The 142,480-nt window shown below is 45.8% G+C and overlaps 4 protein-coding genes and 2 pseudogenes across 8 annotated transcripts in view; 3 read left to right on the plus strand and 3 right to left on the minus strand.

Moving 5' to 3' along the window:
- TXNDC15 (thioredoxin domain containing 15) overlaps positions 1–5,465 on the plus strand; it is a gene marked incomplete at its 5' end in the record, with an annotated part of 23,868 nt that extends 18,403 nt beyond the window's left edge. For all 3 annotated transcript variants that reach the window (XM_082652485.1, XM_082652487.1, XM_082652486.1), the window contains 2 exons: positions 1,103–1,233; positions 3,142–5,465. In XM_082652485.1, coding sequence (XP_082508611.1) covers positions 1,103–1,233; positions 3,142–3,338 — 328 coding nt within the window. In that variant the 3' untranslated portion in view covers positions 3,339–5,465. The remainder of the gene's footprint in view (positions 1–1,102; positions 1,234–3,141) is intronic.
- Positions 5,466–7,062: 1,597 nt separating this feature from the next.
- On the plus strand, positions 7,063–57,307 carry PCBD2 (pterin-4 alpha-carbinolamine dehydratase 2). The gene is made up of 4 exons (XM_082652369.1): positions 7,063–7,563; positions 10,403–10,534; positions 55,783–55,863; positions 57,057–57,307. The coding sequence occupies exons 1-4, from the start codon at positions 7,480–7,482 to the stop codon at positions 57,150–57,152; spliced, it is 393 nt and encodes a 130-aa protein (XP_082508495.1). The 5' UTR covers positions 7,063–7,479; the 3' UTR covers positions 57,153–57,307.
- On the minus strand, positions 23,343–23,736 carry LOC309820928 (small ribosomal subunit protein uS8-like; annotated as a pseudogene). Its single transcript has one exon. The product of its transcript is annotated as a small ribosomal subunit protein uS8-like (transcript).
- A 5,437-nt stretch (positions 57,308–62,744) lies between the features above and the next one.
- On the plus strand, positions 62,745–102,313 carry CATSPER3 (cation channel sperm associated 3; the record flags this gene model as incomplete). Its single annotated transcript, XM_082650319.1, has 8 exons — positions 62,745–62,767; positions 64,656–64,809; positions 84,655–84,894; positions 98,817–98,999; positions 99,697–99,837; positions 100,194–100,313; positions 101,209–101,366; positions 102,208–102,313. The coding sequence occupies 8 exons, from the start codon at positions 62,745–62,747 to the stop codon at positions 102,311–102,313; spliced, it is 1,125 nt and encodes a 374-aa protein (XP_082506445.1).
- On the minus strand, positions 81,151–83,227 carry LOC309820929 (proteolipid protein 2-like; annotated as a pseudogene). Its single transcript has 2 exons — positions 83,141–83,227; positions 81,151–81,594 (listed from the first exon to the last, which is right to left on the minus strand). The product of its transcript is annotated as a proteolipid protein 2-like (transcript).
- Positions 102,314–118,506: 16,193 nt separating the features above from the next.
- On the minus strand, positions 118,507–124,034 carry PITX1 (paired like homeodomain 1). Its single transcript, XM_082652643.1, has 3 exons — positions 123,844–124,034; positions 121,287–121,519; positions 118,507–119,248 (listed from the first exon to the last, which is right to left on the minus strand). Exons 1-3 carry the CDS (start codon positions 124,010–124,012, stop codon positions 118,706–118,708), a joined length of 945 nt encoding a protein of 314 aa, XP_082508769.1. The 5' UTR covers positions 124,013–124,034; the 3' UTR covers positions 118,507–118,705.
- Between the last annotated feature and the right edge of the window lie 18,446 nt (positions 124,035–142,480).

The raw sequence follows: 142,480 nt of genomic DNA on the forward strand, positions 1-142,480 counted from the left end.
TGTTTACCTGAAATTGTTTATGAATAAAGAAATTGCCCAACAAATTCCCACAAAGCCTTCAGGGAGAGATCTCAGTGGCCAGGCTCAAGGTTACAGACTGATTGGAAGGACATTCAAGGTCATTGTCCAGCTTTGACTGGGCTCTCCATTGCCCCCAGTCCAGCAGGGCTGGCTCCAAGCACCTGCTTAGTGCTGTTTGGTTATGGGTCTGATACTAATCCCCATGCTGCCCCCCAATCCCTGCAGGCTTTTATCATCTCCTCTGTTCCTTCTTCATCACCATGCATCCTTCTCAGTGCCTGGTATGGTGCCTCAATTATGGAGAATAGAGGATACTCGCTCTTACTGTATGGCGTGGGACATGTGTTTGCCTCATATGTTAATATTTATTATGTTACAGCATGTTTACAGAAGAAAAAATCCTGATCATACAATGTTACCATTTTACTTCTGGGGGTAACTGAGGCTTAAAAAGGTTAAATAATCTGCCCAAAGGTCACACAGCTGGTTCAGTGGCAGAACTGAGGCTTGAACCCTGAGCATTTTGACTCTGGAGCTTATACCACTACTCTGTATTCTGTAAAAGTGAAACAATACTGCTCAGGTCCTATTACTTCTGAATTGTCCTGCCTTAATTGTGAACTTCCTGGTGTGTTTGTTAGGTTGTAGATTCCTTTGCACCGACTCACTAACCTAAATGCTTAAGTTGAATCTTTTATGAGGGTTGGAGATGGGCATTCTGCAGAGTCTGAAATTTCTTCTGTTAGGTAAATAGACATAGTGTGCTTCGTTCATAAATTAGAATTTTCTGGTCTGATCTGTTTTGGCTGTTAAAAACAGAACTAGTGGAATAATTGTGTCATGGGCAGCTCCATGTTGTAACAGAAAGCAACTCAGAGAACAGAACACGAATGCCCCCAACCATGACCCACGAGGAAAGCTGTCAGGAGCAACTACAAACCTGTTGTTTCAGTATCAGGAGCCTCCATAGGTCACAGGAAACTGAGCCTTCCTCATTTATTTCCATCCATTCTGATATGGTAATTGTGTGAGGAAGCCCACTGTTAATTCAGGTTTTCTGACTGACTTCTCTCTCTTGTAGCCTTTCTACGAGGTTTGGCACTGTAGCTGTTCCTAACATCTTGTTATTTCAAGGGGCTAAACCAATGGCTAGATTTAATCATACAGACCGAACATTGGAAACGCTGAAAATCTTCATTTTTAATCAGACAGGTATGTAGAACACTGTAGAAGAAGACATTTTATTGCTGGAGGAATGTGCCTTCTGTGGGTTCGGGTCTGCTACAGTATTATCCTTAAGTGAAGGATTCAAGATTGGCTTTAGGATATAAAACTTCTCTTCTAATGAAATGTTAAGATCCTGTTAAATGTCTCCTGGTCAGTGGCAAGCTTAACATGAATAGGTAATACTAATATGATTATAGATACCTTTAAAAAATATAACAGCTTTATTGAGATAAAATTTACATACTATATACCTCTAGATACTGTTTTACATACATTATTCATTTAAGTATAATATTTACACAAAAATATGCATCAATCACTAGTGTACGTGGCACCGAATTTTCACAGAGTGAACACCGAGTAACCAGTACGCAGAAAGAGAACATCACCAGTCCCCTTTTAGCACTCTCACTCCTGTCCTCCCCAAGGATAACCACCGTCTTCACTCCTAACACCATAGTGTACTGTTCCTTGTTCTTGTTTTTGTTTTATTTTGCGATACACGGGCCTCTCACTGTTGTGGCCTCTCCCATTGCGGAGCACAGGCTCCGGATGTGCAGGCTCAGCGGCCACGGCTCACGGGCCCAGCCGCTCCGCGGCATGTGGGTTCTTCCCGGACCGGGGCACGAACCCGTGTCCCCTGCATTGGCAGGCGGACTCTCAACCACTGCGCCACCAGGGAAACCCCAGTGTTCCTTGTTTTTGACTTTTATATTAATGGAGACGTACAGTGTGGATCCTTCCACGCCTGGCTGATTTCACTGACCATTATGTTTATGGGATTCATCTGCATTGTTGTGTATGGTTGTGTTTTATTCATGTTTGTTGCTGTATAGAGTTCTATTTATTAATTCATTTGTAGATGCTATTTTAATTCCTTAATATTTGCCAAAACATAGGGCCTTATTTTTATCCTGTAAAAATTTGAGCACTGTACATTGATGAAATTTCCTTTGTTGGAAAATTCATTCCTCAAAAGCTCTAATGCCTCAGTTATGAGCACCCCTCTTCTTCCTGAAATATATTCACTGGAAGTAAATAAAAATTATAACATACCTTCCATATACTCTTAGCTGCATGTAATGACTTATATCTAACACAGAAGAACAAAGAACTGAGTTACCTCATAGGAGTAAAAGGCTTCTTACCAGGTAGTTAGTTATTCCAAGTCTTGTCCTGGTCCCCTGGTTGTCATTTAGATTGATATGGACAGGGGGAGCCATTTTGCTCAGTGCTCCCAGAAAACTTAGAACCAAATGAAATCTAGGAGTCACAGCATCTTTGGTAATCACTGATCCCAGTGGTGGTGAGTTGTTCTAACAATTCTTCTTTTTTTTTTAAATGAGCTCAGCTTAACTTTTTTTTTTTTTTTTGGCCGTGCCACATGGCATGCAGGATCTTAGTTCCCCGACCAGGGAATGAACCCACACCCTGCAGTGGAAGTGTGGAGTCTTAATCACTGGACTGCCAGGGAAGTCCCCTAACAATTCTTTCAGTAAATTATTTAAAAACATTTTGAATTTAGCATTACTTACCCTGTGAAAACATTCTGTAGACTCCTGAGAATAGCTTTACTAGTTGTTGAACATTGGTCTTGAAAGAGAACAAAAGACAACTCACACAGTGCACTGACTAAGACCTTTCTGGTGAGTTCATTGAAATTCTGGTGTTTTAGCTTTGAACAGCTGAATGGATTCCTGCTCCTTTGATGTGGTGGGGAGAAGGGCAAGTTACAGATTACACTGACAGGCAAGTGAAACCCATCCCAGATATACTAGCTGTGGTGTTTATTTTAAGACTGCATATCATTTTGCATACCATGCAGAATACTTAAGAAAATTCTGTAGCGGGTATGTTTTCTATCTCATTTGAAACAACTGATTTCTCTTTCAGGTATAGAAGCCAAGAAAAACGTGGTGGTAACTCAAGCTGACCAAATAGGTCCTCTTCCCAGCACTTTGATAAAAAATGTAGACTGGTTGCTTGTATTTTCCTTATTCTTTTTAATTAGTTTTATTATGTATGCTACCGTTCGAACTGAGAGTATTCGATGGCTAATTCCAGGACAAGAGCAGGAACATGCGGAGTAGTGATAGACTCAAAGGAGAATTGGAAAGAAGAATTTCAATCCTTCATTTCAGAAATTAACGCTGCAATTTCATACATTTTCTCCAGCGAAGCGCTGACTTACAACTTCAGTCAGATTGAAAGAATCATGTGTTTGTTGAACTGTTGAATGTGTAAAAAATTATAAACTGGTGTTTCTAACTAGTATTGTAATAAGCAAATGCAAAAATAGTCCATAACATTCAGTAAAAATTCTTGTTTTTACTACTTGAACATTACCCAGTACTTAAGGGAGTAATCCAGTTTGACATGTGAAGATGTATTTTGGTGGAATAGTGAGTAGAATGACAGTATGCTTACTATATAGAGGCAGAAATAGGACTTTCAGGTTATAGTTTTAGAAAACTCTTGATTTCTTGTATATGTCTGAGAAAGTTGGTTTTCTGTTCATTTGCCATTTCTCTCCCAGAGTCAGTAAGCAGGAAAGTGTTCTTTTATGGGAAGAATAATTAGGATCGATAAGTGTGCCCTTTCAAGTAGCAACCAATGGGAAAATAAAGTCAAATACCTTGGTGTTCATGATCTCTGATTTCACTGAAAGCATCTGAAGTGGTTTAAGAAGTTGTTTCTGGGTAAGGCAGATATTAATCAGCATGCACTAATTAAACCTTAAAATGTTCTTGGAATTGTGCTAGGTTTAGTGAGAGTCAAAAGAAATATAAAGTACTGTTGTTGCCCACAAGTTGATTCTAGTCTAGTTTAGGATACGTGTAGAGATAACATGTCATTTACATAAACTTTTTGAAAAGCTGTTTCTAAAAGATCCCTTAAATTCAGATATGACAGCTGACTACATAATGATAAACTACTTTTATACTGATCATTTCCAGAGCTTTAGATAGAATAGTTCATAAGGCGTCCTAAATTCTATGAAAATAGAACCTTAGATGAGTCTCCTTCTGAGTGTAACATTGGTTGAGAGTTTACAATGTTATGTGTCAATGTTATGTGTCATGCTGTGGACAGCTCTGGCTGGGGTAGTCACTGGCAGGAGGGGACCATAGCTCAGAACAGTACCATTATTACTTCCATTTTACAAATGAGCAAACGGGCATATTGAGGTTAAATAAGTTACCTAGGTTACATACACAGTACATTGATGAAGCTGGGATTTGAAAAGAGACCTCTAGTTATTCCATCTCTTATAATAATAACCAACATTTGAATATTACTGCGTGTGCCAGCTACTGTTTGAGGTGCTTGACATACACCGTTTCATTTATCTGTACAATAGCCCTCTGAGATTGACACCACTCTAAAATGAGTAAATGAGGCCCTAAATAACTTGCTCTTGGTTATACAGCTTCCAGTGGTGGAACCCAGCTTCAAACCTAAGCATTCTGACTCCAGAGCCTCTATGTGGGTTGGTACCCAGTCCTGCCTCTCTGCCATGGCTCAGGCAACCATCGTATGCCTATCACTCCGGTCTTTCTCTTATGTGTGTTTCCCATACTTGTAGTCATGATATAGCGTTTTTCTTCTTTTGCTTAACAAATAATAAATATTTCACTGTTGGTAATAGTTTTCCTAACCGTGGCTACATAATAGGCCTTTGAATAGATTCAGCATTACTTATCTAACCTGTGCTCTTTTGCTGGATTTACGGTTGTGTATATAGTCTTATTTCCTTGGGGGCAGATTCCAAAGTGGGCGTTATCCTATCAAGGATACAGGAATTTTCATATTGTTTGATATGTAACGGGGTCCTATTCCAGTCTGGAGGGTGAGGAAAGGCTCCCAGGATGACCAACAGATCCATGGCTTTGCTTCTGACACTTAGCTCAGATAAGCTACAGAGCTTCCCCTGGAGGGAAATGTGGAGCAGGGCTGCTCCCTGGAGGGGAGGTGCAAGTGTGGAGGGTCAGCCAGAAGCACTGGTGTTGAGGGACAGGGAAGCAGATGGGGGGAAGGAAGTGGTCCAAGACCAGCTAAACCACCCCAAGCCAAACATGTCTGTCGAGAATACCATGTACCAGGAACCAATGCCAGAAGGGGACTGCAACTACATGGAGGATAGCAAGGATCATCACAATGCCAGCCACCAGGGATATAAGTCCAAACACTTCTGTCCATGACTTCTTGGTATCAGAGTTGCCAATGAAAACAACATGGTCAAGCACTGGATGTAAGTGTTTTTATTCACTTAGAGACAGCAAGATCAGTCACAGTAGTGTGCAGAGTGGCTCATGGGTGTCCCTCACCCCCAGCCTATGGCTAAAGAGCACCCCTCTAGTGCCATAGCATTGTGTGCCCCAAGGTCATTGACATCCATGCTTAAGCAGAACAAAGGAGCACACATTCAGTCTGAAACAGGGAAGGATACCTTCACAGGCTGATAAGCCTGGCACAGTGTGTGTGGGCTCTTTTTTGGTGAGGAAGTGTCCCAGGTCCAAGGCCTATTCTTATGTGAAAGACTGTGAGCAGGAGACTGCTTTTCTCAACAGTGTTCATTACAGACGATGTGCCCAGTAAATCTTTGCTGAGGGACTTAAATCCTGCTAAGAGACCTACATGTGAGGGCCGGGCATTCACAGCCCCTCCTGGTGGACATCACTTCCCCTGGGCCCTAACTAGCACTAGCATTCTGCTGCTGCTTTCATGACTAGAGCTGACATGCCACAGTCTCGTACAGTGTGTTAGGGAAGGAAAATGTTAGGGAAGGAAAATGATGAAAGCAAACTACTGAAAATGATGAGAGGTCTCCAACTTGTTACCTCACAACTACCAGTTCATTTCTCAGTTCTCACTTTAATGAGCAAGTTTCTATAGCATTTTTCATGATCCTAAAAACCCAAAGTAAATATTGGAAATACAATTTTTAATTCCAACCCCTGCCTCTGTCCACCTAAGGCATCAGGCAAAGGAAACTAGAATGTCTTAGATAAATGCCTTGAGATCAGTGACATCTGATGAAGGTCTACAGCAAGATTGCTCTGCTGAGTTTTCATCAAGTGGGCAAAAGGGAAGAAGATGGGCTGGGCCATGAGTCTGAATTTTCGACTATTTTGGGTAAAAAGGCTTTATATTTTGCAAGTCCACATGAGAAAGCCAAATGCTAGCAACTGCTAAGTTGAACTTAAAATTGACTCGTTTTAAAAAAATATTCGAGTGTATTGCTATGTCCTCTGCAAAACTGCTTATATTATTAATTTGCTTAAACTAGTAAAAAAAGATACAAGTGCATATACTAAAAACCACTGAATTGTACACTTTAAAGGGTGAATTTTATGGTATGTGAATTACACATCAAAAAGAAAGGCAAAAAAAGGAGTAATGATGATAAGAGAATAAAATACTAATACAAATATAAAAAAGACTACTTCTTTTATCGAAAACTAAATATATAAAAAAATATCTAAATCTGTCCACATGTATCTCCGAGGTGCCTGTGTACCGTGCCTGTGCTACCTTCTAGAGAGCACTATGAGCTAGATTTCCAAATTATTTTATCTAGGCAAAGACAGATGAGCCAGTTTGCCCAGAGCATTGGCAGCTAAGTAATAACAGAGCAGAGCTCACTTTCCAACCGGCGGCCCCCTGCCTTATAAGGCCCTTAGCGGATCACTATGGTTCACTCAACCGCGAGCAGAGGGGAGTGGTCCCCAATCACCCCCCGCCCCTCTGCAGCTCATCTGCTCCTGCCCCTTCCCGCGACGTCCTCCCGCCTGCGCGGACTGTTCGCCCCACCGCCCAGACGGGAGCCCAGTGCGGTCAGACGGTCGGCGACAACCCGAGGCCCGGACACCGAAGAGCGAGGCGGAGATCCATCCTCATCGCCTCGCCAGCACGCCTACCGCTCTCGCACAGGCAGGAAACCCGGCACCGGGCAGGGATGACGAGGACGGGCCGCAGAGCCGGGGTTGACAGCATCTGGGCCTGCGGAGGCCTGCCGGGGGCCTGCCGCGCGTCCGCCTAGATGCCAGCAGCGTCGCCGGCCATTGTAGCATCTGGGGGCCTTCCGGGGCAGGTCCGCGTCTGGGCCTGCGCGGCGCGGGGCCGGGTTGTGCGGGAAGTCCTGGGCCGTGGCTGGGAGCTGCCGGCTCGGCCCCTGACTTCGGGCAGGGGCGGTCAGGCAGCGCGCCGGGCAGCCCTCGGCCAGAGATTATGGCTGCGGCGCTGGGGGCGCGAGGGGCGACGCGGCGTTGGTTCGCGGCTCTGCGGGGCAGGAGCCAGAGCCTCGCGGCCATGGTGAGTGCCGAGGGCTCGCGGTGCGGGAGGAGGGCGAGGCCCCGCCGTGCCGGCCGAGGGGCGGAGGGACCGGCGCAGGCCCCGAAGTGGGCCGGGCCTTCGGGCTGGGACTTTGGGTAGGCACGTTTGGGCACCTGGCACCTGCCCGACACGCTGGTCTGAGACAAGGGTGGCCGCAGCATCTGACAGTTTTCCCTTGGCCTAGAATTCCGTCGTAGCCTACGAAATTGCCAACCAGAAAACAAACCAGGACGACTTTCGTTAAAAAAAAAAAAAGTGAATACGAAAAGTAGTTGTGAAAATATTTCACGGTTAGGGACTCTTTATGTGATTAAGGTGGCGTTGGGTCCTCTAGATTGTGCGCTCGGTGAGAGCAGGCACCGTCTTCGTCTCGGCTCTGAACGGGGCACTGAATGTTGAATTAACTCATTTGCCTTGGTGTTAATTTTTTTGAGGAATTACCAATAAATTATTTTTTTGGTTGCACATTGATTCTTTCCTCTTCCGAGGGGCGTCCCGCCCGTTTCCCCGCTTTAGAAGTTAACATATTGGGGGGTAAGTTAACTTGAGGGAAAGTTTTAACTTGCAGCACCACCTAGTGGGAAAATACTGCATTAAACTCACCATTTCATTTTCTTAGATTGCTTGCCAGAGCCCATTTGGCAGTTTGAAATTCTTTAATAGAAGAAATGTAAAATAACTCGATGACGGAGAAGATGAGCACTCTGTTTTGTGGCCACTAAGGTGAGAACGCAAGATGAGTGCTTACTGTCACCTAGGCGTGTCCCAAGGCATACCTGTGTCTAGGGTGCTGGTGATCAAGTAAAATTGAGGTGTTCGGGGAGGGATGAATAAACAGCCGCGATTGGAGTGGCTGCCACATGCCAGACTCTCTGCTGGGTGCCTTCACACTTAAGATCTCTTTAAACCTTTAAAAAAATCTGGGCAGGTGGATACTGTAACATTCCCCACTGTAGAACGCTGCTACTCAGTGAGAGGCTAAGTGATTTATTCAGCACCCACAGCTGAAAGTAACAAAGCTAGGCTTCGAATCAAGGTTGCTCTCCAAATCCTATGCTTTCCCCTGTCGCTCCCCACACCTCCCACAGGAAAAAAAAAGAAAGTCCACCACAAAGGGTTCTGCAGAGGGTATGTCCCCAAGGGGACCATTTGTGTTATGTAGGTGAAGTGACTTCATTTCACAGTCCTGAACACGGTCCCTATTCCTAGGCAGACATCTGTGGTGAGCGCACATTGACCTCACTGGGGATGTGGATGGTGGAGAGGGTGGAGGAAAACAGCTCAGAGTGTGCTCCACAGACTCCGGGTGACTGCGGCATTGCCCACAACATGGTTAATAGTTTTCTTTGCAGCTACTCAGTGATTCCAAAATAGTTTAAATTGAGTTAAAATATTTATTTAATAAAAATTTTAGCTTGTTTCCTGTAGCAGGTCTTTATGTGAAATTTTTCAGAGCTGTCATTGTAAAGCTAATCGATACATTGGTTCTTAATAGTAAATGGTTTTTGATAACAAGCCTTTAAATGTTTTTATTTAATTAAGAGGTATTCTCACTTTCTCTTTTGTTAGTTGTAGGGAAGGGTAGCTGGCCTAGCAAGGAAGAGAAACTAGAAAATTGACTCATTAGCGTCCTTTTGTCCTCCTCGTAGAATAAGTTGTCTTTAAGGTTACTTACTTTGCCTTCTTAATTACATTGATGTCAATGATAAAGGGTTGTAGGATTTCTGAAGTGGGAATGAGTTGAAGTTTCATGGCAGAGGATACAGCTCAGCCCCCGGTTGCCCTTTGATAAGGAGCCCTCACATTAGTTCAGTCTTTCTGGGTGCCAGTCCCTCCCTCATCTGAGACGATAGTAACCCTGCATGTAGGGAAGACAGGAGGTACTGGTAGGCAGTTATGCCAGAGCGAGAGCATAGCTCTTCTGACTTCTCCTAGAGTATCCTTATCTTCTGTCTGACATGCTGCTTAGAGTTCTTTCAGTTAAAAAACTAATAACATGGAAAGTGTGGACCTGTTAACCAACAGAATTCCGGATTTGGGAACGTCATCACCAGGATGAGTAGGAACAAGGTGGACAGTTGCGCACAAGTGCTTCTGACTGGGCAGCGCTCTGGCCAGACAGTTGAGGGAGTTTGTCTTACCGGTGTTTCTGAGAAAACTCGTTCCACTAAAGCAGGGGCTTTTTACCTGTAGTCCAGAGGGTCTGTGGACACCCAGAAGTTATTATACAAAATCCCCTGTAAATGTGCATTTGATTTTTCCTCTTTGAGGATTGGTTTTCATTACAATTGAAAGGGGATGGTGAACCCAGATAGTTGAGACTCATGTGAGTAAGGACTGAAGGCTACTAAGGTGCTGTGGGACCATCCAAAGAGCAGTAGACCAGGAGTTTAGAGCCCTGGGTTCCAATCCTGGTTCTGACGATGGACTTGCAGGGTTTCCTTGGGTGGGTGTGTTTGCCGCAGTTTCCCAAGTCCTGGAGTGCTGGCCTTTGGTGATGATCTTTGGTAAGATGGACAAATGGTTGATCTCAGCTGTGTCTGTAATAAACCAGAGAAGCTGAATTGTAAAGTTTGAGGCATGTGTAAGGGGTGATAAACCCACATACAATGGAGACAGCTGATTCTGTACAGAGCTAGCCTTGTTTTTGTCTGTTTTTTGAGAATTGTGTATTTTGAGAACAAAGTAATCAAAGATGGTTAGAAGTTGTTGCCCTTAAGACTTTTTTCCACCTCTCTACATAAGGTAAAGAGCAGTAAATTTATTTGAATTTAACCAAACCTCTACATTTCAGGTATTAAATGTGTTCTTTTCATAGTCAGCAGATGCTCACTGGTTGACAGCAGAGGAGAGGAACCAAGTTATACTTGACCTTAAAGCAGCAGGATGGTCGGAATTAAGTGAGAGAGATGCCATCTACAAAGAATTCTCTTTCAAAAATTTTAATCAGGTAATTATTACATATTCCTGCTTGTGCCATGGTCTATTTTTGTCACCTTAGGCTGTAACTCTTTTAATACTACTGGTTGTCTGGTGCCCTGTGGGTCCAAGATCCAAATCCTTTCTTCCTTAAGAATTCAGTGATAGTTACTCCTTCCTTGTTGACAGCTGCTACCACCCAACTGGGTGAGTCTCAGCTCTAGGGGAAGAGGGTGATTTGTGTGATTTGGAAGATCAGATTCTGAAACCACTATTGCTCTGATTTGGTGTTGGTTAGGAGATTTAATTTCCTTTCAAATCTTGAATAACATTAACAGAGAGTGTGAGCTTTTTATACTGATCAGAAGGGGACATGAGTAAAAGCGGTTGAGAAACATACACCTGCTTGACTGATTTCCCCTACTTTTCTTGGATGGTTGTCAAGTTTTCTTTCTCCTTATAGTTGCATTTCTGTCTCTAAATCATCTCCCAAGCTGCACCCTCTTCTCAGATTGGCTCATTTTCTGCAAGCCCAATAGCCAGCCCTTGAAGCTTTTCTTTCTTTCTTTTTTCTTTTTAATAAATTTATTTATTTATTTATTTATTTATGGCTGTGTTGGGTCTCCGTTGCTGCGCGCGGGCTTTCTCTAGTTGTGGTGAGCGGGGGCTACTCTTCGTTGCGGTGCGCGGGCTTCTCATTGCATGGCTTCTTTTGTTGCGGAGCATGGGCTCTAGGCGCATGGGCTTCAGTAGTTGTGGCTCACAGGCTCTAGAGCGCAGACTCAGTAGTTGTGGTGCACGGGCTTAGTTACTCCACGGCCTGTGGGATCTTTCCGGACCAGGGCTCGAACCTATGATGTCCCCTGCATTGGCAGGCGGATTCTTAACCACTGCGCCACCAGGGAAGTCCTGAAGCTTTTCTTAAAAGCTGATCCCTGCCTTCGAGATTCAGCCTTAACAGGGGAACTGTTCCATTAGGGCCCCACCCTGTTTAGAGAGTCATCTCCCATCAGTTCTTACTCCATTGCATTTATATAAGGTCAGTGCTTTAGACTATTCCATGTTTGTTCAGTTAGTTTGATAATCCTCTGGACAGATTTATTGTTTTTATTTATATTAGGTGTCAGCATCTAGAAGGCAGAGATCCTGTTGGCTTAAATAACTGTCTATTGTACATAACACAGTTCAGGGTACAAACAAGCATTTGATAAATGCAGACATTGATTACAGTGTTTGCTTGTTTCTGGAAGGGTGTCTGAGGACCAGATTTCCACCAAAGAAACCTTGACATGTTTTCTTAGTAAATGCCGTTGGCTCCACTGTGCCGCATGCCCTATTCTGGTCTCCATCCATCTGGCTACCAGCCTTCTGCTGTGTCTCCAGCTCCTGAGGAAACCTGGACCAAGCCAACTCCTTGTCCCTGCTGCCCCACATGCTTGATGGCTCTTGTCAGGGGCTTAGCACTCTGTGGCTGGTGGCAGGGAATCCCATTGGTACAGTAAGCTTGTGCATAAGCTCTAGGTAGCATTTTCCAAGCTTATTAAAAGTCTTACATGTGTACAGCCTGACTTCTTTAAGCCTGGGCTAATTTATTGGGCTTGAACATGTGGCTTAAAGTACTTGAGTAGTGTTGCCTCAGACTCTGCCCATGAGTCAGTCATCCAGCCCCACTCTAACCTTGTGCTCAGGGTACTTTCGGAAATGGTGGGGGGAAGGGAAGCTGTGCAGGGTGTCCTTGATTAATTATAACGTTATTCACCAGGACACTTAATTTTCTTGGCTTCCCCCCCCCACCCGCTTCACTCACCTTTTAGGAAAAAGAGGCAGACGACAAGAAAATCAGCTGATGTCAGGGAACGTATTCAGAGAACCAGCACTGACATTATATCCTGCGGTTGGTTTTCTAGCCAGGCTCCTATGACTTCTGCATGTAATGGCCTGTAGTGGCAACTGATGTCATGACAAGTGTCAGTGCCCACCAGCCAAAGACCACCAGGAACATACCAATAGCTGAACAAGTTAGGCTTATTGCTTGTTGTGGTGAGGAAGAGTGCACGCCATAGGGAACCGTGGGGCATCTCAGGAAGACGGTGTTGGAAAGACTTACTACCGGATTTGGGCTGGTGTTGGTGATTTTGGAGTCTTTAAGGATCAGAGCTTTGCTCTGGGTTGGACGCTGTCTGCAAATGGGCTCTTCTATGATTCACTATTTTAATAAATCTTACCTAGAGGGAGAATGGACTAAAGTGGGGCCAAAGCTGAAACTGGTAAAGAAGCAGCAGTCACTCATTAGCCAGGAGAGGCGGGTGCTTGGTGTTTTGTGATTTGGACAATGTTCACATTTTGTTTGTGTTGAGATATCATTGCAGAGTGATATCTGTGATACTCCGCATTACATTATTGTCATGATTACAATAATCATTACAAGAGTGGTTATATTTTTGTCCTAATCCTTCATGGTCACAGAGTGGCCTTGTCTGATGTTGCTGTTGCTGTTCAGCACCAAGGCCTAGGTTTGGGTTTGGCTCCTAGCAACTTGGAGGCCTAGGTGGCAGTCCAGGCCAGCTCCCAGGTGTCAGGGCTGCTTTTCCCTTTTTTGCAACTAATGTTTAGAGTGATGACCCTCTGGCATTGATGGATCCTCACTTATCTTTCATTTATTTTTCAATACAGAAAAGGTATTTTTTAAAATTATAAAGCAATGATATAAAACATTAAAATACGATGGGAAATAAAAATAAAAATTTTCCCATTGCAACTACTTCCATCTTTTTACCTATTCTCTTCTAGTCTTTCTCCATATGTATAGTTTATTCACAATGTGGCAATTGTGCACGCAGTTAAATTTTTTTAAAGTAGTTTAATTTTTATTGTAAAAGCAATATTCATTACCAAATATTTATGAAGCCCCTTCTCTGTGCCAGGCACTATTCTAAGCTCATGTAGCTCCCTTTCTAGCAGAGAAGATAGACAATAAACAAATGAACAAATAATATAGTTTCAGGTAGTGATGAAGTCATGAGGGAGAGTAAAGTAGGATATTGGGATGGGGGTGACGGAGGGGTGAGCCCACTATTTAAGATGGAGGGGGCTGGAAAGGCCTCTCTGGGGAGGGGACATCTGAGGCCTGAGTAATGTGAGGGAGCTGAGCATGTGAAGACCGAAGGAAGAGCATTTCTGGTGGAGAGACAGCAAGTACCAAATTCCTGGAGCAGGAGTGATCTTGGTGTGATTGAGGAAGAGCCAGGGGGCCCGTTTCTGGAGCGGACAGAAAGGAGAAGAGGCTGAAGGGAGGGAGGGGCCAGAGCACTGGAGCCTTGTTGCCGTGCAGGGAGTTTGGATTTTATTCTGTGAAGGAAAAAGCCCTTGGAGGGTTTCAGGCAGAGAAGTGCCATTATGCAGTTTATGTTCTAAAAAGATCACCCTGGCTGTTCTGCTGTGAACAGATGGTAGAAGGGCAAGAGTGGCAGCAGGCAGAATGTATGCGTTGCCATGTGATAGGCTAGGCAAGAGATGGTGAGAGACTATGGGGGAAGCAGTGGTATGTGGAGAGAAACGCAGGATTTCTCATTTATTTTAAAGATAGAACAGTCCAGACTTGCTGTTAGATTGGATGTGGGGGAAGGAGAGGGTCAAGGATGATCCCAAGGTTTTGGTGGTGCCACCGGTGCCATTTACTTGGCTGGGGAAAGTGGAGTGGAGAGCAGGGTAGGGAATTAAGAATTCCATTTTGGACATGTCAGGTTTGAGATACTTACTAGTCACCCCAGTGGCAATATTGGATCAGCAGTTGGTGATATGAGGTCAGAGTTCAGGCTGGGGATAACAGTTTGAGAGCCGTCAGAGGGGATAATTGTCCTGGATCGGCAAAAGAGGGCAGGTGGAGGTGCAGGCATGGTACCTCCATGGTGATAGGAAGGAAGGCTGAGTGTGTGTGTACAGATGCAGGTAGGTTGCCACGTTTGCCTTGGGAAGAAGAGATAGTTTTCTCTTCTGATTGCTTCTGTTTTTTTAATGAAGTCATCAGTTGAGAATGAGTCGGAGTGGGAGGGAGGAGTGTTGGAGATCTGGAAAAATAGGAAAAGGCATGAAATAGTCCTCTTAGAGACTAAGACAGTGAAGGAACTGTGAAATGTGGGCAGTTGCTGGGCAGTTCTCAGTGTCACTGGAGATTTATGGGCAAACATTTAAGGTGAGGATCTTGTGTGTTTTGTCCAGCCATGTTCAGCTGCTTGGGCACAGGCTTGGAGTACGTGCAGGGTTGGGCTTAACAAGGGCTGAACTTCTTTTGTTTTTTAATTTATTTTATTGAAGTATAGTTGATTTACAATGTTGTGTTAATTTCTGCTGTATGGTGGTTCAGCTATATACACGTGTGCATGTGCACACACACACACACACATTCTTTTTCATATTCTTTTCTATTATGGTTTATCACAGGATATCCGTGTGCTGTACAGTAGGACCTTGTTGTTTATCCACTCTCTATGTAATAGTTTGCGTCTACTAAACACAAACTCCCAGTCTATCCCTCCCCCACCCCCTTCTTCCTTGGCAACCACAAGTCTGTCCTCTATGTCTGTGAGTCTTTTTCTGTTTCGTGGATAGGTTCATTTATGTTGTATTTTAGATTCCACATATAAGTGATAGCATATGATATTTGTCTTTCTCTTTCTGACTTACTTCACTTAGTATGATAATCTCTAGGTCCATCTATGTTGTTGCAAATGGCATTATTTCACTCTTTCTTATGGCTGAGTAATATTCCATTGTATATATGTACCACATCTTCTTTATCCATTCCTCTGTCAGTGGACATTTACGTTGTTTCCATGTCTTGGCTGTTGTAAATAGTGTTGCAGTGAACATCGGGGGATGCATGTATCTTTTTGAATTATAGTTTTGTCCTGATATATGCTCAGGAGTGGGATTGCTGGATCATATGGAACTCTATTTTTAGTTTTTTTGAGGAACCTCCAAACTGTTTTCCATAGTGGCTGCACCAATTTACATTCCCACTAACAGTGTAGGAAGGTTTCGTTTTCTCCACACCCTCTCCAGCATTTGTTATTTGTAGGTTTCATGGTGGCCATTCTTAACTGGTGTGAGGTGGTACCTCATTGTAGTTTTGATTTGCATTTCTCTAATAATTAGTTATGTTGAGCATCTTTTCATGTGCCTGTTGGCCATCTGTATGTCTTCTTCGGAGAAAGGTCTATTTAGGTCTTCAGCCCAGGTTTTGAATGGGTTGTTTGTTTTTTTTGTTATTGAGTTGTATGAGCTGTTAACAAGGGCTGAACTTTTGGCAGATGAATGCAGTGGAGGAACAGGGGGCAAGGAAACTAAGGATGTGTGCAAGGGAGGGTCAAAACATTGGACTTTGGAGTCTAAGCTGGTGAGGAGGGAAGTGCAGTTGTGATGTGGGAGATGGAAAGTGAAGAGGTCGGAGTGTCAAGTAATATAACCTTTTTGGAGAGCAATTGGGTGATGTGTATCAACTTTTAAAATACCCATTGTCCAGCAATACCCATCGCACGAATCTAGAAATTTATCTTCTAGGTACAGTCCCCCGTGTATGCCAGATGGATATGAGAGCATGTCCACTCTAGCCTGTGGACCTGTAACTTTTTATTGTGAGCAGGCATTTCCACATGCGTGTGTATGCCTTGCTAAGACCATGTCTCCCTCACTGCAGCCCTGCCCTTAGCAGGAGTTAGGGGAGGCCCACTGTGCTGCATGTGACAGCACCTCTCCTGGCCTCAGCTTTACACGCTGGAGGGAGCCATGGTCAGAGCTGATGACGCCCATCTCCCCTAAGAGACTTCACACTGGGTGTTAGCATGTATTTTTTTTTAGTCTTTACTGAATATATAGGTAAAAAATGTTCTGTTTTTTTGTTCAATAGGGTATGAACATTTTCCAGTTCTTTTTTTTTTTTTTCCGGTACGGCGGCCTCTCACTGTTGTGGCCTCTACCGTTGCGGAGCACAGGCTCCGGACGCGCAGGCTCAGCGGCCGTGGCTCACGGGCCCAGCCGCTCCACGGCATGTGGGATCTTCCTGGACCGGGGCATGAACCCGTGTCCCCTGCATTGGCAGGCGGACTCTCAACCACTGTGCCACCAGGGAAGCCCTCATTTTCCAGTTCTTTATACAGTCTTGTCTTTTTACTTACAATAAATCTTCAGGAGTAAGATTACACTTGTTGGGTGTTACTTTTTTTTTTTTTTTTGGCTGTGCCTCGCAGCGTGTGGGATATTAGTTCCCGACCAGGGATGGAACCCGTGCCCCCTGCAGTGGAAGCGCGGAATCTCAACCACTGGACCACCAGGGAAGTCCCGGGTGTTACAGTTTTTAAGTGGTTTGCTTATGTAGCGTGTGTGAAATGGTATTATAAGTTTGCTTTAGAATCCATTTCTTTTATTACTATAGAAATTGAACCATACATTTTAGAAACCTTTTCATTGACCCTGGATGGAAAAGCTACTTCTCAAAGCTTTGGGTTATTCTAGGTTTTACCATAAGAAGTAGCTAGTAAAATATATTTGGACTTTTTTCCTCTTAGAGGTTTTATTCCAAGATATGATTAGTTCCAAAGAGTCCACATGCATTTGATAGCTCAGATCGGCGCAAATACTTAGCGAATATAAATGTGAAAATTCCCGAGGGATCCTAATGGCGTAGGTGGATGAAGTGGCCGTGGGTTTTGGTTGCTGTTAGCCCATTGTCTTTCCTCGGTGGTGGTGCAAAGGTAATGGTGAGACTCTATGGGTGTTCCGAGCATGGCGGTGCCAGGGCTGAGGCAGGAAGTTTCGACACTTGGAGTACTTGGACTTAGGGTGGGGTTGGCATTTGTAAAGGAGTTTTGCTTTTTTTTCTGTTCATGTAGACATAAGGAGGGAGAGGTCTCTGAGTGACATGTAAACGTATTCTTAGGTGTTTGGCAACTGCAGGGTGATAGTGTTGAAAGAACAAAATGTCAGTTAGAAACGTGGGTGTGAGCCTTCCATAAAGATACATTTTGTTAGGCATTGTCATGTAGGGACAAGTGGGAAGCTTACAAAATCAGAGGAAATGGGTTTCCATGGTGGCACAGTGGTTAAGAATCCAATGCCTGCCTGCCAATGCAGGGGACACGGGTTCGAGCCCTGGTCCAGGAAGATCCCACATTGCTGCAGAGCAGCTAAGCCCGTGCACCACAACTACTGAGCCTGCGCTCTAGAGCCCGCGAGCCACAACTACTGAAGCCCGTGAGCCACAACTACTGAGCCTGCGAGCCACAACTACTGAAGCCCATGCTCCTAGAACCCGTGCTCTGCAACAAGAGAAGCCACTGCAATGAGAAGTCCGCTCACTGCAATAGAGTAGCCCCCGCTCGCCGCAACGAAGACCCAACGCAGCCAAAAAAAAAAAAAATCAGAGGAAATTTTATGCTTTGGAAGCAGGTTTAGAAGATGAGGCTTTGAACCCAGGCAATAGCTACTCCAGATGCCAGCAGGTGGAGCCCTCCAGGGCAGGAGCCCAGGTGGGCCAGGCGGCATCACAGCCCCCTGGGAAGGCTGTCCCCAGTCTCTCCTTCTTGGATACTGGACCACACCTGTTCAGTGCAGAAACAAACTTAGTATCAGGAATAGGTAAGAGTGGGGGTGCGTCAGCTGACCTAGTTTGGTACCTTTTGGGTGAATGAAGAGTTCTGGCTGGAGGAGATAAGGATTTTCCACTTGGTAATGGAGAGCAGGTTTGATTCATGAGAGAGGGACTGAGCTTTGTGAAAAAGAACTGTAATTCTCTGCGTTCCAGGAGGAGCTCCTGTACCTTATCTGTGCTTTATTAGGTGGGCCTGCCTGCAGGGTATTCGATTTTGTTAGATGGAATCTTATGAACTGGCTGATATTTAGCCAGATTTGACCTACAAAAATGGCTCTTTTACATGGTTCAGTCTAATAGCTTGTCCAAGTTGAGTATCTCTCACAGGGCAGGGTCCCAGCTCTATTTGTGCTTTGTCTTGTTCATCACAATTTGGTTAATGTAACTGCTGCTGTTAAAAGATTTCTGGCACTGGAGTAGGGAGGGGGCTTCTGAATGGCCTCGGCGGTGGTGGCGATGGTGGAGGAGTGGGGTTCTGTGTGTCTAGCAGCAGTAACACCCACCATATGTGAGTTTGGGGTTTGTAAAATGGTTTCTATTCCTGTCCTGGAGCTCCTGCTGTAGAGCAGTTGAAAGTTACTGTTGCTGACTTACTCTGTAAAGATGTTTTATTGAGGAATTTGATAATAGGCTTATGGTTAACATTCTGAAACACTTAGTGAAGTCAAAGGCTTGTTGATACCAGGAGACAGACAACTGTTAATGAAAATCTTAACGATCCTGGCAGGACATGGGTGGAGGTCTCAGGCACTCTCCTTGTGAACGAATTAGTTCAGTTTTTATTGTTCATTAAGTTATGAGTCAGTAATTCAGTAATATAAATGTCACATCTGAGTACTCTTGAAAGTGGATATTCACTGCCTGGTGAGGGTAAAGAAACACTCTCAGTGAGGATGTTCTTAAGGCTTCGGCTTCATATAGGTTAGAAAGTGTCATTTTGCTTTTAAAGTTTAGGCTATTATCTGTGTGTCTGGGAGCCAGGGAAAGTGAAAACCTGTCTGATTATCACACCAGTTGCTTGCTCTTAACATGTGCCCACTGATGGGCTTTTTTTTTTTTTTTTTTTTTTTTGCGTTATGTGGGCCTCTCACTGTCGTGGCCTCTCTTGTTGCGGAGCACAGGCTCCGGACGTGCTGGCTCAGCGGCCATGGCTTATGGGCCTAGCCGCTCCGCAGCATGTGGGATCCTCCCGGACCGGGGCACGAACCCATGTCCCCTGCATCGGCAGGTGGACTCTCAACCACTGTGCCACCAGGGAAGCCCCTGATGGGCTTTTTTAGCCAACTAGAAACCTGAGAAAGTGTTCACAGTTGTCATTGGAGTAGAGAGTAGAGACGCTACCTTTTAGTAAACTTTACCTAAAATTTGGGAAGCTGGTAAGAATATCTGCGTGGTGTTTTCATGTTGGTTTTCACTTTGAAGTTATTCCTGGAGTCCCGGGGAGTCCCGGGCAGGACACGCTGATGTTGTCAGGTGGTGGCTGGGACGTTGGTTTGATGTCCATCAGGTTAGGGAAATTAGAGCCTAAAATGTTATCATTTGGAGTCTTGCTTCTGCTGTTTATGTCATACAAGAGGTTTAGAGCTGATGTGTATTTGTAAAAACACATGTGATAGATAGACGGAGGGAAATGTAAAACAGGTGTAAAAAATGCAGATATGACACCACACTGCAGTGTGAAAATGTTGTGGTGATTACACCGTCCTTTAATAAAAATGGACTTTTAACTGCATCGTTTTTTCTTAGTAGTATAGTAAACCTTCTGTTTACACAACTTCGCCTGAGTATTTTGTAAAAGTCAAACAGCCAAGAAATATAATTTCCTCAAAAGTCTTTGTCTTGCCCTTTTACAGATGGCGTAAAATCAGGTGTGTAAAAAATAAAACGCAGTTTGAGCTGACGTGAAAGGTATTTCAGATTTATGCTTTGCAGATGATATTGGTATGATTAATGCATTCATTACTTTTTTTTATTGCTTTTCACAGATAATGTACATGATGCATGGAAAATGTTGTGGGTTTAAATCTTTGCCAGGTTTAGACTGTGACTATCAACAGATGTTATCATATAAGTACTATAATTATTATAAAATACAAAATTTGTCATGAAATGCATTGACATAAATTTCATTTATGTAAATTGCTTTCATTAGTATAAAACCTTAGCGTAGCTGTTAGGGTTTGTGAAGCACTTTAGATGAGATTAACTTGGTATAATGTGGTCACAAATGGGCTGCTTTAAATTTAACTGACAAGAAAATAACACTCAAAAGTTAGGAAATTACTGAGGCATTTGTTTTCAGCCTGTGTTGCTGGTACCGCTTAAATAGGCTGAATATGAATTAATAACAATGGACTGCTGGCTCGATAATTACGGAAAATAATTTAAAGGAGACCTTAAGTAATCACTTAAAAGTATTTTGGTCGTGTTTTCTGCTCTGTTTCTGTTTTTCTTTGGTATGCCACTCCATTGTTTCAGTACAGCCATTATCAATAGTGTTTAGGTTTGCACAGCAAGAGTTTTGTCAATAGAGTTTTGGTGCATTAGGGCCATGACATAGAAACTTGCACTCAGCTGTTTTGAAATACGGACCTTGGGTGCCTGATGAAGAGGCTTTATCAACTCTTTATCAGCTCTTCCGAGCAGTAACTACAACGCTGCAGTCATGTTCCTGTGGCCAGGTGGTGACCAGTGGCTTTCTCACCTCAGGAGGCACGTGGCCTACCAGAGCTCACCTTGGCTCTGAGCTCTCTGTGTTGCTCTTTTCTCTACATCCTTTTAAACAAAACAAAGCAATGCATCCTCTTCCCTGTGTTGCAGATAATTTACCATTATATTGCCCTTCTGATCCAGGCTGGAATGGGCCATTCTAACTAGTTCACTAAAATTAGTCCTCTGAATTTTACAGAAGGACACTGAACCAGACTGTGATCATGGACTTGCTGTGGTCACACGGGGTCATGTCACAGTTAGTAGGTGCCAGACTCATCTCTGGTTCCCACAGCAACATTTTTAGATCCTACTGTGATATAGAAAGGTATTTTGTGTTTACTTTTTTATTTCTTCTGGGAGATATCTTGCTTTCCAAGGACTGCTTGTTGGATTACTTTTCTGCCTTAGATGGGTTTGACAATACTTCCCTGAGAAAGGGGCTGTTCACCAGCTAGGACAAACAGAGCTGTGCTTGTGTGGGAGCAACCCAGGTATCACTGTTGAGCAATCAGACATCATTTAATTGTATCGTTAAAATCAGTCTTATCAAAACAGCAAACGCCACTAATGAATCAGTTTGCTCCTGTGCTCTCAGCCAGTAAGGCAGGATTGTGGCCTTCTACCATATCATTCATCAAACTGACTTCAAATGCCCTGTCCTTGCCACTGTAGCACTGACCACGGACATGCACCAGGTGCCTGGAGCAGACCCAGTTGGGGCTGGGCTGGGAGCCACATGGTCTCCCCACTGAGAGCCGGAGGGCCTGGCTCTGTCAGGATCAGAGAGCGTAGCGAGGTCCTTGAGCCGGCAACCACTGAGGGGCTGGCACTGCTCTGGGCCCAAGGCGTGGAAGGAGGAAGATGCAAAAGAAGCAACTGATTCCATTCCTGCCCAGAAGAATTCCCAGTTTTGTTGGGGAGGTGGAACATCTGCCTTGCATAAGATATTGATAGTTGATTTTTAAAAATATTTATTTATTTATTTATTTATTTCGGTTGTGCCGGGTCTTAGTGGCGGCATGCGGGATCTTTACTTGTGGCACGCAGACTTCTTAGTTGCGGCATGCATGCGGGATCTAGTTCCCTGACCAGGGATCAAACCCGGGCCCCCTGAATTGGGAGCACGGAGTCTTACCCACTGGACCACCAGGGAAGTCCTGATAGTTGATTTTTAAAATTGTCATGCTAACTGGGCACTAAAATCTGAAATATTAAGAAGCTGAAAGGTGTAATCCAGGAAGTCTGCCTGGAGAAGGGGGAGTTTTGATAGGTCTGATAGGTTTTTTTGAAGGAAGGAGCTACGGGGGAGGGGTTGGCAGGTGGCACAGGTCAGGGACAGGGAGAAAAAGGGCACATCTTATTTGTAATGTGTGGGGCAAGTGAGGGCCCTAAGGTTGGTTCAGTGAGCTGGGCTGAAGATTGGCATGGAGGGTCCTTGTGTTGCTCTCTCCCTCATTCAGTGTTGCCTCAGGTTTAAGGTATCTGAAAGCAAACTCTTATTGTCTTTCTGTCTTTCCTACAAGAAAGTTTCCTAAAAGAAACTTGTTTGTTTGTCTCAGGATCACCATTCTCTCAAGCATCCAGACATGAAACTGAAGAATTATCTTGGTGATCAGTCACCAGGAACTGGTCAGTGACTGTGCTTGGTCTGGGTGCACCTCTCCTCCCCCTAGCGCTCCGGAAGGAGCTTCCTCATGGCTTTTTACCTCTAGGCCCTCTCTGCCTTCATTGGCCTGCATGCTGTTTTATTGTGACCAAGTTGGTATCTGCTCAGAAAATCCCAGTTCCTTTCTGTTACATCTTACAAGACATCATCTTCTCAGAGGTTTTCAAAGCTGCCCACAGTCTCTAACCTTACCTCTCATTACTTCTCTGTAAGAGGCCTCTTTAGTCTGTTAGAGATTAGAACTGTGAGGTACCCGAGAGGTCACCTAGTCATCCCTTTCACTGAAGAAGTGGGGAAGCCAAGGACAGGGGGGCAAAAAACATTAGTGCCATACTGGAACTGGAGCTAACACTTACAGTATAGTAGGGGAGGGAGAGCATAAACAAAGAAAATAACGCATGTATAATTGCCAGTTACGGTAAGTGCCATGAAGAAACATCCTAATAGCTAATGCTTGGTGAGCACTCCAGCTTTGGGCCAGGCACTATGTTGTAAGGACTTTACATGTATTTATTCATTTAATCCTCACAAAACCCTGTCTTTCAGAGAATATTTACCTCATTTTACAGGTAAGGGTACCAGAGTTTAGATTAAGTGATTTACCCAGGGCCCCGCAGTGGAGTTGGGATTTGACCCAGGCAATCCCTTCCATTTGCCAGTGTGGATACTGCCTCTCCAGCAGAAGAGACAGTTGAGAGAGAGAAAATGGGAAAACTGAATTCAGTTGGAGGAGAGCTGTCAGGGAAGACCTCTCCAAGGAACTGATAAGCTGATGCATTTTCTTTTTCTTTTATTTCCTTTGTCCATTGAGACATTTCATTTGCACGTGTGTACTACATCCCTAGGAAAAGAATCCCAGGATTTTCTTTCCTGTGTTTTGTTTTGCTGCTTCTTTGTCCATGATGCCAGCTGAAGTTGTCAGTATAATGAAACCAAATGGGCAATCTGCCATTTTTTTAGATCTTTGAGTTGCACATCAAATCTGGGACTGATCACTACACACTTGTTTAACTTGCCCATGAGGTTCACAACCATTTTCCCAGCTCTGTGGTCATCAGTGATTTCAAATTCGCCAATGTAACCATTCTTCGTTATTACTGTTAGAAACTGGATGATGACTTTGGAGCACAGTCTAGTAAGAACCTGGTGTTTGCATCTCTTTGGCATCATTGATGTTCTTGAGAGCATCAGCCAGGACATTCACATGCATCAATATGGCGGCCCAGAAAGGTGACAGGAAGAGGACAGGAGGGGTGAGGACATGGTGTTATGGGAAGTGGGCAGGCTGTCTGAGGACTTAGAGGATGAAGTGGAGGCGGGAGGGGGCAAAAAATTACATGAGGAGAATAGTAAGGAGGCTGTTGCATTCATCCAGGTGAGACATCATTACTAGGTGGACACAGCAGGAGATTCTGGACTGGATAATGACAAAGGGGAAGCAGAGAGGTATAGAGGTTGGAGCTGCTTTTAGTAGTTTACATGAGCAGGAACCAATGATGCCACACATAACACTTACAGGGAATAAAAATATCAAGAGAAAACCCAAGTTTCTCTACAAGGGAAGAGTGGTGATGGGTGGTGAGGAAGAAGAGCAGGGAGTGTTAAGTATGACTTTCAGGTTTAGGACCCGAGGAACTGGGTGGTTGGGAGTGACATTTACTGAGCTGGGGAAGTGTGGGAAAGGAACAGGATTGGTGTGCAGGGATCAAGGTTTCTGGTGTGGATATTGTTAAATGTGCGTTGCTACGAGACATCCCAGTGTCAACCCTAAGAAGGTAGTTTTGTGTCTGGGTTGTAGATAATTGGGGAGACATAGATGTGTATGGAACCAAGCCAATGTAATAGATGAGGTTACCCAGGCAGAAATTATAGTGTGAGAAGAGAAGAGGGCTCAGAACCCGGTCCATTTAGGGGTAGGATAGAAGAGGAGGTGTTGGCAGAAGACTGAGAAAGACTTTATAGTGAAATAGGAAGAAAATCAGGCCAGTGTTGTACACAGAATCCAGAAGAAGATGATGTTTTAAAAGGGAGAGAGGGGGCTTTCCTGGTGGCGCAGTGGTTAAGAATCCGCCTACCAATGCAGGGGACGTGGGTTCGAGCCTTGGTCTGGGAAGATCCCGCATGTTGCGGAGCAACTAAGCCCATGCATCACAACTACTGAGCCTGTGCTCTAGAGCCTATGAGCCACAATTACTGAGCCCATGAGCCACAACTACTGAGCCCACGTGCCACAACTACTGAAGCGTGTGAGCCTAGAGCCCGTGCTCTGCAACAAGAGAAGCCACTGCCATGAGAAGCCCGCACACTGCAACGAAAGGGTAGCCCCCGCTCGCTGCAACTAGAGAAAGCCTGTGCGCAGCAACGAAAATCCAATGCAGCCAAAAATAAATAAATTAAATAAATAATTTTTTTAAAAAAAGGGAGAGAGGAATCAGTTCTGCTGACACTCCAAGTAAGATGAGTACCAAAAGATGATCACGCATTAAGCAACATGGAGGTCATCAGTGGCCGTAGGAAGGATCGTTTGTGTGGGATGGGGGTGCAGGGCAGACTGGAGAGGAAGTGGAGCTCATGTGCCTTACATAGATCTTTGTAGCCACAGACATTAGCCTCTTGTCTGTTCTTTCTGTTTGTAATTCAGCCCTTGCATTATCCTATTTGTTAGTGGTTTTCTTTCAGCCTTGTTTTGATATTAAACCTGTGAACATTAGTGCTAGGACGGATGAGGCTATTGAGGCCCTGTGGTGAAGTTGACAGTGAACCAGTGGTGGGATTAGGATGTGAGTAAGTGCAGCTTAAATCATGCAACAGAGGAATGTGACCACTTACTTTTGTCTCTCTGCATCTAACATATAAGTGCCTTGAGGGTGAAGACTTGGGTTGTGCTTGTGTACCTCTCCCACAGTGCCCTCCCAGTGTTACCTAGGTATTTTGAATACATGAAGCCCCTTGATTGGGCTCACATAGGTGATCCTAGTCAGTGCCCTTAGCCCCAGGGGAACATAGTGCTTTTGTCTCCTACAGGTTACTACCTAAAACCCTTTCTCACCAGGGACTTCTCCTTTCTCTCGTTTCCTTACTCCTAAACACAGATGTTTCCTAACAGTGACCAACTTACTTGGCTGCTAAGTTGGTATGTATGATGGGATGGTCTTTAGGGCCGTGGCACCCTTCCCAGAAGAACCGCATTGATCGTGCCTCTGTTCTGCAGGCAGTTTTGGAGTGTCGGAGAAAGAAAGGGGCCACTTGTGGCATCTCTAGTAAATCACCTCCACCGAGGAGAGGCTGAGGTTGGCACTTACGCGATGTTGTGGCTCCGCGGCTTCAGCCACCCACACCCAGCCTTTTGTAAATCTTGGTGTCCTGAGGGACCACGGCAGGTTCTGCCAGGACTCCACAGAGCATCACACTGCTGCAGGCCTTCTACCTGTTATCCATTAGGCACTCATTTTCGTTTCATGACAGTTCTTTTATGTCAGATTCCTTTCCTTTTCTGTGACCACTGGTCCAGCCCTCTTGGCTGATTTGCTTTTCTTTTCTTTCTCTTTTTAAAATCATAACTTGGTGGCGTTCCAGATAGAAAAGTTTTAAAAGTTTGTTTGATACATTTTTTTAGGAATTATTTAAAAAGTTTTTGTTGTAAAAATGTTGCCTTAAGGTCACTCTGTAATACAGGTTTTTAAGGTCATACCTGTAATACAGGTAACTCCTTAATGTTGCATTACTTACCAGAAATGCAACCAAGTCAGTTTTCTTTCTGACAGTTTGGAGAGTCACGAAGTATTTTATGAACTATTGAGTGTTTTCCAGGCATTAGTAGCTCATTGTTGGGTGACCTGGGAAATAATGTAGGTGGTTTCATCGAAGCTTTCCAGCAGCCTTGCGGGGTTGGGTATTAGGAAGCCCAGGTTACTAATGGTAAGAAGGAACCTGCTCAAACGTACAGACGAAGCAGTGAGGCGCCGTCCTTCCAAGGCCAGGCTTCCCACTTATTCTGAGGCCACAGCTCTTCTCTAACCCAAGTCTATATTTTGAAGGGTTGTGGGGTAATTCAGGATATGGAATGCTGTTCCATTTAGGAATGTCCTAGACCTTTGAATGAACAACTCTGCTGTTCAAAATTGAGTCTGTTTCTTTGTTCTGTTTAGGAAACAGTGTTTATTTTGGAGGGCTTAAAAGAGGCAATGTGTTCTTTGCATATTTTGAAGAAAAGGGTAGCCAGCTACTGATAGGAATTTGACCTGTAAATTGCTACATGGTTCCCATGCCCTGCCCTGAAAGCATTAGTTTATAATACTTGATTGATCAGTTATTTGTCCTAAGTCAGCTACAGATTAGAGGTCAACTTCTACCTGGAGGGGGAAGTCTCTTCCAGATAGAAGGTCTGCAAAGAGCAGCTAAAAACTTAACTTGGCAAATTAGAACTCGGTGTAGAGAAGATAAACTTCTACACTGAGAGACCCCAGCTTTCTGAGCCATTGACCATACAATTGTGGACACAGGTGTGTAGAAGAGAGGGCCATTGTAATTCTAAATGTCTTAAACTGTGATTCTGTTACATAAGCTTGAGAATGAGTCTCTTTCCATCTTCCTATTTGTTTAAAACTGCAAGGTTTAAATAGAAGGGTTTAACATTTATGGATCACTCATACCCCACAGAGGTCAGCCTGGCCTCTCTCTCTTCTGGGAATGATAGCACCCTGTTTCATTTGTGTGGTCTGTTTAGCTTGTTAATAGATACATTTTTTTTCCTGACTGCATAGTATGTTTTATAATTAGGAAGACACAGAAAAGTACAAAGAAGAAAAATATACCTTCTGCCCACTTAAAAAGCAGTATGTGTGAATGTGTGTTTTGTGAGTATGTACGTATGTACATATATTTGGAGTCATATTGTAGATGCTTTTTTGCTCAGTTGCATCTTCTCACTTTATGTATGGTGACCATTTTTCGCTGTCAGTAAAGTATTTTACTTCATGGTTTTTAATGGTGGGATATATAGAGGATTCCACTGAAAGGAAAGGCCATGTTTAATTTAACCAGTGCCTTTCTATCATAACTAACCACAGATGAGACTTTGTGAGCCTACCTTTCCTAAATGCTCCATATAAATGCTGTCCATTGATCACAAAAGTATCCGGGAATCATACCAGGTTCTTCTTGCTAAAGACACTCAGGATCTTGATGCCCATTGAGATCAGGCATAGATCCAGTTACTTGTTAAAGTAAATAGAAATCATCATCTAGATTGAATTGATCTGTTGAAGCTAAAAAATCAAGCCCTTCCAGTTACTTGAGAAGGTCAGAAGGAAAATGTTATGTTATAGGGCTTTGTAGCTACCGTTCTTACAGCGTAGGGCAATGGTGTAGGGAATATTTTCATAGAAATATTTCTCTTTTAGAGATTTTTTTCAGATAACGAAGGCTTGTTTAATTTGGGAAGAGTTATTTCATAGGAAATTGAATCTTTGTAAATCCTCTATCACATTTCCACACTTGCCAGTTCTCTAGCAAATGATGGGTTTTGAGTGGTTCAGAAAGGGTTTCTTTTTTTTTTTTTGTGGTATGCGGGCCTCTCACTGCAGTGGCCTCTCCCCTTGCGGAGCACAGGCTCCGGACGCGCAGGCTCAGCGGCCATGGCTCACGGGCCCAGCTGCTCCGCGGCATGTGGGATCTTCCCGGACCGGGGCACGAACCCGTGTCCCCTGCATCGGCAGGCGGACTCTCAACCACTGCGCCACCAGGGAAGCCCAGAAAGGGTTTCTTAAAAGGAAACAATTGTATATTTTATACATATTCTTCTTTTTATTTTTGAATTGGGTAAGTAAGAGAAACTTGTGTTTTCTCTTTGCATTTGTCTGTGGTGATATTGCTGGTTCTCAGACTTAGAATGGTGATTACTTGTAATGATTTTGTAAAAATTTCACCTTATGAGAATATTTTCTTGGGCGTGATGAATGGCTCCAAAGAACTTTAAAAACCCAACCAGTGATGTTGGCCTGGCGCTGGAGAGTTGCTGCTTAGAGATCAGTAATGGTTACATCTTGGTTTGGTATGCTTGGTGGTATCTAATCATGTTTTGTGCTTGGGAACCATGAAAGAATTTTCTTTTCAAGTCTTAGTGCATCATTTTTCCCGACGTTGATCAAAGGATGGAAAACTAGTATTATATACGTAGCCAGGGTATTCATAACTGACTTACATTCTTAATCTTTTGGCTGTTTGGTTGAAGTATATCTACGCCTCTTAAATATTGAAAGCATAATATCTTTTAACCTACAACTGCAGAGTTAAAATGAATTTTATGTGAAATATTTAGTTGTGGACCACATCTTCAGCTTTTTATATGCCACAGTGGTCTTGATTTTTCCCTTCCATTGTCTGATAGTGAGGTCATTTTCAGTCCTCTGAGAAATTCTATTCCCAGCCAGATGTGGCTCATATATTAAAAGTAGCACCTGTGGCTAATATCACAGCAGCTTACCATAAATTTACATGGTAACTAGGATTATATCTGTCAAGACTGTTAAAAAACATCTAGATTTAATTTGATTTCCAGTATTGTAGAAGCTATCCAACATTTTGCTTCATAACTATATTTTAAAAGTTAAAAATCACTCCATTGTTAAGTTTTATAGCACTCCTAGTGCCCATTAAGTTGATTTGTTCAATAGAGGTCAGAGTAAAGCAACTTGGCTACATTAAGATCGGAAACCAACCCATTTGTGACAAATTTAGTCCTTTCGTGTGAATCTTCTCAACGTCTCCGCACTGATTGGACTCAGGTGTAGCTTATGTCAGTAGCATTTAACCTCAAAAGAATGAGCAGTGTGATTGGGTTGTTGTAAATTATGGAGCATTTTGCCTTTGCTTGTTTAAATGTAACTGTTGACTCTGCTGCCCATGCCTGACTGCTGGACTGCGTCTGCCTCTAAACGAGTAGTTTGGTTTTAAAGACATCTTGGAAAGTTGCCGTATGTGCCCTCGCTCCTTTCCCTTCTTTATGTGACCCTTCCTAAACTGTTTTATTCCCCATTATCCTTTGAGTCATCTCCCACATGTTATGATTTGCACACCTGCAGTTATAAAATTATTTTGGGGTGTCATTATATCATGTTGTTCACCAACTCTTCAGCATTTATGAATACAATAATGATTCACCGTAAATCAAAATAATTTACAGGTTACAGAGAATCTGCTCCTACAAATAAGAATTCAATGATGAATTTCTTAGGTGTCCTCCCATTTGAACATGGGTCCTTAAAAAGAAACTGGTAACAACATATTTCTTTGTATTTGTGAAAACTTAGCTCACAGTCCAGAACTGAATTAAAGTATAAGTTCAACCTTCTGGACATCTGTTTTTAAGACATGTAAACAAATATAAACCAATTAAGAAATAGCAGCATCTCTTTCGTGATCAGTAGTTGTAATTGCCTTAGCAATAATCTTGCTCCTGAGTGAGAGAATCCTAAGTGTTGGCACTGAGCGTGGGGCACATGCATCTCAGCACAGGGTCCCTAACCCTGAGTGGGCATGCCCATTTTAAGTTGGAACTCAGTGTGGGGCACTTCCCACTCTGTCGGTAATCTTTCTGGAGGGAAGTTCGTAAGCTTCTTTGAGCCTGAGCCTCACGAAGGAAGTGGAATGGTGGCCAAGAATTATTATGCTGAAAAGGTTGTGGTGATGGAAAAAACGATTAGGAGTGAAGCTAAAATTATAGACACTTAGTGTTACCAGGTGTAATCAGTCACTTAGCAGTATAAGAAAATACCTTACTGACCAATTTGGAACCTTCTAAAATATTTTTTGGGTGAATTACACATCTCTTCTTTACTCATGTACCTAGGATAAATTTAGCTCCTATGGGAAATCAGGTGCTCTACTGGTGAATCTGGATTGCTATTGCATCTGTGGAGAAGAGGGGTGAGAATATAAGATGGATATGCCCAGCACCACTTGCGCACAGCCTCTCTTGCTTGCTTCCTCTCTACCTCCTTTACTTCTTGCCAGGTCTTCATGGCTGATTATCTGCCCTCTCCTACCACACTGTAAGCTCCTTGAAGGTCAGGGGCTGTGTCCTAGGGCTTAGAGACCAGGAAGGTGGTTGGTAAATGTGTACATTCCATACTTTCAGAAGCAGACTGTTAGGGAGATTCTGAATCTTCCAAATATGCTGAAGGTTTTGTTTTCAGATCCTGTATGGAAAGCAGAAACATAAGAAATTGGTAACTTGTTTTGCCGACCTTGATTCTTTTTTCTCCTCAGCCTTGCATTGCAGTTAGTAGCACATGTGTGATTTTGTTTCTACAGGTGTCAGTAGATATTCTGAAGGGGATAGGAATCATGAGATTGCTGGCAATGAGGCTACCCTTGCCATGTAGCCACCTTCAAGATTTCTGTATTTAGCCTGCGAAGGGCCCAGGAGCTACATCTGCCCAGTGGCCAGAGATACAACCTTAGAAGGCTGATTTTGAGAATAGAAGTAAAACTTATTGTAGAAGATCTGCTTATTTTCAGAGAGAAGTATTATTTCCCCTCAACTCAGAAATGAGTTAAATCCTGAAATAATCATGGAGGTGCACAGTGCCAGCTTTTATCACTCATTAATGCCATATTACCTCAAGTGGTTTAGATATGGGAGAAATGACTTATTTAAAGCCAAATGAACCAATTTTATAGCACTAAATTTGTATAAAGCACTTTTGCATGCATTGGCTTATAAGGCAATATTTAGCTTGGTTCTTTCATAAGTTTCATTGAAAAATGAAAGCTGGTATTAACTGCATTTTTATTTAGAATTTTGTTTTAAGCCATGCAAAATAGTATTGTGTAATTAGTTTTTCATATTATAATATGTGAGTAAATTATACATTTCTTGTAATGAAATTCTCATTTGGCAAATTTTGGCTTTTATAATACAGTTGCTATTGGTGAACAAATGTATTCATTTTACATGAAAAAGTTTTTCATTCATTATATCAACAAACATTTTTAAAATACACGTAACTTTTCCTGCACTAAATTATTAAAAATAAGTTTCATTTCAAAAACAAGGACTTTCTTATAATGAGGCCATGTTATAAATCTAACATTGTAATATTCTGGAACTCTAATTAAGAATGGGTTCTGCTGGTAAATGTTGGGAAGAGGCAAGGAAGAAAGTTACAATACATTGCCTATTTACAAATTAACCATTACCTGCCAAAAGCACATCAGACCCACACAGCGGACATCCGCTAATCCAGTGGTTAGCCGTTCCGGGCTCTAATGCACACTGTTTTACACGTTAACGGTTTTGAAGTTCCAGGCCAAAGCTGACCTTTCACATGTGCTTCGTTCACAGTAGGAATCTCCACTCACTGCTTCCTGTCAAAATGGATTATGGTGACACAGCCCAGGGCTCACTTTGGCTGCAATTAAGTTTTTGATCAGAATTATTTCGTTCACAAACAATCACATTTGTTAAAATGTTACATCTGCCCTGAAAACCACTGGCAGCCTCTCAGTTTATCAGTGTGATGTGAGTGTAATTCTTCATTTGTTTTTCATAAAATGGCAAGCCATCTTATATATGTTATTTAATTTTTTTTTTTTTTTCGTTTGCTGGTTTCTGCCTTTCATTTCATTGGGTTTGGAAGGAAACTATGTCTTTAAATTAGTACGAATCTGCTCATAGGCTTTGGGAATTTGAATGGAATTGGTTTTGGTGCAGAACAAAATTATCCAGTTGAGCCAAGATTCAAATATTATTGCCAAAAATTGTTAGTGGTAGTTCTCTTCCTCACATGAGGAAACATTTTAGCCCTGTGAGTGTGGGGTTCGAGGTTTTGATTCTGGTCTGCAGTTCCTGGAGTCTTCATGCCTATGATGTTGCTACCTTTCAGTGTTGATCGTCACGCATGTTTCGGGATCCATCACTGCTGCCATAGACTCTGGGTGCCAGAAGTGAAACCAGCAGTGGCTCTGTTAGCCTTACCTCTCATGGTTCTTTGACTAACTTTTAAAAGTCATTTTCTCCCTAAGAAATGGCAGTAGAGATATACTGAAGTAGTTTTTTCGCTGACTAACCATTTTATGTCTATAGTATGGTGTGGGTATCAGTGGAATTTTTGAGTTTTATAGTTGATTTTCACTATTTGTCGAGTGTTGTCACCCTTTTACGAACTTCCCACTTTGGAGAAGACTGCGTGGTAGTTTTGTGTGTTGGATGGGGTACTTTGGGAGCACAGGATTAGAGTTTGGATTAGAGTTTGATTTAGAATGGAAATTAACCTTTGACTTACTTCTGTGTGAGAGTGGAGGCTGGGAAGTGGTGCTGAGCTGAGGTAGTGTCGGGTGAAGGGGGGGAAAGAATAGAGTTAGGAGGTTGTCAAGTTAGGAATGCTTGAATTCTGTCTGAAATTCAGGCATTATGTTTGGAAATTTTAATTACTTTAAAAAATATATATTTAGAGTGCTGTAAAGGAGCTTATTACGAGCTTTTAAAAAATTGCATCAAAACCCAAACCATTTCCCATTTGTTTTGATGTAACCAAAGTCATTTATTACTAACTCATAAAATTATAAGTGGCAAAAGAAAGGTGTTGCACCAAAAAGAAGAAAAAAATCTCTTTATTTAGCGTTAATTTTTGAAAATTTTAAAATAAAATAGAGCCTGTCTCTACTTCTAAAATCAAAAAACTGTATTTAAATGGAATGATATAAATGCTGGCTATAATAATTTAACCTTCATTTTCTCTGTTGTCGGATTTGTGAGCAGATTTTTCTTAAATCCATTATTATAAGAATGCTTTTAGTCTTTAAAAAAATCTTATTTGGAATATACCTGACCATATTTGATGTTTAAAGGAAATATATTGGAAGAAAATACTGAATAGTATTGAATTTTGAGAGAAAACATCAACCTTGAACCTTCTAAAAAGGCATATGTGTGTCTTTTAGTTGTCATTATTCAGTATGGCCCTGCCTTCTTAGAAAGTGGTACACAATAAGAAGGTGGCCAGATAGAATTTCTAACTTTATTACATGCTTATATTAATGTAGTCATGATTTTCTTATATTCAGGTTTTGGATTTTGTTTCTGCTCGGTTTTTGAGATTCTGGAATTTTTAGAACCTTGTATCCCTAACCTGTTAATGCCTGTGTGTAATATGTAAGGGGTATCTTCTGGGTTATAGGAACCTTCATCATTTTTGACGGGGGTTTTTCCAAAATCTGAGGCAGTCAGGAGAAAGGGTGATGCAGAGTGCCCCAGTCTATGCCAAAACGCAGAGACCACTTAAATCCTGTGCAGCGTCTATCATGTGAAGACACAATCTCTAGGCCTAAAACCTCTGATGCATCTAAAGAAGGAAACAAACACGTAAGAAAAACACATAAGGTGGTTCACAAGTGCTCTCTGTGAAAGGCTGAGGCAGACATTTGTGACTTGGGGTCTGCTCTCACAGTATGTGAAACTGAAAGATAAATTGGACACTTAACTACCTTAAAGTTCTACTGGAGCTTGTAAAAACACTTCTGAGGTCCCAAATAGGTCATTTATGCCAGACAGAGAACTCTAGGTTCTTTCCTAACTACCATGAAGAAACAAACTCTCACTTCCTAAACAATATGGTTGCCGGCTTAGGAAAACCTCAGTCCGTGCAATAAGAAGAATCTTTTTTGTTTTTTTTTAATCACCAGAGAACACAGCACTTATCTCCTTATGCTGGTTGTCAGGTCACACAGTGGGAGGAGCCCTGCCATCACTGGAATACCCCCTGAGGCCAGGGCTGAGAGGGAGGAGTAACTATCCAAGGTGGGAGTTCTCACTTTCCCTTCTGGGTCTTTCTGTATCACAGGACTTTTTGGGCACTTTTCCATATCATACTGCATGAGTCCAGAGAGATTTAAAGTTAAAGCAGCACACCTTTTTTTTGTAAAGAAAACAAATTCAAACTAAAAATCGTAAGGCATGCTTTTCTGAGCCTTGGGGATTTGGGCTACAGTCCCTGCCAGTTCCGACCCTGTTGGTCTCGTGAAACATGGCTCTCTGGATTGTGCATTTCTTTCAGAACCACCTCCAATTTATTTCTGACCTCATGCCCACTCCCCATATTTACAGATCAGCATATTTTTTGTTTTATTATAACCCGGGATTTGCAGCTGGCCATAACTCTCAAGGTTTCCATGAAGAATACATCTCAGAAACCAGGGTAGGCATGGCCTCAAGTTTTCACTGGGTGCTTGAGGGAGATTAGGCAAACCAAGAGGGTAATGGAGACTTTGACTTCATTATGAAACTCTGCCAATATCATAATTTTGAAAACTTAAGATGCAGATCATTTCAGAGCAGTACTCTGTTCTCTAAGCATTAAAGATGAAAACAGAGCTCTTTTGTATCCTGACTCCTGGGCCTTCTCTCTGCCCCTCAGTGAGTAGTCCTCTCCTGGGCAAATTGGGGAGCTCAGTGTGAAAGTCGGGTGGTGGGAATTTCCCACCAGCAGATAGTCCGGCAGGTAGTGCTCCGCGCTCTCACTGCCGAGGGCCCGGGTTCGATCCCTGGTTGGGGAACTAGGATCTTATAAGCCACGTGGCGTGCCAAAAAAAGGAAAAAAAGAAAGTTGGGTGGTGTGCCCACAGTCACATGTGGCTGGGAGAGATATTTGAGGATAAGAACTCAGGTCCCAGAGAAGGCTACTCTGGGGATCTTTCCACAGGGCACACTGCCTGCACACTGGAGGATTTGATGACCCTGCCATTCCCAGTTTGGTGGGTGGAGTATTTGTTCTAACAGTTTCAGTTGTCATGGTTTTGGCACAGCAGACAGTTAATACCTGAACTAATCGGTTGCTTTAATAAGCGCTCAGTTAAAGAAGACTTTATTATGCAGTCTGATGTTCTCACTGGACTTTGAAAAAAAGGATTTAAAAAAAAGGCTTCTCATTTGTTCCATAAACCCCCAGTTATACAGTTGTTCCTCAGTTTTACCTCTGAAATTCCACAGTGTGCATTGGTAGAGAATTCAAAGAATCTTTTCAATATCTTGTAATAACCTATAATGGAAAAGAATCTGAAAAAGAATATATATATACACACACAAGTGAATCACTTTGCTGTACACGTGAAACATAAATAAACTACTTCAGTTAAAAAAAAGAATCTGTGTTCAGAAGGCTTGGCTTAAAAAGACATATTTGTATACATGTCTCTCTTCTACATGATTGAACTATTTACGTGAAATAGTTTCTATAAGAGAAAGTTATCCATTCTATGCAGCTTCGAAAAATAAGTAAAGAAGACCATGGAGCCGCATGGAAAATGGGTAGGATGTTTTAATGTAATAAGACGGTTAAGGATCCACAGTAAAAGAATATTATCATGACAGTTGTGGGAAAAAGGGCACAGGGAAAAAATAAAAACAAAATATATAATAGTTTTTTACTTCTTTCTCTAAACCTTCTATAATGCTTTATTTTTCTCTTGTAATTAAGTTTTTAGAAGAAAAATTACAGGAAACTTAGTTTTGCTATAATTAGCTTTTAGGTAAAAGGAAGAAATGGAAAAAGTATAATCTGACATGAGAGATTTGTCCTGAACCCACACGGAGGCTTTGGAGTTGGGCATACTTGAATTCGAATCCCAGCCTCACTTTTTGTTAGGTGGTTGACTCCTCTTGGAGCCTCAGTTCTCTCCTCTGCAAAACAGGAAGGGTCAGCCTGATGGCGGGGTTGTGTGAATGCCTGGCCTGGAGTGGTGGTTTTTTTTAATGCCTTTTGGGTTTTCCCCTTTCCTTCTTTATCCAGAATGGAACAGTGAGAATCAGTGATATTTCAGCCCCTGAGATAGACTATGATCCATACATAGTCAGCAAGAATTAATTCTGTTCAGAGGGTGCTACTTAATCAGAAAGGAGTCTACTCAGGTGTATCCAAGTAAATGATAAAACAATTTATGGTTAATGCTGAAATAATCAGGACGTAATCAGAGGCAAATTGTTCCTTGTGTCTATTAGGTGGTGCTATTATTGTTATCATTTAAAAATTTATTGAAGTATAGTTGTTTACATTGTTGTGTTAATTTTGGCTATACAGCAAAGTGATTCAGTTATGCATATATGTGTACTCTTTTTCATATTTTTTTCCATTATGGTTTATCACAGGATATTGAATATAGTTCCCTGTGCTATACAGTAGGACCTTGTTGTGTATCCATTCTCTATATAATAGTTTACATCTGCTCACTCCAAACTCCCATTCCATCCTTCCCCCACCCACCTTCCTCGTTGGCGAGCACAAGTCTGTTCTTTATGTCTGTGACTCCGTTTCTGTTTCGTAGATAAGTTCCTTTGTGACATATTTTATTTTATTATTATTTGTGTCATATTTTAGATTCCACATATAAGTGATAGCATATGGTATTTGTTTTTCTCTTTCTGACTTACTTCACTTAGTATGATAATCTCTAGGTCCATCCATGTTGTTGCTGCACATGGCATTATTTCATTATTTTTTATGGCTGTGTAGTCATTCCATTGTATGCTGCTACTATTCTTATTAGCTAATATTCTTTTTCATTGAACTTTACTGTGTGTGTGAGGGTGCTGTGCTATGCAGTTGGTACACATCATCTCCCTATGCCCAGATGGGAATCTCAACCTAGCCAAGACAAATGTAGCTTGCTCAAGGACCCAGGTTTTGGATTCTTGGACTGATAGTCTTTTTTTTTTTTGCGGTACGCAGGCCTCTCACTGTTGTGGCCTCTCTCCCGCTGTGGAGCACAGGCTCCGGACGCACAGGCTCAGCGGCCATGGCTCACGGACCCAGCCACTCCGCGGCATGTGGGATCTTCCCGGACCGGGGCACGAACCCATGTCCCCTGCTCCGGCAGGCGGACTCTCAACCACTGCGCCACCGGGGCAGCCCTGGACTGATAGTCTTTACATCTCATTGTATGCTTCTGTTACAGTACATGTCTTCTGTTTTTTTTAAATTTTTTTAGTTTTTAAAATTTTTTAATTTATTTTTTTCAATGTGTTTTTTAAATGTTCTTTTCCTCTGCAAATCAATTTAAAAATTAAATGTTACCCACAGTTGATCTATTTCCCTATTGATGGATATTTGTTCTTTCTGATGTTCATTACTACAGTAAGTTTTGTAGCATGCGTCCTTATATTTCCTTGTGGACAGGTGTGAGAGTGTCCTTAAGGTATAGATCTAAAAATGGAATTGCTGGGATAACCTTCTGGTATACAGATTAATAAACAAGGTTCAGGATTGTGCAAAGGTCAGGGCTTGGGGACAGTCACATAGTAGCCCAGTGACAAGGCTCTTTGTCCTTAGAGAACCCCTGTCCATGCATGAAGCCAGTGAAACCCATGGTGACCTAAGCCCTTGTGACTTCAGAGCAGCGTGAGCTGATTTTGAAGTGGTTCTGGAAATCTGCGAGGGTTTCATAAGGTGCAAAGATGGAGTGCAAGTAGGGCCTCAGTCCAGGTAGTGAGTACTTCAGGGCAGAAAAGATCTACTTTTTACCACAATTCACTGTTGATAGCACTTACTTGGAATGTCACCCATGATACTGCAGATTTGTAATTTATTACCTTAAATTTTTATAAATGTGCAATAGTGTTCAGACCTAAGTTATTTTATGTCTATTGCCTGAAAAAGGATATTCCAAAATGGTATTTTCCCTTTAATTTCCCAAATCAAAAAAACTCCAGATTGTGATAGAAATGTAACTACTTGCTCTCTCCTTTCCTCTGCAGATACGGGTGAGACTGAAAAATGGTGCTAGTCAAGTTGGCTTAGCTTCTGTGCATTCAGGGACTGGTGGACTTGAGTTAGGATGTTGTAGTGTGGACTTCAGTGGAGCTGGGGTTGGGATGCAGTTGCCTAGTATCTGCTAGTTCTGTCTCATCCACTTGTGTTTAAGTAATCTCATTGCTTTCAGTGGAGGAATCCTATTTTACACTGGTCTTCATGGGCAAAGATAATTAAATATATTTGCCTGGGTAAGCAAATCGATAAACTTGTAATAAAGTGTATCAGACCGTTTCTTTGGCTGGACCAACCAGAACAGCTTGTGAAGCAGAGCTGTTTCCAATGGAGCATGAAAAGCTTTGAAAATTCTCAGTAATAGCAGAAAGCAATATTTGAAACCACCCTTATACAATTGTTTGTTTTCCTCTTCCCCAACCAAGTTTATAAAAATTTGGTCAGACAGGCATTTTGTTTTGATTTAAAATATTTTCAGTGAATTGTTATCTGCTGAATGCACATGTGTTCCTGCACTTTTTCTTTCACGACTGAAACTTTAAACCTTCCCTTAAGTCCCCCTGAAAACTTCCCTCTGCCCAGTAAGGTTTGCACATGGGAGGAGGGCGAAGGGATTTGGGCCCTGGAGAAAGCCCACAAGTTGAAATCTGCCTGTGCAGTTGTGCACCAGAAATGGCCATGGTTAGTGCCCTATGGGTTCTTTGTCTTTCTCGTCTACCAAGTTTCCTCACCCCCAAAATACGTTGGTTAATTTGGGCATTTCAGTTTGGTTAATCAGATCATGAGTGCCTGTGAGCATGGCAAGAGGCATGATTGAAGCATTTATAAAAATTTGGCTCATAGTAAGCCCCATAATTTGTTTTAAAGAATTACCTCTTCAGTGACATTATAAAAAAATAAAAGCCCAAAGATTGTGGTTTATAACACCACACCTGGTCCGGATTGTACTGGATGAATCCATATTTGCTTCACTGTAAATGATTTTGAGGGTGGAATTCTTGGATTGTTTTCTGTCTTGTAAGCCCTTGACATTGTACTGGTACCTGTGTGCGCACAAACCTCCTGACATGGGAAAGGCCAGCTCAGCCTCCCACTGAAATGCAGGTTGGCTGCATTTATTCTGCATGTTCCTAGAATGAGGAAATGATATGACAATAAACAGAAATGCCCTTGCTGAAGAGAGAAGGGAAGCTGGTGTTTATCTGGTCAGGTGGTTTAGATTAGCCATGATGCGGCTCTGTATTATGTTACTTTAAATCATTGTGTCCCAACAGGACATAAATTATGAAGATTGTTACAGTATGTTTCATCCTATGTAAGATCAACAAATTGGAATAATTTTTTTATAGGAAAATCACAGTGCTTTTGGCAAGGCTATTGAAGCCTTTAATTTGACTTGAGTATTTCTCAAATATTATTGCCTAATATATAAAGTATGATTTGCATAGGTATGAAACAATAAACTTATAAAAACAAAAGGGAAGAATTTCTCTTTAGCAGTTGCATCAAATGGCAAAGCCCTCTCACTCCATCAGGCTCTGTATGCTTTCTTTGTCCTGGGGCTTTAGAGCTAGCTGTGTTCTTTTCCTCTGATGGGATTGTAAGTGAGCTGTGCAGGTCTTGGTGCGGAGACGGAGCTTTGCTGTGTGCTGCCTGCCCGTCAGCCCTCACCTGCACAGAGAAGGCAACTGCTCTGTGGTGGAACCGTATGGGAGCCTGCTCTAAGGAGGAGAAAAACTTTCCCATTTACATACGCCCAGGAAAACAAACCGTTCTTTTGTTTTTTTTTTTTTTCAGGATTTTGTGAGTTATTTTAAAAAAAGCAAAAAACCCAAACCCCAAAACCCTACTTGATCAACAGCTGAAGTTAAGGTAATTTATGTAAGAATATTACAAAAAGAATTGATTTAAGTAACCATTTATTCTTTTAAATGTTTCCTCTATTCATTACTGTCTTCTGAGTTACTAGAGTTATTTGTGAATTTTAAACACAGAGAGTTTTTCATTTGTATTCAGGATGCATCTACATTTATTTGGCTACACAGAGCAAATTTTCTAGATTAAAAAAATGGAGTAAAATTACTTTGTGTAGGATTCAAGCAAATTGGAACCTTTTCAGTGTTCCACAGTAGCACATTTTTTGTGCAAGGCACAAAAATGCACGTTCTTATGAGACCTCCGTACACTTACAGTGAACTTAAGAAGTAGTAGAGCCTCCGATTTACAAAGGCTGGGAGAAGTGAGACATTTAGGATTTGCTTAAGTCCATAGAATGAGGCAGAGCTGGGATTAGAACTTTTCGGGATACGATGACATCCCCCACCAGACCTTGTGATCTTTTGATACCGAAAATAGGGTAAGTGCTGAGCTTTTTTTACTTTCTTTGTGCCTCAAGCCCTGATATTTTTCTTTTAATTCTTTAGTAATACTGTTTAGAACACAAGACCAAAAAAGTACCTAGTTTCAATCAGTAAGGGTAGGAAGAGAGCTCTCCTTAAGCCTCATCATAACAGATTGAGGATAAATTCAGAATATATTTGTGGTTTGCTTCAGCTCAGTGTCTGAAGACTGACAGGTTCAGGGACCTTTCCAAGTTCATAGCCTGTGTGTGCACTTTGAAACAAATAAATACAGACGACTTATGGGATGGTGTGTTTCCACACCGGGCTTCTTCTGGATTGGCATCGTTTTCTGAGAAGCGGGTCTGGCAGGCTGTTTTCTTCCAGTGATGCATTGCAGCCGTCTATCACTGGATGTCCTCTGTGGAATGATCAGGATGTCTGATGGGGCTTGAATATTTGGGTGATGTATTTTTCCTACAGAAAATATTGGCAAATGTTGCTAAAACTGTACCTAAAAACTCTTACAAGGAGACTTGATTCTTGTTTAAAAATAAGTAAAAGAAAGAATAAGTATGAATTCACCAATGTGCAGACCTTTTTATACCATCGGATACTTTGTGAAGTGGAATGAGACTGTTTTACAAAATGTGTCCTGCTTGTAGAAAATGTATTTACTGTACCATTAAGCCAGACCAGATACTGCTTTGTTTCTCTAAAATGCTTTTTGAGAGTCCCCACACCCAGATGGTAGGGGAGTGGGTGTTCTTTTTGCCCCGAGCCCTTGTTTTCTTCCTCCACCCTTTTGGTTATTGTTACCGGATCTTGACTTTCAGTTTAATATAACACATCCCAGTTTGGGCAGAAAGAAACCATTTTGTCTTTTCTCTCTTTCTCTTTTTAAAATTAGGTGCATATACAACCTTATATATATAATAAGGCAAGGCCGTTTCCCGTCAGCTATAAACTGGAATTATATAGTGTACGTACTAGTTGCATCTCTTAAAAGGAACCAGTTGATTATAAAGAAGAAAAGATAGGGAGTAGACTATTTTGCATATTATTCCATTTTTTTATTCCATTTTTAAAAATGTATTTGGCCGTATACTCCATATATCGTAGTGGTTTGGATGCATGAAGTTGAAGCCTAGGGATATTTTTCTGTATAAATTTGAATTTTTATAAACCTCATAATGATCACAATATGAAGGAGTGTAAATTGTAATTCTTACAGGGTGGCTAAAACAAAACAAACCAAAAACCTTGGTCGTCTTTGCCATACCTCTCCCCCGTAAGACTCCTGAAAGCTAACGAATACGGATTATCAGCAGGTTAGGAAAGAAAACCTCCAACAGGACTTTTCTGAGGCAACCGATTGGCAATAATGAATAGCAGCAGTGAACAGCGAGGCATCAGAAGTTATTCTGACATTAGGGAAATCGGCATTAATGGCTTCTCTGGTAGATTCCTCTCGGGTGATTTTGAAACCGTTGTTTTGGTCTGTTTTAGGGGGAAAGGATGGATAGAAAGCTGGTGAAATGTGCTGATTCCAAGAGAGCAAAACTAAAGGATTGTGAGAAATTCTAGAAAGAGCTAATCAGATTTAGCTGTTGGTCTGCCCAGTAGTAGCTGATGATGATATGGGGAAATGTAATTTAAATACATGTGCAGAGGAATTCGGAAATGAGTGGTAAAGGTGTTCTCAGCTTGTGGTCATCCTGGTCAGAACGTCTTTTTGGCACAGAAAGCTGTGTGAAACTTAGCTAGTTAGAGAACTTTCACTGCAAATGGAACAAAAACGAAGGACTCTTAGGTAAAATTGTGTGTACAGGTGTTTATGTTGCTTAACTCTGCTGCCTTGAGAAGAGTGGATTCATAGTAGCAGACCTTTATCAAACAGTAGTCTCCCTAGGAATTCAGGAGGAGTTTACTAATGTAATTATAAATCCTGATTCTGCAAAGAAAACTCTTTTGCACCTTGCTTTTTCATTTAACAGTATACATTGAAGGTAGTACCATGTAACTAGCTAAAAGAGCTGCCTTATTTTTCGAAATGGCCTAATTAGGATATTATGATTATTGCAAAAAAAATGGTGACTTAGGAACTTCTTTTAACGGCTCTAAAATATTATGGTTCTGTGCGTACAGCTTTTGAAAGTAATGTTTAGAAGTGAGCGTGCTATCTCACAGGTGGTGTACTTATTGCCACAACTATGGGGGCACTAATTCAGCCTAAGGCACAGCAGAGCGGGCTGTTCTTTCAGTAGGTTGTGGACATTGTCTCAAGTGCCTGGGGAAGCCAGTTTTAGCTTCAGAGTTGGGTATTCTTGGCCTGAGTTGTTGGAAATGTTGGGCTCTGCAGTAGAGCACGTAGAAGGCAGGTAGCCTAGGGCCCCTGGATCGGCTGGGGTTGTCTGCCCAGACACACACACACACACCGGACTGCCTAGGGGATGGTCTGCAGGCAAGGCCTTTAGTTTGGCTTCTCAGGGAGATGTGAGTCACCTGTTTGGTTAAGAAGCTCACTGACAGATTGCCAGTTCCACTGGAAATCTTCTTCTGAGGATACATCGAGAAACCGTTCTAAATATGTTTATGGTTTTCTCAGCCTTGCATAGGTGGATTTCTTTGGCCTTCCTATTGTTTTTGTACTAGATTTGGAAAGGAATTCTTCCTTTCCAGACCATAGACACTGTAATGTTAAAGTGTTGATGATGATAATAAACAGTAGCATTAACTGAGTGCCTAATAGAATGCCTGTCGTACTGTAAAGTTTGTTACATGAATTATCCCCTTTAAACATATGAGGAAACTGAGACTCATTTCAAATGTTAAGTAATTTCTTTGAGGTCACATAGCTAGTGAATAGCAGAGCCAGGACTTGAACCTAGGTCTCTGACCCTAAAGTCTCTGCGATTGACCACTGTGTCAAAATACCAGTGACAGTTTGGAGGAAAAAAAGCATGATCAAATACATCTTTGGTTGGATCTGCTCCTCACATTTCTCGTGTTGCAAGTTGAGAATATGCGTCTGTTGCCTGCAGATTAAGATCTGATGTTCCCTTTGCAGTGGCTAGAACAGTTGAGTGTTTTTCAGAGAAAGCCATCGTGAGACATGTAATCATATTCTGGGGGCAAAGAATGCCTTTCCTTGGTGCACCAAGCAATGTTTATGTGATGGATCAGTCACCAACACCAAGGGAAGGTCCTGTCCTGTGACATGTGCGTGCTTGGCAATGATCTTGCTGTGCATTTTGCTTAATAATTTTCATTATTTTTAATTAAAGTTGAAGAAGTGCAGACTCTAGCTGAAATTAAGGTAGGTTGTGTTGCCGGAATTTGGTAATTACTTTAATTGATCACAAGATAGTTTCCTTGATCACCAATTAGACTAAATTGCCGATCATGTTTCAAGACGTGAAGAAATGCCCAAACTGATTTATGTAATAGTGTTTTCATTTCTAATCAGACATAAATATCGTTTCCTTCCATAGCAATTGTATTTTATAAAAGAAGGGTTATAGGCCTACAAACATAAAGGTGATTCATAAACAATAGAGTTCTAATTCATTGAATTAGTAAAGGAAGTATTTAGAGGCTTAATGGAGATTGTACTGGGGAAATTACTTTGGAGTTGCTGGTGCTCATTTTCTTAGTGGGAGATATGTTCTTTTTTCGTGCATAATTAAAATAGTCTATAATCAAAATATAAAAGGCAGCTGATTTAAAGAACATATCAAAGAGAATTGCTCTGAGTAATGACAGATTCATATTGTAAATATGTGCTAGAAGTTAAGTCTTAGAACTTTAATAAATCGTGTTATTTGGACTGAAGCTGCGTTTTAAATTCAGGGTGCTGTTAAACATTTCACAGATCAATACAGGATTTTTGTTTCGGTTTTGTGCATCTGATAGTCTTTCATATTTTCATGGAATAAACTGAAACAAAAGGAACTTTAAGAAAATTAAAGTTCCCAAAGAATACTTGATTTGGGGTTCATGGAAAAATCTTTTAATTGCTGATGGTTTGGAGATTTCCAAATGACAAACTTCATTGGCCCAATTTACTGTGATTGTAATGCTTACATTCCATAAAATGGCAGAGTGACTTAAAAAGTCATACTTCATCATGCATTCATGGACTTGTTCATAAAACGTTTGTAATTTGCAATAGAGGAAAGACTGAAACCATTATCAGCCATTATATGCTATTTGTTGGACATATGTTTGTTTGAAATGGCCGTGGCTCAACAGAACATGGCTCATAGACAAACTATGCTATAAATTGGCACTAAAAACCCACCTAAACAGGTAGGCATATGTTAAGAAGTTAATGTGAGCCAAAATATTTTAATATGAACCAGGTTACATACATCACAGGAGGATCCCAGCTCCCTTTACAGTGAGACCTTCATTTGCATGGCTTCTTCATTTTTTCCCAAGCTAACTGACTTTTAAAGTAGATCATATATATATTGGTTCAAAAGTCAAAAGGTACCAAGGAGTATAGTAAGCCTCTTCCTGTTCCTGATTCTCAACCACCCAGTTCTCCCTTTCCACCCCCCCATCATTCACTATTCCCAGATCCTTATATATCATTCCAGAGATATTAATGCACATACTTTCTTTTCTTTTCTTTTTATACAATTTATAGACTATTGTTATGCATTTTTTCCCATTTAGTAATATATGTTGGAGGTATTTCTAGTCAGAGGATAAAGAGTTTTCTCCTTCTTCTTAATGGCTACATAGTATTCCAGTGAATAAATGTACCATAATACATTTTAATCAGCTCTCTATTAATGGACATTTGGCTCTTTCAAGCCTGTCGCTGTTACAGGCTGTGCTGCAGTGACCATTCTTGTAATTTATGTGTGAGTATGTCTGCAGGACAAATTCCTAGAAGTGGAATTGCTTGGCCGAAAGACGTAATCATATTTTTTCCTAAGGGCATAGGCATTTTTAATTTTGATAAATGTTGTTGTATTCTCTTCCATAGTGATTATTGTTTGTTTTTTTTTTTGTTTTTTTGTTTTTCTGTTTTTTCGGTACGCGGACCTCCCACTGCTTTAGCCTCTCCCCCTGCGGAGCACAGGCTCCGGACGCGCAGGCTCAGCAGCCATGGCTCACGGGCCCAGCCGCTCCACGGCATGTGGGATCTTCCCGGACCGGGGCACGAACCTGTGTCCCCTGCATCGGCAGGCGGACTCTCAGCCACTGCGCCACCAGGGAAGCCCCCATAGTGATTATTATATCAATTTATTTTCACCAAAAATATGAGAGTGCCTTTTCTCCTGTATCTTCACTAACAGAATATTATCAAACTTTTTGATCTTTGCCAAACTGATAGGTTTAACTTAGTTCCCCCCACCCCGATTTATTGAGATAAAATTGACATATAACTTAGTTTTAATTTGTACTCCTCTTATGTATGAGATGGAGCAGTTTTTACGTTTAAGAACCATTTGATTTCTTTTCTCTGTTATCTATTATGTCCTTTGCCCACTTAAAAAAATTGGGTGTTTGGTCTTTCTCTTATTAATTTATATAAGATCTCTTGATATGCTAAGGAAATGTGTACTGCAAATACAGTTTGTTTTCTTTTAATTTGTTGACTTTTATTGTCATACAGAAAAAAATTTAGTAAGATTTATCTATTTTTAAAAAATTTATTTATTTATTTATTTTTATTTTTGGCTGCATTAGGTCTTCATTGCTGCACGCGGGCTTTCTCTAGTTGTGGTGAGCGGGGGCTACCCTTCGTTGCGGTGCGCGGGCTTCTCATTGTGGTGGCTTTTCTTGTTGTGGAGCATGGGCTCCAGGCGCACGGGCTTTAGTAGTTGTGGCACGTGGGCTCAGTAGTTGTGGCTCACGGGCTCTAGAGCGCAGACTCAGTAGTTGTGGTGCACAGGCTTAGTTGCTCCATGGCATGTGGGATCTTCCCGGACCAGGGCTCAAACCCATGTCCCCTACAATGGCAGGCGGAATCTTAACCACCATTCCACCATCTGTTTTTTAGTAGTGGTTTAAAGTTTTTTGTATGTAGAATTTATGCATTTCTTATTAAGGTTACTCCTAGATAATTTTTGGTGCCATTTTAGATGGGAACTTTTCTTCCAGTGTATTTTCTAATTCATTGTGTTTATAAGAAGCTTATTGACATGTTTTTGGCTTCTTTTATTCTTGACTTCAATGGGAATTCTTCCAGTCTTTCCCCATTAAGAAAGGTGTTGCCTACAGGCTCCGGACGCGCAGGCTCGGCGGCCATGGCTCACGGACCTAGCTGCTCCGCGGCATGTGGGATCTTCCCGGACCGGGGCACGAACCCACGTCCCCTGCATGGGCAGGCGGACTCTCAACCACTGCGCCACCAGGGAAGCCCTTTCTGTTTGTTTTTACAGGAAGCAACCAATTTTCTATTATATATTTCTTCCAGATACAGCTTCTGGATTCAGTAGTTATACCATTTTTTTCTCTTTCCTAATTAATTTACATTTGCTTTTCCCTTTATTTATATTCATTCCTGCTCTCCTCCCTAAATTTATTTTCTTGTTATTTATCTACTTTCTTGATTGGATATTTAATTAATTTATTTTAATTCTTTAAAGTTCATTAATTTAAGATAATTTAAGTATTTAAAGATGTTTATTCTGATTATTGCTTTAGATGTATCCATATGTAATGCTTACATTATTAATTTCTATTAATTAATATAAATAATAATTAATAATTATTATTTTCTCTTTAGTATTGATTTCATTTTTGATCTGAGTTTTTCTATTTTTGTTTTTTTGTTTTGTTTTGTTTCGTTTTTCTGATTTTTTTCAGCTACTTTAATTAAAAAAAAAAATTTTTTTTTTTTACATCTTTATTGGAGTATAATTGCTTTACAATGGTGTGTTAGTTTCTGCTTTATAACAAAGTGAATCAGTTATACATATGTTCCCATATCTCTTCCCTCTTGTGTCTCCCTCCCTCCCACCCTTCCTATCCCATGCCTCTAGGTGGTCACAAAGCACCGAGCTGATCTCCCTGTGCTATGCGGCTGCTTCCCACTATCTGTGTATTTTACGTTTGGTAGTGTATATATGTTCATGCCACTCTCTCGCTTTGTCACAGCTTACCCTTCCCCCTCCCCATATCCTCAAGTCCATTCTCTAGTAGATCTGTGTCTTTATTCCTGTCTTACCCCTAGATTCTTCATGACATTTTTTTCCTTAAATTCCATACATATGTGTTAGCATACAGTATTTGTCTTTCTCTTTCTGACTTACTTCACTCTGTATGACAGACTCTAGGTCCATCCACCTCATTACAAATAGCTCAATTTCGTTTCTTTTTATGGCTGAGTAATATTCCATTGTATATATGTGCCACATCTTCTTTATCCATTCATCCGATGATGGACACTTAGGTTGTTTCCATCTCTGGGCTATTGTAAATAGAGCTGCAATGAGCACTTTGGTACATGACTCTTTTTGAATTATGGTTTTCTCAGGGTATATGCCCAGTAGTGGGATTGCTGGGTCATATGGTAGTTCTATTTTTGGTTTTTTAAGGAACCTCCATACTGTTCTCCATAGTGGCTGTACCAATTCACATTCCCACCAGCAGTGCAAGAGTGTTCCCTTTTCTTCACACCCTCTCCAGCATTTATTGTTTCTAGATTTTTTGATGATGGCCATTCTGACCGGTGTGAGATGATATCTCATTGTAGTTTTGATTTGCATTTCACTAATGGTTAATGATGTTGAGCATTCTTTCATGTGTTTGTTGGCAGTCTGTATGTCTTCTTTGGAGAAATGTCTGTTTAGGTCTTCTGCCCATTTTTGGATTGGGTTGTTTGTTTTTTGCTATTGAGCTGCATGAGCTACTTATAAATTTTGGAGATTAATCCTTTGTCAGTTGTTTCATTTGCAAATATTTTCTCCCATTCTGAGGGTTGTCTTTTGGTCTTGTTTATGGTTTCCTTTGCTGTGCAAAAACTTTGAAGTTTCATTAGGTCCCATTTGTTTGTTTTTATTTCCATTTCTCTAGGACGTGGGTCAAAAAGGATCTTGCTGTGATTTATGTCATAGAGTGTTCTGCCTATGTTTTCCTCTAAGAGTTTGATAGTGTCTGGCCTTACATTTAGGTCTTTAATCCATTTTGAGCTTATTTTTGTGTATGGTGTTAGGGAGTGATCTAATCTCATACTTTTACATGTACCTGTCCAGTTTTCCCAGCACCACTTATTGAATAGGCTGTCCTTTCTCCACTGTACATTTCTGCCTCCTTTGTCAAAGATAAGGTGACCATATGTGCGTGGGTTTATCTCTGGGCTTTCTATCCTGTTCCATTGATCTATCTTTCTGTTTTTGTGCCAGTACCATACCGTCTTGATAACTGTAGCTTTGTAGTATAGTCTGAAGTCAGGGAGCCTGATTCCTCCAGCTCTGTTTTTCATTCTCAAGATTGCTTTGGCTATTCGGGGTCTTTTGTGTTTCCATATAAATTGTGAAATTTTTTGTTCTAGTTCTGTGAAAAATCTTTATTGGAGTATAATTGCTTCACAGTCCCATGTTAGTTTCTGTTGCACAACAAAGTGAATCAGCCATATGCATACACATGCCGCATATCCCGTCCCTCTTGAGCCTCCCTCCCATCCTCCCTATCCCACCCCTCTAGGTCATCACAAAGCACAGAGCCGATCTCCCTGTACTTTGCTGCTGCTTCCCACCAGCCAACAATTTTACATTCGGTAGTGTATATATGTTGATGCTACTCTCACTTCGCCCCAGCTTCACCCTCCCACCCCATGTCCTCAAGTCCATTCTCTATGTCTGCCTCTTTATTCCCTACCCTGCAACTAGGTTCATCAGTACCATTTTTTTTAGATTCCATATGTATGCGTTAGCATATGGTATATATTTTTCTCTTTCTGACTTACTTCACTCTGTATGACAGACTCTAGGTCCATCCACCTCACTACAAATAACTCAGTTTTGCTTCTTTTTATGGCTGAGTAGTATTCCATTGTATATATGTGCCACATCTTCTTTATCCGTTCATCTGTTGATGGATATTTAGGTTGTTTCCATGTCCTGGCTATTGTAAATAGTGCTGCAATGAACATTGACCCAAGAGTTTTAAAAGAAGAATTTAAAATTTTTTCAGGTAGTACTTTTTGCTACATTAGTGTCCTGATTTTGTTTTTAATTTTATTGGAGAATGTTATCAGTACTCTTTCTACTTTTTGATTTTTGAGATTTTTTTTGTGGGGTAGTATATATTCGGTTTCTGTGCATGTTCCAAATATATTTTAAAAGCTATATTCTCAAGTTTTAGAGTTTAAAATACATCGATTACATCTACCTTTTAAATTATGTTTTTAAGTAGTCCATATCCTTACTTTTATTCACTTAATCTGCCATGGCTCAAGAGATGTGAATTAAAGTCTCCAACTACAAATATTTCTCTTTGGCCCATGAGCCCTGTCATTTCTGTCTCATTGATTTTGATGCTATGTTATTGCAATATAGATATTCACAGTTACTCAGTCTTCATCCTCATTGTGGATATACTTTATAATTTAAATTACCCTTATGATTTCTTAAAAGAAGTTACATTTGCCTATGTCCTTTTATTTCTGGTGGTTGAGTTTTGCTTTGTGATCCATTGTAACATTCTCTCTTCTTAATTTTAACTGGTTGGATTTAGGCTCTTTACATTTATTGATTGGAAATGTGTTTGGTCTTATAAAACCCGACAGAATCAATATACTCTTTTCTCCCTTATCTTAAATCATTATATGGATTGTAGGATTTTTTTGTTGCATTTTAATTGTGTTTTCCTTTACTTAATTGTGAATTAAGTTGTTTTGTTTTCTTCTAAATTTCGTTCTTCTTGTGGATACTATTAAATCTATAGTTTTACATAGCAAATGTAATCCTCCATTTCTTTAGATAGCATTTAGCTAGCATTTCTTTAGATAGTGGTCTCCCCACTAAGCATCATCAAAATTACACTTCTACTTTTTCCTACTTTCCTTTTAGGAACTAAAATTTTAGTTCATATTGTTTTTTAGTTCTAGTGCTTATGTTTTATACTTTTAAATATATCTTTAACACTTGATCTTTCAGCTTTTAAAGATTTTTTTTAAACTTTCATCTACCTTCCCTATTTTTATTATCTTAAACCCTTTTAATAGTTTATAACATTTACATTTTATTCTGTAACTATAATCCCCACAGTTGTTTAAAATGTATTTCTAGAGCTGAATGAATTTATTACTCACTGTCAATACCTTTGGTATAGTTTCCGCATTCATCTCTTAGTTACTTATATTTCATCCTTTAATAAAAATTTCCTCAAAAAGGGTGAATGGAAATTATTCCCTGAGTTACTGCATTTAAAAAACATATGTCTCTTGCATTAATTTTGAACAACGGTTTAGCTGGGTATAAAATTCTTTTTTATTTTTTAAATGATTTATTTATTTTTGGCTGCGTTGGGTCTTCGTTGCTATGCGTGGGCTTTCTCTAGTTGCGGCAAGCGGGGGCTACTCTTCGTTGCGGTGCGCAGTCTTCTCAGTGCGGTGGCTTCTCTTGTTGCAGAGCACTGGCTGTAGGCACACGGGCTTCAGTAATTGTGGCACGCGGACTCAGTAGTTGTGGCTCACAGGCTCTAGAGTGCAGGCTCAGTAGTTCTGGCGCATGGGCCTAGTTGCTCCACTGCATGTGGGATTTTCCTGGACCAGAGCTCGAATCTGTGTCCCCTGCACTGGCAGGTGTATTCTTAACCACTGAACCACCAGGGAAGCCTATGGGTATAAAATTCTTCACGTTTTCATTTCCTAAAGTCTTTATAGGCATTGCTCCTCTAACTTATATGTTGAATGTTGATATGTGGAAGTTTGAAGTCAGCCAGATTCTTTTCAACATTATAGGTGAGCTGATTTTATTTGACTAGGTGCCAAAAGAATTTTTTTATCTTCATAGTTCACTGACTTCACTAGAATGTGTAGACATGGCTGAATTCTTACAATCTATAGACTTAAAACTTTTGTTTCTGGAAATTTTTCTTGAATTACATGTCCAGTTTTTTTCTTTCTTCTGTTTTTTTTTTTTTAAAGTTGTTGTTCTCTTATTGGCAACGGTTATCTATATGTTAGATGTATTTTGTTTTCTGTATTTATTATTTTCTAATTATTTTAAACTCGTGTTGATTTCTACTTCATTTGTCCATTTTCTCAGTCCTGTTCTCTAAGCTTCTTACTGGGTTGCTGGTATCTATTTTGCCTTGGGCTGTTAGCAGATTTCTTTGATGGAATGGTTTAGAAAGCCTGTACTTTTAGCTAGCTCAAGGCTTTTAGATTCCAACTGGCATCCTGGTAACAAGTAGCTAGGGCTATAAAAATAAATCTTTGAAAGAAGGGACAGATGTTTTTCACTGTCTGCCAAGTTTGCTGTTTAGTCATATTCCTTCTTTATTGTATTCCATATAATCAAAATTCCCCTTTGAGGTTTTGCTTTTTCCCTCTCCTACCTACTCATCTAACTTCCTTGCAGAAGTTCTTTTACTTTAATGTGAATGTGTATTGTTATGGATGTTGTTAATTTGTGGATTTAGAAATAAATGTTTGGGGCTTCCCGGGTGGTGCAGTGGTTAAGAATTTGCCTGCCAATGCAGGGGACACAGGTTCGAGCCCTGGTCTGGGAAGATCCCACATGCCGCGGAGCACCTAAGCCCGTGTGCCACAACTACTGAGCCTGTGCTCTAGAGCATGCAAGACACAATTACCGAGCCTGTATGCCACAACTACTGAAGGACGTGCACCTAGCCAACTACTGAGCGTGCATGCCACAACTACTGAAGCCTGCGCACCTAGAGCCTGTGCTCTGCAACAAGAGAAGCCACCTCAATGAGAAGCCCGCGTGCAGCAACAAAGGGTAGCCCCCTCTCGCCTCAACTAGAGAGAGCCTGCGCGCAGCAACGAAGAAACAACACAGCCAAAAAATAATAAAATAAATTAAATAAATAAATTTATTTAAAAAATTAAATGTTTGGAGGATTAATTTGTTCTGTTATATGGAAGAAGGATTTGGAATTATCTTTTTGCTCCCATAACAGATAGAGTGTTCTTTCCCTAAGGAAGAATTAGGATCCTGTGTAAATTGTTTATCAGGCTTTTCGATATTTTATTAAATGTAAATATTAGGTGACAGTTGAAGGGAAATATGCAAAACTGAGGAAAATACAAATTTGGAGGGTGTTTGGATGTACTTTTTTTTTTTTAACATTGTATGTAGATAGGGTAGATGCTTTTTCTTTGATCAATGTACCTCTTAGGATATGGATGTTCTCTTTTAAGTCATATTTGTGATGGAATAGATTTTACTACTACGCTGATAGCATGCTGGTGGTCAGAGATTTGAGGAGCACTTCTGATCATGTTCAGATCATCCATTCAGTAGATCCATTTGGCTCTTGGGCAATGTTAAAGGATTCTAAGCATCACTTTGGACCTTTTAGGATAGCTTGGTTCAAAGAAATTGTGGCTACAGGGCTTAAGAACTTAGACAGTGACTGTGCCCACCTGATTTCTTGTTATTCAGCTGTTTTCCCCAGTCAGTCTGCATCAAAGTGTTATTCCACCGTATATTATCTTTGTCTAGTATATGTGTGTCAGTCTCTGTTTATCGCACATGGGAAAAGGAGAGAGCCATTCTTCTGAGACAAAGCAACTGGAATCTTAGATTCTCAAGTCTGTGGGAGGGCTTTTCATTTACCATTATGTTTTGTGAGGTTTACGGTATGTCGTTTGGCCAGAAACAGTAGTGGTAGCAATATGTGCATTCTGTGCCAGGTGCTGTGCTAAGTGTTCTTATATCCCCATCTCTCTCTCTTTTTTTTTTTTTTAACATCTTTATTGGGGTATAATTGCTTTACAATGGTGTGTTAGTTTCTGCTTTATAACAAAGTGAATCAGTTATACATATACATATGTTCCCGTATCTCTTCCCTCTTGCGTCTCCCTCCCTCCCACCCTCTCTCTTTTTTTTTAATAAAAATAATTACATGACCGTTTTATTATTATCATCATTTTACTGATAAGAAAATTGAGGCTCAGAGTTAGATCACATGACAGTTGAGTAGTAGAATTGGGATTTGAATCCCTGGCTCAGAAATCCATGTCCTTGGGACTTCCCTGGTGGTCCAGTGGTTAAAACTCCACAGTCCCAGGGCTTCCCTGGTGGCGCAGTCGTTGAGAGTCCGCCTGCCGATGCAGGGGACATGGGTTCGTGCCCCGGTCTGGGAGGATCCCACATGCCGCAGAGCGGCTGGGCCCGTGAGCCATGGCCGCTGAGCCTGCACGTCCGGAGCCTGTGCTCCGCAATGGGAGAGGCCACAACAGTGATAGGCCTGCGTACCACAAAAAAACCAAAAAACAAACAAACAAAAATAAACTCCACACTTCCAGTGCAGGGAGCCTGGGTTCAATCTGTGGTCAGGGAACTAGAACCTGCATGCTGCAACTAAGAGCCCGCATGCCACAACTAAAGATTCCACATGCTGCAACTAAAAGATCCCGCGTGCTGCAACTAAAGATACTGCATGCCACAACTAAAAGATCCTGCGTGCTGCAACTAAAGATCCCGCATGTTGCAACTAAAGACCCTGTGCAGCCAAATAAATAAATTTTTTTTTTTAAAAAAGAAAGAAATCCATGTCTTTAATGTCTCTCGGGGTGGTGATGAAATTGTAAATCTTCTAAAGCTAAATGAGAATAAGGCATTATAGGCAAACAGGGTAAAAATTCTCATAATAATTTAATACAGGTTAACTCTGTGTTTGAATTATTAAAACAAACTTTCTCATTTGACTTGTTCCTTCCCCTCACATAGAAAATCAAATTGTGAAATGAGAAGGGGTGGGAGAGTGAATATTGTTTTCCTACTGATAATTCCATACATAGTTAAATGGATTTTTCTTGAACTTCCTTCCTTTTCCTAATAGGGAAGACTCTTCTTCAGGCATTAAGTGTCAAAATGGAAATCTTTATCCTGAATAAAATCGATTCTGAGATAGGAACCATTATGAATGACAGAATTGTTTGAAAATGGCATCTTCCATATTTCTGTTAACTTGGAAATGCACTCTTATGTCATTTGGTGATCCAAAAAACATAGCGCAACTAACATCAGATTGTTTTTTCTGGATAGGGGTAAAGAAGTTAAATATTTATTTATGTGGCTGTAATGGGTAATGCCTGTGAATTCCACTGTAACTTTGTAATTAATGTACCACTTCCTCAGAGTCTTACCAAGTATTTCTGCCTTATGGACACGGAAGAGACAAACTCTTCTACTGTTTGCAATTACCCTCATAAAAATTTGAAAGCAAGCAAAAAAATGGTTTTTTTCCTCTCAGGACAAGTTTGCCTTCTGCTTAACAAAATTAGGTTTGCACTTTCCCTGTGGTATGAAGACAGTGCCCTACAGGCCCCCACTTATGCCTGTGGCTGGCTCTGCAGCCTTCTGCCCCAAGGCGGAGTGCTTTCTCCTCGAAATGGCAGTGCTGGGCAGTAGCAAGAAGACCCTGAGTGGGCAAGCCCATCTTTTCTGTTCCACTCTGGATGTCAATGAAAACAGTCTCTCACCCCCTTCTGTCCTGCCTGGCGGATGGGATGGTTGTTCATTTCTACCGGAGCTTTGGCTTAAGACACACTCACAAGACATTTTCCCATAGTCTTTGTGGTCGATGCCTTAGTTAGCAACCCAGTCACTAAAAACAAAAGGAGCAGTGCTGCAAGAAAAGTGACTTCTAAGATTTGGGGCCAGGTAGTGAGATCCAGGACACTGAATTAAAGGGAAATTATTCCTTCTTTTGGAGAGTCTCGTCCTGAGGAAAATTAAACAGCCCAGACAGGTCACTGGGTGAGACCAATTTCCCGGTTTGTTTATTTGAGCCTGATTGTTTTTCACCATCCAGCAGCAGGTCACAGTCCTGCTACACTGCTTCCCCAGCTCTGTGGAGAGCATTCGCTTTCATATTTGATTCTCCAGGCTTCCCTGAGGATTCTAGCCATGTTTTTTCTGGTCGGGTTGCTCTGTTATCTCTCTCAGATCCAGGGCAGGGGGCACTGTCAGTCATCACTTTCGACTTCATCTTATGCAGGCATTTGGCTTTATGTCCCGAGTTGCCCTACAAGCAGAGAAGATGAATCATCACCCGGAGTGGTTCAATGTGTACAACAAGGTAACTGAATTGCCTGATTTTGGAATCACCATAATTATGGAGTTTAAGAAACTTCTTCCTTCCTTTCTTGCTTGTCATCCTGTGCAGCTAAGTGTCATTGTGCTTAGGAAAATATTCTCTTATTCTTTCTCTCAGAATCCCTGTGTATTACTGCAAATTAGTAAAAAAATGTTCAGATCTACTCAAGACAACAGTGACTGAGTTCTTTATTTTCATGCTTATCTTCTACAGACACTAGTATGGAAAAGTTGGGCCAAATTAGACTCCTGAATTAAACTTGAATATCTATCATGTAGATAAATTTTTAAACCCTCTTAAGGTAAATTATTGAAAGAGATGGTAGCAAATAAGAAAGATACGGCCTTATTTAATAAATTTGCTCAAGAACTATTTATTAAATTCTCTATTCTCAGTGGGAACTGACCTTCCTAAGAGAAAGAGCAGACTGAAAAGACTTCATCAAGGAGTTTTAAGGGGGCACAGTGAGAAGAATAACACTTGCCCAAAAAGTGTCCTTGGCTTGGTGATCATGCCATGTGGAATTTCTTATCATCTAGATTTCTGTGAGATTTCTATTATCTCTTTGAAAGTCCTCTTTGAAAAAAGAAGATTTCACATTTTTGTGATTTAATTGCAATAATTCAGAGCATACAGGTACCAGCATAAACTTTTATTTCCTAGTTGCCTCTCTTTGCCCATAATTTTGTTTTTGCTTTTTAATTGATTTGTCAAGAGGCAACAGTCTGTTCCTCCACCCCACCCCCACTTCCCTAATTTGGAAATGGGCTTTTTTTTAACATGGTTGCTAAGATATTACATTTGATAGCTTAGTTTTTCTCAGTGGCTTGAAAATAGTTGGTGTAATTAAAGTAATGGGAGTTAAAGTGGTACCTCAGTGTCTCTCTCTCTCTTTTTTTTTTTTTTTCCTGAAGAGTCAAGATTTGAGGTTCTGGTAGCTCATTTGCCCTTCTTATGAGAGAACCTTTTTATCCCTAGGAGGCTGCTGGGCCCAGCCTGGAGTTTACTGGGTTTTAGAAATGCATTGCTTATTCATAATGTAGTATTTTCTAAATCATTTAATCTCCTCAATTCTCAAAGGTAAATATTGAGTAATAGATTGATTTCTGAACTACCAAAGGAGAGCATCATGAATTGCAACTCAGGGTTTTCAAAGCTGCTTCTCTCTTTCTTAGGTTCAGATAACTCTCACATCACATGACTGTGGAGGACTGACCAAAAGAGATGTGAAACTGGCCAAGTTTATTGAAAAAGCAGCTGCTTCTGTGTGATTTCTTCCAAAACGATGTAAAATCTTATATACACATCTAGCTCCAATGTCTTATGTACACATCTAGCTCCAATGTATTTTGAAGGCAATTTATCAACACATGAACATTAAGCCGTAAATTTAGTTCACCTTTTGAACGATCACATTTTGTAAAATCAGTGCTTAAATAAAAATGATTTAAACTTGAGCCTGAGGTATTTTTCATTATATCTAATCACATATATAAGGTAAATCAACCCAGGTAATTCTATTAATAATATTAAAAAAGAGAAATAACATTTTTAAAGACCAGAAATGGGTATGGGGGAGCATTCACACATTTTTATAACCCAGAAATTCAAGTGATTATGGTGACTTTACAAATGCATTGTGTTGGAGAGCAATTGTAAGGTAGAAAAAGAATGATGAACTCTATAGGTAAAGGGTTTAACTGTATGTAACGGTTCTTATGATGCTAAAGTTGATTTGGATTTTAGCTGTTGTTACTACTTAAGTAGTTACTTAATTTACAGAGATCTCAAAAATTGGGTGAGCTGTCTAGTGTTTTATCCTTCCTTTTCAGACAGGGAGAAAGAAGAAGACAAGTGTCTTGTGCAAGGCTTCCAGCAAGGTGAGGCAATAAAAGGATTCACTGTCACAGTGACCAACTTGCCAGGTCATTATTTGACATACTGAGGGGAGGAGGAAGCAAGGGTCATTTTTTCCCATCATTTGCGTGTTGTGACCCCTGAACTGAGGGTATGTAGCCACTGAGCTAGAAGCTACTTGGGTATTATCCAGTAATGAGCTCTGTTTACTCCATGTGTCGCTGACATGAGTAAAATGGAATATAAAGTAAGCTATTATTTAAAAATTGCAGTAACTGTTCTTTGAGGGAACTCAGGAATGTAGTTATTAATGAGATTAAAAGGTAGATTAAAAGAATGTGTATGTATCTATCCAAGGAACATGCCTTATAGTAGTAGGATTTAACAAGGATCATCTTTATACCCTGCCTTACATCAGAAGCCAGAAAAATCACTCTGTGTTACAATAAGCAAAGCTTCTCATCCCCCCCACTCCCCACCAACCCTGGCCCCTAGTCTGAGAAGTCATATGGGAATATGATAAGGAGGCTGAGCTCTCTGAAGCCAGTTTTCGGCTGGTTCTGTTGGCCTGGCAGGTATAGTCATTTTGCCCTGCGGGTGTGGAGTATACACGGTGGGGTGGGGGAAAGAGAGAGAAGAGTCACCCCAGACTCTGTGGCTGCTGGGAGATCCAGAGCCTGGACACTAGAACTTGTACTTCTTTGAAATTTTTAACAGGGAAAGGCAGGAAATTTTTAACAGGGAAACGCAGTGGTTAAGAATCTACCTGCCGGGCTTCCCTGGTGGCGCAGTGGTTGAGAGTCCGCCTGCCGATGCAGGGGACGCGGGTTTGTGCCCCGGTCCGGGAAGATCCCACATGCCGCGGAGCAACTAAGCCCATGCACCACAACTACTGAGCCTGTGCTCTAGAGCCCGCGTGCTGCAACTACTGAGCCCACGTGCTGCAACTACTGAAGCCCACGCGACTAGAGCCTGTGCTCTGCAACGGGAAAGCCATCGCAATGAGAAGCCCGTGGACTGCAACAAAGAGTCGCCCCTGCTCACTGCAACTAGAGAAAGCCCACGCGCAGCAATGAAGACCCGACGCAGCCAAAAGTAAATAAGTAAATAAATAAATTAATTAATTAATTAAAATTTTTTTAAAACAGAGGAAAAAGCAAAGCCATGTGTTTTTATAAACTTTTTCCCATATTATAGATTTGGGAGTTTTTATACATTTTATTACCAAAGATTTCTAGCTCAGTGCTTCAAAGTTTTCTACATGAATTTTTAAACATGAAAAAGTGTAGACATATTTTAAAATAGAGTAAAATAGGGCATTCAACGCTTATGTACTGATCACCCAGATTTAACAGTTACCAAGATCTTGCCAGTTACATCATATAATCTCCCATTTCCTTTTTCTTTGCTAAAGTATTTAAAAGCAAATCCCAGATAGCATGTCATTTTGCCCCTACATCCTCCAGTAAACATCTCTAGAAAATATGGTCATTTTCTTGTAGAAACCAAAATGCCATTATCACACCAAACAAAATAAACTATGATTTCTTGGTGTCACCTAATACCAAATCAAATTGTTCTGAAGGTCAAGAATGTCTGTGGACAGTAATTTTGTTCTAATCAGTGATTCACATGAAGTTCACCCATCACATCTGGTTGTTGTGTCTCTTTCAGCTTTCAGTCTAGAGCGAGCAAGCCTCCTGCCCTCATTCCCTCTTTCTCTCCATATCAGTGACTTACTGTAAAAACCGAGTCCTGTAGAATATTCCACCTTCTGGATTTGTTTGTTTGCTCCCTTGTGGTGTCACTTAAATTGTTTCATTGTACCTTGAATGGAAACCTTTCCCTCTATTTTGAATGTAAGTCTGAGAGGCTTAAAAACTATTAACCTGTACTGTGTATGGCACCGTGGAGAGAGCAGGGTACAGCGAATAATTGTAGTTGTCAGGACCTGAGAATGTAGCTACTAATTAGCATCTATGTGAGGATTTGACATAAGGTCCATGTTAAGGGGTGTCGCATCTGCTGGAACTCATGAACTTTAGAGAATCAAAGATCCCATATCAGAAGTCTGTGGTAATACTCCTTGTGGTAAATTCCAACAGAATGAATCCCCAGACTTGCTCTAAGTAACTGACATTTCAACTTAAAAGAGACATTGCCAAAGTTGGAGGCCCCAACTTTCCTTCTGTTCCAAATCTTTGTGATGACAGTGGTTTCTCTGATGTGGCAAGCTTTGGTTTCCCTCTATTTTCCTTTTAAATGATCACTGGAGTAGAGGGGGTTTAAATAGCTATGACCTTTGACCCTTTGCATGACCTCTATAGATAATAAATCAGGGCAGCACGTTTGACAGTGTCCTTTTCTAAAATGAAGTTAGTGAAAGTTCTGAAAATTGTGGTTACTCTCTGACGATAGACTTTAGGACATCTTTAGATAAATAGAATAAGCGTGATTCTTTATGTTTTTGCTTGAGACAAAAAGCAGCACGTATGTTGCATATGGACACACACCTGACCTTCGGCAGTGTGCTGAGGTATTGGACTACTAGTGTTAATGTGGAGCAGTCTGTATACGTTCTAATCCAGAGTTTAAAAATATACTAGTTGAACTCTATAACTTTCAGTTTTGTAAAATTTCTGCAAAACAGCAAGAGGTGTAATAGGGTTTGGATATAATGTGTGAACTTTGTGTTTCAATTCTAGTTACATGTAACTAGGAATGACTCCTGGTCAGAAGACTAGAGTCACCAAGCTGCCGTGCCTACTGACTGTGTGCGGCGGCTAAGGTGGTGCTGCTCAAGTCAGGGAGAGTGTAAGTTGCTGCTAAAAGGGCAGAAGAGGTGGCCCTTTAGCTTCTCATCCAGGGTGCTTGTCCCGCCCACCTATCCACAAGAAGATACGGGTGATTTCAGTAGGCCTGGATAAGCTGGTTACTTCTGAGTCCACTCATCAGCTGGAGTTCCAGTCCCAGACTAGATTTCTTCATCAGTGACTTCAGAAAACACCTTCAGGGACTTCCCTGGTGGCGCAGTGGTTAAGAATCTGCCTGCCAATGCAGGGCACATGGGTTCGAGCCCTGGTCTGGGAGGATCCCACATGCTGCAGAGCAGCTAAGCCCGTGCACCACAACTACTGAGCCTGTGCTCTAGAGCCTGTGAGCCACAACTGCTGAGCCCATGAGCTACAGCTACTGAGCCCCATGCCACAACTACTGAAGCCCGCACACCTAGAGCCCGTGCTCCACAACAAGAGAAGCCACTGCAATGAGAAGCCTGCGCATTGCAACGAAGAGTAGCCCCTGCTCGCCACAACTAGCGAAAGCCCGCCTGCATCAATGAAGACCCAACGCAGCCAAAAATAAATAAACAAACAAATAAAAAGAAAACACATTCAGCTGTGGTTGGCTGTGCTGATACTGTACACCAAGAACAGCTGGTCTCTTCTTGACTGCTTCCAGCTAGCCATCTTTCCTCACCCCTCCAAGCATCGTGAAATAATTTTTTACATTCTTAATCTCTTCTTCATTTCTCCCCAGAAGTGTGCTTTGGAGCTTAAGGAGCGGAAGCATAGTAGTGTATCCTTGGGATTCCTGGAAATAGAATCCCACTAGGCTCAGCTACTTGAGTGAGCGTAAGGATCCCTGAGGTACATTCACATAGCACAGATTTACCGAGGGCCTCCTATATGGCCCGGCGGGATTAGGCACATTGTTGAATTGGGGCGGGTGGAAACAGAGATGGGGAACTGATTCAGGCTCTCTCTGAGCAGCTGCTCCAGGAGGCCACTGTCAGGGTGTGGGCAGGAGCCCAGAAGGCGTCAGGGGGCATATGACCAAAGGAGGCAGTAGGAGGAGCTTGATCCCTGAGGGAAAGAATATAGACTAAGACGGTGAGGCCAAGGTTTGAAGCCTGGGGACATTAATCAAAGTGTTTCTTAAAGCTTTGCTGTTGATGATTTTAAGTGGAGAGATTGGTAAGATGTTATTTCCCAGTTCAGTATACCGCTTGCCTACAAGAGTATTTTTCTTTGTGAGATGGTCGTGTTCACTTGTTTCAGAATGCCTGGGGCAGTGGAGGTGGTGACGTGGTCACCTCCTTTTATTATGGCCCAAGGAATTAAGGTTCCAGGAATTTGACCAATTTGGCCAACTAAACATTTAATTCAACACAGGGCTACCCAGAAGCCTCTGTCTTGATTTGCCTTGGAAGCCAAAGGGGCTAGGAGAAGGAGAACGAGAGAATATATTAATCCCAAGAATTGAACAGAGCAAAAATCCCTATTGCTCTTGTACCTAAAACATCTCTACCCCAAGGCCCGTCCCTTACATTCTCAGGTGGTTTGTATGTGCACATTCTGTGTCCCCAGTTAGCCAGTGCTGGGCATGGATAACTTCTTTTTTTGTTTTTTTTTTTTTTTGCGGTACGCGGGCCTCTCACTGTTGTGGCCTCTCCCGTTGCGGAGCACAGGCTCCAGACGCGCAGGCTCAGCGGCCATGGCTCATGGGCCCAGCCGCTCCGCGGCATGTGGGATCCTCCCGGACCGGGGCACGAACCCGCGTCCCCTGCATCGGCAGGCGGACTCTCAACCACTGCGCCACCAGGGAAGCCCCAGGCATGGATAACTTCTGCTCTTCCTGTTTCTTGGGTTCTAGCCCCAAAGCCATCAAAATCTTTCCTTGTCCTTCCAGGTGTCTCCAGTGCTGTGCCCTGGCTGTGTGCTCTTGCTCTTAGAAGCCCAGAGAATTTTGCTTTCCCCTCTTCTATGACCCTTAACCTATTTTAACACATTATTAAGGGCCTCTGTCTGTCAGTTGGGGGTACTTCCTGAAGGAGGGGCTTTTGTCTGGCCTGTCTCTCAGCTTTAGCCCAGAGCATCACAGTTGCACGGTGCTTGTGACTCTTTTGCTGAACAGAGGTGCTCGGTCTCCTTGGGAAGAGAGGATCTGTGGGTAGACCAATGGGGAGCTCTCCCCTCCAGGGGCCTACCGGCTAGTAACATACCGGAATGTCCAAGAGTGACTTCATAAAGCAACGATGCCCTCTGTGGACACTCCTCTGAGGCCTCTTGGAATCTAGATGCTGAGGAGATTCCTAAGCAGAGATTTTCTGTTGGATGGTAAAAGCAAGGAATAAAAATTGAAAATTTGGAAAATGTCTCAACACTTTTATCATCAGAACCACACAAGAGTCCGTCCTAGCTCACTGTTTGAGGATGTGTCGCCGCTGTTCTATGAGACGTTATGGAAATCTCAGTAAATACTCTCTATTTCTCTTTCTTGTTAAGAAGTGTGCAAATGGCAGTGTTGGGTCTCATAGCCTCTTCCCACAGGCACTCATCCACTTCGCAGACTGAGGGGCTCGTCCTGGATAATCTGATTTCTCCAACTGGTGAGGCTGGTGAAGTCTCAGCCAAACAGTTGTTTCCTCGGCTTTCCTGTCACAATTGGCTGTTAATCAAGCGTTCAGTCGCACCCTTATTTGACCTGTAGACTGAATGACTAGTTTGACTCCATTTTGTTCTTTTTTATTCCCTACTATGTTAGATAATTTGAAGCCTTTTTTTTTGGGTAATAGACCTGATTTCAAATCAGATAATGAAAATTATATATCTTGTTTTTAATAGGTTATAAAAGTATATAAATCTATATTTTTTTACTGTGTGAGACTGGGTTCACTTGTTACATATAATGGGGAAAAAGTAATACATACTCTCTGAGAAAAATTGGAAAGCACAGATGAACATAAATAAATAGGAAAAAGGATTACCTATAACCTCACTATCCGTAGGCAGACAATATCAACATTTTGGCATACTTCATGCCGAATTTTTTTCTACCTATTTTGCACAGTTGAGATAATTTTGAGTAGAGAATTCTTATCTTGCTTTCTTTCTGTTTTGCTATCCAGTGGCTCATAAACATTTTTCTAAATCATGAAAAAGGCATAGACATGTTGTAGTGTCTGTATAATATTCCATGAAATGGATATGCCATGATTTGCTTAACCTGTCTTTTTTTGGTTAGACTTTTAAATTGTTTCCAAATTCTCACAGCAAATATTGCTGGGATAAACATGTTTGACTAAAGTCACTGTTTGCATTTCAGATTGTATTCTCTTGGGGTAGATTCCTTGGGTCTGAGGATACAAACAGAACTAAGGCTTTTCAGAAAAGTTGGTCAGTTTACATTCCCCTGGCAGTTTATGAGACTGCTCCGTTGCACTACACTCTTGCCAGCACTAAATGTTATCACATTTAAGCCTTTGCTAATTTTATAAGCAAAATTACTGGTTTTACTTAATTTGTACCTCCCCAATTAGTAGTGCTACTGAACATTTTGGAGGGAACTTCATGCCATTGTATTTCTTTAATGAGTTGACTGTGTGTTTGCCCATTTTTTCTTAGGGTGGTCAGTTTTTTATGATTGATTTGTAAGCATTTGTATGGCTGATTATTTGATTAGCAGTTTTCCCTACTAGACGGACAATATTTGGTTTTGCTTACCTGTATCCCAAGTGCCTACTGTATTGCCTGGCATGTAGTAGTCATTCAATAAAAACTTGTTGAATGAATAAATGAGTGAGTTGAACAGTAGTTACTTAATAAAAAATTGTTGAACGAGTAAGTGAAGATGGTGCTTTGTTTTGCTTGAGGTGGAGTGGTAACCATTCTTTTTCACAGGTCTAGAGAGGAGGAACTGAGCAACTGAGTGGGGACAGACCCACCCAGTAATCGTCATACATATTTCAGTGGTCATTAAGTCAGCATTGCATTGCAATTTTAAAGTATATATATATGTAGATTTATATTCACAGAAGGGCGAAAGCAGACCTTTGTCCCTAAAACAAAGTGTGCATTATGCATTACCTTACAACAGAGCTATAAGATAATCATACCTCTTATTCAAATTTTTGACAGGAGGAAAGATACTCAGTGTCAGGCATTTGTGAAGAGAGTTATAATGAGTCGTCTCTTTAAGATAATTATGATTAGCACCGTCTCAACGAATGCCTTTTTTATGGTCTTGTGGACTGATTATAAAACAAGATACAACTTGTTCAGACTTTTTGAGGTAAGCAGACAAAATGGGTCCATTTTCTTCTGTTTTACCTGTTTTATTTCTGAAAATGTTATAAGATTTTTAAGGCATTTTGTTCAAAAATTTTTTCTGTAGAAGATTCTAAGGACTATTAAAATATACTCTAATATCTGGGAAGATGGTGGCAGCAGTAGTAGCAGTGACATGGTTTTTTAATCTCCCTGAATCCCCTCTTAAAAAAACAGAGCAACTAGATAGCAAAACCAAAAACCCATGGACAGGATTTATATCAAAACTAGTTAACAAGAGATCCTTACCAAGAGCCACACTGCATAGTATTAGCATCTGTAGGAGAGGAAGCAGAGGGAAGTCAGTAAGTATTCATTGGAAAGTATGATGGGCTGATGTGAGAACAGCAGTTGATATTAGGAAGGGTGTTACCTAATCAAATACTGGGATAGCACAAGAGGTTCCCGAAATTTATGAAGGGGCTAGAACAGTCCAGACCCAATAAACTTTTAAAACTGACTCTCCATAGCTCCTTTCAAGGACAGTGCTCCACACTTAGGAGAAGTATTGGGAGTGGAATGAAAATTGAACAGGTTAGAGACCCAAAGATGAAGGAAGAGAGGTTCTGATAAAATTGGAAGAGGGGAACAGCACCAGGAAACCTTAAAAATCAAGCAACCACATTTTAAATCAAGAGGGAATATTTGAAGTTAGAATCACATTTTCTCAAAGTCCAAGAAAATTAATTTCACATAAAAAAGTGCAATAGGAAAAGATTGAGGTAAAATCCCATACAAAATTATTATAAGAAAAAAGAGAGTAAAGTGGAAAATAATATCATTGTAGATAATGAAAGCCCACCACAAAGACATGTTCACAAAACAGATAAAAACTGTACCGTATTATTTCAGAAGAAAGTAAATGTTTAAGAAAATGATGTTAGATAGGAAAGAAAAAAGTGAGGTGACAAAAGTCAGAAAATAATTAGAAATAAAAGGAACTCATTTCAAAAATGAAGACTGAATTAGACTAAGAACAATTAGATATAGCAGATAATAGCTTAAGAGAAATTAAGAGAAATATAAGATAAAGTGGGGGAAATTCTTAAACATCAGTAAGAAATGAAGAGATAAGGATTCAAGAGAAAATGATGAAAATTGAAGATTGGGGAAAAATGATCCAACTTAAGGATAATAGGAGTCCCTGAATTTGAAACAGAAACAGAAACAAAGTAAAGGAACAGAATAAACACTAAAATCTAGGGACTTCCCTGGTGGTCCAGTGGTAAAGAATCCACCTTCCAATGCAGGGGACGTGGGTTTGATCCCTGGTCAGGGAACTAAGATCCCACATGCCACAGCACAACTAAGCCTGCGCACCACATCTACTGAGCTCGTGCACCTCAACGGGAGAGCCTGCATGCCGCAAACTACAGAACCCATGTGCCCTGGAGCCCGCATATCACACTAGAGAGAAAGCCCACATGGCGCACTAAGACCAACATAGCCACAAAAAAAAAATCTAAAATCTAAGAAAAGTTACCTGAAATAAAAGAATTGAAACTATATTTTGAAAGTTGCATATTGAGAATATGGACTTATACAACAAACACCAGAACATATTCTACTAAAATTATTGGACTTTAAAGGAAAGAGGTGTGGGGGAAATTATAAGCATCTAGGCAAAGTGGCTTATAAGGAAAAGAAAATTAATTATTATCAGACTTTGCTATAGTAATGCTTTATGCTAAAAGAAAATAGAGTAAAACATTTAAGATACTTCAGGAAAGAAAATGTGAACCAAGAATTCTAGATCCAGCAAAACTGACTTTCAAGTATAAAGGACATAGACAAACTGTCATCAATGTTAAAAAGCTTCGCTAATATTGTTCCCATGAGCCCTTCCTTACGAATCTAGTAAAGAATAAGTTTCAGCCAACCAAAATGACTAAAGAAGTATCAACATTAGGACTGGCAATGGACATTAAAAATATGATTATTTATAGAACTAATCATAATTATGGGTGAACAAGGAGATAATGTAGCACCTAATGAATATATCCTCTGACAGTGAAGATATAGTATTGATTAAAAATGGGTAAGAATGGGGAGAGTCAATGCAAAAACAATTTTTAGCCATTTTCGGAAATCAGCTTTGTGGTGATGCTATTAGTAGTATTATTCTGAGACTGCTGTGTGTGTAACACAAGGATAAAGCAGATGGGTCATTATGGGACAGTTTAATTCCATTATCCTCTGTGTTCTTGAGAACCAGGCTACTCATGGAAGAAAGGAGATATGGATGTAATATAGACAAAGTTAAGTGAAAGCCCTGTAGTTCTGCATTTAAATTGGAAGTATCAATATAAACTACTGAAATATTTTACCTTTATCCATTGAAAAATCTAGAACAATGATCAACTTAGCAATTATGCATCCTTAGTGACCATAATGTGATCGTTTTTTAAATTAATTAATTTTTGGCTGCGTTGGGTTTTCGTTGCTGCATGCGGGCTTTCTGTAGTTGTGTCGAGTGGGGGCTACTCTTCTTTGAGGTATGCGGGCTTCTCATTGCGGTGGTTTCTCTTCCTGCAGAGCACGGGCTCCAGGTGTGTGGGCTTCAGTGGTTGCGGAGCATGGGCTCGGTAGTGGCGCACGGGCTTAGTTGCTCCGTGGCATGTGGGATCTTTCTGGACTAGGGATCGAACCTGTGTCCCCTGCATTGGCAGGCAGATTCTTAACCACCACGCCACCATGGAAGTCCCATAATATGATGTTGAAATACCATTTCTCACTAAAAGAAACTAGGAATTCTTAGAGAAATGGCTGATTGTAGAAAATACACCAGATGAGCTAGGAACATCTTGTTGTACACATAGCAAGGAAGCTATCAAAGATTACTGGGGTCATGTCAAAAGGGCTCAGGGGACAACTTGAAGAGGCTCCTACTGGCCAAAGATGGGAAACTTTGAGCTCAGTAAGGATAATAATTACAGTGGATTTTGAAATTCATCAAATAATCTGTAAACTTATAATTATACTAAAAAAGCTAACAGGTCACTTTTGGTTGGTGACAAGGACCTAATACTTTATCTCAAAAATTGTTGAATTAAGGGAAAAAATCAAGTATTACTGACCTTTCTTATATGAACTGTATTACTGAGTAACCACATAGTAGGTAAGGGGAAACATGTCTTTATAGAAATATCCTAGTTAATAAGTGAAAATGAAATGATAGAATATCACAATTTTTCAACCCCCAATGAATTATAGGACTTAAGCATTTTGACCATTAGTGACTGCTTCCCTCATAAAAAGAGACAACGAGACATTATATGCCTCCTATGAAAGAACAGAACCTATAATCTTTTTTTTAATTTTTAATTTTATTTTTGGCTTTGTTGGGTCTTCATTGGTGCACACGGGCTTTCTCTAGTTGCGGCGAGTAGGGGCTACTCTTCGTTGCGGTGCACGGGCTTCTCAGTGCGGTGGCTTCTCTTGTTGCAGAGCACAGGCTCTAGGCATGCAGGCTTCAATTGTTGCAGCACATGGGCTCAGTAGTGTGGCGCGCGGGCTCTAGAGCACAGGCTCAGTAGTTGTGGCGCATGGGCTTAGTCACTCTGCAGCATGTGGGATCTTCCCAGACCAGTGCTCAAACCCATGTCCCCTGCATTGGCAGGCGGATTCTTAACCACTGTGCCACCAGGGAAGTCCCAGAACCTATAATCTTGCCAAAAAGATCAAACGTGAATCTGATCAAGGCTTTTCATCCAGCTGCCTATTTTCAGGCAATAGAGGACAGAGGAACATGAGTGTGCAGTCAACACGATCCAGACTGGGAAATTCTGCAAGTCAAGAAAAGTTTCTATTGATAGCTTTTTTTCTTGTGTAAAGACCATACATTCTTGTTTCTCTGCATGTCTCATGATTTCTTTTTTTGAGGGTTGAAAATTGGACACTTTAAATCATATAAGATTGGAAACTCTGGAAACCAGATACTCCCCCCTCCCTAGGGTTTTATTGTTGTTGCCATTCCTTTTTTTTTTTTAAAGTGACTTTCCTGAACTGTTTTGATAAAGTGTATATTCTTTGTCATGCGTGGCCACCAAAGTCTCTGCTCAGTTAGCTTAATGGTCTGCTAATGATTGAACAGAGTATTCCTTAAATGCCTGGAACAAATAAGTCTCCCAGCCTTTGCCAAGGCATGTATTTAATGCCTCAGCAGTTTACAAGTCTGCCTTAGCCTTCATTCGCTGCTTGCAAAGAATCTTAAGATTAGTTAGAGGTGACAGATCAGGGCCTTCTCAGTACTTTCCTGGTACCTTCATCGGGATCCCTAAGAGTCTTAATAACTTCTCAGTTTTATAGTTAGCCAGGGGCTTTCATACATGTTATTTTCAATGATCTCAACAGCCACCCTGGAAGGTGTGTATTAATAACACTATTTTACAAATGTTGTAAGGAAGCCCATCTGGTGGACTTAGGATTTCAAAAAAAAAAAAAAAAAAACCCAAATCTAAAGAACTAAAGGAAAGTATGAGAGCAGTGTCTCACCAAATAGAGAATATGAGTAAAGAGAAATTATTAAAAAGAACCAAACAGAAATCCTGTAGTTGAAAAGTACAATAATTGAAATGAATTCACGAGACGGGGCTTCCCTGGTGGAGCAGTGGTTGAGAGTTTGCCTGCCGATGCAGGGGACACGGGTTCGTGCCCCAGTCCGGGAGGATCCCACATGCCACGGAGCGGCTGGGCCCGTGAGCCATGGCCGCTGAGCCTGCGTGTCCGGAGCCTGTGCTCCACAACGGGAGAGGCCACAGCAGTGACAGGCCCATGTACTGCAAAAAAAAAAACAGAATTCATGAGAGGACTTCAACAGCAGATTTGAGCTAGTGGAAGAAAGAATTAAAGAAAAGAAAGATAGGTCAACTGAGATTTCCAGTGTGAGGAACAGAAAGTAAAATGAATAAATAAAAATAAGCAGAGACCCATGAAACACCATCAAACATAAAAACATGCATGCAATAGGTGTCACAGAAGGAGAGGAGAGAAAAGGTAGAAAGAATATGTGAAGAAGTAATGGCCAAAAACTCCCCGAGTTTTATGAAAAACATTAATCTGCACATGCAAGAAGATCAACAAACTCCTAGTAGGATAAACCCAGAGATCCACCTAGACACACTATAAACAATTTGTTGAAAGACAAAGACCAAGGGAGAATTTGAGACCATCAACAGAGAAGTGATTCATTACATAAAAAGGATCCTCAATAAAATGAATAGCTGATTTCTCATCCGAAGCCACAGGGGCCAGAAGGCAAGCGATGTCATATTCAAAGTGCTGAAAGAAAGACTGTCCAACAAGAATTCAACACCTAGAAAAAACTGTCCTTCAGAAATGGAGAGGAGAAAAAGAAAACTGGAGAGGAGTAATGTCAGTGAAAATGCAGAGTAGGTAGCTCCAAGAGGCCACCTGTCCACAAAAACACCTAAAAAGAGGGCAAAACGGTCAGAACTCTGGAAAATAGCCAAAGGTTTATAGTAACTGAGTGAACACTGAATCAAGAAAGGGGCAACTTAAAAAAGGTAGGAAAACTTTGTAGCATTTTTACTTGTCTTTGGCCCACACCCCTCCTCAGCATGGTGATGGTTCTGAAGGTGGCAGCCTGTGTTCTCCACGTGGGACCCTAGTCCCTGGGTCCAGAAACAACAGAGAAGATTTTGTTCTTAAAGAATTGTTTGTCTGTTTTGACCTATCTGAGGGGCTGCCTGAAGGACTGATCCAAAGCTTCTCTTTGTTTTGGATAATCTGGAACTTTCTCAGGACAAAAAGGTGGCTATGCAGAGGGCATTTCTCAAAACCACTGAAAAGCAAATGAATGACCCACTGCCACCTGGAGCAAAAAAATAACACTCGAGGCAAACAATAGATATGCTGAAAGCCTGAGAGGACAATCCAGGGAGAGAGATTCTTTTGAAAAAGAGGACATTGAAAAACTCCCATGTATGCCATACATTCACAGGACAAGACACATGCTTAGGAAATAACTGAGAACATCCCACGCTTTCACTGTGACTGATCTTTAGGCTCAGCAGAAGCCCAAAGTGAATGCTAATGTACAGCTGTAAGTGGCCTGGCTCAGCATTGAAGGAGTTCCTCAACACAGAGCCATCTGCAAAGACTAAGAGAGTTTTTCTTCTCCCTCCCTTCCTCTCTCCTTTTCTCTTCCTTCCTTCTTTCCTTCCTTACTTTCTTTCTCTCTGTCTTCTTTCTCCTTCCCTCCCTTCCCTCTTTTTGCCTGAGGCATTTAAGAAAATCTCTGTTTACTAGCTGACCAGAAACTACAGAGGAAGAGACTTCAGAGACCATACATTACAAAGAATACAGTCTTTACAAAAATTGTTTAGACAAGTCACTAAACAAACAGCTACTACCCACAAAAACAAACCCTGAGGAGAGGGAAGAATTTGATTTCCAGAGTTACCACATTGTACAATTTAAAATGTCCAGTTTTCAAAAAAAATTATGAAGCATGCAAAGCAACAAGAAAGGATGGCTTTTACACAGGAGAAATGAACAGAAACTAGTAATGGGAATTACTAGACAGAGACTTAAAGTCAACTATGTAAAATATGCTCAGAGACCTAAAGGAAACCACAGGCAAAGACCTAAAGGTAACCAGGAGAACAGTGTTTCAGGAAATAGAATATATCAGTAAATAGAAATTATAAAAAGGAATGAAACAAATTCTGGAGCTGAAAATATAATAATTAAAAAATTCACTAGAGGGTTCAAGAGCAGATTTGAGCAGCCCGAAGAAATAATCAGTGAACTTGAAGGCAAATCACTTGGACTTATTCAGCCTGAGGAGCAGAAAGAAAAAAGAATGATGAAAATGAACAGAGTGTAAGAAACCTGAGGGGCACCATCAATCATATTAACATACACATGCATTCCAGAAGGAGAGGAGAGAGAGAAAGAGGAAGAACGAATATTTGATGAAATAATTGCCCAAAACCTTGCAAATTTGATAAAGAATATATACATCCAAGAAGCTCAGTGAATTCCAAGAAGGAGAAACAAAGAGATCCACACTGAGACACATTATAATCAAGCTATCAAAAGTCAAAGACAGAATCCTGAAAGCAGCAAGAGAGAAGCAACTTGTTACATATAAGGAATCCTCCATAAGATTAACAGCTGATTTCTCCTCAGAAACTATGAGGACAGTGGCAGTGAAATGACATATTTAAAGTACTGAAAGAAAAATATTGTCAACCAAGAATTCTATATCTAGCAAAACTATCCTTCAAAAAATGACGAAGAAATTAAGATATTTCCAGATAAACAAAAGCTGAGGGAGTTTGCTTCTGGTAGACCTGTGCTACAAGAAATGCTAAAGATAGTCCTTTAGGTGGAAATGAAACTAGATAGTACCTTAAGCCCTATGACAAAATAAAGAACACTGATAAATGTAACTACATAGGTGAGTATAAAAGCCAGTATTGTATTTTGGGTTCATAGCTCCTTTCTTTGTCTGTATGGTTTAAAATATGAATGCATAAAACAATAATTATATAGTTAATGGGCACTCAGTGTATTCAGATGTATTTTGTGACAACAGAAACATGAAGAGGGGAATGGAGCTGTGTAGGAACAGAATTGTTAATATACTATTGAAGCTAAGGTCATATTAGTTAAAAATGGATTGTTGTACATTTAAGAGGTTGATTGTAATCTCAAGGATAACCACCAAGAAAATAACTTTAAAAATGCAGAAAAAGAAATGAGAAAAGAATCAAAATGGTACACTACAAAAAAACCCCCAAAACACCAAAGAAAGCAGTAATGGAGGAACTGAGGAACAAAAAAGATGTGACATATATTAAACAAACAGCAAAATGGCAGGAGTAGTTTCTTCCTTATCAGTAATTACTTTAAATGTAAATGAATTAAACTGTCCAATTAAGATAGAATTGATTCTTAAAAAAATCCAAATATATGCTGTCTACAAGAGATTCACTTGAGATCCAGATACAAATAGGTTGAAAGTGAAAAATGCAAGAAGGTATTCCATGCAAATAGAAACCAAAAGAAGCTGGGTTGGGTATACTCATATCAGACAAAATAGACATTAAAGTAAAATGTTACAAGAGACAAAGAAGGACATTATGTATTGACCATAGGGTCAGTTCATCAATAAGATATAATAGTTTTTCTCAAGTACCTATGGAGCATTCTACAGGATAGACCATATGTTAGGCAACAAAACAAATCTCAGTAAATTAAAAACTATTGAAATCATACAGAGTATTTTTCTGACAACTATGGAGTAAAACTAAAAATCAGCAACAGCAGGAAAACTGGAAAATTTCCAAATATATGGAAATTAAACTACACATTCTTAAATAACCAATAGGTCAAAGAAGGAATCACAAAGGAATTTAGAAAATACTTTAAGAAAAATGAACATGAAAATACAACATAATGAAACTTATAGGTTGCAACAGAAGCAGTGCTCAGAGTGATATTTATACTTGTAAGTGCCTGCATTAGAAAAGAAGAAAGATCTCAAATTAATAACCTAATTTTACACCTTAAGGAACTAGAAAAAGAGGAACAAACTATACCCAAAACTAGCAGAAGAAAGGAAATGAAAAAGAGTGAGAAACAAAATAGAGAAATAATAGAGAAAAGTCAATAAAATAAAAATTCAGTTCTTTGAAAAGATCAACAAAATTTATAAGCCTTTAGTTAGATTGACTAAGAAAAAGAAGACTTAAATTACTAATAACAGAAATGAACGTTGGGACATTACAAATGACCTTATAGAAAAGAAAAGTTTTATAGCAGAATACTGTGAGCACTTTGTACACCAACAAATTAGATAGCCTAGATGAAATGGACAAAATCCTGGAAACATACTAACTACCAACCTGACTCAAGAAGAAATAGAAAACAGACATACTGAAACAGACCTATAAATAAAGAGATAGAATCACTAATCAAAAAACCTCCCAACAAAGCAATGCACAGGACCACATGTCTTCACTAGTTAATTTTACCCTGCATTTTAAAAAGATTGAATGCCAATCCTTCTCAAACTCTTCGAAAAACAGAAAAGGAGGGAATATTTCTGAATTCATTCCGTGAGGCCAACATTACCCTGAGACCAAAGCCAAAGACATCACAAGAAAGCTAGAGACCAACATCCCTTATGAATATAGGTGCAATAATAGTTGAGATACTTACATCTGAACCCAGCAGCATGCTTAAAAAGATTATACACCATGACCAAGTGGGATTTATCCCAGGAATGCAAGGGTGGTTCAACATAGAAAAAACCAACGAATGTAATACATCAATAGAATGAAGGAAACAATTGATATAATTATCTCAGTAGATGCTGAAAAAGCATTTGGCAAAATCCAACACCCTTTCATGATTAAAAAACCAAACAAACAAACAATTTGAACTAGAAATAGAAGGAAAATTTCTTGACTTGATAATGGGTAATTATGAAGAAATCCACAACTAACATCATACCCAGTGGTGAAAGACTGAAAATCTTTTCCCTAAGATAAGGAATAAGACAGATGCCTGCTTTCACCATTATTCAACATTGTACTGGAAGTTCTAGCCAGAGCATTTAGGCAAGAAAAAGAGTTAAAATTTATCCAAATTGGAAAGGAAGAACCGAAATTATCTTTATTTGTAGATGACTTGATCTTATGACTTGATCTTAGAAAATCCTAAAGAATACACACATATACAAACTCAACTATTAGAGCTATTAAATGAATTCAGCACAGTTGCAGGATACAAGATTAACAACAAAAATTAGTTGTATTTCTATACACTAATATGAACAATCTGAAAAGGAAATTAAGAAAATTCCATTTATAATAGCATTCAAAATAATAAAATACCTAGGAATAAATTTAGCCAAGGAGATGAGAGATGTGTATACTGAAAATTATACAACTTTGCTGAAAGAAATTAAATAAGACCTAAATAAATGGAAAGACATCCTATATTCATGGATTACAAAACTTGTTAAGAGGACTATCCAAAGTGATCTACAAATTCAATTCAATCCCTATCAAAATTTCAACAGCCTTTACAAAAAAGAAATTGAAAAGCACATCCTTAAATTCATATGAATGTGAATAGCCAAGACAACATTGAAAATGAAGAACAAAGTTGGAGGACTTGCACTTTCTGACTTCAAAACTTACTACAAAGATACAATAATGAAAAGAGTGTGGTACTCACATAAGGACAGACATAGACCTATGGAATAGAATTGAGATTCTAGAAATAAATCCAAATATCTATGGCCAATTGACTTTTGACAAGGGTGCCAAGACTTTTCAGGAGGAGAAAAATAATCTTTTCATCAAATGGTGGTAGGACAACTTGATATCCACATGCAAAAGAGTAAAGTTAGACCCCTGCCTCACACCATATATAAAAATTAACTTCCCTGGTGGTGCAGTGGTTAAGAATCTGCCTACCAATGCAGGGGACACAGGTTCAATCCCTGTTCCAGGAAGATCCCACGTGCCGTGGAGCAAGTAAACCCGTGCACCACAACTACAGAGCCTGCTCTCTAGAGCCCGCAAGCCACAACTACTGAGCCCAGGTGCCACATCTACTGAAGCCTGTGTGCCTGGAGCCCGTGCTCCGCAACAAGAGAAGCCACTGCAATGAGAAGCCCTCAAACTGCAATGAAGAGTAACCCCCATTTGCCGCAACTAGAGAAAGCCCATGTGCAGCAACGAAGACCCAATGCAGCCACACCCACACAAAAATTAACTGAAAATGGATCAAAATCCAAAATATATAAACTAGAAGAAACTCTTACAAGAAAACATAGGGGTAAATCTTTATGGACTTGGCATTTGGCAATGGACTCTTAGATATGACATTAAAAGCACAAGAAACAAAAGAAAAAATAGATAAATTGGACTTCATCAAAATTAAAAACATTTGTGAATCTAAGGATACAATCACAATCAAGAGAGTGAACATATGACCCACAGAATAGGAGAAAATATTTGCAAATTATATATCTGGTAAGGGATTAATATCTAGAACATATAAAGAATTTCCACAACTCAACAACAACAACAACAAAAACCCAATTCAAAAACAGGCAAAGGACTTGAATAGACATTTCTCCAAAGCAGATATACAAATGACCAGTAAGCGCATGAAAAGACGTTCAGCATCGCTAGTCATCAGAATGCAAAATGCAAATCAAAACCGCAATGAGATACAACTTCACACCCATTAGGACAGCTAGTATAAAAACAAACAAAACCCCTCTCCCCATAAAATGGAAAATAGGGCTTCACAGGTGGCGCAGTGGTTGAGAGTCCGCCTGCTGATGCAGGGGACGTGGGTTCGTGCCCCGGTCCGGGAAGATCCCACATGCCACGGAGTGGCTGGGCCCGTGAGCCATGGCTGCTGAGCCTGCGTGTCCGGAGCCTGTGCTCTGTGACGGGAGAGGCCACAACAGTGAGAGGCCCGCATACCGCAAAAAAAAAAAAAAAAAAAGGAAAATAACAGGTGTTGATGAGGATGTGGAGAAATTAGAACGCTTGTGCATTGCTGATTGGAATGTGAAATCATGCAGCCACTATAGAAAATATTTTGGTATTTCCTCAAAAAGTTAATCATAGAATTACCATATGATCCAGCAATTCCACTTCCAGGTGTATACCCCCAAAAATCAAAAACAGGGACTCATACAGATAGTCACACAGCAATGTTCATAGCAGCATTATTCTCAATAGCCAAAAGGTGGGAGCAACCCATGTATCCATCAACCAGTGAATGGATAAAGAAGATTTGGTATATTCATAAAATGGAATATTATTCAGTCCTAAAAAGTAATGGAATTGTGATACATGCTACAATGGGGGTGGACCTTGAAAGCATCATGCTGAGTGATATATAAACCAGACACACAAAGGGCAAAAATTATATGGTTGCACTTATATGAAGTACCTAGAATAGGCAAATTCATACAGAAAGTAGAATAGAGTTTACTATGAGATGGCTAGAGAGGAGGATGGGAATTATTGTTTATTAGATACAGAGTTTTTGTTTAGGATAGTGAAATAGTTCTTGGAGTGGATAGTGGGGATAATTGTGTAATAATGTGAATACTTAATACTACTGAATTAATTGTATACCTAAAAATGCTTTAAAATGATCAATTTCATGGTGTGTATATTTTACCACCATCAAAACCTAAAGATAATAAATACTCAAAATGAACCCCCTCCCTACTGAATTCTACACTTTAAAATGATGAATTTTATGGTACATGAATTATACCTCAATTTTAAAAATTATTGAGGTGACCTGTTGGAAAAGAGCAACAGAATAAAATCCAAAGGGAGAAAAAGGAAGGAAAAGTAAAGGAAAAAAAAAAAAAAGGAAAGTAGAAACAACCTAAGAGTCCGTCATCGGATGAATGGATAAAGAAGATGTGGCACATATATACAATGGAATATTACTCAGACATAAAAAGAAACGAAATTGAGCTATTTGTAATGAGGTGGATAGACCTAGAGTCTAGAGTGAAGTAAGTCAGAAAGAGAGAGACAAATACTGTATGCTAACACATATATATGGAATTTAAGAAAAAAAAATGTCAGGAAAACCTAGGGGTGAAACAGGAATAAAGACACAGACTTACTAGAGAATGGACTTGAGGCTATGGGGAGGGGTAAGGGTAAGCTGTGACAAAGCGAGAGAGAGGCATGGACATATATACACTACCAAACGTAAGGTAGATAGTTAGTGGGAAGCAGCCGCATAGCACAGGGAGATCAGCTCGGTGCTTTGTGACCGCCTGGAGGGGTGGGATAGGGAGGGTGGGAGGGAGGGAGACGCAAGCGGGAAGAGATATGGGAACATATGTATATATATAACTGATTCATTTTGTTGTGAAGCTGAAACTAACATACCATTGTAAAGCAATTATACCCCAATAAAGATGTTAAAATGAAAAAAAAAAAGGAAATAGGTAAGAGCAAAAATTAATGAAATGGAAAACAAAGATTCAACACAAAGGGATCAACAAAGCCAAAAGTTAGATCTTAGAAAATAATTATAAAATAACTTTCTTGATGAGACAATCATGATAAGTTGTCAGTGAAGCCCTGAATCATGTTAGGGATTAAAAAGAGAAATTGCATTTACCACTATTTACAATAGATGTCAGAAATCTAATAATTTTATGGCAATAAATTTGAAAACCTAGCTGAAATAAGATAATTTTCTAGAAAAAAATTACAAAACTCTCAATAAAAAAGGAAATACTTGAAAAAATATGTGTTCATATATGTCCTTTAGTTTTTATAAAACATTGGATTAGTAGTGAAAATTTTCCATCTCCTAAAACAAAAAAAAAGTAACTTGAACCAGATGGTTTTACATTCATGGAAGATATAATTCCAAACATATAAAACGCTGTTAGTGATTAGATAAATGAGCATATCTGCCCCGCCCACAGACAGTTCATTTCGTTAAGCCAGTACCGTTGGCCCTGTGTATCGTGGTTTCCAAATCCATGGATTCAACCAACCAGGGATCAAAAGTATTCTAAGAAAAAAAATTACAGAAAATTTCAAAAAGCAAAATTTGAATTTGCTGCTTGCCTGGCAACTATTTACATAGAATTTACATTGTATTTACCACTATTTAGATAGCATTTATGTTGTATTAGTATTAGATTATTATATATAATCTAGATCGCTTCTTGGCCTTTTGGCTAAGGTCAAGTATAGTACTATAAGTAATCTAGAGATGATTTAAAGTACGTGGGGAGGATGTACATAGGTTATATACAAATACTATGCCTTTTTATATAAGGGACTTGAGCATCTTTGGATTTTGGTATCCATGGGGGGTGAGGTCCTGGAACCAATCCCCTGGGAATACCAAGGGACAACTGTATATCCGTCATGCCAAAACAAAACTAGACAACGACCATATGAAAAAGGAAAATTACACCCAGTATCATGAGCTTGGACATAAAAATCCCAAACAGAATATTAGGAAACTGAATTTTAAAAAATACATGAAGAAGGTAATATAGCATTGCCAAGTTGGGGTTTTCCAGGAATGTGAATATTAGAAAAATCTAGAAATTTTATTAACCAGCTTAAAATATTAAATGAGTAAAAAACCCCAATAAAATCACTTTAAGAGATGTAGAAAAAAGTTTATCATGAATATCTTTCATGATAAAAATTTAGCAAACTAGGAGTAGAAAGGATTTGTTTTAAGTGATTAAGAGTACCGATGAAAAACCTACATCAAAATTCACACTCAGTGGTGAAACTGTAACAGTATTCCCTTTAAAGGTGTAGGCCAGTTATTATTGACAAGATTTGTATTAGCGTCTTAGCCAATGTATAATACAAGGAAAAGGAATAAAAAACATTAAGGATTAGAAAGAAAGTTTTAAAAGACCGTTATTATTCACAGGTGTTATGATTCCTGTATAGAAATCCCAAAAGAATCTGGAAGAATTATTAATTAATGAAGTTAGTACAATTAATAAAGTTAATAAATAATAAAGTCCAGCAAACTTGGTGGATATGTGATTAATAAATAAAATATATTTAATATGTCAGCAACAAAAATGATAGCACTTCTAATAAAATATAAAAAGTACTTAGAGGCAAAGCTAATAAAATCTTGGGTGATTTTTAAGGAGGAAAAAAATCTATAAAGGTCATTAAAGAAGACAAAGAAATGGAAGGGTATATCAGATCATGCATAGAAAGACTTAGTTTCTTCAAGATGCAATCTTCCCTAATTAAGCTATGATATCAATGAAATTCCAATAAGAAGTCTGGCAGGAATTTTTTATGGGTCGCCAAAAGCTGATGCTAAAATTTAGATAAAAGAATGAAATATAAAAAACCAAGATGGTTTTGAAAGTGAAAAGGGGAGAAGTCTTGACTTACCAGGTAATAAGACTTCCTATAATGCTGCAGTAATTAAAGCAGGGTGATGATGCGTGGATAGACAGATAGACCAATGGAACAGGATAGAGTGCTCAGAAACAGACCTGGCTTGTATGAAAACCTGGCCCCTGTCAGATGGCACTGCAAATGAGTGGTGGAAGATAAATTCTTCATTAAACAGTACATGTGGAAAGAAAAAACACAATTGGATCTCTACCTTCCAGCATACACAGCTAAAGACCTAACTTGAAAAGTGAAACTTTAAATTTTTAGAAGAAAATATAGATTTATATGATCTCAGAAGGGAAAGGTATCTTAAGGTATGAAATAAATAAGCCATGGAGAAAAAGTTTGGTTAATTTGATTCCATTAAAACTTTAAATTTCTATTCATCAGAAGATCATTAAAGAGGTGAAAAGATAAGTCACTGTAGGAGATGCTATTTGAAACACATATAACAGGTAAAGACTTAGGATTCAAAGTATGTGATACATTGTCTTCCAAATCAATAAGAAAAAGACAAAACAATCTAGCAGAAAATTTGGCAACAGATTAGGAACAGGCAATTTACAATTTAAACATATAAAAAGATGCCCAACTTCATTAATAATTAGAGAAATGACAAACTGAAAAATAAGATACCATTTCATATTCATCAAATTGACAAAAATTAAGAAGTCCAACAGTAGGAAGTATTGGTAAGGATGTTAAAAAAAAAAAAAGCATTGTTCAGAAGTAAGTCAGAAAGAGAAAAACAAATATCGTATAATATCGCTTGCATATGCAATCTAGAAAAATGGTACAAATGAACTTATTTGCAAAGCAGAAATAGAAACACAGATGTAGAGAACAAACTTATGGATACCAAGGCAGGGAGGGTGGTGGTGGAATGAATTGGGGGATTGGGATAGACATATATATATACTACTATGTATAAAATAGGTAACTAATGAGAATCTACTGTATAGCACAGGGAACTCTACTCAATGCTCTGGTGACCTAAATGGGAAGGAAATCTAAAAAAGAGGGGCTATATGTATACATATAACATTCACTTTGCTGTACAGCAGAAACTAACATAACATTGTGAAACAACTATACTCCAATAGAAATTAAAAAAAAAGGAGCATCACTGATATTAAAGTAAATTAGTACAATAGCTTCAGAAAACAATTTGGCAAAATCCAGTGAAGCTGAAGATGCTCATATTCTACAATCAGGTAATTCCACTCCTAGGTATGTAACAGAGAAAAACTACACCTGTGTACAGTAAAACATGGGGCTACGAGCTGGTTGGGAGTGTTGTAAGCGCAGAGAGTTATTTCGATGGAGGTGTTATTTGCAGGTTTCAGAGAGAAATGAAGGGAGTTCAACTACAGCTGGCAATCTGCAGGGTTAGTGGGGCAGCTGTGTCTGCTGCCGCAAGGGGAAGGTAACGTGGGCATCATGGCCACGTAGGCACCCAGCGATTAGACCCAGTACTCCTGTGATGATTTTGGAGTGGTTTCTTCTCTCAACAAGGACAATGGTTGAGGTGATCAGGTAGAGGATGACCACTGTGTGGGTTTGGAAGAAATCACTCCAAGGCCAGTTGATAGCCTATATCTCGGTGTGCAGGTAACACACATAGATGATAAAGAATATAGCAGCAAAGATCATCTCAATCAGCAGTCAAGGCAGGTCAGAATCACCAGGCACAATAGCATCTTAGCAAACAGGAGAATTCCCTTTCGGGTGCTCCAGAAGTTGGTGCTGGCGGCCCAGCAGCTGGGAGCCCAAGGGGTGCTCAGAATCTGCTGTGGCAGGGGCTGGGGTCCCTAGGGGCACGGAGGAACTGCTCATGGGTTCGAGGATGCTGCACACCCAGCCATCTTGCCCACGATCTGGCTGGGGAGAGGGCCCAGGGGCAAAGGACCTTAAGTCCACTTTTTAAATGGCCCCGCAACCTGACTCAAACTTTTTGTACTCTTTGCAGTAGTAAAAAATTACAAAGAAGCTAAATATCACTCAGTGGGTAACTGGATAAAGAAATTATAGTATTTTCATAAGTGGAATTGCTAAATAGTGGTGAAACACTAAACTAGGTTTACGTATATCAACATGGATGAATCTTATAATTTTAAATGAAAAAAAATCGCCCAAAGAATACTGTAATGTATATGCAATTTATGTAGTGTATAAAAAACGCAAAACCATACTATGTACTTTTAGGGATACATATGTGGTAAAAGTATAAAACACACGAGCAAGACATACTCCAGATTTAAAACAGGATTACTTTTGTGGGAAGGGAAGGGGATCTGATGGATGTGAGGCTCTGCCTGTAATGGTAATATTTTATTTCTTAAGCTGGGTGGTGGTATATGGTTGTTCATTATATTATTCTTTATACCTTTTTGTGTATATTAAATGTTTCATTGTAGTTAACAAACATAAAAGTGTATGTAAATGGTTGCCATGTGGTGACCACAAATATAAGTATACAGGACAAATAACACCACCAGCTGCCCTCATGTTTTCCAAAGGGATAGTTGTGGCTTGAGTTACAATTTCCAGTGACAGCATCTGCCATATTTAAAAGGTGGTGTATCTCAAAACCTTTTCTATTTCCCTCTAGAAATGGAAATAGAAACTCTCTCTAGCCCCCCTTCACCCCACCCCAAACTCATCTCAGTTAAAGGTATCGGCGTTTACCCAGTTGCTCTGTGTGAAGCACTAGAGTCTTCCTTGCCTTCTCTCTACGCTGTGCACCCCTGAGTCCATCAGCAAGTCCTGTCATCACTGCCCACAGAATACTTCCGGAATCTGCCCTCTTCTCTTCAGCTCCACACTGTCCCCCACTCCAATACAATCTAACCTCGTCTCTTGCCTGGATGATGGTTCTTCTACTATCTAGCGCCTCCTCCCTAACTCGCCTCCCAGTTGCTACTCCTGCCAGTTCCCCCACGGTCTCTTTTCCACGGAGATCTCTTTAAAATGTAAATCAGTTCACATCACTCCCTTGCTCAAACTCCTCCAAGGCTGAGGTTAAAGTTCACAGCCCTCACCAGGCCTACAAGGCCCTCCCTACATGGCCCGCCCCTCCAACTGCATCTCCCGCTCTGCTCACCCCTTTCTGGCTTTGCTGTTCCTTGCTCCCCTTAAGGCCCTTGCACTCGCCATTGGGGAGTAGTCTCCCAGTTTTTATTATGGCTCCATCCCTGGCTTTAGCAAGGCCTCCGCTCAGCACCTTTTCTAAAGTAGCGGCCATGCCTGCCCCTCCCCACCCTGGCCAGCCCCTCTCTCCCCTTTGGCTGTTTCACTTTCCCTCCTGTCTGATGTTACGTATGTATTTGTCTAAACATTCATTTCCGTCTCCCCTACTAGACCGTCAGCTTCCTGGGCATGCTGTGGTGATCTATCCTGCAGACCCTCATTCTCGTAGCCATTGGCGTCGGGCAGATGCGACATCCCAAGAGCTTCTTGGAAGCCAAGAAGCTGGTGTAGCTGTCCCAGGCTTCCCAGGCCATCCTTCCTCCCTGGCTGGGGAAGCAAGGGCCTCCTGGACTCATTTCTCTCTGGCAGGAGGCCTGGTCCCCAGCCGTGGGTGTCTACAGGGGAGAGGGGCCACAGCACAAGCTGAGGGCAGCAGCTTGGCTGGCTAATACTGAACAGGTGGCAGGGTAAATGCCTGCCCCCTCCCCTGGGCCCTTTGCAGTAATCTGGTGAAGCCACTGGGAGCCCTACTGACACCTCAGAATCACAGTGTTACTGATCAGGGATGTGAGCCTGTTGTCTGGGGGGACTGAGGGGAGGGGAGTGGGTGGGCAAGCCAGTCTCCCTTCTGTCTTCCTTTCCTAACTTGGGATTTTGACCAGGTTGGGGTGGGATTCCCTGCCACCCAGGAAACCTCACTATTCCCTCCTTGGGCCTAGACCCAGCCTGCTGATCCAGGCTGTGTGTGTCAGTTGAGGGTGGGGTAGAGGGAGTTGCAGTGTGTGCCCTGAGGTTGACCCCAGGTTCTTCACACGGTTGTTCGTTTGGGGACGAGAGAAACTGGGGTTAGGCCAAACAGAGGCCTTGGTGCTGGTTGGGGATGGGGCCTGCAGAGTCTTAGTTACTGATTTCATTTTCAATAAGTTTAGGTTTGTTACCTTGGTTTCCCAATAAAAAAAATTAACTTCTAAAAAAAAAAATGAGACTGTTTCATTGTTTCATTTCCCTGTGCCTGAAACAGTGCTTGCTTGGCATGTGGTAGATGCTTAATCAAAGCTTCCTCAATGAATGAATTCATTGATGATAAGGAAAAACTTAGATGACTCAAAAAGTACCTTTTGGTAAAATCAAAGCCACTGGAGTTGTAGATGCATGAGAAGAATTTGAATGAGATTGTTTCATAAAGTATAAAAGTGGAAAAAAAAAGCAGAATGTTTTTCAGAAGCAGATTAATTAACTGATTTTAAGTATGTGTGATAATAGAGTAAATAAAGTAGATGTGTGAGTAGTTCATCTCCTTTCCCAAAAGTCTGGGTATTCAGGTTGGCCAGAAGGCTCTTGGGATCTTCTCTTTGGAAATCCGGGTTGCCTGACACGCACCTCCCACCGGGCCTCAATAGTCATTCTGTCCATCGGTCAGTCAGTCATTCCCAAGCTATCTGGGTCAAATCCAGCCCTAAGCTCGGGGCCACAGGGTAGGCAAGGCACAGAAAGAGAAGGGAATCAGGCACATTGTGTCCACTGTATGCCAGGGACTCTGCCTGGGTTTCTCTGTCTTGTGGCTGACTTAGGAGCACCCGCTCCCACCCTCGCCCCACCAACACACACACCTGATTGGGTGGCCCAGGCAGGGGTAAGGTCTGCAGCTTGGTCTGACCCTCCTACCCTTACCACCCCTGTAGGTCTCAGAGCTCATCTTTGTGTCCATCTATAGCTCCGAGTTCTGCATGAAGCTCTACGTGGACCCCATCAACTACTGGAAGGATGGCTACAACCTGCTAGATGTGATCATTATCATCATCATCTTCATCCCCTACAGCCTCCGCAAGATCAAGGGCAAGCACTACCCCTACCTCAACATCGCCGATGGCGTACAGTCCCTGCGCATTCTCAAGCTCATCCCCTATAGCCGCGGCATCCGGGTGAGTGACATGGGTTGCCATGGTTCTGGGAGTGCAGGTGATAGGGCCCGTCTGCCCATCAGCTCCTGATGAAATGATAATTCTGCTACTCTCATGCAGTGACTGAGTCCTCTTGTGTGACAGGTTGATGTTTACCTGTGTTCTCTCATTTAATCTTAAAACGATTCTAGGAAAGGTATTAGCTCCATTTTACAGATGAAGAAATTGAGACCCAAGGTCACTCAGCAGTTAGATGCTGGAGCTGAGCTTCAAAAGGTGTGTCTGACTCAAGACCATCTGATCTTTTCCTCTCTCCCATGTTGCAAAGTGACTGATTTTCTTATGGTCCAGACCCTTTGGACTACATGCCCAGGAGTCTCCAGCTTTTTGGTGGCTTCAGCCACTCACTGCTTTCCCCGAGCGATTGAAAAATCTGCTGCTTCTCTTGATGGGAATGGTCTCATGACTTGTTCAGGCAGCTCTGGAAGTGCTGCTCCTGCTGAGAGGGCAGAGGGTGGCCAGTCTTTACTTGGCTCGGAGGTTTCAGAACAAACCTCAGAGGTGCCCCAAACGTGCCCTCAGGTGTCCATCCTGGACATGGTATGTTTGCCCTGGCTCTGGTCAGTACCCGTGCTTCTCCAGGAAGGGGCTGGTTTGGACCTATTTGACAAGTTAGGGTGTGTCAGCCTGTTCTGCTGAGAGGTTGCCCCTAGGCCAGCCTGGTGTCTGTCTGTCTAGGGCTTAGGTCCGACACTCAGGGAGCCCAAGGGAGCCCCAGGCCTGAGTGGAGAATAGGTGCATGTTAAAGAGCTCCCCCTCCTGCAGACCCCATGCATTCAGGTCTTGCTCTCACGTGGTCACATACCCATGTGTGTCCCCTCCCAGGATGGGAGCATGGTCCCATCCTCCTGCTTCTCTTCACGGCAAGGCTCCTGGAAGGGGTGTCTGTTCTCCCAGTCCCTCTTCCTTACCTGTCATTTGTGTCCGGGCTTCCTCCCTCCTCTCCCCTGTAACTAGCCCCTCTGAGGTTGCCAGCAGCTTCCTGTCACCGCTTTCTCCTGGTTTCCCTCCAGCCTCTTAGGCATAACTTCTCAGGTGCGTGTTTTCTTTGCCTTGCCCAGGACTGTGTCCTGAGCTCTCTTCTCTTCTCACTCTGTATTCTCTTTGGGTGACCTTTTGCACTTGTCAGGGGTCTTCACCTGCCCACGCCACTTTCTTTGAACTTCAGACCTAACTGCTTCCTGGATAGCTCACATACTCCTCAAACTCAACGTGTCTAAACCGGAAGTCTTCACTCTCCTCCCACCCCCACCCTCCAATCCCAAGACCTGGCTCCTCCTCCTGTATTTTGTCTGTTGGGGATGGGTGCCTCCTGTCAAGTCAACTGCCAAGTCATAAGTTTGAGTGTCGGCTTTGAGCTCTCTCTCTCAGAGTCCTATAGCCTGGCCTCCTAGATAGTTCTCGGCTTGTTCACACCTTTTCACTCCAACAGCCATCATTTTTTCTCCATCACCATTCACCTTTCCATGGGTTCCTGCAGTGGCTTCCCACACTACTGAGAGCCCTGGAGCAGAAATGCCTCAGCAGCTGGAGGAATCTCTAAAGTGCACCTCAAGTCATGGCATTACTCCTTTTACACTTGGGAGTGACTCCCCTTGTTCGTGGGCTAGAGGCAGACCCTATAATGTGTCCTAGAAGTGGGGAAGGGAGTGTCTGAGGTGCTGGCCTATGGAGTCTGTGTCAGGGAGGGATGAGAGTAAGGTAGGTGGACAGGAAAGAAGACTGGAGCTCTTTGGGAGGGGAGTGCCAGGTGGCGGGCACCTCGGAGTGAGGGAGTAATCAGACAGTGGGGGCTGTGCCCATTTTTTGGGGTATGGGGCACCAAGGGAGCAGGGGCCTAAAGTGATTCAAGGGTCGCTGGAGATGAGGAAGTCAAGGGACGAAGAGGCCTGGGGATTGGTGGATGTCCACAGAGATGCTGAAGGCCCCCAGGATGAGAGCAGGGTGGGGTGGAGCCATTCCAAGATGCAACAGGGTGTGGGAAGGTGGAAGGTTGGCCCTGCCCAGAGGCAGGGGCTTTGCCCATGGAGGCTGGGGCTCTGAGGATAAAGTAGGGGATGGCCTCCTGAATCAGGTGGGTGGGGGATGAGCAGCCTCCCTCTAGAGGGCTGCCGGGGAGCGATGTCCTCAGGCAAGAGAGGGTTTACAGGGAAGGCCAGGAGAGAGATCACTGTGGAATGAAGGTGCCAGAGACCTGCGGGAGTCATGAGAGGAAGGTGGTGATGGTGGTGGGCTGAGGGAAAGGAAGTCCAGGGCTGTGCAGGGAGGAGGAAGCAGAAAGGACTGGTGGCAGGAGGGGCTTCCATCTTGGGGAGTGGGGGGAGGGGCAGTGACCCAGATTGTCCCTTGTGAGGCTGAGGGCACGAGCCACCTGCTGACTGCATTGTGTTGTGGCAGCCTGGTCAGCGGGGAAGGCCTGGAGGTGCCAGGGTCTTGGTGCCCGGCAGGGATAGCCCAGGGATCCAGTGAAGGGCACACAGCCCTCCCCACTGGCCAAGGCCTATCCCAGAGCTCAGCCTGGCTTGCTTGGTGACCGAAGGCCTCTGCGTGGCCTTTGGTCCATGTGGTCACGCAGACACCCAAGGGCACGCAAACACAGCATGTTCATATGCATACAGTCCATGTTTGACCCCAAGGTCTTTCTGTCATTAAGCAGAGCCTTGTATCCAAAAGTTGTTCCCTGGGGAACCATCAGACCCCCTGGTTGTAGCTCTTCTATGGGTTTGGGGATGTCCCTGGACCCCCAGAGTGACTCTGGATTACATGCCCTCTGTACACCAGCCTGGCCAGCTGGCCAGGGGAGCTGGAGGTGCCAACGGTGGAGCCTTGCACCTCTGTGCTGATTTATATTCACTGAGGTCTAGATGAGGCTCTAACAGAGCTGCAGCTCAGTGCCCAGAGCTGGCACTCCGGCACATTCTTGACTCCTGTTCCCTGATGAATTAAGAGGACATTCTGCTTTCCACCTCATGGCAATAAACCTGCACCATGAAGAAATAGTTTCTTGCTGTTTTGCACACAGAGAAGCTCTGTTAGCTGGGCAACCAAGGGCCACACTGTCCTTGTTCATCTGCATTTCAGCCTGAAGAACCACCTGCAGACACTGAGCTGCAAGTGAGAGCATCAGCCTCGCCTCCCTCCCTGCCTGCTCCTCTTTGGGGTGCATCACTTGCCACCCATCAGAGCGGCAGGGCCCGAGTACCTGCCCTGACAAGAGGTCCTCTCCATGCCCAGAATGCCCCAAGGCCAGGAGGGCAGCCCTAGCGTGATTCAGAGCCCAGGACAGCTGAACTGGGGGCTAGGAGTTGCTTCCCCAAAGAATTTGGGAATTCAGAATCAGGCACCTACTGGGGGCCAGGCTGTAGGTCTAGAAAGTGCAGGACTTCCTCAGGGAAGGAGCTACCAGCCTATGGGGATCTGGGTAAACATCCATGGGACTAGATTTCTTTTTTTTTTTTTTATACATCTTTATTAGAGTATAACTGCTTTACAATGTTGTGTTAGTTTCTGCTGTACAACAAAGCTATATGAATACATATATCCCCATATCCCCTCCCTCTTGTGCCTCCCTCCCACCCTCCCTACCCCAACCCTTTAGGTGGTCACAAAGCACCGAGCTGATCTCCCTGTTCTATGCAGCTGCTTCCCACTAGCTATCTGTTATACATTTGGTAGTGTATATATGTCCATGCCACTCTCTCACTACATCCCAGCCTCCCTTTCCCCCACTGTGTCCTCAAGTCCGTTCTCTACATCTGCATCTTTATTCCTGCCCTGCCACTAGGTTCATCAGTATGATTTTTCTAGATTCCAAATATATGCTTTAGCATACGGTATTTGTTTTACTCTTTTTGAGTTACTTCACTCTGTATGACAGTCTCTAGGTCCATCCACCTCACTACAAATAACTCAATTTCATTCCTTTTTATGGCTGAGTAATATTCCATTGTATATATGTGCCACATCTTCTTTATCTATTCATCTGTCAATGGATATTTAGGTTGCTTCCATGTCCTGGCTATTGTAAATAGTGCTGCAATGAACATTGGGGTGCATGTGTCTTTTTGAATTATGGTTTTCTCAGGGTATATGCCCAGTAGTGGGATTGCTGGGTCATATAGTAATTCTATTTTTAGTTTTTAAAGGAATGTCCATACTGTTCTCCATAGTGGTTGTATCAATTTACATTCCCACCAACAGTGCAGGAGGGTCCCCTTTTCTCCACACCCTCTCCAGCGCTTATTCTTCCTAGATTTTTTGATGATGCCATCCTGACTGGTGTGAGGTGATACCTCATTGTGGTTTTGATTTGCATTTCTCTAATGATTAGTGATGTTGAGCATCTTTTCATGTGTTTGTTGGCAGTCTGTATATCTTTTTTGGAGACATGTCTATTTAGGGCTTCTACCCATTTTTGGACTGGGTTGTTTGTGTTTTTGATATTGAGCTGCATGAGCTGCTTGTATATTTTGGAGATTAATCCTTTGTCAGTTGCTTCGTTTCCAAATATTTTCTCCCATTCTGAGGTTTGTCTTTTTGTCTTATTTTTGGTTTCCTTTGATGTGCAAAAACTTTTAAGTTTCATTAGGTCCCATTTGTTTATTTTTGTTTTTATTTCCATTGCTCTAGGAGGTGGGTCACAAAGGATTTAGCTGTGATTTATGTAATAGAGTGTTCTGCCAATATTTTCCCCTAAGAGTTTTATAGTGTCTGGCCTTACATTTAGGTCCTTAATTCATTTTGACTTTACTTTTGTGTATGGTGTTAGGAAGTGTTCTAATTTCATTCTTTTACATGTAGCTGTCCAGTTTTCCCGCACCACTTATTGAAGAGGCTGTCTTTTCTCCACTATAAATTCTTGCCTCCTTTGTCAAAGATAAGGTGACCATATGTTCGTGGGTTTATCTCTGGGCTTTCTTTTTTTTAATACTAACTTTATTTGTTTATTTATTTATGTATTTTTATACCTTTAATGGAGTATAATTACTTTACACTGTTGTGTTAGTTTCTGCTGCACAACAAAGTGAATCAGCTATATGTATACATATACCCCCATATCCCCTCCCTCTTGAGCCTCCCTCCCACCCTCCCTATCTGACCCCTCTAGGTCATCACAAAGCACCGAGCTTATCTCCCTGAGCTATGCAACATCTTCCCACTAGCCATCCATTTTACATTTGGTAGTGTATATATGTCAATGCTACTCTCTCACTTCATCCCAGCTTCCCTTTCGCCCGCTCTGTCCTCAAGTCCATTCTCTACATCTGCGTCTTTATTCCTGCCCGGCCACTAGGTTCATCAGTACCATTTTTTAGTTCCATATATGTGCGTTAGCATACGGTATTTGTTTTTCTCTTTCTTACTTCACTCTGTGTGACAGACTCTGGGTGCATCCACCTCAATACAAATAACTCAATTTCATTCCTTTTTATGGCTGAGTAATATTCCATTACATATATGTGCCACATCTTCTTTATCCATTCATCTGTCGATGGACATTTAGGTTGCTTCCATGTCCTGGCTATTGTAAATAGTGCTGCAATGAACACTGTGGTACATGTGTCTTTCATTTTTATTTATTTTTTTAACATCTTTATTGGAGTATAATTGCTTTACAGTAGTGTGTTAGTTTCTGCTTTATAACAAAGTGAATCAGCTATACATATACATATGTCACCATATCTCCTCCCTCTTGTATCTCCCTCCCACCCTCCCTATCCCACCCATCCAGGTGGTCACAAAGCACCGAGCTGATCTCCCTGTGCTATGTGGCTGCTTCCCACTAGCTATCTATTTTACATTTGATAGTGTATATATGTCCATGCCACTCCCTCACTTCGTCCCAGCTTACCCTTCCCCACCCCATGTCCTCAAGTCCATTCTCTACATCTGCGTCTTTATTCCTGTCCTGCCCCTAGGTTCATCAGAACCTTTTTTTTTTTTTAGATTCCATATATATGTGTTAGCATATGGTACTTGTTTTTCTCTTTCTGACTTACTTCACTCTGTATGACAGACTCTAGGTCCATCCACCTCAGTACAAATAACTCAATTTTCTTTCTTTTTATGGCTGAGTAATATTCCATTGTATATATGTGCCACATCTTCTTTAGCCATTCATCTGTCGATGGACACTTAGGTTGCTTCCATGTCCTGGTTATTGTAAATAGAGCTGCAGTGAACATTGTGGTACATGACTCTTTTTGAATTATGGTTTTCTCAGGGTATGTGCCCAGCAGTGGGATTGCTGGGTCATATGGTAGTTCTATTTTTAGTTTTTAAAAAAATTTTACTTTATTTATTTATTTATTATACAGCAGGTTCTTATTAGTTATCTATTTTTACATATTCGTTTATATATGTCCATCCCAATCTCCCAATTCATCCCACCACAACCACCCCCTCACTTTCCCCCCTTAGTGTCCATACACTTGTTCTCTACATCTGTGTCTCCATCTGCCTTGCGAACCGGTTCATCTATACTATTTTTCTAGATTCCACATATATGCGTTAACATACAATATTTGTTTTTCTCTTTTTGACTTGTTTCACTCTGTATGACAGTCTCTAGGTCCATCCACATCTCTACAAATGACCCAGTTTCGTTCCTTTTTATGGCTGAGTAATATTCCATTGTATATATGTACCACATCTTCTTTATCCATTCATCTGTCGATAGGCATTTAGGTTGCTTCCATGACCTGGCTATTGTAAATAGTGCTGTAATGAACATTGGGGTGCATGTGTCTTTTTGAATTATGGTTTTCTCAGGGTATATGCCCAGTAGTGGGATTGCTGGGTCATATGGTAGTTCTATTTTTAGTTTTTTAAGGCACCTCCATACTGTTCTCCATAGTGGCTGTACCAATTTACGTTCTCACCAACAATGCAAGAGGGTTCCCTTTTCTCCACACCCTCTCCAGCATTTGTTGTTCATAGATTTTCTAATGGTGCCTGTTCTGACCAGTGTGAGGTGATACCTCATTGTAGTTTTGATTTGCATTTCTCTAATAATTAGTGACGTTGAGCAGCTTTTCATGTGCATCTTGGCCATGTGTATGTCTTCTTTGGAGAGATGTCTATTTAGGTCTTCTGCCCACTTTTTGATTGGGTTGTTTGTTTTTTTAATATTGAGCTGCATGAGCTGTTTATATATTTTGGAGATTAATCTTTTGTCTGTTGATTCATTTGCAAATATTTTCTCCCATTCTGAGGGTTGTCTTTTCATCCTGTTTATAGTTTCCTTTGCTGTGCAAAAGCTTTGAAGTTTCATTAGGTCCCATTTGTTTACTTTCGTTTTTATTTCCATTACTCTAGATCTTGTTGTGATTTATGTCAAAGAGTGTTCTTCCTATGTTTTCCTCTAAGAGTTTTATAATGTCCAGTCTTACATTTAGGTCTTTAATCCATTTTGAGTTTATTATGTGCATGGTGTTAGGGAGTGTTCTAATTTCATTCTTTTACATGTAGCTGTCCAGTTTTCCCAGCACCACTTATTGAAGAGACTGTCTTTTCTCCATTGTATATCCTTTCCTCCTTGTCGTAGATTAGTTGACCATAGGTATGTGAGTTTATCTCTGGGCCTTCTATTCTGTTCCGTTGATCTATATTCCTGTTTTTGTGCCTTGTTGTCTTGATTACTGTAGCTTTGTAGTATAGTCTGAAATCAGGGAGTCTGATTCTTCCAGCTCCATTTTTTTTTCCCTCAAGATTGCTTTGGCCATTCGGGATGTTCTGTGTCTCCCTACAAATTTTTTTTTTTTTTTGCGATACGCGGGCCTCTCTCTGTTGTGGCCTCTTCCATTGTGGAGCACAGGCTCCGGACTGCACAGGCTCAGCGGCCATGGCTCACGGGCCCAGCCCCTCCGTGGCACGTGGGATCTTCCCGGACCAGGGCACGAACCCGTGTCCCCTGCATTGGCAGGTGGACTCTCAACCACTGCGCCACCAGGGAAGCCCTCCATACAAATTTTACGATTTTTTTTCTAGTTCTGTAAAAAATGCCGTGGGTAATTTGATAGGGATTGCATTAATCTGTAGATTGCTTTGGACATAGTCATTTTCACAATATTGATTCTTCCAATCTAAGAACATGGTATATCTCTCCATCTGTTTGTGTCATTTTTGATTTCTTTCATCAGTGTCTTATAGGTTTCTGAGTACAAGTCTTTTACCTCCTTAGGTAGGTTTTTTCCTAGGTATTTTATTCTTTTTGTTGCAATGGTGAATGGGTTGTTTCCTTAATTTCTCTTTCTGATCTTTCGTTGTCAGTGTATAGGAATGCAGGAGGTTTCTGTGCATTAATTTTGTTTCCTGCAACTTCACCAAATTCATTGATTAGCTCTAGTAGTTTTCTGGTGGCATCGTTAGGATTCTCTATGTATAGTATCATGTCATCTGCAAACAGTGACAGTTTTACTCCTTCTTTTCTGATTTGTATTCCTTTTATTTCTTTTTCGTCTCCTATTGCCTTGGCCATTACTTCCAAACCTATGTTGAATAATAGTGGTGAGAGTGGACATCCTTGTCTTGTTCTTGATCTTATAGGAAATGCTTTCAGTTTCTCACCATTGAGAATGATGTTTGCTGTGGGTTTGTCGTATGTGACCTTTATTATGTTGAGATAGGTTCCCTCTATGCCCACTTTCTGGAGAGTTTTTGTCATAAATCAGTGTTGAATTTTGTCAAAAGCTTTTTTCTGCATCTATTGAGATGATCATATGGTTTTTATTCTTCAGTTTGTTAATATGGTGTATCACATTGATTGACTTGCATATATTGAAGAATCCTTGTATCTCTGGGATAAATCCCACTTGATCATGGTGTATGATCCTTTTAATGTATTGTTGGATTCTGTTTGCTAGTATTTTGTTGAGGATTTTTGCATCTATATTCATCAGTGATATTGGTCTTTAATTTTCTTTTTTTTGTAGTGTCTCTGTCTGGTTTGGGTATCAGGGTGATGGTGGCCTCATAGAATGAGTTTGGGAGTATTTTGGAAGAGTTTTAGAAGGATACATGTTAGCTCTTCTCTAAATGCTTGACAGAATTCACCTGTGAAGCCATCTGGCCCTGGGCTTTTGTTTGTTGGAGGATTTTTTTTTTTTTTTGTGGTACGTGGGCCTCTCACTGTTGTGGCCTCTCCCATTGCGGAGCACAGGCTCCGGACGCGCAGGCTCAGTGGCCATGGCTCATGGGCCCAGCTGCTCCGCGGCACGTGGGATCTTCCCGGACCGGGGCACGAACCTGCGTCCCCTGCATTGGCAGGTGGACTCTCAATCACTGCGCCACCAGGGAAGCCCTGTTGGAGGATTTTTAATCACAGTTTCAATTTCAGTGCTCCTGATTGGTCTGTTCATATTTTGTATTTCTTCCTGATTCAGTCTTGGAAGGTTGTACTTTTCTAAGAATTTGTCCATTTCTTCCAGGTTGTCCATTTTACTGGCATATAGTTGCTTATAGTAGTCTCTCACAATCCTTTGTATTTCTGCAGTGTCAGTTGTTACTTCTCTGTTTTCATTTCTAATTATTTTGATTTGAGTCTTCTCTCTTTTTTTCCTGATGAGTCTGGCTAATGGTTTATCCATTTTGTTTATCTTCCAAAGAACCAGCTTTTAGTTTTATTAATCTTTGCTATTGTTTCCTTCATTTCTTTTTGATTTATTTCTGATCTGATTTATGATTTCTTTCTTTCTGCTAGCTTTGGGGGTTTTTTTTGTTCTTTCTCTAACTGCTTTAGGTGTAAGGTTATGTTGTTTATTTGAGATTTTTCTTGTTTCTTTTTCTTTCCTTTTTTTTTTGGCTGTTTTGGGTCTTCGTTCCTGCATGTAGGCTTTCTGTAGTTGCAGCGAGCAGGGGCTACTCTTCATTGCAGTGCACGGGCTTCTCATGGCAGTGGCTTCTCTTGTTGTGGAGCATGGGCTGTATCTAGGCACACGGGCTTCAGTAGTTGTGGCCCAAGGGCTTAGTAGTTGTGGCTTGCGTAGCACAGGGGCTTAGTTGCTCCGTGGCATGTGGGATCTTCCCGGACCAGGGATCAAACTCGTGTCCCCTGCATTGGCAGGTGGATTCTTAACCACTGTTTCACCAGGGAAGACCCTCTTATTTCTTGAGGTAGGATTGTATTGCTGTCAACTTCCCTCTTAGAACTGCTTTTGCTGCATCCCATAAGTTTTGCGTCATTGTGTTTTCATTGTCATTTGTTTCTAGGTAGTTTTTGATTTCCTGTTTGATTTCTTCAGTGATCTCTTGGTTATTTAGTAGCATGCTGTTTAACCTCCATGTGTTTGTATTTTTTACCGTTTTTTTCCCTGTAATTGATATCTAGTCTCATAGCGTTGTGGTCGGAAAAGATGCTTGATATGATTTCAATTTTCTTAAATTTACCAAGGCTTGATTTGTGACCCAAGATGTGATCTATCCTGGAGAACGTTCCATGTGCACTTGAGAAGAAAGTGTATTCTATTGTTTCTAGATGGAATGTCCTATAAATATCAATTAAGTCCATCTGATCTAATGTATCATTTAAAGCTTGTGTTTCCTTATCTATTTTCTGTTTGGATGATCTGTCTATTGGTATAAGTGAGGTGTTAAAGTCCCCTGCTATTATTGTGTTACTATCGATTTCCACTTTTATGGCTCTTAGCATTTACCTTATGTATTGAGGTGCTCCTATGTTGGGTGCATAAACATTTACAATTGTTATATCTTCTTCTTGGATTGATCCCTTGATCATTATGTAGCATCCTTCCTTGTCTCTTGTAATAATGTTTATTTTAAAGTCTCTTTTGTCTGATATGAGTATTGCTACTCCAGCTTTCTTTTGATTTCCATTTGCATGGAATATCTTTTTCCATCCCCTCACTTTCAGTCTGTATGTGTCCCTTGGTCTGAAGTGGGTCTTTTGTAGACAGCGTATAAACGGGTCTTGTTTTTGTATCCATTCAGCCAGTGTATGTCTTTTGGTGGGGGCATTTAATCCATTTACATTTAAGGTAGTTATTGCTATGTATGTTCCTATTATCATTTTCTTAATTGTTTTGGGTTTGTTATTGTACGTCTTTTCCTTCTCTTGTGTTTCCTGCCTAGAGAAGTTCCTTTAGCATTTGTTGTAGAGCTGGTTTGGTGGTGCTTAGTTTTCTGAACTTTTGCTTGTCTGTAAATGTTTTAATTTCTCCTTCAAATCTGAATGAGATCCTTGCTGGGTAGAGTAATCTTGGTTGTAGGTTCTTCCCTTTCATCATTTTAAATATGTTCTGCCACTCCCTTCTGGCTTGCAGAGTTTCTGCTAAAAGATCAGCTGTTAACCTCATGTGAATTCCCTTGTATGTTATGTGTTGCTTTTCCCTTGCTGCTTTTAATATTTTTTCTTTGTATTTAATTTTTGACAGTTTGATTAATGTGTGTCTTGGCGTGTTTCTCCTTGGGTTTATCCTGTAAGGGACTCTCTGCGCTTCCTGGATTTGATTGACTATTTCCTTTCCCATGTTGTGGAAGTTTTCGACTGTAATCTCTTCAAGTATTTTCTTAGACCCTTTCTTTCTCTCTTCTTCTTCTTGGACCCCTATACTTCGAATGTTGGTGCGTTTAATGTTGTCCCTGAGGTCTCTGAGACTGTCCTCAGTTCTTTTCATTCTTTTTTCTTTATTGTGCTCTGCATTAGTTATTTCCACTATTTTATCTTCCAGGTCACTCATCCGTTCTTCTGTCTCAGTTATTCTGCTATTGATTCCTTCTAGAGTATTTTTAATTTCAATTACTGCGTTGTTCATCACTGTTTGTTTGCTCTTTAGTTCTAGCTCCTTGTTAAACGTTTCTTGTGTTTTCTCCATTCTATTTCCAAGACTTTGGATCATCTTTACTATCATTACTCTGAATTCTTTTTCAGGTAGACTGCCTGTCTCCTCTTCATTTGTTAGGTCTGATGGGTTTTTACCTTGCTCCTCATCTGATGCATATTTCTCTGTCTTCTTATTTTGTTTAACTTACTGTGTTTGGGGTCTCCTTTATGCAGGCTGCAGGATCGTAGTTCCTCTTACTTCTGTTGTCTGCCCCCAGTGGGTGAGGTTGGTCCAGTGGCTTGTGTAGGCTTCCTGGTGGGGGTGACTGGTGCTTGTGTTCTGGTGGGTGGGGCTGTATCTTGCCCCTCTGATGGGCAGTGCTGCATCTGGTGGTGTGTTTTGGGGTGTCTGTGAACTTAGTATGACTTTAGGCAGCCTGACTGCTAGTGGGTGGGGTTGTGTTCCTGTCTTGCCAGTTGTTTGGCATGAGGCGTCCAGCATTGGAGCTTGCTGGCCCTTGGGTGGAGTCGGGTCGTAGTGTTGGGGTGGAGACCTCTGGGAGAGTTCTCACCGATTAATATTCCATGGGGCTGGGAGTTCTCTGGTGGTCCAACATCCTGGACTCAGCTCTCCCACCTTGGAGGCTCATTCCCGGGACTAGATTTCTGAACCTTCTAGACTGCAGAATAATGGAGCCTGTCTGGATAGTGCTTGAAGAACGTGGCCAAGACCAGCGGTCAGGAGTCAGTCCCACACAGGCTTCCGGAGAGCGTGACTTTTGCTGCACGGCTGTTCTCGAGGCTGCTTGGCTTTGACCTCGGGTGGCACTGGGCCTGTGCACTAGCCTGGAAGTGGGAGACCCAACCGGGGCCTCTCCCTCATCCTTCCAAGGTACCTCAGGTTCTTCCACGTGGCCCTGCCCCTCCACACCCTGAAGATGTCACCTGCAGACTGTGTCCCATTGCAGCCTTTTTCATGAGTTCTTACCTCTTCAGTCTTAGCAGTCTTGGGAAAGAAGTTCTGTCTCTCTTGCAGGATTGGAGGCAATTTTTTTACAGCTCAGTTCTTTTGGAATTAATCCCTTAACACTGATTTTTCTTCCCTCAAGGAGGGGAGGGGGGCGTCGGGTATGCATTCACCCTTGCAGGTAGCTGCCAAAGTGGTCCACATACAGGGCAACCAGCCCCAGTGCTCCTGGGTTGTCTCTCTGTTTTGCACTTTACCCCAGACTGTCAAAACTTCACTGTCCTGTGTCCCAGCTCCACCAGTACCTCCCTTCCTACTGCTAAGTCAATAAATAGTATCTTGGCTTAGAAAGAGGTGCTTTTGTGGTTGACTGTGGTGGCGCAAGGCAAGGGGCTGGAGAATGTGTTCCCGCTCTGCCGTTCTAGCAGAGTGTGACTGTGACCAAGGCATTTTGCTTCTTTGAGCCTCTGATCCTGCATCTTGAAATGGGAACATCTTCCTACCTTGACATGGTATCTGTGACAGTATCAAGGTAGCTGAACACGTATATGCAAGACTCCAGGGCATGGAGAAGGAACGATGAGGCATGGGAGATAAGACAAACACCCATCTCATGGGGGAAGACTGAGGTCCCAAGGTGGAGACCTGCCTGTGAAATGGGGCCCAGAAGAATTGAGAAATCCTATTCCTCTCAGCCTTCTTCATTCCCACTCCCAGGGTAGTTCCCATACTCCTCCTTGGCCTGGAAGAGCATTCAGGGCTGGCGCCCAGCTGAGGGGTGGGAGCAGGGCACCTTAGGATGACCACAGAGGCAGGCTGGGGTTCAAGTGGAGTGCTTAGTGGTGCTGATGGGGAGACTGCACGAGACCTGGGACACCACGGGTGATCCACCCGTGGGCAACTGAGCGTGGATGCCAGGCACTGATGAACCACTCTTAGGTTGGTCCAGCCCTCAGTCTGGGCACAGTTCCCATTCATTCACTCATTCATTCATCCAGCCATTTATGGAGCATCTGCCATGTGCCAGGCAAGGCACTGGATTCTGGGGCAGCTGGTGTCGGGACGGGCTGGACCCCTGTCCTCTGAGTCCAACCCAGCCTTGCAGCCTGGCCTAGTCCCAGTGCCTGTGCCTTGCAGACACTCATCAGCGCCATGGGGCAGACAGCCTGCACCGTGGCCTCCGTGCTCGTCCTGCTCTTCGTCCTGATGTACGTCTTCGCTGTCCTGGGCTTCTGCCTATTTGGAGTTCCAGAGAGTGCTGACCTGAATAACTGGGGGAACCTGGCTCTGGCCTTCTTTACCCTCTTCAGCTTGGCCACGGTACCGTGTTTGGGAGCCGCGGTAGGGGCAGGGGACTTGAGAAGGGACTGGCAGCTGGTGTGGGCGTGTGGACATGCTGGGCCTCACTTGGGGGCCTTTCCCATGTTCAGACACTTAGCTGGTCTGGGGAAGCTGGGGGCTGGCCTCCTAGGACTAAGGATAGGCCAGTGCCCTGGCCACAAGATTATCTCTAATCTTGTGACTCCCTAGAGCATCCTTATTTGTCCCACAGGGGTGTAAAACTTTCAAAAAGTTTTCAAAAGACAATTCATTCAGATTAAGTTGAATTTAGAAGGGAAACCCATGTCACAGAGCCTTTTTGGGAACAGGCTGTCACAAAGCCACCCAGAAGAAGCCTGCAAAGCCCAAGTCTCAGAGTCTAGATTCTGTTGGACTCTGGAAGGATCGGGGTCTCTCCAAAGGAGGGCAGAGAGGCATTGTCTTTTGGGGAGGGATGGAAGGCCTTTTGGAGGAGAGCCCTTAGGGCGCCTTGATCAGCAGCACCCCCACCCAGTGGTGCCGTGCAGCTCCAGGCCAGCACGTGTGCCCTGGAGTCAGAGCATTAGGGGCTGTCGCAGGGCTGATGTGGAAGGAAGCCGGCCTGCTCCTCGGTGGGGCTGGGGCTCCCCACGGTGGGTGAGAGGAGGCCTGCCGCTCTGGGCCTAGGCGCTCAGCGTACCCTGCCTTGCCTGAGCAGGTCGATGGCTGGACAGACCTGCAGCAGCAGCTGGACGCCCGGAATTTTACTCTGAGCCGTTCATTCACCATCATCTTCATCTTGCTTGCCTCCTTCGTCTTCCTCAGCATGTTCGTGGGTGTGATGATCATTCACACGGAGGTGAGGTGGTGCTTGTAAGGATGGGGGAGTGGTAAGTGTGGCAGGCGGATGGGCCAAGTCTCAAGTGAGGACACTGAGCGATCTCCCTCCTGAAGTGGAGGGGGGGTGACCAGGCTCTACCGCAGCCTGACTCTTTTCCCTGAGCCCTGCATTTTCCCTCCCTCAGGATGGTGGCCTGCAGGGTAGGTGCTTAGGAAGTCACTGCAGCTACAGTTGGCAGCTTGAGCTGGGGGCTGGCCTGTGAGGGGATCCTCCTGCTGAGGGGCCGGAGCAGCAGTGGAAGACTGGGGAAGAAGGAAGACGGGAGTGGTGCGCACTGAGAGCCCATATCTTACCTCCATCCTCCCACCCTCTAGGACTCTGTCAAAAAGTTTGAGCGGGAGCTGATGCTAGAGAGACACATGACACTCATGGAAGAAAAGCATGTGATTTTGAAGTGGCAGCAGGAGGAGGTCAGCAAGCTGATGCAGACGCAGGTAGGTGGTCTCCATGGGCCGGCGGACAAGCAGAGGGACAGTCAGGGCTGAAGGAACGGCCAGGAAGATGGGCCTGGGGGCCTGCGTGGAGGGCGGGTGGCCTTAGGCATCTGTGGCACTTGGTAAGTCAGCTACTCACCCCCCCTGTACTTTTCAGAGTCTGACGTTATTCTCTGTATTTTTATGTTTCTCTGGACCTCTTCAAGTGTTGAGTGTTGTGATTATCATATTTCCCTCCTTCATGGGCAAAACTCCATTGCTGGGCCCTTTGCCTGGAGCACTCTTGTTCCTGAGGACTCGCTGGGTGCCAAGCAGGCTTCGTCCCCGTCCGCTGAGTGGGCGAGGCCACGGAGGCCCTGACAGGTGTTACTAACCTCAGTTTTTCTAAACTGGAACAAGAGTGAGCACAGTGGGCTGGAGATTTTCTCTCAAGCATGATACAACTGTGAGGGGCTGGAGGAGCATCCTCTCTTTTCGGCCGAAGTGCTCTGAGCTGCCGGGGTGCTCGGCCGGGTCGTGAACAGCATGCTGCCCCTTTCTCCGCCAAGTGGCTGGTGCCTTCCTCCTCAGCCTCCTCTCTGAGGTGGAGATGCCCGCCTGTCTCGGTGTGCCCAAGGTTTGTCCAGAACAGGGTGAAATGCTGAGCCACGCTCAGGCTCTCACCGATTCCTTCCCGTGTCACCTGTCCTCACGTCAGGGATGGTGGCTCACCAGGTGACCTCAGTCAGGGGGGTCCAGGCCCAGAAGGGGTTGGGGTGAACTGTGATTGGACTCAGGACTCATCCTGGGGCCAGGGTCAGGCCTCTGCCTGGCCCCCACGTGGAGGGGCCCCAGGTCTCTGTGCAGCCCGGTCACTACCTCCTCATCCTTGCTCTCTTTATGCTTCCCTCTCTAGAAGAATGTTGACCACAAAAGTTTCACTGAGCTGGTGGAGAAGTTTAAGAAGACCCTGCGGCACACTGACCCCATGGTCTTGGATGATTTTGGCACTAGCCTACCCTTCATTGATGTCTACTTGTCCACTCTGGACAACCAGGATGCTACCATCTACAAGTCAGTCCCAGCTCCGCTGACCTGGCCCCAGGCCCAGGGGGGCAATGGCTGATGTGCAGGGCGGGTCGGGCGAGGCCCTTCCTGGCGGTGTGCAGGGGCTGGGCTGCTGTGCGGACGGACCTGTGGCTGGGGGAGACTCCACCCACTGGCCTCCCCAGCCCACCCTGACCTGTTTTTAAATATTGGCTCCTCTGACTCTCCAAGACCCTCCTCACCAAGCACTTTTCAGAGGGCCGAGAGAACGCTGCTGGCTGGCAAGTCAGAAGCTGAAGCCCCTGGCTTGGTGCTGTGTGACTCTGGCAAAGTCTTTGTCCCTTTCCTACCCGGCACAGGAGGGGCTGACTATGGAAGCAATGTGTGTGAAGCTCTGAGCTTGGCCTGGCCCAGGGCTATGCTCAGTGTGAGTTAGCTGGGGTCCTTCTGGCCATTACTTGCAGGAAGGGGAGGTGCACGATTAGCCTGGTTTCTCAACAAAAGCTGCCTTGAGGGCTTCGCAGACAGGAGGAACTAAAAGGAGGGGATCTAGGGATGACCAGTGTTGGCCCAGGCGTGGACCAGGCAGCGTCTGGGCACCTCCACGGGCTCACCTCACTCCGAGCCCAGGAGTCTGTTGCCTCCCACCTGACACATGCGGTGAAACGACTTTACTCCTGGGGCCACAGGTAGAGGGGCACAGCCGGGCTCCCAGCCCAGCCCTATGTGGCTCTGAAGTCCTCGCTCTTCCGTGACCCCACACCTACCAGGAGTGGTGAACGTGCGGGTGCGAGAGTGCCGTGGGCAGGGCCAGGGCGGCATGGAGCCCACTCGTGAGCTCAGGCCTCCTCTCCTCCTCCATTTCCAGGCTTCAGGAGCTGTACTACGAGATCGTGCACGTGCTGAGCCTGATGCTTGAAGACTTGCCCCAGAGGAAGCAGTCCCAGTCCTTGGAGAAGGTCGAGGAGAAGTAGTGGGTGTGGGCACCCAGGCACCGAGGGCCTCCCAGGCTGTGACACCCTGTCCCGCCAACTAAACACAGGTTTTCTGAGTTGGCCTCTTCACGGTTGCTGTGATCATGGCATTTCTCCACCTTTGGGAATTGGGCCTGAGTAGATGCCCATGAAGTCTGATTCCTCCCTCACATGACACAGCCAGACCTTGGGAGTAGGGAGTGGGGAGAGGGAGGCTCAAGGCCCCCCCTGACCAGAAGACACACCTAGGGTCCACACTGGCTCTCTCCTCCTTTGACCCCAGCATCAAGGACCCACCGGGTTCCTGGGAAAGCCACCTGAGGACCCCGGACCGAGAAGGGCTTCCAGCCGCCCCATAAGAGTGCGTGGCTCCTTTGAGCTGGTGTGGCCCTACTGATCCTGGAAGCTCTGCTGCCCTCATCTTTGTGTGTGTGCCCACACCTGGCAGAGCTACAGCTCTCTCTGTGCACCCAGAGCCCTGGAGGCCCCTCTTTGGGGTTCTACTCTGCTTCTCCCAGGCTCACAGTGATGGTGGTGCCCCAGGGGTGCAGCCGTGACTGGAAGGATACTGTTGTGTGGCGTGCAGTTCAGGGGGGCACCTCATGCAGGGGCCAGAGGAGTGGCAGTATCGGGCGCTTTGGGCTGCTCCCTCCCCTTTAGTTAGAACTCTTTACTCGAAAGGTGGCATTTTTCTGTGTCGTCCCTGGCCACATGACTGCCACAGCTGGCAAGGTCCTGGCGCCATCCCGGCCCAGCCACCACGGAGCCATCTGAAGGCCCAGGTGGGGCAGGGTGGCTGGTACCCCTTGCTCCCGACTGGCCAGACCAGAGGCCCGGCAGTGCCCCCTCTGCTCCCATTTCTGGGGAGTGTTCTTGAGGCCTGTCACCTTGGCGGTGCCCTATTCTTAGAGGAGACATGAGTTCTGGGTTGAGCTGTGGGTGGGAAGCCAGCATCTGTAGCTGGGTGCCCAGGCCCACCCTGGGGAGTCAGGTCAGTAGAAAACATGTAGAATTGAGAATGGCTGGACAAGGGTCCCATGGGGGTCCCGTGGGCTCCAGGCCTGGATGACGGCACCCCTGAAGCCAGAGGACAAGGGCTGGTGGAAGCCTTTACTCGTGGTTTCATTCACCCGACTACTATTTCCTGAGCTGTGCAGGGTGCTGGGGGTTCTGTGACGAGAAAGCCACAGTCTCGTCCTGGCCCTCTTGGTGCCCACGGTTATCTAGGGGAGACAGTCATCCGGCCAGAACGGATGAGAGAAAATTTCCCTGAGGAAGTGACAATAATTGTGTGAATGCAGAGAGCATGTGTCTTCTAAGATACTCAGATCATTTCCATTTGCAAATGATCGCACTCAGGACCAAACTGAGAACTGTGTGAAACGGTGCCAAGAAGGATCGCTCTGGAGCGTGAGACCCATCGCCGTGCAGTGGGGGAGCCCTGTGAGGGCAGGGCGTCTGGCCTCGCTCCTTCCTCGGGTGGAGAGAACTTCGTGCCAGTGCCCTGGGAGGTGGCCCTGAAGTAAGCGGGGTGTGCACCCAGTACCTAACTGTGAAGGGGGCGACTCTTGGCTGGGGGCTTCCGGGGGGGCTCTGGTGGGTGCAGCCCAGTCAGCCCAGGATGCAGGCCTCAGGCAGTGGCTCCGATTCAGGACTGGGATAAAGCAGACGTTGCCAACTGCCCACACTGGATGTGCCAGTGTTGCATGGGGGAATGCGGAAACATCTCCGCCTGCTGTCACTAGGAATCGTGGGAGTTGCCCTAGGCCTCTGGGAGTGAACAAAAGATTTAAAAACTTCTGCAGGGAGGCAAGTTAGTGAGTACCATGGTTTTAGAGTCAGGAAACTTGGATTCCTTAATCAGGCGACCTCGGGCAAGGTGTCTGGTCTTTTGAAACCTCAGCTATTTCGTCTGAGAAATGGGCTGATAAAACTGATAAAACTGTTCAGCTATAAAGATCAAATAAAATACATGTGACAGTGTAAAAAAAAAAAGAGACACAGTCAACTATGGTTTGTGCTTCCTGGCTGTCAGCTCTGCCTCTGCTGTGAGGCCAGCTGCCGTGGGCTTTCCTGATCAGGGGCTGAGAGGGACTGGGCCAATGACGAGGTGGCTGGGGTGGGGGGGTGGGAGTGGTGAAAGCGTGGAGCTGAGAGCAGGAAGCAGAGATCAGGAACCTGGGGCTGGGTAGGGGGGAATGCGTGTCCAGGTGGAGCTGGTATGGGATGGCCGGTTGCACCTGCAGGGCCCAGTGCCAGCAGGGAAGCCCAGGCACGGGCTGTGGGGCTGTGGTGTGGGAGGGCAAGCTTCCTTTAAGGGCACAAGCAGAAGCCTTTCACAGAGCAGGGAGCTGGGAGAGGGTGATGTGCAGACGGCTGGCTCAGCACTGCTGGCAGAACAAGCCACTGGATATTTGGTGTAAAGTCCCAGAGCAGCATTTCTGTTTGGCTCTCTTTGCCTGCAGAGCAAACACTGGCAGATTGGAATTCCCACTTGGGCTCTCACCAACTCAAACAGGCTTGGCCAAGGCTTTCAATTGATTTGCTTGGGGCAGAAGTGGCTCTGCTTGCCCAGGCCTGGCTGTGGAAAGCAGGACCCTCCTCCTCCTTCCCCCAGCGTCGGGATCCAGCAGAGCTGTCCCCAAATGGCTCGCCCACCTCCATCCTGCCAGCTGGGTGGTTTGGGGCTGCAGTGGGATACCCGGGACCTGGGTCTGAGTCTTCTGGTCACACCCAGGCCCTCCCCCAGCTCTTGTAAGAAGGATATGGAATCCAAGTCTAGAGGTGTTTGGAAGGTGGCTGGATTTTGGGGTTTTTTTTAAACTGCTTGTTGATTCCACCAGCAGGAAGCAGTCTCTATAATATGGAAATCCAGGCAGGACTGAGACTATAAGTGCTCCTCTTCAGTCCAACAGCCCCTAAAAATCCAATACTGAGACGCTGGAAACTGCACATCTTGATGTTTTCCCCAAATGTGGGTGAGACAGGACACCTTGTACAATGAACCGCCCTTCCCCAGGTCAGGAGGAGACGGCTCTGAATTCCTAACTAGGCTACTCAGAAAGGAGAGGTAATTGTTGCTGATTCTAGTCACAGGGGTTGGGAAATTAGGAGAAAGGAGCTCAGTGTGATGGGGTGAGAGTTACCAACACACGAGCACCCTACTCTTCCCCACACCCTGCACCAAGAATTTCGTCTGTGCTTGGTCCGCCACATGCCGCACCTTCCCCGAGTTCTAGCTCTGATTTCACTTAAGGCTTGGTGTGATGCAGCCCTAGGGGGATGGGGGAGGCAGGGCTGGAGAGCTGAAGGAAAGGGGAGCATCTGTGCTTTCTCGGTTGGCTCCTGGCTTCTCCTTCACTGTGGAGAAGCAGGGTAATGGGCAAGGCTCATCGGACCTACACGATAGGAGCCGGGACATGGAGGAGGAAGGAAGTAAAAGCCAAGGCTGGGAGTCAGAGACTTTGGACAGAGGCTCCGACCCAGCTGGAGGGTGAGAATGGAAAGGGGACAAATGGAGACAGCAAGTATCCTTGTAGGGTGACAGCTGGATCCCCACTGATGTTCCTTGAGAGAGGCAAATAATGATGGAAATTATTTAGGGATGATTTTTAGTTGCTGAACTGTGTCTTTTATTTATTTATTTGTTTTTATTTTTAAAAATTAATTAATTTATTTATTTTTGGCTGCGTTGGGTCTTTGTTGCTGCGCAAGGGCTCTCTCTAGTTGCGGCGAGCGGAGGCTAATCTTCATTGTGGTGCACGGGCTTCTCATTGCAGTGGCTCCTCTTGTTGCGGAGCACAGGCTCTAGGCATGCAGGCTTCAGTTGTTGTGGCACACGGGCTCAGTAGTTGTGGTGCACGGGCTTAGTTGCTCCGCGGCATGTGGGATCTTCCCAGACCAGGGCTCGAACCCGTATCCCCTGCATTGGCAGACGGATTCTTAACCACTGCGCCACCAGGGAAGCCCTGAACTGTGTCTTTTAAAAATGGAGCCCTATGAAGAGATTCAACCACTTGGGGTCTGCATGATGTTTGGGTGACGTAAAGGGGGCGGTGTGTAATAAGGACCTCTTAGGCTAAAATTGGGATATGTTTAGAGGGCTTTACGAACCACTGACTGAGCTCCCAGCTGTGATCTGAGGCCTCTAGGTGAAGTACCCCTGAGGGTGGTGGCACCAAATGTGACTGGCATTTTGCAAAATGAAACTGAGGTCTCAAAAGGAAGGGTGGCAGAGGCCATAGGGGGATGAAGAGTCTGCTCTAAAACTCTGAGGAAACTGGAGGTTGACCCCAACTTTTGTAAACTGGTGATGGGGCAATGACCTTTCACAGCAGAGGCACCCCACTGCCCAGAGCTCAGTGTCCTGAGAGCACAGCTGCCCCTTGACTCCCTTCTTCCCCACTGAGGCCTTGATGCCTGGGATTGGGGCATGAGATGAAAAGACTCTTCAAAACATGCTGCTGGGCCAGCGAAGGAGGAGTCCAAGCAGAGGTCAGGCCGAGGCTCCAAAGGTATGGCCTGTTCTCTTTGGCTGTGGAAAATACCACCTTCTGTTTTATCAGTAGTTCTGTTTAAGACACTTTGACATACATGATTTGAATCTCATAACAACACTTAGGTACTTTCATTATCCCCATTAAACAGGTGGCAAAACTGAGGTTCAAAGAGGCAATTAACCTACCCAAGGCTGTATAACTAAGGGGGAAGAACCAAGCGTGTCTGGCTCTAACTGCTGCTATAATATGGTGCAACGTCCTCTAGGGAATTGTTATCCTCATCTTATAGGTGGGCAAGCGGTGCTCAGAGAGACTGTTACTTGGCAAGATCATCACTGGGGGGCAGAGTTAGTATCTGAACGCAGACCACACATGTACCCCTCTGCTCTACTGTCTCACAGCAGCCTTGTTTTTTCTTATCAAAGCTATTTTTTGAACCTTAAGAATCAAGCCCTAATTCCCTCCTGAGCAGGGCCTGCCTCTGGGAGGAGGGAAGGTGGTCTCTCAGACGGGTCTCATTTAGCCAGTTTCCTGGCACCTTCTTGCTGCCTGGTGGAAGCTCTGAAGTCTGCTGGTCCAGCGGCTCCTGGCTCGGGAGCCCTGGGAGCTCCAGAGATGGAAAGGGCAGCAGGAAGCAATCAGTGTGTGGCACCTAATCAGGAAATTATAGCTTGGGCAGAAGAGGGGTTTGGCTTAGAAGTCACCCTTCCCTGGGTTTCAGTCAAGCAGGCCCACAGGCAGGCTTGGCCGGCCGATGGGATGTGCTGAGCAGGCGTGAGCTCAGCAGGCAGGATAAGCCAGCCTCGTCATTGCTGCCCAGGAGGCTGGCTTCCTAGGTGGGGATGATGTATTCCAACCTTTCTGGCCCCCTGCCTGTTCCTGTACCCACTGATACCTCATCAGCAAGGGGAGAAGCTGTGGGCATCAGAGGGGGTACTTTGGGAGGTTCTTGACCTGAGTCGGTGACTTTTTACCTGATTCTTGAATAAGCAAGTGGAAAAGGTGTGAAAGAAGTGTCAGGTGGAAAAAGCCAGGTGCAGAACTGTACATACATGACACCATTTGTATTTTAAAAAAAAGAAAGTGAGAAATAAATAAAACCACACACACAGTGGCAGTGAGATACTCTTTCAGGTGGCAAGGATGATAGACGAAACCTAGTATTGGCCAGGGCATGGAGGTGGCACCCCCGTTCACTTTGGCAGTGCAGATAGGTGTGGCTTTTTCAGAAGGCAATGTGGTTTAGATTTTATGCGTGTGTTCCTATGGCCCAACAGTTCTGCTTATGAAATTATCCTGAAGAGCCAAATGACAAATGCACAGAGATGCAGGGATAAGGATGTTTACTGTGGCCTGTTGTGATAGAAACACAGCAAAAGAAATCAAGGAATTACTTAATGCCCATTGGTGAGCCGACTGGTTGAATTAGTATGAGTCCATACATGTGGCCCCTAAAATAGTGATTTGTTGATAAGAGTAGGTGTTCTTGATATTATGTGATTGAAAAAGTGGCTTCTAAAGCAGCATGTGATCTGCCGTCCTTTATGTAACACCGAGTGAGTGAGTGTATGTAGCCTATGTGTACATGCACGTGTGTGTGCTGAGCGATGTCTGGAAGGATCATCATATTAGTAGTGGTTTGGTGGTCTTGACTTTGTCCTCATACTTTTCTGAACTTTCTGAATTTTAAGAATCAATATGTAGTTTACAATCAGGAGAAACAATACAATTCTCATCTTGAAAAAAATGCTGGGAATTCCCTGGCGGGTCAGTGGTTAGAACTCCGCGCTTTCACTACCGGGGCCCGCATTCGATCCCTGGTCGGGAACTAAGATCCTGCATGCTACACGGTGTGGCCAAAAAAAAAGTTAAGCAGTGTGCGTGGGTGAGTGTGCGTGTGCGTGCATGCATGTGCATGCACAGCTGTGCCTGTGGTAGGTGGAAGGGCATTCCAGGCAGAAGGAACCACAGGCACAAAAGGAAGAGGGTGGGAGCTGCGAAGCTGGTGTGGCCACAGCCTGCAGTATGGGCGAGGTGGTGGGGAGATTGGGGAAGTACATTGAGTATGATCCTGAGTACCGCAGCTTGGCAATTTGGAAGCAGGGCAGTGACCTGGCCAGATTTGATTCTTGCTTCCTCTCTGAGAATGACCTGCTCCCCCTCACCTGGCATTTAAGACTTCTCTATTCTGTCTCCCCCTTCCTCTCCCCATAGCTTCCAGGGCTCCCCTTTGCCCAGCTCATTCTCACCTCCACTCCTGCGTACCCATTCCCATCTGCCTGTCCTTCAAGACTCAGCATTAGGCCCCCTCTAACAGGAAGCCTTCCCAGATTGCTCCGGTTAGCCTTGATATCTCCTTTTTCATACTCTCACCCTTGAACTTTCATAACTGACCTTAAATCAGACCATAATTCCTCAAGAACCAGGACGAGGGCCGTGGACTGAGAGGTTATGCTGTAATACCTGGATGCCAGTGATGGATAGACTGACATCTGCCAGCATGAGAGTCCTGATGGGGGAGGGAGAAAGCAGGCAGCAGAGGCCCAGGAGTTATTTTGAGCCTATCATGTCACAGGCACAGTGCCAAACACTGCACATAGCTTTTCACATTTATCCCCATTGTACAGATGAGGAAACTGAGGCTTAGAGAGGTTATGTGGCAGTAAGTGGTACGGCTCTGAGTAGAACCCAGGCTCTGTCTAACTCTAGAGCCCACACTCTTAACCTCTGTGACCTACTTGTCTCTGGTTCTCATCCCCCCAGAGGTTGGCAGGGCTGGGCCTGTCGTGGGGCCTTCTTGTGCCTTGCTGCCCCAGACCCAGTGGAGATGGATTTCAGGGTGGGAGGGTGATGCCATCTCACTCAAGTGGTAGCTCCTGACCCAGTGGAGGATCTGGGGCAGTGCAGCATCCCTGCTGAGGCCTTGGGAGTGCCACTGTCCCCAGTGACATAAAGTGAGATATTTCCCTGTGGGCCAGCTGGCAGGAGCATTGTGGGGGAATCTGGAGGGGAGGAGGCTGGGCATGTTGACCAAGGAAGAGCTTTCCCACTCAGAGATTCTCCAGTAGCAGGAGGTCAGTGAGATGATAAAGGACAATTTTGTGCCTCTGAAGCAACAGCACACCTGAAAGCCTTACATACTGTTTGCGTCCATGGTCTCTTCAAACCCTGACAGCAAACCCCAAGAGGCAAGCAGGCAGACCCAGTGCCCACTGACAGAAGAGGAAACTCGGGCTCCGGGAAGGGACAGCCAGGCCCCGGGGAGGAGCCCAGCCAAGGGGCTAGAATCCAGAGGAGCCCTGGCCTCTCCCGGGCACCTCCCCCAGCCAAGGCTCAGTGGGTATCCTTGCCTTGATGGGCTGGGCCAGTCTCTGTGAGCCTGGGGGGCTGCCCGGGGGTGGCCTCAGTGGAGACTGAGGAAGAAGCAAGAAGCTTTGGAGGCGTGGGCACCAAGCTCGGGAGAAGCCATGAACTGTGTGTGCCTGTCCTCAGGACCAGCTTCCGAGACTCAGCAGGAGTGCTGGTTTGGGAGATGGAGGGAGGGTCCTTGGCCACACTGTCTTGTGTTAGTGTGTGTGTGTGTGTGTGTGTGTGTGTGTGTGTGTTTTGTCCAAATATAGCCTTTATTAGATCATGTCTACTCAGAGGAAGAGAGGTGTGTGCATGAAAAGGCTGGAGTAAGGGTGGGGATCAGCGTCCATTCCAGTGTGTCCTGGAAAGTTCCCAGCGAGGCCACAGCGGGAATGGTTTGGGGAAACCCTTGCTGGCCCCGCCACCGCCTGGCAAACGGCAAAGTGGCCGGCTGCTTTGTGGCTGCAGTGTCTTGGAGGGTTTGCCAAGCACTTTCCGTGAAGTCTCTGGGGCGTTAAGCCCTTTGTTCAATTAAATGGGTTAATGTGCTTTGTCTGATTCTGATGAATACTAATAATATAATGTGATAATGGCGGTAATGGTGCTCTCAGCCCCGATTATCACACGTGCCGCACTGTCCCAGGCACAGAGGGAGGTGCAGCTCACATTCCCGCACACTCAGGCCTCATTTTCCACTCATAAAACCCCATTCTTCAAAGCTTTTCCAGCCCAACTCCCTATATCCATTTTCGGGACAAATTACCAACACTTAAAAAAAATTGGTCCATTTTGCGTAAAAGCCAAGTCCAAATTACTGTTACTTTCCCCTCTATGTTTTGAAATTTCAAAAAGAGAAGGGTGGGAGCTGAGGGGGACACAGGGGATGGAGAGAGGAGGCAGAAAGGGAAAGAGGGAGAAAACTGTATGAACAGGGAAGGAAAAATCAAGCTTTCTTTTTTCAGTAAAAACGTATTTCTGGAATGATGTTTCAGTTTACTCAGGCAGAAAAATCAGAAATGGTGTGCTTATTAAACAGGCTAAGTAAGCATGACTATTTTTAGTAGTGCAGTAAAACCTTGGTCATTTGGACCTCTTTAATAAAGATTCCATGATCACGCTGGCTGGCAGGCACACACAGTGTGTGTGTGCACGCGTGTGGGTGCACGTGTGTGTGTGAAAGCAAGGTAAGAGTGTAAATAGGTTGCTGAGTTGGAGGATTAGGAGGGCGGGGCTGGGGGATGCAGCGAGGGGACAAAGGGGACAGGGATGGGCACCCTTACTGCTTACGAGAGCAGTTTTTAAACTGAGTCCTCTCTGCTTTGCAATATACAAGAGCATTACAAATTCTTCTTCTCTCTGAACACTCCTCTTGGCACCTACTAATTTGGCATCTGTTTAAAGAAGAAAGTATTTGAAAACAAAAATTTCACTTCTATAAAAATCTGTAAAGGTTTACTTGACACCACCTGTCACACTGGCCTGCCCCCAGCACGAGGCTGAATCCTGAGGGTTGACACATCATCCCAGGGAGGTGATGAATGACCCCTCTGGGGTGAGGACAGGGACCTGTAGGCAGAAGGCCACTCCCTGTCCTGCAGATCACAGTTCTTTGCATTTTTAAAATAATATTTGATGTTTCATTCCATCATGACAAAAGTAATACATGCTTAGTGCAAAAAACTTGGAAAGGAAAAATGGAAAAAAAAAAAATCCCTTATTTCCCACCACCCAGAGGTAGCTGGTGTTAACACTTTGTTAACACATCCAGAAATTTCTCTGTACATGTGTAAAAATAAAAATGGTACCGTGCTTATATAATGTTCTGTAGCTTGCCTTGTTTAGTGTTTTGACAAAGAAACTCAGTTTTTTAAAAAAGGCAATGGCAAACCTATTATTTAATTTTATGCTAAACTTATAGAGAAGTCATCGGCCCCATTTACTTTCTCTTGGCCATATAGTAGACACTCAGTAGGGGATGTGTCCTTAATGGGGTCCCACTGCTATGCTGCACAGAGGGATGGAGGATGGGGTGAGGGCCACAAGGGGATTCAGCTGTAACTGGGGCCTCAAAGGGTACCAGTTGAAGAGGGCGGCAAGGAAAGGTTTTCCAGTAAGCACCACCCCAGCTCTGGTAGTGGGTTCAGCCCCCAGGAGTCCTGGGCACCAGTCTCTGAATGCCTCTCTGGATAAGGTAGAGGCATAGACACAGATATACATTTTTTTTAAGTGTGATAAAAGGCACATAACATGAAATTTACCATTTTAACCTTTTTAAAGTGCACAGTTCAGTGACATTAAGCACATTCATATTGTTGTGCAACCATCACCACCATCCATTTCCAGAACGTTTTCATCATCCCAAAATGAAGCTCTGTACCCATTAAACACTAGCTCCCCAGTCCCCTCTCCTCCCTGCCCCTGGCAACCACCATCCTACTTTCTGTCTGTATGAGCTTGCCTATTCCAGGTACCTCATATAAGTGCAATCATACAATGTTTGTTCTTTTGTGTCTGGCCAATTTCATGTAGCATAATGTCTTCAAGGTTCATCCATGTAGTAGGGTCTGTCAGAATCTCCTTCTGTTTCAAGGCTGAATGTACATACCACATTTTGTTTATTCATCTGTTGATGGGCATGGGTTGCTCCTACCTTTAGGCTATTGTCAATGATGCTGCTATGAACATGGGTGTACAAATATGTGTTTGAGTCCCTGCTTTTGTTTCTTTTCGGTATGTACCCAGAAGTGGAATTTCTGGATAATATAATAATTCTGTTTATATTTTTTTAGGGAATCACCATACTGTTTTCCACAGTGGCACCATTTTACATTCCTACCAGCAATGCACAAGGGTTCTAATTTCTCCACATCCTTACCAACACTTGTTATTTTCTGCTCTTTTGGTAAGAGCCGTCGTAATGGATGTGTAGTGGTATCTCATTGTGGTTTTGATTTGCATTTCCCTAACGACTAGTGATGTTGAGCATCTTTTCGTGTGTTTATTGGCCATTTGTCTTCTTTGGGGAAATGTCTGTTCAAAGTCCTTTGCCCATTTTTGAATTTTTGTTGTTGTTGTTCAGATACACTTTTAAAATCAGCGCCAGGAGCTGCCAGTGCTGAGAGGGGGGAGGGAGTGCGTGAGAGGAGGAGGGAAAGAAGCAAGAGAAGAGAGACAGGAGCAGGGAGAGGGAGGAAGGCCAGGGTATGTCTTGTGGAGTGAGGTATAAAGGGAGGCAGCCCTTCACTTCATTTATTCAGCAGATCGTTACTGAGCACCGACTGTGTGCAGACACTCTCCACACATTGCTGTCCACACCTGTTTGCCGCTACATCCTGGCTCTCGGGAGCTGCAGTGACCCTGCCTGCGGGAGGCCGTGCCCACAGAAGTTAAGCCACAGGCTCTGCCTGCAGTCAGACAGGCTGGGATCCAAGGCTCTAAAGCTGCATGCCTTTGGACAGGTCACATGACACCCCCAGCCTTAGCTTCCTCATCTAGAAAACACACACAGCGCACAGCAGGGGAAGGCGCATAGTGAGGCGTGCGGCCACGTGACCCGATCACCCAGAGAAGCTTTCATCCATCCTGCCCTCTGCCTCCACCCTGCTCCAAATGCAGCTTCCGGCACCCTGACCTGCTCCTCGGCAGCATCCTGATTTATGGGATCACAGGCTCCCCAACCTGGCTGAGCGCTGGCACTGTGTCTCCTGGGTGCCCTGCAGCCTCTCGATCAGTGGGCACCGGCTCTGGGTTACACAGCCAGCTGGGAGGCAAGGAAGGCCCAGGGCCCTGTGAAGGCAACACAGGAGTGTGAAGACTGGGGTTCCCTGGGGAGAGGGGCAAGGAGGCAGATTGGCAAGGGCTGAGAGAAAGCCTGGGAGGCAGATTGGAAGCGCCCATCTAGGAAACGAGAAGCTCGTAACACTGAACAAGACAGGAGTTTGGATTTCATGGTTGATATTCCAGGGCCCTGCCTTCACCAGGAAACTTCTCTGTGTCCCCGCCTGCCCACCTCATTCTGCTGCCCACACCGAGGGCTTCCTCAGTCCCAGCTGTCACCTGTGTCCTCCGCTCCTCTCCCACCTAGCCACATGAGCTTGGCAAAGGCAAATCCCGGGGCCTGGGGCCTTTTTCCTCTCTCCCAGAGCGCAGCTGAGTCCAGCCTCTGGACACGAATTACAGTTATCTCCCCCGCCACCCCCACTCCCTAGCCCAACACCAATGTGATTCCCATCAGGAGAGTTACAGGGGGCCCAAGGCTGGGTTACCGGGGGCCCAAGTCTAGGATGGTTCCAGGGCTGGGATGGAGTGGGGAAGGTAAGGCAGGTAGGGAAATCAGCAGGACTGTCAATCGTGACTCACATTCATGGCACCCAGCAAAGCTGGAGGGAAATCCAAGGTGGGCCCCAAATGACATTTTCAGAAATGACCTGTTGAGAATCTTAAGAGATGCCCTATTAATGTGGAAAGTGGGGGACAGGGCCCTCAGGAGGAGAGGCAGGACATCTCACTTTAATAATAATAACATTAACAGTAACAATTCCAACATCAGTAACAATTTATTGAGCACTTACTATATACCAGCACTTTATGTGCGTTATCTCATTTAATCCTTTAGACAGCTGTGTGAAGTGATTGTCGTCATTCCCTTTTACTGAAGAACAGGCCCAGAGACCTTAGTGAAGCCTCTTGTCCAGGGCAACTCAGGGGGAGCGCCAGAACTCAAACTCTCGCTCTCCAAGACCACAGCAAAAGTTCCTGTGGATGCCAGAGCCAAGTAACTGGCCCAGGAGATGGGGAGGTCCCTGGGCAGAAAACCACCCTCACTCTCATTTCCCAGACTGGCCCTCTTGGTGACTGAGGTCCCACTGCTATTTCCTGGGGCAGCAGCAGGCTGAGGCATGTGGAGCTGAAGGGCCACCCAGAGCCACCTCTAGGGCTTGGACTCCCCAGGCCATGCCCCTCTGCGAGGCAGTTTTTCCAGCTGTGATTTCCCCCTCCCCCTCCAGGTGACTCTGGTGGCCCAGAGGGAGGGCCATAAAGCTAGGGGAGGTGACTCGGCTCCTCTCCCTCAATGACCAGGCACTACAGGGGTTGCACACAGTGGCTCACCCCATCCTCCTTTGGTGCCCACAGTGCCTGCAAACCAGTGCTGGGCACCAGCCTCTTGCCCTCTTGTCCCTAATTCATGGCCCCTCTAAATCTGCAGCGGCCCTTTGGGGGTCACTTTGTCAGTACCAAGTAAGAACAAATCTGCTTTTCTATTTCCTGCGGGCCAGTCCTGTGTGGCCAGCAGAAATTATGATCTCTTCAAGGTCAGACACCCTCCCCTGCCATGTTGCCCACGATGCTTGGCATGGGGCAGCCCAGTGCGGAAGGTAGAGGGGTGACTGGGTTTGAATCCATCCCATCACTTCCTGCTGTGTGGCTTCTTTAAGCCTCAGGGGCCTCATCAGGGAAAGGGGATAATGAGGATCATCTCATAGGGCTGCGTGCAGGTAAAAGGGGCTCACCTATGAGACGCGTGCACTTAGCAGAGGGCCCTGGACCCTGAATGGGCTCAGTGTACGATACCGCTTGCCACTGGAGACGGAGATGACCCGAACAGCCTTGCCTGCAAGCCCATCCTGTTTGAAGCAGGACTTTCATTCTTTCTTACTCACAGCACCATGTTTTCTTCAAAAGCACTCAGCCCAGTTTGTAATTATACGTGTTTGTTTACTTGTCCATGAGAGCAGGGACTGTGTCTGTTTCCCGCTTCTCCATCCCCAGCACCAAGGGCAGAAGCACAGTAAATGAAGCCTCCTCAGTCTTCTTCAGGCAGAGCAGGACCAGGACTTTCTGCCTTTTCTCAGAGGACTTGCCTTTCAGAACCCCGTGTGTTCCTCATCCCCCCTCCAGAGATGACCCTGCAGGTGGTGTAGCTGGGGAGGGCTGGGTACTACCTGCAGGCACAGAAGAGATGGGGGGCCCAAGGCTGGGTCCTGCACTCACCTTGGTGGCCGTGGTCCTTGACGGACGATGGGGTCATCCTGGACTGCTGCTGCCTTTCCTCCTGGCTGCAGCTGTTCGGCCTGTGGCCCCACCTCCACACTAAGTCTCTACCAGAGCTCTTCTTCGGCCCTCCTCTCACCTGAGACGGGGCCTGACTTTCAGAGAGGCCTCTCTGCCTCCCTCTTCTCTCCAGTCCCACCTCCTTCTAGGTCTCCCCTGCCTCCTGCTCTCAGCTGAGACCAGGGCCCCCTGGCCTTGGCAGATGTGTGAGGCTGGGGGAGGCACTCTGAGTCCAGATGTGATTGTGTTTATGTTTCCAGAGAGTGAGGGGTCGGAGCTCTGGACTCCAGCCGTTGGGGGAGGGGTGGTCGGGCTCCAGCCCCCTGCCCCAACCTTCCCTCCCCCCTCCTCCCTCCTCCAGCCTGTGTATCTGGCCCGGTCCTTCTCAGAACCCTTCACTCCAAGTCCTACAGCATCAGGCTGAGCCATCCTCCAGCAAGGACCCCTCCTCACTCCTCATCTGAAGGTGAGAAGACCGGTGGAAAGATGCCTGGCTTTGGAATCCGTGTGACCTTGGCCCAGTGCATAGTGTGATGGAGCCTTGGTTCCATCATCTGTATAATAGGGACAGCACTCCTGACCTCAGAGGCAGTGTTGACCTGATTTAGGAATGTGTGCACAGGACTCTCCAGCTATTAGCTCATGACTAAGCCCATGGCTGTGCCCCACTCTCATCTAGCGCTTGCCTGGGTCCAGCTCCAGGGCAGTGACAATCACAAGGTGATTCTAAAGCAGAATACCAACCCCTCCTTCCTCCCCTGCTACAGCTGCAGACATTTTGTTTTGCCATTAGACGTGACTTAAGGGAAGCAGAATTTTACAGGCAGTTTACAGGCTGGTCTTGTTCAGTAGTTTCCAAAAGTAGGGGGAGGTGGCGGCGGGAGCGACCGATAACTTGGGATGTAAGGTAAGTGAGAAGTGAGTTCTGTGTGATGGACACTTTCACCGGAACAGCCATATGCCCCTGCGTGGGATTTCGATGTGGAGGCCCTGGCTCGACTCTGGCGGATCCAGCACCGTCGGTCCTCCTGGAACAACCAGAGCAGGGCTCAAGGTGGGGGCACCGGGCCTATTGGAGAACAGGCAACCCCAGGTCTAAAGAGGCTCTCAGCGGCTCCCACCGCCAAGCTCCCAGCAGACAAAGGCCGCGAAGCACCCTAAAAGCCTGGAGCGTCACTGCAGACCCAGTCTGGGAAGAGCCTGCAGAATCCGGCGGTCGGGTAGGGCGGGTGGTCCAGGCTAGAGCGGCCCGCGCGCGGCGCCGGGAGGCTGAGCCGCACCGCCGATGAGTATCGGGCGCGCGCTCGCGCGCGCGGAAAGGGACCTCGGAGCGCTGGGCTGCGCCCTCAAGGGAGCCGGGTTGAACTGGTCTGGAATGGTGGTGGGGAAGTGGGCGTAGGGTCCTCTGGCAGGGTCGGCTTCGGCTCTTTTCTCCTACTCGCAGGGCCCACGGGGGTGCAGTTCCCTTTCTACCCGCCTTCCCTCCAAGACCGAATGAAGCAGTCAGGGCTCGGCAGTGGTTAGCACGCTCGTACTATGGTTTTAATGGATGTACATGGACAAGTCGATATAGACAGATTTATAATTCTATACAGTCAGTCCGACATACACAAGGACGCTGTAAACTGGGGCGCGGGCCGGAGAGCGGGTGTGCAAAGTGGGCACGGCGTGGGGCCCTGGCCGCTCCCCGAGCTCTCCCGGCTCGACTCTTGCACGGCGGGCGGTGAGGAGGCGGCTGGCTCCTCGCCGGACAGGCGGACCACCTTCTAGCCGGGAGCTGAGGGGAGGGCCTGGGCTTGCGGCGAAGCTTGGGGGCTGGGATGCTCTGAGACGAGCACTCCGCATGCTCCCGCCTCGTCCGCACCGCCAGCTGCGGCTCGTTGGCCTTAAAGTAATCCTGCGGGGCAGGCAAGGGCTCTTCGAGGCGCGCCGGGGCCATTAGTACGGCTCCACGGCGAGATCCCGACCCTGGACTGGGTACCGTCATCCCTGGCCCAGCGCCCCTCCAACTTGGATCCGGATCGAGCTAAGGTATGCTTGGCCGGGCCTAGCTCGGAGGGGGCGTCTTGGTTCGCACCGGGCCGGGGCCCAGGCTTGCCGGCGGTCCGCGCTCCAGTTCGCAGGCGGGAACGCGGGCTACGGGGCGAGTCCTCCCGGCCGCCGGCCTCGGCGCTCGCCTCCCGCGCCGCGTCCCCTCCGCAGAGTGGCCCACCGTGCCCCGAGCGAGCGAGCGAGCACGCACCACCCGCGCCATCCCGAGGAAAATTGCAACTCATCCGTTTTTTCGCGGCACTTTTCTCCGACGTCTTTTTGCTTTGTCTCGTTTTGGAGGGCAGAGTGGGGTCCAGGAAAGCAAACACAAAACCAAGCCGGAGGTGGGGAGGTGGGGAGCAGGGGGCCGCGCAGGCGCCAGGTCCTCCGCGCCCGCACCCGACCCGGTCCCGGCCCCGGCGCTGTGCCGGCCGCCGGCCCGCGTGGCCCGGCTGGGCGGTCAGCTGTTGTACTGGCACGCATTGAGGCCCGAGGCCGGGCCCTGCAGGCCGCCGTAGCCGAACGACGAGTGCTGCTTGGACTTGAGCCGCAGGCTGGCTAGGCTCGAGTTGCACGTGTCCCGGTAGACGCTGTAGGGCGAGGCCGGTGTGCCGTACGGGCAGCCGCCCGGTGACATGGCCGAGTTAAGCGAGGAGCCGGTGAGGTTGTTGATGTTGTTGAGGCCCGAGTTGGGCATGCCGGGCACAGCGCCCGGGCCCATGCTCGACGGCATGGTCATGGAGGAGATGGAGCTGGGGGCCGAGAACATGGACTGCGACGACAGCGGGCTCATGGAGTTGAAGAAGGTGAAGCTCTTGGTGGAGAGCGGCGCTGGTGCCAGGCTCTTAGCGGCCCAGTTGTTGTAGGAGTAGCCAGCGGCGTACACGTCCTCGTAGGGCTGCACCAAGCCGCTGAACTGCGGCACGTAGCCGCCCTTGCACAGGTCCAGCTGCTGGTTACGCTCGCGCTTCCGCCACTTGGCTCGCCGGTTCTTGAACCAGACCTAGGGGAGGGGGACAGGAGAAAGGTCAGGGCTGCCGAGGGCGGGAAGACGCCTCCACCTCCCCCGCCCCACCCGAGGCCTCCGCCCGCTTCCTTCTCTCCGAATACCGTTTCTTTCTTCGATATTTCCACCCCTGCCTTCTCTCCATAATGGTTCCCTTCCTGTCTCCAGAAAATATTAGTCTTTTCCTTTTTCTGATCTTTATCCTCTTCCCCCAATTAAATCCGGTTTCTTCTCCTAATACGGATCCTCTTTTTTTTTTTTTTTTAACAAATATTTGTTTTCTTTCTTCCTCTCTCAACCAGGTCATCTTCTGCCTTCTCCCGCAAACGGTTCCCCATCTACCTCCTAAATACTCCATCCATTTTCTTCTTCCTCGAATACAAAAGGTAGTTTTCTTTCCTGAAATATACGACCTTGCGACTCCTCTCATTCTTCAGTCTATTTTTCATTCCTCAGATAGTCTGTTTCCATCTTTATTGGTAATATTTGATATTATCATTTCTGCCTCAAATGTTTATTTTCGTTCCGTCCACCCCACTATCTGAACCACTTTCTTCTCCCTCAAACAGTCCATTTTTCTTCGTTATCCCCCATTTTTGATCCTTTTGATTCTTCTGCAAATATTTAGTTTGTTTTTTTCTTTCCAAATATCTGACCTTCACTGTTTCTCTTAAATGGTTGATTCTTTAGTCTTCTCAAATACTTGATCCTTTTGCTTCTCCCTTAAATACTTAATTTCTTTTCTGCTACCTAAATATACGCCAAATATGTTTTTCTGCAAATATTTAATTTCCTTTCACTTCTTACTAGTTTCTCTCTACTCTCCCCCTCCACTTTTCCTCACAAAATTCCGTTAGAACCTCTTCTTTCCCAACTCCCAGTGCTTGCCGATCCTCATCTAGTCCCAGTCCTTTGCCCTCCGCAGCCCTCGACCAGCCCCGGGCTGTATCCCGACCTCTCTTGCCGGACCCCTGCATCTCAGCCTTCTCCATCCCCAGCACTAACGTTGCCTGATTCCACCCCCACTCCACCCCACCCGTACCACCGTAAACCCCAGGCAGGCTTAGTGAGTTCAGGATTACCGAATGCTGTCTTCACTCTATCCCACTGGGCTGGCCAGCCTGACTGGGGAGGGGTGAGAGCTGGGGTTATAGCAGGGAGTCTGTGGCCCAGGTGGGACTTTGGTTTAGCTTGGAACGTGCTCCCAATATCTGATTAAATATTTGCAGTACCCAGAGAAGAAGTGATTCTCTTGCTGCTCTGGCAGGACAGCCATGTTTTCACTGGGAACCAAGGGGTGAGAAGAGGGAGGGTGCAGTCCTGTCTTGAGTTGGAGACCTTACATCTCCAAAGGGATTCGGCCTGAGGCTCACTCATCCACCAGAGCTGCCCCCTCCTCACCTGAACCCAGCCCTACGGGAAAGGGCATTAGGGAAAGGGCATTAGGGAAAGGGTTCAGCTAAGACTGGCCGAATGGCTGAGAAAGAGTCCGGTGGAGAATATCCTGAGATTTTGGAGAAGCAGCGTACGGGTGGGACCACTGCCCTAGGAAGTTTTGAGACCCCCCCCAAGCCTGCACTGTTATCAGGCCTCTCCCAGGCTGCCAGGCAGGATCTGCCTTTCCCTTTCGTTTTCGCGGGAAGGTGCCAGCGGCTCGGAGGTCCCCAGCAGCGGGGAATCCTCTGCTCAGTCTAGGGGGTAACAGCCGAGCGGGTTCTGGGCTCTGCAGGGCAGGGGAACATCCCTTGGGGACACAGGTCTTTGGGCGGGGGCTGCGGTAGAGCCCGAGGGTCAGGTGGGATGCGGGTCAGAGGGATCCGAGGCGGCAGCAGCCGAGGGGGGCTAGCACCAAACGGCTCTGCAGCAGCTGGGTAGACCGGGGCCTAAGGTGGAATCGCCTCCGGTGGAGGGAGGGAGCCGGTCTGAGTGTGCGAAAGAGTGATAGTCTGAGCGCGGGTCTAAGCTTTCAAGGGCTGCGCTGGGCCGGCTGGCAGCCTTCTGCGCGGGTCCCCTTAGGCGCGCACCCCACGCTCACCCTCACGCGTGGCTCGGTGAGGTTGGTCCACACGGCGATCTCCTCCCGCATGCTCATGTCCGGGTAGCGGTTCCTCTGGAACGTGGCCTCCAGCTCTTGCAATTGCTGGCTTGTGAAGTGCGTGCGTTGCCGCCGCTGCTTCTTCTTCTTGGCGGGGTCCTCCACACCGCCGCAGCCTGCGCCGCCCGCACTGCTGTCCTCGGGCCCCTTGGGTTCCCCGCTGCGCTCCTTCTCTGAAGCAGGCAGGACAGGGCGCCAGTCACCTCGGGCTTATGCCCTTTTGCACCCCATCCCGGCTCCACCGAAGCGCTCGTGGTCAGCCCTGGTGGGGCCCGCCCTCCCGCCAGGGCCCCTGGAATTGTACCCATTGGAAAGAGCCCGCCTGTGCCGGGTAGGGTAGGCAGTAGTCACCTCTGATCAGGCTCGTCTGGGAGAAGAGCCCAGGAGTCGGAGACGTGGGCCTAGGTTCCTAGCTGCGCAGGGCCTGCTCTCACAGCTCGGCTCATGCTGGGGCTCTGCTGTTGATGTCACCCGAAAATGTACATTTTTTAGGGCTCTTGGGGTTCTAAATCAGAGGGGGTCTCTGCTTTTCTGAACTAGGATCAAATCTTTCTAGCCTGAAGCTGGGGGGGGGGGGTGGAGCAAGAGCCAGGCAGTGGCCTGCAGCCCCTCCAATTTCTTCTCCCCAGGGCCGTGTGGGAGCCCCACCGGGCAGGCACAACACAGCCGGGTTCTCGGCCTTAGCTCCAGGCCTCAAGTCCCAAGGCACAGAAAATCCCTCTGGCAGCAGCCAGGCAGCCCAGACTCACAGACTCTGTCTAGGTGACCTGGGGGCTCTAGCCTCTCTCTCTTTGAAGCTACACAAACAACATGCAGTTATAGAAACATTGAAACATAAAGAAAAAGAATTTAAAAACAAAACACAGAAGCCCAGAAAAGCTCACAGCTCTATGCCTAAAAACATAGAAAGGGTCACAAATTCTTAAAAATAGGCAGGTAGAAACACAGCAAATGCAGATTAAGAAGCCAGAAACCTCCGTGCAAACACACCCCTAACTAAATACAGTGCTGTTAAGTGTATAAACTCCAGGCAGACACAGGCATTTATTTATCTGGGATTTAAAAAAAACAATGTACTGTTGTAGATAGATTTTTTTAACCCCTTCCTGATAATGCCCTTCTAGAAATAATTTTTAAATCCCAGGGAAATACAACACTATAGTTAGATAACTTAAATTCCCCAAATAACATCACTGTAAACGGATTTTGAGAAAATCCCGGAGAAAAGCGCCATTTTGGATTGACTTTTTAAAATCTCCCGAAGAATAATGTTGCATGTCGATATTTTAAATTCCAGAGAAATATATCTAGTATAGCAATTCTTTCTATAACGAAAAATACAGTTAATTTAAAAAATTTATTCTCACAGACTTGGCTTTTTAAAGCAATCTATGACTATGTATTTCTCTGGGTTTTAAAAATAAAAACCAACCAAAGGCCACGGTTAAAACTTTTGAAAACAGAAGTACCGTCCAGCGTTGATTGTTTTTTTAACCAAGCAAACAGAACCTCTCAGGGAAAGTCACTTAGGGATGCAAAACAGAAATAAATAGAGATTAAAAACTCGTAGAGAAACACTCAGCGGTGGATTAAGAAATGAACGCAGAAGAGGCGCCCACGGCCGGGGGAGTGGGAAGTTCGGCGGCGGCGCTGAACTAGGACCTCGAGCGCGGGAGCCGTTCGGAGACCCTGGAGCCCGGGCAGGGCCGGGTATTGGCCTCATCACTGCCCGCGCCGCCCACCCGCTGGCCCAGTAGCTGGCGTGGGGGAAAAAGCTTGAGCTCGGGCAGAAAGGCAGCGCGGAAGGAGACTTGGCCGAGCAGAGTCGGAGCCCTGGACCCGCGGCCTGGCGGCTCCGGGCTCTGGCGGAGCACGTGGGGCACGGATCCCTCTTTTAGGCGGTTCTGACTGGAGCCGGGTCGCCCCTCTTGGCCCACTCGCCCTCGCTGTCCTCTCTTTTCCCTTTACTTAAGGTTGTTTTTCTTCCCCCCCAGTTTGCTTTTCCGACTTTTCCCGCCACCTTCTCTTAGGTCTCTCCCTCTCAGTCAGTCGCCCACAGTCTGTCGGGGTGTCTGTACTCTCTCTCTCTGGGCACTTTCTGTCGCCCGCCGCCCATTCCTTTCTGATCTGCTCCTCTCCTTCGGTCCAAGCGGCCCTTCGACAACCATTTGCGCAAGCCTAACTGTTCTCCCCGTTCTATTTGCTCCCGATCAAGAGGGGCTGTCATTCCGACCCTTCGGTTGTAGGTTCGTGCATTTGCAGGTCACTTGGCGCGTGGGCACCGCGTGGAAGTGCCTTCGAAAAGCACTAAATTTCCGTTTCATAAAGCGCCTACTTGTCCGTGTTCAGCGTCAGGTGGAGAATGGGAAAAGTAAAGGTCCTGAGGCCTCCTGGGGCGTAGAGCGAGCGTGACTGTGCGGAGCGGGCGCCAGGCCCTGCTCCCGGCTCCCTGCACTCGGGTAGGCTCCGTGCGCGCCTCGCGGGGAGCCGAGCTTACCTGGCAGCTCCGTGTCGGACGACTCGCTGGCGGAGTTCTCGAGCGGCTCGCGGGGGTCGGCGGCGCGGGCTAGGTGGAAGGCGGGCCCCATGTCGTGCGGCGGCGGCGGCGGCGGCCGGAGCCCCTCCGGCAGCCGCTCCAGGCTCATGCCCCCCTTGAAGGCGTCCATGGAGGCGGGGACCGCGGCGGGCGCTCCAGGGGCCGGAGCTGCGCGCGCCCGGCAGCCCTGGCTGCGACCTGTGAGGACAAGAGCGCAGCGCCTAAGCGGCCGCCCCCCAGGGCTGCCCGCGCCCGAAACGACGCCGCGCCCGCCCCATGGACCGCCCGGGGCTGCGGGGCCAGGCGGGCGGCAGCGGCAGCGGTTTCCCGCGACCGGGAGCCCGGCTTCGCGCTCCGCGCTGCCCTCCCGCCGCTCGGGCCTCAGCCGCCCGCCCGGCCCCGGTTCCGGCTCCCGATCCGGGGCCGGTTTCTAAGGCTCCGGACGGCGCCGGCAGAGTCTGTCTTAAAGCGACAGCGCGCACGCCAGGTTCCAGCAGTCCCTGCGCCAGGGGTGGTGGGTGGGGTGGGCCTGGGTGGGAGGGGGCTGGGAGGGAAGGAGGGAGCGAACGAGCGAGCGAGGGAGCGCGGGCGGAATCCAGCCGCGAGCCGCCCGCGCAGCCGCGCCCTCTCTGCCGCCCTCCCTCCTTCCCTCCCTCACTGCCTCGCCCGCGCCCTCCCCCTCCGCAGCCACCTTCCCGCCGCCTCCCCCCTCCCGCGGCCTCGCCGCGCCTCACCCTCCTTCCCCGGTGACACACTGAGTTCTCCCGCGGCCGCACAAAAGAAACGCATCTGGCCTGCAAGTCCCGCGCGGCTCGTGCCCACCTCAAGCCCCAAATGACTTGTTTCGCTCAGAATCAACTCCTGTCTGGGCCGCCTCGAAGTCCCGAGCCCCCGGCAAGAACAGCCCAGGATGAGTGAATGTTCACCAAGGAGGATCGCACCGACCGGGCGCCTGCGAGCCAGCGCCAGGGTGGGGGCAGAGCCCGGGGCTCGTTCTGGCAGCTCCCAGCGGCGTCCTCGTCGAGGGGCCGCGGCCCCTCCTTACCCGGCCTCGTCTCCCGGGACCTGAGCCAGGCTGAGTGACAGCAGCCTGCGCTCTAATGGGCCCCCGGATGCTGCCTCCTAATTAGCTTGGACCCTCTCCCCCAAGGCTTCTTCTCAGGCCTCCCCCTCTGCACCGCAGTCAATTTTCCGGGATTGGGATAGAACTGATGGCTTCTAATCAGATGAAGCGTTTCTGTTGGCTCCAGGCCGCTGGCGAGTGCAGCAGGAGACCCCAAAAGCCCTGCCAGGCCCCAGAGCCTCTTCAGTAGGGCTGTCTCCCCTTGTTTTGCACCTTCAATGGTCTGACCAAAGCCGCCAGGCCCTGGCCTTGGTTGCCACACGATGGGGCTCTGCCCCCTTCAGGGCACGTTTGCAGGGCCTGGGGCCTCACTTTGGCTTCCCAGAGCTTCAGGCACAGGCCTGGCAGGCCAGGTGACTGCAGTTTTCAAGCCTAGGCCAGCAGCCCAGGAAGCCTAGGACCGTCTTTGAGCTTCTCTCCCACACAGTGGTAGCTAAGTTGCAGCACCAGTGGGCACTCTACGAGCACAGGCAAAGACATTCCCCTTCCCACCCCTAAGAATGAGTCCCTCGTTGAATCCTCCTACTTCAGTAAAGTTTGTTGAAGGATTTTGCTTAACTGGTCTTGAGACATCAGAGTCCTGAGCAAATAGGTGACAGCTCAGGTGGTAGGGTGTGACCCTGACCTGTTCCTCTAGCCACAGCTGGACCCCAGGCTGCCCTCTGCCCCTCATCTGTCTGCTCCACCAGACAGAAGTGGCACTGGGCAGGACAGCGGCCTTGGGGGGAAGCACTGTGGTAATCTCCAGGCCCAGTACCTCACCCTGGGGCCTCGTGCATCCTCATGTCCTCCTGGGGTCTCTGCTTGGGACTGACTGTGCAGGCTGTCAGGGTCTGGGACCCTCTTCAGTCCCTGCCCTCACCTGGCTCCCTATCAGAGGAAGGCACCCGCACCCCAGGCTGAGCTCCTTGGTAAGGATTATGAGGGCAGGGGCTTGGGCAGGGTGGAACCAGGCCTGCCTCTTGCTCCCTTGGCCTCAGCCCAAGGCCCCCAGCTTTGGTCCCTGGGGAAAAGGCACAGTTCCTTAGGGCTGGCCCACTCTCACTGGGTGCCTGAGGCCACAGGGGCCAAGGTCTGAGTCTGGGGCCAGAGGGAGGATGCATCCCAGGAGTCTGGGTTGGGGGAGGGCCTCAGTAACTCCAGCCTTTTCCTCCCAAAGGGAAGTTTCTCCAAGTTGAGACCCCCAGGGTGAAAACAGACTTGGTGTGTACGGGGATGGTGGGAGGGGAACACGGGGGGTATGATTTGCTAGCATTTGCCCTCAGCCCCATCTTTTACCACATTTTTTAGCTGAATCTCCTGAAGCAGCAGATACCTCCTTTCAAGGAGGTATTCAGGTGCTGCAGCATGCCAGGGAGTGCCCCTTCACACGCCATCTTCCGTTTAGCTGCCTTACCCCGACTGGACAGTGTGCCACCCACGCTGCCTGGATACAGACAGGTCACAAAAGCATGCATGTACTCATACGTACTGCATACCCATATAGGTGTGCTGTGCACACACAGACACACACATACTATGCCCACACAGGGGACTGCGGAGTACAGTCACATATGTGTACGCACAGCCAGGCCTCTGGGTCCCAGAACACTGATGCTGTTTGGTGCAAAATCTGGCTGACAGGGGTGTGTTCTAAGCCCACCAAGTGTTGGGCCAAGGTGGGAAACACAGTGCCCCTCTGGATGGGGGCATGGAATGAATGGTCTGCCTACGGGCATCCAGAGGCTGAGGGTCACAGGCCCCCACTCCCCAAAGGGGCTAGAGTCAGGCGTTGCATGGACGGGGACTGTTTTGTGACTCTGCAGCTCTAGCTATTCAGTCTGAGGGGCTTGTATCTCACTGTGGATGCATTTAATGCAGTGATTGAGCACCTGCTGTGTGCCCCTCTGGATCCAAGCCTCTGGCAGTGCTCCAGGCAGTCACCATAATCCCTATGTTTGGAAATCTTAATGCCTGCTGTGTGGATGGAAAGGTGCTCAGACTATTGCCGGTGAAGCTCCATATCCCAGGGGCCCTGAGCCCTAGAGAGGGGCTGAGACTAGTGGGGGCTGCCCAGGGGAGTCTTTTCTGCTAGACCTGGACAGGGCTGAATGAGCAGGGGTGAGGAAGTGATTGATCTAGAGGAGGCCCTGGCCTGATTCTGGGTGTTGGCTGGAGACGGGACCTGGGCGCTTTCTTTTCTTCCTCAGCCACTCGCTCCGCTGGCTGCTATTCCAGGCAGAGTAGGGGCTTCTTGCACACTCATATCACACCACACACAGACACACACACACACACAGACACACACACACATGCACACACACGAGACAGGAGGCAGCTGTCTTTCAGGAGTAAGAGCAGGGGTTCAGCGTTCCCCTGGCTTTGCTGTCTGACCTTAGACAAGGCTTGACCTGCACTGTGTGCGAGTTCCCATGTATGACGTGGGACACAGCGATCCCTGACTGCTGCTTCAGCCTCCACCTCACCTGATGATGTGACATGAAGAGAGAAGGGAAGGGGGCTTCCTGGAGCTGGAACCATGTGCCCCATCCCTCCAGGACACACAGAGCTAGCAATGATTCTGTGACTTTCAGGAAATTTGGGGCTTAGAGTCCTGGCTGGGCTCAGCAGAGAAGCCTGGGCTGTTGTCGGGTTGAAATAATCACCACAGGGGCTCTTCCTGAGACTGGGCTTACAGAAAACAGACTCTGTGCCCAAGAATGGCTTAGTAATTTTATTTGGGAAGGGTGGTTGGAGGGTCCTCATGGAGGGCATCCTTCCACCAGCTCACAGAGGTACCTTGTCCTAATCTTTGCACCAGAATCAAGGGATTTTAGGAGAAGGAAAGGAATGTGCCATGGCTTGCCCCAGGGACCATCCATGACTCTCCGGGACATTCCAGCCCTAAGCCTCTTAGGCCGTGGAGAAGTTCAAACTAGAAAACCCAGTTTTGGGAGTGCAGCCCGGACCACCTACCTCCTCTGCCGGATCTAACACCCCCTCCCCAATAAAAACTCTTGTTTCTTTGACTGCAAGCAATCTCTGAGTGATGGGGAAAGGGGTGCTCAGGTAGGGGCTGGGAATGATCTCACTGGATCCTTTAGGCTTTTAGGTCCCCAGCCTGTGACTTCCTTTCAGTCGGGGTTCCCCAGCCTGTCCTGGTGGGAAGAGCTGAGATGTATTCAGGCAGTATGGCTCAGTGGGGTGCTGATGGGAGCATGAAACTCAGAACTCTCCGTAAGCAGCTGGTAGGGCCCATCGCTCTCCAGGCTCATGGCTCACCGGAGCCCACTGGTCGCTGTATAGTTCCTGAGAATGGCTGAGCCAGGGGAAGAGAAGGCTAGGAAAGTGGCAACGGCTGGTCACACAACTGGGAAGCAGAGGGTCAGCTTCTGCTGTACACAGCCTCCTCTTTCCAGCAGCTGCTTTCCTGATAGAAGGGCACCCTGAACCTGGCCTGAAGGTCAGCAAAAGCCACCTCTACACCCTAGCGTCCAGGCAGCCGGGTCTGTATGCTGCAGTGCACTTCTTTTCCTTTTCTGAGCAGAGGTGAGGAGTTCGAAAGCAGTCTGAGGAAAAGGCAGGAGGCCAGCAAGTCCGCCTCCTGTGCTGCCCCTGCTGCCCGTAGCTTTTGTCATCACCCTAGACCTGTAGCCTCTGCCAAGTGGACAGCAACCTGAGGTTGCCTCCCTCTGGCCCTGGTGGCTGTCAGAGGCCACTGGGCTACCAAGAGGATGCCTGAGCCTTGGTTTCTCAGAAAAGTGGATTCAAATATTTTGATTAAGGGAGTTCCTAAACCGGAAAACCTTGGAACCTGGATTCCGGCCTGGGGTTCCCATTGCTGTGATCCCGGCCACGGGGCCCTCGCTTAACCACGGTGGAATCGGCCGAGATTTAGGAGGCTGGTCAATTTCAGAATTCCGAGACCCGGTTCTAGAGAAGCGGCTGTGTGCTCCGGAACCCAGAGTCAACCACCAAACCCTGGAGAAGCTGCGGGAATGTCTTTATTGGATTTTGCGAAGAGCATTTGGGGTTTCTCTCAGGGTAAGGAAAAGCCTGACCGGTGGCGGCTCCGGCAGGCCGCTTTGGGCTGGGGGCGCCTCCAAGCACTGCGGCGGGACGTCGGGGTGCGCGGCGAAGACAGCCGGGGCTCCGGCCGACGTCTGTTGCTTTCCTGCGGCACAGCTGCCCGAACAAACGAACGAACGAACGAATGAAGCGGTTTCGTTTAGGAAAAATACCCTCTTGACGCGAAGCTTAGGCCGAAGTCCCCGCGCGTGCAGAGGGGCCAGCGCTTCCGCTCGTTCTGGGGCCCCCATTCCTGGGTGCTGCGGGGAGCGGCGGGCGGCCCTCTCGCTTGCCCTTTCTCCCAGAGGTCCCAAGCGGTCCGCACCACCACGAGGGGCTGCGAACGGCGTCCAGGGCTGTGCCCTTCGCAGGGCTGGGGCCCGCACCCCCGAAACTCTTGCCCTCTTAGGGTGCTCAGGGCTAAAGCATGGCGTGGGTCCACCGGTTAGGTGAGGTAGCGCCTGATGATGGCAGTTGTGATTGTGCGCTGGGCGCAGGAATGAACTCCTGGAGCTGCCTTGATGGCGCCTGGCCTTCGCGATGTGCTCAGTCCCGCGCCACCGGCTGGACCCCACCTACTCCCGGAGCAAACAGCGCGCAACTCGGCCACCACCTCCTTGCGCCCCAACACTGCGGGGACCCAGCGCCCCTAGCCCACAGACTCTTACCTGACCCGGACTGCGCGGCGCGTGCGGCTCCTCGGCTCCGGGCTCGCTTGCCACGGACTCTGGCTTAGGTTTGGACTCTGGCTAGGGCCCCGGATCCAGCTGCGTCTCCGGCTCTGCGCGCAGCTTCGGCCCCTTCTGGTTCGCTACATCCCAGCGTGCAAGGACGCGGCTGCCGCTGCTCGGCCCGCTCCTCCCGCTGCCCCGGCGCCGCCGCCCGTCGCCCGCGGGGAAGGCGGGGACACTAGCTGGGGAGGCGGGAAGGGGGGAGGGGAAGCGAGGCTCTCGCAGGGACCAGCGCGGAGGAGACGGCGCGCAGTCCCGCCGGCTAGGGGTCCCGGCCTCCCTCGGGGCGCAGGCAGGGGTCTGCGCGGCTCGTGGCCCGGGCCCTAGGCCGTTGAGCGCGCCCCGGGACTGCGTGCGCGGAGGCGGGGCCTGGCCGTATGCGGACGAAGTCTCTGCGAGTCCCGGCCTGGCCCCTGCAGGCTTTCTCTCCCCGGGCTCAGTTTCCCACCTGACACGTGAGGGGCTGAGCCCGATCTCGGTTTAGTCGGGGTCTGGTCGGAGTTTCCCCACGTCCCGCTAGGTGACGGTTGAGCCGGGGTTGTGAGAGTCGACCTTTCCCCCTTTCTGCTCAGCCTGCGGGAGGGAGCTGCTCTTGCATATTGACAGGGGAAGTCCGCTGCGCAGAGCTTGGCAACCAAGGGAAGTTGAGGACAGACTCTAGAGTTTCTCTGTGTATGGGGGGGGGGGTTACTAGGGAGGGACAACCTCCCGTTCTGCTCTGCTTGGAGGATTCTCCCCCCACCCCTTCCTCCTCAGGGGTTGGGCTGTTGAGGAAAGGAGAGACCAACCCCACAAGGACAGACTTCTGAGGCCCCTTGTCCAGCCCCTTGCCTGCACACCCTCCAGCAGTCGTCCTGCTTGGCCTTTCCACAGGGGAGGACTCAACCTATGTGGCCTGGTTGGTGGCTATCCCTGGCTGGTGGCTCCTGGGAGATGGACCGGACTGAGGGGAACTGGGTTCCAACCGCAGACGACTGGGTTCTTCACCCATGGCCAGATATCCCGCGTGAAGCCTTGTGCCGGAAACCAATTGGACAAACAGGCTCCCGCTTCCCCCAAGTGCCCAGTCTGAGCCTGCTGCCACGGGATGGGGTACAGCGTCGGGCGGGCAGTCGGTCTGGGACTACCCCGGGGGACAGGAGTACCTGAGCCTGCCCCCGACGGCCAAGGGACTCAGGGCTGCCGCTTTGGCTCAAGGTGCCGGGAGATGGCAGTGCGGCGGCCGGGCATCAATGTTTCATGAGGTGCCGTCACCGGCGGCGCCTCCCTGCGTGGTTCTCTCTGACAGCTGCTGCGGGAGAGGCCACGGCCCCCTGCGCCCGCCCTGGCACCCTCTGGTCCTCGCTTCCAAGGCTACCCGGCCGGCAACGCGGAGACCCCGGACGCCCTCCTAACACCCAAAGCCGGAAGCCTGCGGGACCAAGGCTCGCAGAGGCCGCGGCACTCGGGCCCTCAAGGCGGCCCCTGCACCCTGTCCTGCTGTTGCGGGAATTCACAGTCTCCCCTCGACCCTCAACAGCGGGAGCACCTCTTTGGTGGGTGTGTGGGGCTCGGTGCACACAGGATCGGTGCACACAGGATCGTAAGGGTGAAGGCTGAGTCCCTGACACCCCCGATTTCAGACTTGGAACGCAGTCTCTAGGCTTGGACCCTGCCCTTCAGGAATTCCAGCTTCTGCTTCTCCCGCTGCCACGAGTTTGTCTGTTTTATGTGTGAAACTGGTTTGTTGGCCAGTCTGGGCCCGTGGGCTGCTAACCTGAGATGCTACCGACCTTGTCTCAGGCAGCCTCCTTCCACACCCTGGGCGCCTGGGCATCTTTGGGCATAAATGTAACCGCTGGGCCCTTACTACGTATGGAGGGCCAGACATTTGTCTAGCTGCGGTGGCATTCACTCTGGTGCTTGCGCTGGGAAATCAAACCTTTCTCCTCCTGCACAGCAGTGATTTTCTGCGTTTTGTTCCCAGTGGCGATTGGGCCCATGAATGTGATTCTCTGTAAGTCCTTGTTCCCAGGCGGAGCCTGTGGTGTCAAAAAGCTGCCTCTGAGACCCGATGGTCAGAGTTGGAGTCTTGTCTGTCTTTTACTGACTGTGTGGCCTTGGGCAAATCACATAACATCTCCCGGCTTCAGCTTCCCTACCTGTGAAATGGGAGAATAATAAGAGTTTTCACTTCGTCGATAAATCTAGGAGATGGTGGAGTTGTGGGGTGTGGCCTGGTGTAAGGGTGGACAGCAGGCTCAGAGTGGTGATACCTGCCGGGTAGCTTTGCTCTTTAAAAGAGTTTGCTCTCATTTTTGTTTCCTTCTTTCCCCAGGGTGGTCACGTTGGTTGAATCAGGCAAGAGGAGGTTCATTCTCTGACTTAGCAGACCTGCTTCTCATCCCCTGCTTAGCTGCTTGGAAGTTTTGGATCAGGGAAGCTGAGCAGGCACGTCAGGTGGGGTGGAGTGGGATCAGGGCCTGAAAGCCCAGAAGTTCTTGGTGAACTGGAGTAGGTTAAAAATGCTTTTTATGATCATATTTTCACTTCTTCCAAAAAGAATTTTTCACACTTTCCCTTTAGATTTTGACATCTTGGGGGCATACATATTTCTACTTTAAAGGCAGAGGAATCAGGCATCAGAGAGAGGAAGGTTAGAGCTGGATCCACCAGGAACAGAAGTGACACAATCCTTGTACCTTAGTATCAGTTTAGCTTTAAGCTTCCGGGTACCTAACGAAAAAAGGTCAACAGAATTGTCTGATGCATTTGCTTTGTCTTTCCTTCCAAACTGACATGCTGCTTCTAGTCCAAAGTTTTTCTCCGTAGTACAAAACTCTGAGCTGAATTTGTCACATGAATTCACACTAAACGTAATGGGCAAATGTCTTCTGCCACAGTTATGCAGAAAGGCATAACGATTCTTCAAGCAGTATTTCTTATTTCAATATCTAGTAAAAGCAGGGAGAATGTCCTTTCCCTTCATAGCTCTTATTTCAATAGTATTGAAATCAGTATTTATGTAATGATTGGTTAAAACGTATTGCCCCTACCACCTGTAAGCTCCTCGAGAGCAGGGCTGAGCCTCTCTTGCCAATCACAGGACCCTCCCTGGGGGGGGGGGGCAAAGGAATTTGGCTATGCTGATTGGCTGGGTGCAGCTTGCAAGCCCACTGCTGAACCAATCAATTTGTGGAGAAGAGTGGCTCAGGGCTGTGTCTGGCCAGGCTAGGGTCACAGGCTGCACCCCAGAAGGATGGGACAGGGTGCACCACCATGTTAGGGACTACTCATCATACTCCCTCCAAAATACTGGCTGCTGCCCTGCAACAAGTCCTCTGAGGTGCAAGTGGAGGGGAATGGGTTAGTTCCCAAAGAAGTCCCTGCCCTGTGAAGGTTCTCAGAGGGCTGCTGATGGTGTTGGTAAGAAGTTCACTCCACTGTAGTGGGGAGGCACTGGCTTTGTTGAGAGTCTGAAGTCCATCAAGATTGTTCCTGCATTCATCTATGGGAAGAGGTAGAGGGCTACCAGAAAGTCTGAGGGCAGGCTCAGAGTCTACTGACTCACATATAGGGATGGATCATTAGATCAAGGAAGGGCATCTATTTGTACTCCCTTTTTCATCTGTGAGGAGGGAATTAGAGGCTCTAAAGGTAGAGAGGAACCCCTAGGATCAGGTAAGAGATTAATTACTTTGAGCGTTATTATATTGCACTTTGAGCTTCCTGGCAGCCAAAGCAAAAATAGAAACCATTTGGGCATCTCAAGTATTTTTTTCATTGCAGACCTATCTGCATTTATATGGAATAATGGAAAGAGCCCTGGTCTGGAACCTTCCTGGACAGGCATCTGTTAAGTCAGCAGAAGTTTGGAGAACACATATTCTGTGCCTGTGATTGCACACACACAAAGACTGATATCTCCTGCTCATTTGGGTTGAGCCAACGAGGCAGACACAGCCACCCATAACCATATTTGGAGCACAGTGCTGGAGAGGAAATCTGCCTGGTGTTGAAGGGCCCTGAATGACATACAGGCTTTGAGTTTGCCTGGAACAGTTCTCCCCCTCTCCCCTCCTACTGTGGAATAGCACTGGAACAGGTGATAAGGCATAGAATGGGGGAAGAGGAAGTTGGAGGATTAAGTGGGAAGCAGATACCACAGGGCTTCACAATCCTTGTTAGGAGGATGGGATGTTCTCCTGAAGGCAAACAGGAGCAGGTGAAGAGTTTAAACAGTGAGAGATCTGGTCAGATTTATATTAGAAAGATCACTCCCTCTGGGTAGTGAAGGATGGATCTGAGGAGGTGATATAGGAGCAGAATACTGCAATAGCATTCACTCGGCCACTTCATCCGTCTCTTTCTTGGTCCATCAGTCTATCCATCTGCCTGGAGCACAGGAGGCTACAGCTTGGCTTGGGAAATATGAAGGTGAGAAGTTGAGGCCCCTGCTTTTGGAGCTGCCCTTTAGAGGGCCTCAGTTTACCCTTCTGTAGGCCTGGTCTGTGTCTCTCATCCTCACAGGCTCTGTGGCTTGTGCTCCAGGAGCCTTCCAGGTGTCTGCTGCTGCTGGGGAGACAGGGCGTTCAGGGCCCGAAGGGGCACAGCCACTGCCGCAAACAGACCATCTGGGGAACCAGCGCGGTGAGCAGCTCTGTCGGAAGCTTTTAAAATAATTACCCCGCCTCCTCTGGCTGACTGGCTGAGGGCAGCCTATTAGCCCTGAGTTGGAAATTCTGAATTGTTTCATGACGACTGAGAACACGATTGGAGGCCAGGAGGGAGCTGCCCATGAAATATTGATGCTCCCTCAGTGTTGCGGGGCTGTCCCCCTCAGATGGGAACCTTGGATGCATAGAGCTGGTGGCTGCAAAGTGACTGCCATTTCCCCTGGGCTCCTCAGGCTGACTGCCCCGTGGGGAGATGGGAGTGTGTTTCGGTGCAGAGTCACCTGCACCTCTAATTCTTCTCTCTAAGCTATGCCCCCCAGCACTCCAGCCCCACTTCCAGGGCTGAGTGGGTTAGAACCTGGGGACTTGAGATATCCTGTGTGTTCACTTTTGGCCCAGGTTCTCCCCGGCACTCAAGGCTCATCTGGAGGCAGAGTGGGTGGGAATCCCAGTTCTGCCCCCTTATCATCGTGAGCCTCACTTTCTCAGCTGCTCAATGGGAGATGCCTAGCAGGGCTGTGATGCGTAGGGATGGCCACATGTGCAAGGCCTGGCCTCAGCCACAGGCTTGTGAGCTCATCAGGAGCAGCCCTTGGTAGGTCCTGGAGTCAGCTCAGGGCTGGCCACAGGAGCCCCTGCTGGATCCCCAGGGCTTTGTGGTCCCTTCTCCCCTGTGGAGTGCTTTGAAGCATTTTGTGTTTCCCCCCTCTGCAAAGCCTATGTAAATACTAGTGCTGAGAAAGTGTGTGCTGGCCTGGCAGGCACCTCTGATGGGTGAGGTGCCCTGAGGTCTTGGTAAGGGACCCCGCATGGCCAGCCCAGGCCTCTGTTCATTGAGGTGAACCTCTGCCATGGCAGAGGAACCTGGTGATAATGCCTGGCTGCCTGCCCTCAGAACCGCCCAGGGCAGCAGAAGAAAGACCTCTGCTGTTTGAGACCTTGACTTGCCAGTCATTATTCTCATTGTGGGAGGTGGTATTCACCCATTTTACAGATTAGGACAGTGGAGGCTGTACGCCATTCCATTTGTCAACAGGCAATTCATCAGGCAATTTCAATAGCACCCACTCCATGTGCTGGCACTGTTTGGGGTGCTGGGGACTCAGGGGTCATAGACAGTCTTGGTGCAATCCTTCATGAGGGATTGGATCTAAAGATGAATGCATCTTTAGAAGTGGGGCAGGTTAGGGGCTGTGGGAGACAGAACAGGGGCAGCAAACCTAACCTAGGGGTCAGGGCAGGCTTCCTGGAGAAAGTGAACTTCCCCCTGAGGTGTGGGTGTAGCAGGAGTTTGCCCTGGAGCTGGGGTAGGGGCAGGGACGTGACAAAGCTAGCGAAGGGCAGGATGTTCTTATCCACCTGAGGAAGGGGCACAGCCCCCTGTATCCCTCTTGCCCCACCTGCCATGAGGAGCGGCATAAAGAGCTACCAAAAGGGCCTCCACAGCTCCAAAGTGCTGGGTTCCTGGCCCCTTGGGACCCTCTGGGCTTTATTTTCTTCATGTGAAAAACAAGAAGTTGAATTACTTCTGGCAGAAGGGTGCATTTTTCAGATGAAACTTTACCAGGACTCCTAAACAGATGAATGCAGTGCTGCTCTGATTGAGGGTTGATGTAGACGTGGGCTCATCTGCCCTCCCCCCACATTCCTTTCTGGCCCTACAGGCACCCCGAGGAGCCCCAGGGCTCCCTGGGCCACAGTTTGCAAGCTGCAGAGTAAGGAGCCTCTCCACGAGGCTGTCCAGCCCGTCTCCGAGGGTCCCGGACCCTGGGGGTGCCGAGGTGTGGCCTTCCATCCTGACGGAAGAACCTCCATGGGTCAGCTGTTCCTCGCTCCTTTAAAGTTTCCTGTTAGCTGTTTGTGAGTCAAGTCAGCAAGCACCAGTTAAATACCTACTGGATCCATGTAGAGGGCACGCTGCTTTTTTAACACCAGCAGGATGCTAGGCCTGTGTGTGGCTCTTTGTATCAGGGCGGTTCCTCATCACAACCAGCTGTCAGCCCGCTTTATAGATGAGGGAGAGGAGAACTTGGAAGAGGCTCAGCGACTTGCCCAAGATGGCGAGTGATAGTAACAATAACACCAGCTCCCGTGGATTAAGGCCCAGGTGTGGGCCGGGGCTTTGCCAACATCTTTCTGTGTGTGAGCTCCTTTTGTTCTCAGAGCAAATCTGTAAAGCAGGCACTGTTTCCATCCCCAGGAATCAAACAAGTGCAGGACTAGAGAGGTGAAGGTTGTAGGCCTGGGCCCTGGACTCTCTGTCCCCCGGGCCTCCCGCTCTGTCCTGCCCTGCGCCGTGGGGTCTGAGGTAGCTTCCTGTGTGGCTCCAGGCTGATGAGCTCTCTCCCTCGGGGTTCCCACTGTGCGTATAGGGAAACTGAGGCCTAGAGACTCAGTCTGCTCAGAACATCTCAGCCCTCTGGGCCCTCCATCTGGCACAGGCCTCCATCTGTCTGCTCCCTGGCACTGACTATGAAATCTGAGGCTGGCATCTCTGCAGAGTACCTGCCTTTTTGGAGGCTGCCTGCCCAGCTGGCGGCTTTGATCAGGGCACACTGACCTCGGCTGGCTGGGTGGTACCATCTTGAGTTCAGGACACGTGGAGGTGGTAAGCCGGTGGCAGCTGCTGCCGCCTCTCCTTCCCTGTCCTTGTGTTGGGCTCTGGCTCACACTCAGCCCCCTCAACGCAAACCTTGAGTCCTCACAGGCTCCCCCTCCCGCCCTCTCCCAGACACCTCAAACTCACTGCCACTAGGTGTGACTGTCTGACTGACAGGGCCCACGTGCGGTTCCTGCCCTGGGGGGCACGCATGAGACTGAGGATGGGGTGGCATTTCAGGCAGGGTGGCACGAGGCTGGACTTTCGGTGGACGGAGAGACTCCATCCCGGTACGCCTGCAGCTGGGGCCTTGGGGCTGCAGAACGTGGGGACCCCTGCCGAGCCCCAGGGGTGACGCTTGTCTGCGCACAGAACCCAGATCCCCGCCACGGAGACAAACACAAAGTGAGGAACGAGTCCTGACAAATGTTTACCAAGTCCCTGGCTGACTTGGAAGTCAGGAGTGAGCTTGTTTGGCAGAACAAAGGGGAAAGCAGCCTCCAGAGGGCCATAAATAGGAAGGAGGAGCAGTGCAGCCTGAAGGCTCCACGGGACCTTGTCCCGGCTGTGTTCTCTGCCGACGGAGACCTCCATTCTCGCACGCTTTGGACCGGTTGGCCAGGGCCTGGACCGTGCTGGTGGCAGCCTTCTTGCCCCCTGAGCTGTGTCTCCCTGGGAACCCCTAGGTGCTGGGTCATCTGAGAGGGCCTGGGTAGGCTGGGAGGTCAGTGTGACTGGCACATCTCAAGGTCCCCCTTCCTCTAGGAACCAGGAAGTTTGGCTATAGTCAACAGTGGTAAGGCTTCCAAGGAGGCAGAGCTGGTCTGGCACTAGACTCTGGGAGCTTGTGGTACTTGGATATACCCAGGCTGGAGGGGGTCCAGCCCCCTCCCCGCCTCCAGGAGCGTGCAAGGTGACCTCCCTCTCTCTGCCCACAGTCTTCAAAGGAGGAGGGCAGAAGCAAAGAGGTACAGGGCGGCCAGGCAAGACACTTCCCCTACTTGGGCCTCAGGTTCCTCAGCTTACTGTGGGATCCTTATACTTGGCCAGCCCCACACCCCTGGGTCACTGTGGCCGACAGGTGAAGTAGAGCGGGCCTGCGGATCACAGAAGGCTCTCTAGAGCAGCTAATTTTTGTACTGGCTCTTGAGACGTGGGCAAGATTTCCTCCAGAGCAGATGGGGAAGCTGTATGGGCAAGTGGACAGGATAGGTGAACACACGCAGGCAGGGGATGTGGGGAGCGTTTGGGAAGCTGTAAATTTGGTTTAGTTGAGGGTGGCCGAGCCTGAGTGCTTATGGGGCTGTGATGGGAGCTGGGCTGCAGAGGGCAGCTGAGCTCTGAATGCCAGCACAAGGGATCCCCCAGGGGAAGGGGGCGCCCCTGAGGGTGACTGAGCTGGGAAGAGGCCAGAGCAGGGCTCTGCTCTAGTATGGTGGGCAGGGGGCAAGAGACAGTTGAGTGAGGTCTGAGTGAGGGGTGGGAGATGGACTACAGAGGGCCCTGGGTTTCTCCTCTGGGCTGGGGAAGGAGGTGCTGGAATTGGGGTGTGGGGGAGGCCAAATCCCTGCCTTCACTCCAGTGATCTGGCTGACTTCACAGTACTGATTTCCTTTCTGAGTGGAGGCAGCTCTGGATCCCTGGGCCCTGGATCCCTGGGCCCTGGATCCCTGGGTTCTGGATCCCTGGGTTCTGGATCCCTGGGCCCTGGATCCCTGGACCCTGGATCCCTGGACCCTGGATCCCTGGACTCTGGCTACCTGGACCCTAGATCCCTGGGCCCTGGATCCCTGGACTCTGGATCCCTGGACACTGGATCCCTGGGCCCTGAATCCCTGGACCCTGGATCCCTGGACCCTGGATCCCTGGGCCCTGGATCCCTGGACCCTGGATCCCTGGGCTCTGGATCCCTGGGCCCTGGATCCCTGGACCCTGGATCCCTGGGTTCTGGATCCCTGGGCTCTGGATCCCTGGATCCCTGGACCCTGGATCCCTGGACTCTGGCTACCTGGACCCTGGATCCCTGGGCCCTGGATCCCTGGACTCTGGATCCCTGGACCCTGGATCCCTGGGCTCTGGATCCCTGGACCCTGGATCCCTGGACCCTGGATCTCTGGGCCCTGGATCCCTGGACCCTGGATCCCTGGGCCCTGGATCACTGGGCTCTGGATCACTGGACCCTGGCTCCCTGGGCCCTGGATCCCTGGGCCCTGGATCACTGGGCTCTGGATCCCTGGGCCCTGGATCCCTGGGCTCTGGATCCCTGGACTCTGGCTACCTGGACCCTAGATCCCTGGGCCCTGGATCCCTGGACTCTGGATCCCTGGACACTGGATCCCTGGACACTGGATCCCTGGGCCCTGGATCCCTGGACCCTGGATCCCTGGGCCCTGGAACCCTGGACCCTGGATCACTGGGCTCTGGATCACTGGACCCTGGCTACCTGGACCCTGGATCCCTGGACTCTGGCTCCCTGGGCCCCACACCAGAGGGCTGGCCTGAGCTCCCAGTGCCTCCCTCTGTCTCTCCACGCCCATTGAGTCTGTAGCCCCTGTACCCAACATTCTCCAAGGAGCCCGCACCAGGGGCCCTCAGGAAGGGGAGAGGTGGCCAGGAGGCCTGGTGGATGAAGTCTAGCTGCTGACCGCCTTCCTGGGCCCTTTCACAGGCCCACCCAGAGTTATCATCCAAACTGCCCTGGCTGTGCTTCTACCTTCCTTTGGGGTTGGGGCCGGGGGCCTCAGGGCCTAAGAGGGGCCTGAGTCATATATGCTCCTTCATTCAGCAACCTGTGGGGCCCCCACCTGGCCAGGGGTCCCTCTGTGGCAATGGTGAGGCAATGGAGAAGCCCCCTTCAGCCTTCAAGGAGGAGAAGAAGGGACTTGGGTGGTAGCTGGGCTGCAGCGGGTAGGGGAGCTGCCTTGGTTCACTGAAGGCTGTTGGCTCACCCTGTTGGGGGCATGGAGAAATGCAGGGCCCTGGCCTTTCTGGATTGGGGCTCTGGGTCCACGTGTCTGGGTTCCTCGCTGCCCTCTCACACTTCTGTTTCTCCCTCCACTCTCTGGCAGCCCTGGGGCAGGGCCATGCGGCAGGAGAGTGGGAAGAGGGAAACAAGGTTCCTTTTACCCCACCTGCCTCTTTGCTCCAGTGTGGACTGTTTGACTAGTGCGTCTGTTGCTAAATCTCTTGACTTCAGTCTCCATTCCCCACCCTGATTTGGTTTTTTAAAAAAGTTTTATCGTATGTATTTTAAATTAAAAAAAAAAAAGGCGGTCTCAAAGATTGGGCTGATGGAATGGTTCAGTATCTTGATTTTGGTGGTGATTTCATGAATCTACACCTGTGAGAAAATGGGAACTACACGTGCTTTATAGCAGTGTTAGTTTCCTAGCGTTGGTGTTGTACTGTAGTAATGTAAGATGCAACCATGGGGGAAACGGGGAGGGGCTCACAGGCCTGTCTGTACTATCTGGGCAACTTCCAGTGAATCTGTTTTATTCCAAAATATAATGTTTTACTACAAGAAGCCGGGTTGGGGTTCTCCTTGGGGGTGGATGGAGGGTATGTCCCCGCAGAGCACACAGCTGTTGGGGGACCCTTGGAAAGGATGGAGGGCGAGGGTCCAGGGCGTTGGAAGGGGAGATAAGAGTTGCTGGGCCAGGAAACTAGGAGTGCACTCTGAACCATGCTGGAGCCCATGCAGGGCTGTGGCTGATGGACCCACAGGCTTCCGGTGGCTGCAAGCACGGTTTTAGGGGAGCCTGGTGCAGCTGGGCTGAGCTGGGAGCAGGGAGGAAAAAGCATGTAGTTTTGCCTCCAAAGTACCTCGGAAGCAAGGGCCTGGGTGTCGTCTGAGAAGAGGAGAGGCACGTATGGGGTGTCTGTGCTGTGAGGTGCCTGGGTTGCCCAACAGTGGGTGACTGCCTCCAGGCCTGGGGTGGCTGTGGCACCAGTGGGGCTCTGGAGATGCCAGGGCTGCATTCGGGCACCTGGTTCTGATCTCTTGGATGCCTTTGAGAAGCAGGTCTGCGGTGGGCACAGTGGTCTGGCCACGTGGATCTGCTGGAGGGCAGGCTCTCTGCTTCCACGGGGGCAGCTCTGAGTGAGCCAGATTCTTGGGCATTCCCCCTGCTGTGCCCTCATCACCTGCTTTCTTGTTCAGTCTCCTCCAAGACCCTATCCTCCCTGTCGTCCTCTGCTGTGATCCAAGAGCAGTTCCCCCAAAGCAGTCTAAACTGATGTTGTTACCTGGCCCACACCCTTTACCTGCCCTGGGCTGCACCTTCGGCACCTTTAGCACTAGGCTGGGGCTGCCCAGCCGCCATTCAAGGCTTTTCTAAGTGGAGGCTGGTCCACTGTTTCCTCTCACCCTCTGCTGCCTGGGCCCGGCTGTCCTTGCCTCCCCTCCATGGGGCTCACCTGCTACAAATTACCAGCCATTAATTGACTAGGGAATGGTTTCCTTCTCCTTCTCTTTCTCTTGGCAAACTCCTTCTCACTTCTTCAGGCCCAGCCCAGAGACCCATCTTCTGAGTAGCTCCTCCAGCCCCGCTCCCCGACCATGCCTGTATCTACTGTCCTGCTCCCTTGGCACCATCTCCGAGTTTTGCACTTCACATATCCTGAATCTGTAGGCTTGTTTCTGGCCACAGACTGTGGACTCCCTGGGTGTCAGGAGTATATCTTTCTCCATTTCTGTAACACTGTCCCCTAGCCCCAAGCACAGTGGCTCATGTTAGGAGCCCAGTAAGGTTTGCCATACATATGGGGCCGGGGCTTGGGCCACCATCATTCAGGTGAGGCTGACATGAAGGTTTCAGGCTTCCAGAGCATGGCCAGTCTAGGGAAATGAGCCGTGAACACTGGCATCTTGACTACTTTTGCTGCTGGGACGTCCAGACACCCAATTTGAAGACTGTTCCTATCTGCTGCGTTCCTTCTACGCGTCCCGTCCTGCAAGTTTAGGGACTGATTGCACCGGCCATTTAACGGATGAGAAAACCAAGGCCCAGAGGGAGTTACCGCCCCAGGTAGCAAGGGGAGGAGCTGGAATTCAGAACTGGTTGCTTGATGGAAGAGTCTTTCTCTACCCCATATTTTTAACCATTACATAATGCTGGAAAGTTCAGGGGGGTGAGAATGGTAGATCCCCAGCCTCAACCTGGGTGTGAGTCTGGGAAGCTGTCCTAGCCCCAGGCCCAGCAGGAAGCACCAGGTTGTGCTGGGGGAGGAACCCCAAGACACCCCTCCTGATGTCAGTGGGTTTTGGGATAAGGGATCCAGAGTGTCCTGATGGGGCTACCTAGTGGTCTCAGGAGAAGCCCAGTCCTAGCACTGTTGTCGTGGGGCTGCAGCACAGTCACGGCTGCCCAAGGGCCTGGCTCTTCAAATTTACTGCCGTGCTCAGGAATTCCTTGTCCACCCCAGATCTGGGCGTCTGGGG

The sequence above is a fragment of the Grampus griseus genome (genome assembly GCF_964374135.1).
Source record: "Grampus griseus genome assembly, chromosome: 3".
NCBI lineage: Eukaryota > Metazoa > Chordata > Mammalia > Artiodactyla > Delphinidae > Grampus > Grampus griseus.

What these genes read in the sequence shown, in the direction of transcription:
- PITX1 (XM_082652643.1), bottom strand. Translation starts at nt 124,012, where the DNA reads ATGGACGCCTTCAAGGGGGGCATGAGCCTGGAGCGGCTGCCGGAGGGG. An exon ending in GTCCGACACGGAGCTGCCAG is followed by an intron (nt 121,520 to 123,843) that starts GTAAGCTCGGCT and finishes TGCCTGCTTCAG; the next exon opens with AGAAGGAGCGCAGCGGGGAA. An exon ending in TCACCGAGCCACGCGTGAGG is followed by an intron (nt 119,249 to 121,286) that starts GTGAGCGTGGGG and finishes CCCCTCCCCTAG; the next exon opens with GTCTGGTTCAAGAACCGGCG.
- PCBD2 (XM_082652369.1), top strand. Translation starts at nt 7,480, where the DNA reads ATGGCTGCGGCGCTGGGGGCGCGAGGGGCGACGCGGCGTTGGTTCGCG. An exon ending in CTTTCAAAAATTTTAATCAG is followed by an intron (nt 10,535 to 55,782) that starts GTAATTATTACA and finishes CATCTTATGCAG; the next exon opens with GCATTTGGCTTTATGTCCCG. An exon ending in GGTTCAATGTGTACAACAAG is followed by an intron (nt 55,864 to 57,056) that starts GTAACTGAATTG and finishes TCTCTTTCTTAG; the next exon opens with GTTCAGATAACTCTCACATC.